Raw genomic sequence first — 109,071 nt, 5'->3', positions numbered from 1 at the left:
TTTATTTATTCTTTTCTATCGACTACGAGGAGCGTGGTTTATTTAATCGGCGGATTAGAACACCCTGCAAAGAACGGATTAATTTTAGTTAATTATCCGGCTTCATGAGACGAGACTTAGCTTTTGTTTAAATCCAATAAGCCTGGATTAACAATAGAAATTCCCTGGTTATTATTTCAGAATAATAATTCATGCATAAGAGGACCATGCATCGTTAATTTCATATTCTCATTATTTGAGGATTTTGCTCGAGCAGTATCTTATTTATATTCTCGTAATAAAGGTCAAGCACGAGATTAATAATCAGACAAGGAGCTATTGTACCACAAAAAGTTTCTATCAGGTGGGCATTACTTTCATATATATCAAATGAGTTTAAATGTTACGTTCAAGCAAGTTATTTCATGACAAAATCTCTGAGTTAAAGTTATTTCAAGTATTGTCTTGCCATAAAATGTTTAAATTTTAGTATGATATCTATCTGCTTTGGCTTTGCCAATGATGCAATCGAATTCGGGTCCTGAGCAGTTGATAGCTATCCTGCCAGAGCTAGTGTACACCAGTGACCGTGAGTCATCTAGCGGGTTGGCCGGTCAAGTGACCGTGAGAGGTGGCCACCTCTCCGGCACACAGTTTCAGATATGATAGATTACAAGAGAACTTAGACTGCAGTCGAACTTTAAGAATCACAAATGAACTTAGTAAGCTTGGGCCTTTTTAGCGAAAAACTCCCTTGTTGTACTGTTTATGATGGCATGACAATTAACAGTTTTGAAGCATGTATTTTTATACTTAGGCATACGTGCCCACTGAGTACTTTTGTACTCAGCCCTGCATATATTTCTAAATGTGCAGGTTGAGTAGCTGCCGATGGTGATGAAGTGACGAGCGGGACTCTTTTGTCTTATTATGTATTAATGAACTCTAGGGATACATGTCTTCATACATGTAATCAGAACCTTATTCCGCTGCGTACTCAGAAGTTTTATGTTATTTTGGCTAAGTCGGAAGTTATCCGAACTTACTAGTTATTTGAGTCTATACGACTAAACCTCCGTTATATTATAAATATCCCTTTTATAAAAAAATGATGAAATGCGATCCTTCCTTGTTTGATTATCCCCCTTTCTACCCCGCTCCTAATCTCCCTCCATTAGTCACGGTTTCCCCGGCTTAATTATCCTTAATTAGGGCCGGTCGTGACAGAGTGGTATCAGAGCAGTTCATTTGCTCTGAACCCAAGAGTTATCTATTAACCTTAGTTGGAGACTAATATAAAAGAGTCAGTTGACAAAAGCTCAGCACTTCATCACATCGCCATGCTCAACAAGAAAGAAAACGGTAATGATTTTCAAACATTGAAAAGTTCACGTTTCATGCGAATGTACTGATGCTTACATTCAAGATTTATGCTTTATTGATTGATTAGATATCTCAATGAACTTAGATACGTTAAGAATGGATGATCACTATTACGAGAAGAACAATAGGAATTAGAAACTCAATTATCTATCACAATAGCTATAGTGAAGAGACAAATCAAATGTCACTTGAAAAGACACAGGAATTCAATGAGAGTTATGCAATGAGATTAAAAGAAGAGTGTCACACACGAGTCAGTGACACGGACATAGTGTTTCATTCATGTTGTTCACGCGAGACGGAACACCGAATCGACTAGTGCCTTATTTGATGCTAGATCACGTGAGTCATTGCTCGTAGCGACGAGTGCGACTTATGTAATTAGTTAGATATCGCGTAATGAGCTAAGACTCATTTCAAACCCTCAAATATCATCAGTTGTGGCATGAAGAGAACCTTCATGATTTATGTTTTAACTTCGGAGTTAGATTGATGAATGGACATAACACTTTGTATTTGATGTTATAATATTACGATTAGAGTTGTCAGCTTATAGTTTCAGATATTCAGAACCTTTCTATTTACAGTTACCTATTGCATTTTGCGGGATAATGGTCGAGAACCCCTACTAATTATGATCACCTGCTACAAATCGAAAAGACAAGATGTGACATGAGTACTAGCAGTTACCAACCATTATGATTGATAAAAGAAAAATCTATGCAAGTGCATAAAATGAGATAAGTTCCAAAAATAGTTGCGAGTTTAATAAGAACTTGAAATGTTGACTAAAGTCGTTCCATAACTTAGTATTATGTGTGGTGACACATACTTTATAAGGTGCTCGGAGAAGCAAAATCTATTTCATTATGGAAGATGTCATGATTTAGAAGATCCTCCGCAAGGACACGAGAGTGCTTCAATTATTTGGTCGCATTTCAAGCGCCATGTGAGTGAATGTTACGTATTAGAAATGATATACTAAGATCGTTTAGAGGAAGAGTGTTGAGAAAGTTGAAATTCAGTTGGAAGTTCTTATAGAAGGTTTTAAGGAAGGATGTTGATTGTAGAAACCAGACTTTAAGCTTGAGGGTCTCCAGAACATTCTCAAGGATAGATTTTTGATGTTAAAGAAAAAGTGGATATCCTAGAACAGAGGTACCTTTTGCAGCCAATGATCAAGACTTACCAAGTTCGAAAAAGAATTTTCGTGTGACTGAGAAGTAATTGTGTTGGACCTGGCCAGTCCACATGACCAAAATCTCAGTAGTCGTCATATATGGGTTTCTAAACCTATATATATTTAAACCTTCATCTGAAAAGCCAAACGGGTTTAGACTATTAGGTCACCTCGTTTTGACCTTCTAGTCAATTCCTTTCTACCCTATGGTTATTATTTGACAATCATTGTGTCTTATTAATTGTTAGTAGATTTTATGCGAGCCAAAGGCAAGAGTATTCCCCAGAGTGAATCAGGCATACACTTACAGCTCGACCCAATGGTCAAGCACGAGATGCATCTAAACCACCTCTTATATATTTGGTGGAATGTTGTTATGTATTCCAGAGATGTTGACTATTTTGATGCTCTTGTATGCCCTTATGTTGGCTAAGCTACTTTGACTGGTATTAGTACGGAAACATTGATCCACAGGGCGTTCCGTGACCCAATTCCTTGCTGATGGCATTACTAGACAACCAGTTCATCATGAGTAGTACTTGGATAGATCACTAGATCTAGATCTAGATGTTGATGTAAAAGTCCTCATCGAGGCGATTTTCCCGGGTCTATATAGCAACTTTATCGGTCTTTTACGGCAAGTCACTTCCGCCACGTTTACTTAGATGTTAGCATGAGAAAGAGTATAAGCAAGATTGAGAATCAAGAAACATTGAGCAGAATTGATGATACACATCAATATATTTTTTTATATAAGGCGTTGATGACTATATGTCAACTCATCGGAAAGACACTAAAACGAAGGTGTCCAAGAAAAGGGGGAATAATTCCTTGAGATGAGGAAATAGGCCCAGTACCATGGCTGGAACAAACTATAGCCCCACCACCCATACAACCAAAACGTAGAATAGATGAACTATTTCTACGATAAAATCCATTTGTCTTCAATGGAGCAGGAGACTCAACGGGGGCTGAGGCTTGGGTACAAGCTATTCAGCGTATCTTCAATTTCTAGCGCTACACAGACTTGCGTGGCCTTTCAATTAACCTCTAGTGAGAAACACAGAGAAAGACGATGACAATAGACCAATTGGAGATTATGATGTGGTAACAGTTTGAGACGGGAATATATGATAAGTATATGCCCAGAAGCTCTCGCTAGAAGAAGGAAATTTAGTTTTACAATCCAAAGCAAGAAATGAAGACATTAACTCAGTACGGTAGAATGTTCTACGACAGGTCTAGATATGTGCTGGAACAAGTGGATCCAATGAGAAAGTGATAGGAAATTATTTGGCGATCTAAAGCACGAGATCAGAATGGCTTGGGTAGGCATATGAGATTAGCTTACACGGAATCGCATAGCAGAGCGATAGACATTGAGGTAGCAATGAGGCAACAATGCTGAGAGAAAGACCAGTAACGACGCTTAGGCCAACATATCTACATGTACAAACTCAGAACTTCAAAGGAAAAAAAAAGGGGGACAACAGTAATAATTACCGCAAATAAGACATCATGGCACGGGCAATGATAGGGGATAACTAGTAAATGAGTTCTGCCCTGCCCTAAGTGTAATGAGAACCATGGGAAAGACAGCAAGGCTGGCAGTGATGGCGGTTATATAGCAGCCAGGAGAGGCATTATGCAAATTGTTGCCCGATTAAGCAACAAGGGATGGGTGTAAGGTTGAACCCATCAGATCAAGCTCAGCTTCGGTGAGCAATCCAAGCTCTGCCCCAACCACACCAAGAGCAGTAACCACGCTAGTAGCAGCAACATCAACAACAATAACAACAGAATGGACGACCCCATCATGCTAAGGCTTACACTATGAGACAAAAACAGACCGAAGAATGGGCGTGTTACAAGATACCCCTGTTTTTGATACGGGTGTGATACATACTTCCATAGAAGTGTATGTGAGATACCTTAATTGCTTGAGACACAAAAAAAAAAAAAAAAAAAAAAAACTAACCCAGATCTGAGTATATACTCACCAATAAGAGGAATGACGACAGTAAAACATGTGTGCTTGAACTTAGACTTGAACGAAGAATTACTCAAGGTGGTAGTGGACAACTCATATGTTATACCGACGGGAGATGTAGATATAACTGTAATAATGGATTGGCTAGTTGGGAACTATGCCATTATCCTTTGCAACGAAAGATAAATTTCTTTTTGCCCCGAGGAAAGTAATCGACAAGTTTCTTTGAAATTTGCATGAGTAGAGGGAGACAATCATCTCCACCCTTAAAGCAAAAATGGATGATGATGAAAGAATATCCACCCTACCCTGTGTATTTACATGGGGAATCAGGAACCAAGAAAGGCATAAGAGACGTGACAATCATACGAGAGTTTCTAAATGTTTTCTGGACATTTCACCGGGGTACACCCATTCGTTTTGTAAAGAATAAGGATGGGACATTGAGAATGTGTATAGACTATAGAAAGTTGAACAAGGTGACACTCAAGAGCAGGTATCATCTGTCGAGGATAGGCGACTTTTTCGAACAGCTCAGAGGAGCGGGTGTGTTCTTAAAGACTGATTTAAGGTCTAGGTACCATCAACTAAAGATTTAACAAGATGTACCTAAGTCAGTCTTCCGAACCAGATATAGACAATATGAGTTCATAGTGGTGTCATTGGATTGACGAATGCACCAGCCGAGTTCATGGACCTCATGAACCGAGTGTTCCACCCATACTTAGACAACTTTGTCTTAGTTTTCATAGACGATATCTTGATTTACTCGAAGAACGAGAAAGATCATGAGAAACACTTGAAAACTTTCTTACAGAATGTGGAGGACAAAGCATCCTTATGCCAAGTTTAGCAAGTGGAAATTTTGGCCTCATCAAGTCACGATTTTGGGGCACATCGTATCATCAAAAGGGGACAAAGTGGACCATGAGAAAGTACGAGCTGTACACAAACAGAGACTGTTTACTAACTCCAATGAGATCATAAATTTCTTGGGATTAGCAAGTTACTATAGGAGGTTCATAGAAAGATTTTCCCAATAACAAGACCAACGGTGTAATTACTCAGGAAATGAATTAAATTTTTATTGGACAGAACAATGTGAGAATGGCTTTCAACAACTCAAAGAAAGGTTGACTACTGCATCAGTGTTAACTGTCCCAAAAGCTTATAAAGAATATGTGATCTATATAGACGTATTCAAGAATGGATTTGGTCACGTGCTAACGCAAGAAGAAAAAGTGATAGCATACACGTCACAATAGCTTAGACCACATGAATTGAACTATCCAACCTATGATCTACAATTAGTTGCAGTAGAGACACCACCTGTATAGATTTAGGTGCGAATACTCATAGAACATAAAGATCTGAAATACTTTTCAAGCAAATGGATCTTAACATGAGCCGAAAAAGAAATAGCTCGAACTAGTGAATGACAATGAATGTGGTATTAACTACCACCTAGACAAGGCTAACATAGTAGCTGATGCCTTGAGTCGTAAGACTCAATCTAAGTTGGAATTCTCCTCACTCCGGAGGGGGGGGGCTCATGAAAGATGTTATAGAACGAGTTCAGAATTGGTTCAACTACTAGAATAAATGGAAGGCATCATTACCATGGAACGTCGAATAATGCGTTAGTGTTTGAAGAAGATTGTATATCCCGCACGATGTGAAACTCAAGGACGAGATAATTAATGAGTGAGGCTCATGACACGCCATATACTGCCCACCTGGGAAGCGCAAAAATGTACCAAGACTTGGAAAGAAGATTCTGGTGGGAAAGTATGAAGAAAGATATAGCTTCATTTGTGGAGAGATGCCTAACGTGCCAACAGGTGAATGCTTTGCACCAAAGACCCTATGGAAAGTTACAGCCATTGGAGATCCTGGAATGAAAATGGAAGCACATTGCAATGGATCCCGTGACCAGTTTACCTAAGTCGAAAAGAGAAGACACTGCCATTTGGGTAATAGTGGATCGACTCACGAAATATGCTCATTTTATACAAATATCGATCTCATACGAATCAACAAGCTAGCTTAGTTATATGTCTAAGATATTGTGAGCTTGCACAACATGCCCTATCAAACGCTTCAGATTGATATTCGAAGTTCACAACCAGACTTTGGACGAGCTTACAGGAAGAGTGAGGCACAGAGCTAAATTTCAGTACCACCTTCCACCAACAGACAAATGGAAAGTTTGAGAGAACAATTTAGACTCTCAAGACATGTTAAGAGTAGTAGTACTAGACAGAGGTGGAAGTGGGGAATCAGTGTTGTCTGATTGAGTTTGCCTAAAACAATAGTCATCAAACAACCATCGATATAGCGTCTTATGAGGCATTATATGGAAGAAAATATAGATCACCTTTTTACTGGGATGAAGTAGGTGAAAGGAGAATTTTAGGACCAGACACAGTCAGTAAAATAATTGGGATAGTCTGTCATATTAGAGAAGGAATAGAAGAGGCACTACACAGATAGCAATCTTATATTGATGCCGCCTAACTGAGTTACATTTCGAGTAGGAGACAAGGCCTACCTAAAGATATCTCCCTCCAAGGGATAACAAGGTTTGGCGTCAAAGGAAAGCGTAGAACCCAATTTGTGGGATCATTTATAATTTTAGAGAAAATAAGCTTAGTGGCTTATAGGTTAGCGTATCTGCCAAGGTTTGGGAATGTCCGCAATGTGTTTCGCATATCCCAACTCAAGAAGTATGTTTTGGATTCAAAGAACGTGATCCACCCAAAACGAAATGATCCTTAGCCAACATTTGAGCTATGAAGAAAAGCCAAAAGACATCTTGGATCGTTAAGAACAACCGCTTAGAAACGAGTTCATCACTTTGGTAAAAAAAAAAAAAAAAAAAAAAAAAATCTCATGAAGACACCATGGATAAGAAGAAGCTACATGAAAGCTTAAATGTAAGATGCTAGAAAGATATCAGAACTGGTGCGATAATATGCAAATTTCGGGACGAAATTTTTGTTAAGGGGGGTAGTATGTAGTAGCCCGCTATTTTATTTTATGATTAAGATTAGTAAATGCGATATTTAAATTATTGCATCCTCAGTTATTTTTAATCCAGTGATTAATTTCCTGTTAAGTTAGCCTAGATATTTGAATTTAATGCAATTGCATGTTATGATCGCAATCGAATTATTGAGCCAGTCAATAATTTATAATTTTAGATTTATAACTGACTTAGTAAAGTCAAGTTATTTTTTTTTACTTGCAATAGAAATATCATTTCTATGTATTTACCTTTATCACTCGAGTCGTGGATTTATTTTAGCTTGTGAAGTGAATTAAATCTACAGATTTAATTTAGATTTATTCTACAAGTCACGATGTTAATGGATGAGAAGTCAGCAATCAAAATATGAGAATTTTTAGAGTATTTTGTATTTTTAGCAAGACCCGAGATTAATAACATATATAGATTTACCAACAGAGAATGATTTATTTTATTCATCACATCACAACTTTACAACTTATTATTCACTACATCCCTATTTCCTACCTACTACATCAAGAAAACAAACCAAACTTCCTACCTACTACATCAAGAAAAGAAAAGGAAAGGCATGCGTGTGGGAACAAAATCAGCCACCCTACTGTTGTACCATTCCTTAGATTACTCAAGTATAGCTACTAAGGCACTCTTTCAAGCAAACAATTCAACAGCAACCTTCCTCCATTCACCTCCATTCTCCACTAAGAAATTCGCCAAAGAGTAAAGAGAAACTCCATTCATTGCTCTGCCAAACTTCAAGGAGTTCCAGTTCATTTAACACCACAACAGCCAACCAACATCAATTACAAGGTATATACTAAGCTCAACTTATTCGATCCATTTCGCATCATCCAGCAAGCATGATCAGTTAAACAATAGAGAGTATTCAAACGAGTATATATGCTTAAGGGGACTTAGCATAATACAGAAATCAGTATATATTTTCTTCACTTAAGATAAAGGCAATGAGAAAACTCTCATAAATCAGTAGCAAAAAAAAACCAAGACTCCACATAGACTTAAGTATTGAACTTAGCATTTAGAAAGGGAGGGAGATTTATTCGAGCTACATGTTTCTTTTAAATGGGGACGGTTGAAGCTGGCTGACCGCGAGGAGAAGAAGAGGCGCAACCGCTGTGTTCGGCCGGATCGAATAGGGCCGACGGTGACAGAATTCTGCTGCTCACCGGACGAGGTCAGGGGAGAACCCCGGCGATAACAACAACTCGCTGAGCCAGGGTCGGCAACACGACGATGCAGTGACCCTCGCCGATTCCAGAGTAACGATCGATGCGACAACTTCACAAAGGAGAAAATAGGTGGCGATTCCAGGCGGAGCAACGCCGGCTTGAGGCGACAACGTCGCCGAAGATTTCAGGAGCGGCGGCGGCGATTTCCGATTTGGGAGAATTAGGGCTCCTCATTTGGGGATCCCCCATTAAATTGAGAAAAGAGGGAGGACGAACGAAGGCGGCGGCCCCAGAGACGCAGACGACGGCCGTTCGCCGGACACCAATTACAGCGACGACGGCGACCTTCAAATCGTGAGTCAAAACTGACAATCGAATGGAGGAAGAAATGAGACGAAGGGAGAAGGCTCGGCTGGCCGCCGTCCTCGCCGGAGCAGTTCGCGGCGGAGCTCGCGAGGAGCAAGATACGGCGGCGGCGGCGTTAAGCCTCGACTGATCTCGAGAGAAGAGGTTCTCGACTGATGTTGAGGGAGGAGCTCGACTGATGTTTGAGAAGAGAGAGAGAGTAGGCCGACTGATCCTTGAGAAAGAATGGGCCTTTGATATTTTTAATTTCAGTTGGGCTTTATTATTTTTAGTCAATTGGGCCTTGTTTTATTTTATTCAGGCCTGCTTCACTTTAATTCCTTTGGGCAGAGTTTCTTCATAATTAAAGCCCAACTACATTTTATTTTAATTGGGCTGTTGTATTATCTGAGTTGGGCCTTGATTGATTTAATTATTTGAGCCCAACTAATCAATTATTTATTCATTGGGCCAAGATTTATTTAATTACTTAAGCCAACGAATTATTTCAATTGAGCCTTTCATATTAATTATTAGGCGGCCTTATGTTGAGCCTTTTTATTTATTTAAACCTACAACAGTACTTTCTCATATTTATTAAGCCCGATTGAGTTTTACGAGGATAAAAGCGAGTAAGTCGAAGTATTTATTTATTCTTTTCTATCGACTACGAGGAGCGTGGTTTATTTAATCGGCGGATTAGAACACCCTGCAAAGAACGGATTAATTTTAGTTAATTATCCGGCTTCATGAGACGAGACTTAGCTTTTGTTTAAATCCAATAAGCCTGGATTAACAATAGAAATTCCCTGGTTATTATTTCAGAATAATAATTCATGCATAAGAGGACCATGCATCGTTAATTTCATATTCTCATTATTTGAGGATTTTGCTCGAGCAGTATCTTATTTATATTCTCGTAATAAAGGTCAAGCACGAGATTAATAATCAGACAAGGAGCTATTGTACCACAAAAAGTTTCTATCAGGTGGGCATTACTTTCATATATATCAAATGAGTTTAAATGTTACGTTCAAGCAAGTTATTTCATGACAAAATCTCTGAGTTAAAGTTATTTCAAGTATTGTCTTGCCATAAAATGTTTAAATTTTAGTATGATATCTATCTGCTTTGGCTTTGCCAATGATGCAATCGAATTCGGGTCCTGAGCAGTTGATAGCTATCCTGCCAGGCTAGTGTACACCAGTGACCGTGAGTCATCTAGCGGGTTGGCCGGTCAAGTGACCGTGAGAGGTGGCCACCTCTCCGGCACACAGTTTCAGATATGATAGATTACAAGAGAACTTAGACTGCAGTCGAACTTTAAGAATCACAAATGAACTTAGTAAGCTTGGGCCTTTTTAGCGAAAAACTCCCTTGTTGTACTGTTTATGATGGCATGACAATTAACAGTTTTGAAGCATGTATTTTTATACTTAGGCATACGTGCCCACTGAGTACTTTTGTACTCAGCCCTGCATATATTTCTAAATGTGCAGGTTGAGTAGCTGCCGATGGTGATGAAGTGACGAGCGGGACTCTTTTGTCTTATTATGTATTAATGAACTCTAGGGATACATGTCTTCATACATGTAATCAGAACCTTATTCCGCTGCGTACTCAGAAGTTTTATGTTATTTTGGCTAAGTCGGAAGTTATCCGAACTTACTAGTTATTTGAGTCTATACGACTAAACCTCCGTTATATTATAAATATCCCTTTTATAAAAAAATGATGAAATGCGATCCTTCCTTGTTTGATTATCCCCCTTTCTACCCCGCTCCTAATCTCCCTCCATTAGTCACGGTTTCCCCGGCTTAATTATCCTTAATTAGGGCCGGTCGTGACAGAAATTTAATATGATCCTACTTACACAGTTACGTACACGCAATTCCATTTCATCCCTAATTAGTCACCTGAGAAAATATCAAGACTCAATTTATCAATGATCGATTGCTATTGGTTCTCACTAAAGACAAAAAGAAATAAAGAAAAAAAAGATAAATGATAAAAATTGAGTAACCAAGAAAGGAAAAGTGGCATACCAACTTTTGTCAAAAGTATTACTCACTCCATCTCGGATCAATGTAAATATATGATTGTTGATGACACGAGTTTTGATAAATATTAGGTGAGTATATTGGAAGTGAAGAAAATAATTCACTTTATTGTAAAATAGAGATAAGAAATGAGTTGATGGTGGAGTAGTGTCTAAAAATGACAAATGCACATTCTTGTAGGATGCTCGAATATAGAATATAGAGAGAAGCATACAATTTTATGGGACGAAGAGATTACAAAACACCACCAAAAAAAAGTGTTGTAACACATGTCATATTTTTATTGAATGAATAAATTTCTTTTGACCAAACCTTTCGGTTAGGATCATTAACAAACATATAAAGTATTATACACAACCTGAAAAAAAATACTATATATGACACATGTCATATTCTTATTGAGTTGAATTATAAATTGTGCATATAAAAGAAAGAGAAATGATTTTTTTTTTTTTGAATTAAGATGAAGTATGAAATTTAACTTGAATTAAGGTGAAAATTTAAAGCGTTACAAATTTAATTGAATAATTTAATCTTGGTTGAAATTATTGCCATAAAAAATTAATTTGGAATTAAGGAATTTCAAAAGCGACATTAGTACCCCTATAAATTTACTTTTACTCCTCTTACACTTATTTTAACAATTTTCTTATAACTCGTGCAAAACCCCCAAATAAAACTATTTTTCATGGACGGAAGGTGTATAATAATAATAATAATAATAATAATAATAATAATAATAATAATAATAATAATAATAATAATAATAGATTATTATTATTATTGGAGAGATGACCCGACCGGAATAGAAGTTGTAGATCCTTGAGAGACGGCCCTAAATTATTAAGTGTTAGAAACAAAAATATTTTATATTTTTCAAAAAATTATTTTATAATACCCCGATTTTGCCTCAACAAGATTTGTAGAGGAGTCATTAATTAAGTTAATTCGTACCAAAGAGAAAATTAAATTGTTTTAATTCCAATAAACGATTTGTTAAAATTGTAAAGCAAATAACCAAACTTTGTACCTTGCATAATTTTAATAATATTATGCGAGTGTGATTGAAAGTTTTCATATGAATATCACGTGAGTTTTAAATGATGGATTTTCAAGTTCATTAATTTTTGAAGTTGGGCTGGACCAAATTGATTGCTACTTTTAAAAGTATTTTGGCTAAATTCTTTTTAGCCCATTACATGTATGATTACGCATATTTATACAGCTATATATTAAAATTATTTTCTTCACCTTAATTAGAGCATCTCCAACAGTACCTCCTCATCTCAAGGTTTTTACTGACATCATCGTACTCATATCATCATATTCTCCTACTCTTACTTTCACCTACAACAATACCTCCTCAAATTTAATTTTGACTGCTTTCCACACCAACTCAATATTTATTCATATTTATTTAATTCTCATATTTATTCTTTATAATTTAATATAAATTAATTATTAGCGACTTAATTATCATAATACAATCACAATTTGCAGCCATGGAGAAAAACCTTTATTGAGAATTCATATCTTTCCGACTCAACAACTTCACCGGAGACATCCCTCCGATGTTGGGCCAGTTACCAAAATTAGAGTACTTGAATTTACGCAACAACAGCTTCATAGGTTCCATCCCAAAATCCCTCTCAAACCTCACAAACCTACAATTTCTTGACTTAACTTACAATTCTCTAAGTGGAGAAATTCCAAAAGAGTTTGGGAGACTTCAAGGTCTACAAACTGAAGTCTCCAAACTCTGTCTGTTCGATTCAATCGTCTATCCGGTGCTATACCATCAGCCATATTCAACATCTCGACCCTTGTAGATATAGCATTGTCATACAATGAATTGAGTGGAAGTCTTCCAACAGACATGTGCCGTAATCTTCCATCTCTTACAGGGCTTCATCTTTCTAAAAATCAATTGAGTGGCACGATTCCCACAAATCTATCCCAATGTTCAGGGGTTGAGGTGTTGAGCCTCTCTTACAACTCTTTTTGTGGGGAGATACCTTCAGAAATCGGCTACTTAACATCTCTTCAGTTGTTATATCTTGGTGGTAACAATTTGAATGGTATGGTTCAAGTTCTTATCACATAAATTTGTGTAAATGAGATTTTATTCATTTCATGACACTTTTTTTGCCAGGAATACTACCACATGAGATTGGCCATCTTCAGAGTCTGGTTAGTTTTGGTGCTGAACAGAATGAGATTGCGGGCTCAATTGATTTCAATATTTTCATGAATATGTCTTCTCTGCAAAACATAAATCTATGGCGCAACAAATTCACGGGGAACCTTTCAAGGGATGTCGGGAATATTACCATGCTAACAGAGTTATACTTCCAGGAAAACCATTTAACAGGTACAACAGAGTAATTTTCATGTAAATTGTGTGTTTAGCTACAATATGTGTTTTTAGCTACAGTTTTGAAATCTCATGTTTTGCAGGGCTTATTCCCACTGAATTTGGCCAACTTTACCATTTGGAGACAATAGGATTAGACTTGAACAGCTTGAGTGGTTCGATTCCACATGAGCTCTTTAACATTTCAACTCTTCGGAGTCTTTCACTTGTTGAGAATGCCCTGTCAGGGGTTCTTCCAACCCATTTATGCCATGCCTCTCCCTTTCTTGAAGGACTTCTTCTTGGCATAAATTCTATCACTGGAGCAATACCCAACTCCATCTCTAACTGTTCTCAACTCACAATTCTCTCACTTCAGTGGTTATATACCTACTCATCTCGGCAACCTAAGACTTCTCCAAGTTCTTGAACTGAACAACAACAATCTTACCCAGGCAACATCTTCTTCCTTCATTACTTCATTGACAAATTGCAAGTCTCTAACTACTTTGTCAATAGGTGATAATCCTCTATACGGCATCATTCCTACTTCTGCATGTCGGGAATTTATCTTCCTCTCTACGAGAATTCTATGCCGAAAACTCCAAATTCAATGGCAACATTCCTGTTGAAATAGGCAATTTAAGCAATTTGATGATATTGTTTTTGCCAGCAAATGAGTTATCTGGTAATATTCCACTAACTATAAGAGCATCCACAATGGTGGGTGCGATGGCCGGATCGAACCCGGCCTATCGCACCCACCACCATTGCCGCACCCGGGTGTGAAGGAGGGGAGGCGAAGCTACGCACTCGTGAATAGTGGGTGCGATGGAGGGGGCGTGTAAAACACGCGCCCCTTTTCGGCCGAAAAAAAAAAATTAAAAACTAGCCGTTTTCGACCGTTTTTTCTTTTCCGTTGCAGATTTTTCTTTTTTCTTTTTTTTTTTAATTTATATACTCCCTCTATATATACATATACAACCTCATTCTCTTCTTCATCATCTATCATTCATCCATTCTCCTCATTCATCCATTCCCCTCATCTTCTAAATTATTTCAACAAATAGCAATGGAAGGCGATTGGAGCAACTATTGGCGTGAACATCCTCAAAATCCATCCCCCGGCAAATCAAATGCTTCCAGGCAAGGATTCTCGCCGTTCACGCAAGAATCCAATGCCTTTCAAGCGACGTCACGTAAATCAAATCTCACTTTCAACGGGTGTCGAAGGATACGAAGAGGTTTGAGGCCATGCACAAAAAATGCCATGATCAATGGAAATCAGGCATGAGTGATATTCAAATCCTGGAGCAAGCAGAGGCAATGTGGCTAGCCGAGTACCGTGTTCCGTTCTGGTATTCGCATGCATGGAAGATCTTGCGCGAGTCGAAGAAATTTTCAAGTCTCGGCGGGGATGTTCACTCCGATGTCCATTCGGACAAACGATCAAAGGGGTCCGATGGTCTTCCCACAACGACTTCTAGTGACGCCTCTATCTCCACCCGGCCCCAAGGCCAAAAGGCGGCCAAGAGAGACAAGCGCAAAGGCAAGAAAAAGGCCGAAGAGACGTCGGAGGATAACCAAAAAGCTCTCGGGTACATGGCGAATATGGTGAATGCAATGGAAACGTTCTCCCAAGTTCAACGTGACCTCGCCGATAGCATGTTGATGAGCCGGGACACCTCTCAAATGAATCCCGACGAATTGGCGTTTCACATGTGCAAGGTGGCGGAGATAAAAAAACGACACAACATCCCGTAGATTTTTAGGATTTTTTATTTTATGTTTCTTTTAATTTAAGTAATTTAGGATTTTAATTTCTTGTATTTCTTTTATTTCTAACAATGTAGGATTTGAATTTTAATTCAATGAAATTTTAATTTCTTAATTATTGTAAAATGGAAACTAGAATAAAACTAATTCAAAAATAAAATAAAATCTATTGCACCCATAGTGAGTGCAATACCATTGTGGGAGTGGGTGCAATAGAAGTGGGACCCATTCTATTGCACCCACTATGGGTGCAAGCATTGTGGATGCTCTAAGCCATTTGTCTCATAACATGTTGGGAGGCTCAATACCACATGCTATATGTGATCTATTCAGCCTCAATACTTTAGTTATGAGCAAGAATCAATTTTCAGGCCCAATTCCTAAATGTCACTTCTTTAAGAGATCTATATCTAGACTCCAACATTTTGAGAGATACTTTTGGAAAATAGAGTATCCCAATAATGAGGTCGAACCACGCCGCCATATTTCTGGGTAGAATTTTGTCGAATTCTTCATCTAAATTCACCACTTTTGCCATCGCTTCTCCAAATTATCAATCATTTCCTCTACCCAGTCTTAATTTTGATAATGTCAGCTGCCAAATGAGACACTTCTCCGCCTATCCCAGATTCGATTTTGGATCTATATGTGAGCCCAACGATGCCGTCACTCTATTTCGGGAAATGGTGAGGACGCAGCCGCTCCCTTATGTTTCTGTTTTCAATAAATTGTTGAGTACTGTGGTGAAGATGGAACAATACTCTCTTGCCCTTCATCTGATCGACGAAATGCTTCAAAGGGATGTTCCTGTAAATCACTACATATTGAATATTGCGATTGATTGCTACTGCCGACAGAAAAGACCTGATTTTGGGTTTGCGATCTTAGGCATTTTTTTCAAGCGTGGGTACGATCCTGATGTTGTAACCTTTACCACTCTCATTAAAGGGTTATTGTTGGTTGGAAGGATCCCAGAGGCAACTAAAGTGTTGTGGAAGTTGTCGGTCTACCGATTATGCGAGCTCAATGAACAGACGCATAGTACTATGATTAATGGGATATGCAAAGCTGTAGGTACTCTCCATGCGCTGGAATTGCTCTGCTTATTGGAAAAAGAAAAGGGAATCTGCAAACCCAATATCTATTCTTACAATGCAGTCATTGATGGTCTATGCAAGGAAGGAAAGGTAGACGATGCTCTCCAACTCTTCTCCTCTTTGGGTGATAAGGGGATTTCACCCGATGTTGTGACATATAATTCAATAATTGAAGGGTTATGCAATAGGAGAAAAATGGACGAGGCTCAAGACATTTTGAAGAAGATGATTGCTGATAAGGTCTGTCCGAATGTGGTGACATATAATATCTTTGTGACTGGTTGGTGCAAAGATGGAAAGGTGGAAGAGGCCGAGCATATGTTGGTAGCTATGAAGGACATTGATCTTAAACCTGATATTGCCATTTACAATGCATTGATAAATGGGTACTGTATGCAAAGAAAAATGGACGAAGCTGAACGCATTTTCCAATTGGCACTGAGCTGTGGAATGAAGCCCAATATCATAAGCTACAATAGCTTGATGAACGGGTATTGCAAAAAGGGGCAAATCGATGACGTTTCACGTCTTTTTTTCATAATTCCCTACAAAAGGTTAAAGCGCAATGTGGTTTCTTATACCATAATGCTAGAGGCCTTATTTCGTGAAGGCAAATGTGAAGACGGCTTGAAGCTTTTCAAAGAGATGGAAGCTCTACAAGTGTCTCCGAATATAAAGACTTATACTATCCTTATTGGTGGATTATGCCATGATAATAAAGTGACACAAGCAAAGGATCTATCAACGAGCTTCCATCCAAATATGCAGCCTAATGCCGTAACATATACAGTCCTTATCGGTGCACTTTTCCAAGATGGGCAAATAGAGGAGGCTAAGGATTTGATAATGGAAATGGCTAACAACGGTTGCTTGCCTAATTGTGTGACATACAATGTTTTTGTTCAAGGTCTTCTCAAAAGGAACAAGATACATGATGCAATGCCAATTTTGGAAGAGATGAATGCAAGGGGTTTCACACTTGATGAGACTACTTTTTCGATGTTGATTGAACCTGTGGTAAGGGAAGGTAGAGATAGTGTTCTATTTGATAAGATTAAGAAACTTGTACCAAAGGACCTCTTTTCTAGATAGGTGTTATGCTATGTTAGAGGTTGAAGAATTATATTACCAGAACTAGGTGAAAGTATATTTATATCTTTTCTAATTTCTTAAATTACACATTTCCTGGTTGGCTATGTTCTTCTATGGGATTAGAATTCAATTTCATACCAAATCAGTTTACTAACTTGTGCAAAATACGAACATAGTCCTTGTCCTTGAATAGATTTCTGGGAAATATGTCAGAATTCTTCTTTGAAGCTTTGGAAGAACTAAATTTACAGTTTAATCAGTTTTCCAATCCATTGATAGATTAACTATGAGAAATCATTTTGCAATCTTGAAAGACTTCGTATTGGTGGCAACAAGTTGGAAGGGGTTGTGAGGGAAAGTCTCTTTGGAAATCTTACAAAACTAGTGATTTTAAGTGCATATGAAAACAAGTTGATTTTGAGATTAGATGAGCATTGGATTCTCCCCCTTTCCAACTTAGAATTGACATGTGAAAATTTCACATGTTGCAACACTGTAAATACTGAGAAGAAAGCTGCCGTCCATACATGGAAGAAAGAGACAAGGATGGCAGTGATGGGAAGAAGGTGAAACACAAGCATCCCTTCACCGAGAAAGAAAACGAGGAGCTCCAGGTATACATACTTAATTATACATTATCGTCATGGATATTGTAACGTGCAATTTGCGTTTGCGGCTGCGAACTGTGATAGCTGAAAATCTCCCTGACGATCACTCCCATCATAAAATTGAGAAAATGTTCAATGTGGTCAGAAAGTAGCAACCATTTTCCTACTTTCTAATTGGTGCACTTTGCAAAGAAGGACATATAGAGGAGGCTAAGGATTTGATGATGCAAATGGTAAACAACGGTTGCTTGCGTGATAGTGTGAATTCAATGTTTTTGTACAAGGTCTTCTCAAAAGGAACAAGATGCATGATGCAATGCCATTGTTGGAAGAGATGGATGCAAGGGGTTTCACACTTGTGACTTGACAAAACTACTTTTTCGATGTTGATTGAACCTGTGGTAAGGGAAGGTAGAGATTGTGTTCTATTTAATAAGATTAAGAAACTCGTACAGAAGGACCTCTATCAGTCCAGAGGCTCCAGGGGTTTTCATTGATCCTCATATTTCTTTCAAATTTTTGATTATTCGTCTTGGTTTTTTCTGCCACTACTTGTATCATTCTATTTTCCTTCATATGGAGTGTGTATAGCATTAGTTGGTGCCTATGATTCTTTATATATATATATATAGGGAGAGGTTCAAGAAAGAACCATAAATAAAAGAAGGGAGCATTTTCTTGTTGGATGAATGCAGATCCTGGGTTCGAATCCTGAAGGGAGCATTTTTTTTAAATTTTTTTAGTGCATTAATTTTAACAGCGAATGCATTAATTTTTACAGTGGATGCATTAGATTTGATGGTTCTCCCGTTCTCACAAATAATGTAGTTCTCTCTAGAACCACACCCTATATATATATATATATATAGGAGAAGACTAAAATAAGAACGCTTATTAAAATATAAATTAAGAACCATTTTCAGCCCTTAGATCATCTAGATCTACTGTTGATTCATCACCTTGTTGGATATATTCATGGTCATGAGTTCGAATCCCAAAGGTAGCAAAAAATTATTTTTTCGATATTCATACCTTTATACAGTTTATTCATGCGTGTTATACACAAAATTCATGCATTTTTGCTGGTTCGTAATTCTTAAAATAAGGGTGGTTTATTGAATAACCGTCCCCTATATATATATATATATATATATAAAGGAATGTCAAGAATTGGTTTTTTTATTGGATTTGTGATTCATAACGTTCATGGAAATTTTGATGAACAAGTAGAGCTTTTAAAGAATGTGTCTGAATAGGAATTACTATTAGGGGGAAATAAAACAAGTAGAAACTTGCAATTGGAATATGAAAGAAGAATGAGTTGTGTCCTATTAGATTATGAAAGAAGAATACGGTCTATTTGTGTGTCCTTCAAGTGTGATTTTGGCCGAATATGTTTGCCAGCAAAAATCACAGTTTTCTGGGGTTAATGTTGTTGAGGTGAGACGGTTATTGTTATTTTACAGTCGGCCTGTTTCCTGAGTTTTATTTCAATCTCATTTTCTGGCTAAAACAGCTCGGTGCTGGAACTTCATTGCTTGGACTAGTTGCTGCTAAAGTGGGTGTGATGTGACACTGACTGATGACTTGAGCAAAACAGAGGTTGAATTTCTTGAGCCATCATCATGAATGCGTTTCATGTTTGAAGTCATCGTGGTTGGTAATGTTTAATTTGCCATCCGAGTGTCGCAGTTTGGTTTCTAATCGCCAAAATTTAGTTTCAGCTACTTGATATTTGAGTGAAAAGTTCAGTTTGGGTTATTTTTACGACACAAGTGGTAAGATTGAAGAACTCTTCCACTTCCTCTATACATAATCCATTGGATCTGATTTGTTTTTCTTTTCGAATCACATGGTGTGCTTCACAGCCTTCGGTGATCTATTTTCGACTGTAACGTTTTTGCTGCAGAAGTGCCCAGAATTCCGTTTTCATCACCATCTATCACAACAGAAGGTACTTCTTCAAACACCATTGCAGTTGCCTTCACTCCAAATTCATGTTTTTTTCAAGCAAGAAAATGAGATAGCAGCCATTGAGTTCTTTGATGGAGAAATGCCATCTGAAATGTACGAAGCTGCTCGACGGCTTCTCCCTCCTGCCGCCTCACAAGGCATCGAAGCTGAGTGGAGACATTCAGTTGATTGTTCTGGAAGAATTGAGTTCCCGGTGACAGCGCCACCAACAAGTGCTGTTATGGCGGTAAGAGCCTCTGCCTCTCGTGCACATCGCCTATGGCGTTATCGTTATCAGAGGATAAAACGACTGGCTTAAACCTCGCACGGGTGGTGAATGTGAGTATCTCATAGACAGAGTTCAACATTGTCCCATCACTTACATTGAGGTAGAGTTGTTAATGTCTGAGGCTAAATGTCTCGTGTTCGAGTCTATCGTCACACAAGCTTTAAAAAAATATTTATACATTCTACACGGAGTGTAATTTGATCTCACATTTGTGTATGGTCCTCTATTTATATTGACAAATCTAAAAATTTACCAATTTTTACGTGTAAGATTTTGCACAAAAGTTTTCACAAGTAAATTTCGATAGACAATTAAAAATTTTGGACACGTCGTGATGAGCTTAGAAGCTTTAAAAATACCAAAGGTTATATTAGTCATTACGATTACGGCTGAAATAAGGTAAGTTTCTTAAGATTCCTGAAAATTCGCAACTTCCTCCTCAATGGCGATTAATTACTCGGTTTGACGAATTTTGGTAACTACATTTTTGTAGGGTTTATTGTGCTTTGTCTTTCTATATTTCATATCCAGTTGTTGTTCGTCGAAATACTCCATGGATCAAAAGGAAGAAGAAGGTAATTTTTTGCCTTAATTGTTAAATGACAAATTTTACGATTTTTTTTTTTGGGTGTTGTGATATTTTGGCTTCATCGTCATATGTTGTTCGGCAATCAATTCAATATTCGGCGGAAAACTTCATGGATCAATCTAAAGAAGAAGGTAATTTTTTGATTTAATTCTTAAATGACAAATGTTGCTCGTCGAGTGGTTTTCTGGTCGTCGTTTCGCGATGGCGTTCGGTCATGGAGGCTCTCGACTTAGCCGTCTGTATGTGTGGAAGAATGGACTACACGATGGTGGTTTCTCGGCTCTCCGTTACAGTAGGGAGAGAGAGAAACAGAGGCCGTAAATCGGCCGGTAGCTACATTGGGAATACGACGTTGGTTGCCGAAAGATGTTTCGGCCGTTGGTTGGGGGGATGGAGAGAGTATTTCGGCTTTTCGATTCGTGATAATGGTAACCTGAAGATGAAGGAATGGCCATGTGTTGACGGTTCACAGCCTAGTGGTCGGTCGATGCAGAAATGAGCCGGCGAAGGGAGCCCATTTAAGCTCCTATTCGATTAGTCATTACGCTATAAAATAAGTTGAATAAAAATTCACTAAAGTTTATTACTGTAATGGATAAGTTCAACAAAATATACGAGACTAGAATATAAATAGTTATTTTTAATATCCAAGCTTTATATTGGTGACGTAAAAACTTAATATTTTACACGTGAATGTGAAGTGCTAATTAAACTTACACAGATATTATAATGCACATTTTCAAAATTGTAATGAACTACACTACGTATTCTAATGAACATCTTCAAAATTATAATGAACTTACACACAACGTATTCTAATGAACATCTTCAACATTATAATGAACTTACACACAACGTATTCTAATGAACATCTTCAAAATTGTAATGAAGTTACACGAAGAAGCAGTAGAATAATAAAAAAACCAATACTGACTATCGATTTAATATTATTAGAACAAAAAATAAAATAGAACAATGTAAGATAATATTGATATATAATAAGAATTGGTTAGTGTGTGTATGAATTTTACAATTGTATCCTTGTAATATAATTCACACGCATAAATCTAGGCTGATTATAGCGATCAGATTTTTGAAAATAAATGACTTGGATGATTTCTCACTTCTCAAATTATTTGCACTTCTCAATAGAACTTGTTAGAGTCAATGTTGACTACGACAATGTTGGGACCAATGTTGATAACATTCGTGTTTCAATGTTGGGTGGAATGTTGATAACATTCATGGTGTCAACATTTCTGGGTTTCAACCAACATTCCGGAGTCTGCCTTGACTCCATACTTTGACTCTCTATTGGTAATTGTATATATTTAATATTTACCTTCCTTTCACGTTTTATTATTCTTTGGTTGTGAAATAAAGGTTTTATGCTTGTTGACCACGTTTTCAATAAGTGGAAAGACGGTTATTCATGGTCCAAAGTAGTGGGGTGTTAGTTCCTACTTTTAAGGAGCCATGATCTTTCAACCAACATTCCAGACTGGTCGACTAGCAGTTTTCGGAGGTGGATTGCAACGGTTATTGGAAGCTTCTGGAAGTGGGAAGTGGAGGAAACTAACCACGACATGAAGGTCTATAAAAGCAGCAAGAAGCCTCATTCATCCTTACGTTTTGGGAGTGCGTTTTCACCGACCTAACATTCGCTCACAACCAACTCGTCATTTTGTCTTGCTGCAAACATGACACCAGTTCTTCAAACCTTGCTTTGACGGAGGAATCTTAGGCAGCCCATCTGTAAAGGCTCACTCTGTATTGACGGGAGGTCAAGGGTAAGGGTTGAAGATCGAGGACATCGGAGCGTAGCAGACTGTTTTGTCCGAGTTATTCGGCTGTGTTGTTTCAACATTCCTGTTGCAAATGTGATACCGGTTCTTCAAGGATTGCTTTGACAAAGGGGGCTTAGGCAGCTAATCTGTAAAGTCTCACTTTGTATTGACGGGATGTCAAGGGCAGGAATTGAAGTACAAGGCCATTGGAGCGTAGCAGGGTGTTTTGGTTCCGTGTTGATTCAACATTCTAGTGCAGTGAGTAGATAGGTTGATTTATCTTAGGCAGTCATTCTGTAAAGATAGATCTACAAGAGATCTCAAATCTGTACTCTGTATTGTTGATGATCATAGTGTTTTTAGCCTTGAGGCACTCGCGGATTATAGTGATATAATCCGTGAAAAAGTATTCATGTATGTTCTTTAATTTCCGCTGCATGTTAGCTTGAATGTTATTAACATCCTGTTATCAACATTCCTGCTAACATTACTCTTACGAATTCACAGTTATTACTTGTGGTAATTTGGGGCACTAAATTCTTTCAGAACTTTTCCCTATATATGCATATATATAAATATAGGGGTGAGTTACGCCTCTGGTTAGTGCCCGATGGAGATCAACCCACCGAGTCAGCTAACAAGTGTACACAATTCTCAAACAACGTGTTAGGTCATAAGAGAATCTCAATTGATTAACTGCACGAGCCTTAAACATGGTAGAGTATATATAAATATTTTATTGGATAAACAGTTTATATTTCACGAATATTTAAGCTCATTAGCTCAATCATATATTTGGAAAATAAGCCCACCTGTCTAGGCAAAGCCTGTCGTTTAACCTTATCTCTGAATCGGAATAGTAGTGCTAATCCTCCTGATGCTCAAGGCCTACAAGAAATCTATTCTTAATAGGTCTCTTAAATCTAAACTCAAGTCACGGTGAAGTGCTTAATATTCTATGATTCACTTAGCCGGGTTTTCAAAATTTAATGAATAAATAATTGAAAACATTTCTCTTGAGTTAAGAACACCAACAATATTCTTACTCGACTTTCTTTAATAATTGGAATTATAATTAAAACCAATTAAATCATAAATACTTTATTGCAAAATATAATGCAATTTCATGTCATGCTTAGCATATAATAAGTAATTTACTTAAAATACGCACATAATAATAATATAATATTATTATGAAAATTATCCTTTAAATAAATTAATCAAACCAATAATAGTTCAATTAATAAAACATAAGACAGCCCAATTAAATAAATTGAAGGCAGTCCAAAGTCCTTAAATAAAATAAGGGCCCAAAACATTTATTCAATAAAATACTTGGCCCAAGCTTCCTTCCCTTCTTTCTTTTTAAAAACAACCAGGCCCAGCTGAATAAATAGAAGAAATCGGCCCACTGAAAAATTAAAGCAAATCTGGGCCCACTGAAACAAAGCCCAAATAAGGAGCCCAACACTCAAGACCCTAGCCCAACACTCCCTTCCCTTCTTCTCCCCCCTATCAGCCGCACACACACGCATACACACCTTCACATCAGTTTCTCTCACTCTCCCTCAACTCTCGACTGTCTCTCTCGACTGCTCGAACTCACGGCCGCTGGAGCTCGCCGGAGCAAGCGGCGGCAACCATTACCTCTCGGTTCTCCCTTCTCTCGGTTCAAAACAGAGAATCACCGCCTCCGTCCATCTCTCTCTCACCGTGGCTGAAAGGTAGCGGCAAAGCCGCCGTGCCTTGCCATCTCCCTCGAGTCTCTCTCTCTCGACTCTCTTCTCAGATCGGAACCCCACCCACCTCTCATTCTCTGCTCAGCGCGCGACGACTTCAAAACCTAAATCCACATTTCCGTTCAATCCACTATGGATCCGCAGCCCGAACCCGTAAACTACATCTGCGGAGGTGATCCTATTACTCGAATAGGGGCCATCGTTTGTTTCAATTCCATGCGTTTAATTTTTGTTTTATTCGCTTCCTTTGATTTGTTTGAATGACAAAATTGAACTATGGGCTTTGCAGATTGTGGGCAGGAGAACACGCTGAAGCCAGGGGATGTGATTCAGTGCCGTGAATGTGGTTATCGCATCCTCTACAAGAAACGCACCCGCAGAAGTATTACTATTTCCCTTTTTCTTATTCTGCCTTATTGTTGCCTGTTTTTCGTTTCTCTTATCGTTTCGATTTCACATCTTAAATCATGGTACATTCAATAATTCTGTAATTTGTGGTATAAGTTCTACAATTTGGGGTTGGACGACAGAGTGTTTGAACTGAAATAGGTATTAATTTATGGGGTAGTAATTTATCTTTCTGTGGCAATGTGACTACTTTATTACTCCAAATTAATAGTATGAATTAATAGCCTTGGGACGACGAGAATCTGTTAACTAAAATTCGTATCAAGAGTAATATTTTATCTTTATGCCACAAGTCGGGATACTAATTTATTGAGTATCAATGTATAACAGTTCTATTATAATTTTAAATATAGTCAAAATCACTATCTTGATCATTGTAGAACGTTCTATACTATAAGTTTCATGTATTTACAAAGTTGGGACGTTACGGAATCTTTTAACGGAAAGAGATAGCATTTTATCTTTAGGCACCAAGATGTGACTATGAGAATTTCAGTGATTATTGATATATTGAGAATTAATATTTAATGGCTCTACTGTAAGAATCCTGCCTTCGCTGAGCTACACAATATTTATTTATGCAAGTGTATTAACTATTAAATGCTTTGAGGATGAACATTGTTGCTACTTGCTAGCTTGGTTTAACAAGAAGTCCCCAATTTGTAAACTGAGTATGAACATTCTTCCTTGCTGGGTTTGACATGAAGTTTCTCATTTATGCTCTTTGAGTATGATAGGATTCACTAATTTGTGGCTTGGTTTGTTGTATGTAAGCTGAAGGGAAGTTAAAAATTGGGATAAGTGACCACCGTCAGAATACAGTTCCGAGTCCAAATGTCATGATGATATAGTAAAATGGAAGACCATATACATACATATGTACATGCATACACATACATACATATGTGACTGGTTTTATTTTTGTTTTTTTGGTTAAAGAATGATTGGTTTTTGTTATAATACTTCAATTTCAGTGTCAGTTGTAATAGGTAAGGAATACACTTGAGGATTGAGGTTTATTTTTACATGGGGAATGAGACTGGTTTTTTAAAGATGACTGTAGAAGAGATCTTCAACCGTGTGAAAAAGAATCTTAATTGATTAAATGCACATCACCTTGCTAGGACTTTCTGTTGCCCCCATCATCAGTGATGCAGCTGATCATGAAAGTTTCGTTTTCACACAATCAATGCAATAATGGGCCATTGCTATGCTATAATACTTCTATCTAATAGCAGCATCATCTTGGATCTTGGTGGTGCTTTATGGGATTGTGAACTTGAATTGTTGATTGTATGACTGTCTTTTCCCTTCTGGATTAACATATGTTTGTTTTACTTGAACGATGCAGTTGTCCAGTATGAAGCGCGCTAGAGAAACTTCGGAGGTCTATAGAGTAAAATCAATTGGTTAATTTCCCATTACTGTTGTCTGCACGATGTTTTATGATATGTTGTTGAGAATTGTTAATCTCTGTGAATTGTGATATATTATATGGTGATTTACATTGCATGTTTTGTGGTTACTTTATGAATTCAAGAAATGAAAACGTGTGTTGCTCGATCTATTCAAGATAGGAATGATGTGATTGTTAGGTACCATTATGACATTATCAACTCATGTAACACACCAATTTTCGTAAAACCAGAAACCTTATTACTATCTTTGTATTCAAAACTAAATAAATGTTTGTGCATGATGTAGCACTTTTGAAATAAATAAAAGCTTTGGGGTTAGTGCTATCGCTCGTAATACCTTATCCAGATTAATTTTACCCTCTCGTCTCCAAAAAAATAAAATATGCAGCACTTTTGATGATAGAGTTGATAATTGGGGGATGTTTTATTGGATAGAGAGTGCCATAGATATGTTCGTCGTTGCGTTAAATCCCAATGAGGTTTCGGTATAATTTCAAGGTTTTCACCTTTCCATCATATTTTTCTTGAGAATGTAGTTTTGGCTCTTAATGGTAAATTACAATTTCTGTGAGACCTATGCAATGTGAGAGAGACAAAACATATTATTAAAACTAACTACATTTAATTGATAAACATTAAATTATAGAGAAATACAAATCGAAAACCTGAATAAATACATATTTACCTGCCATGCAACAAAGTACATAAAAATTCAAGTTATATTTCAATTTACATAAAGAAAAGTAAAGGCACAACATGCACAGCGCTGGGTTACAAGTCAGAAGATTAAAATTTGAGGTGTTGGAAGTAGTGATGGATGATTAATCGATTTCAATTTCAGCACCACCACTCTCAAGGTTACTGCCATTATGGTTGAGGCTTTCACCAAAACTAGTATTATACCCGTGCTCCGCACGGTCCGATTATTAATACGTATTTATCATATATAATAATAGCAATATATAATTTTTAATATATATTTAAGTGATATAACACAAAATACAAAGTAAATAAATGAAAATGAAAATTTACATTACATAATACAAAGGGTTAATTGTCGGAAAAACCATATACTTTTTCGAAATTTGGTTTTTTCCCATGACAAAAAAAACCTGAACAGAAATCCATGAATTGAACAATTTATTGCATTTTTCCCCCGCGTCTATTTTCCGGCGAAATTGAATCCGAGGTGGCAATCGGAATTCCAGCGTGTCATCGCCGGCAATTAAACGACGTCGTTTCATGATTTTTTGACAGTTGAATTAGAAAATCTTCAACGCCCATGGACGACAAAGAAGAGGAGCCACCCCCAGAAACGCCCGATCTCCCCACAATCTCCAATGAAATCGACCGCTACATCTCGTCGCTGGAGTCGGGCGGCGACGCTGCGCCCATCGTCATGGAGAAATTCCTGATGCTCGTGGAGGAGAAAATGGACGGCTACGATTCGATGGAGAGCCACGTGAAATGGAGGCGTCTGAGAGAGGAAGACGCGGCGTGGTTCCTGGACGCCGTGGATCGCGTGACGTCGCTGTCGAATTTACTGGCCAATTTTGCATCGGATTACAAGTACGCCTACACGATCAACCGCGCCGGCAGCGTGGTGCAGCGCGCCATGTCGTATTTGGAGGGGGAATTGAAGGTGCTGCTGGAGGAATACACCGCCGACGACGCCGACATCACCTCCGATCTCATCCGAATTCACCACCTTCGCCAAGGACCAGTTTCCGGCCGAGCGGAATCTCTTGGATTCCGTCTTCCCAGCCCACCCCACCATTCCGGAGACCCTCTTCCGCGGCCTCACCTGCGGGATCACCAAGCACATCCTCAAATTCGCCGAGGCCGTGGCAAGAAGATGGAGAATTTTCGATGCTTAGGGCTGCTGTGAGGGTTTTGGGTTGAGGTGAGGTGGAAAATTAGGTGTTAGGGTGAGGTGGAAAATTATGGTTAGGTGGCAGCCACGTTGGATCGGACCTCCATCGGAGATCGCCGGAAAATAGACGCGGGGGAAAAATGCAATAAATTGTTCAATTCATGGATTTCTGTTCAGATTTTTTTTGTCGTGGGAAAAAACCAAATTTCGAAAAAGTATATGGTTTTTCCGGCAATTAACCCTAATACAAAATATGGAAACAGAAAAAACAAAAGACTTTCATATCATACAATTAGATTATAAGATAGTACAACATAAACAGTCGCGGATCCAGCATTTGTTATTAGGAGTTACAAAATTTATTGAAGTACGACGTATGCAAATATCTACATAAGGGTGCGGGGGCACCCCTGAGCCAATTTTTTTGAGCATTATGCTCGTTCGTATTTATATGTAAGTAGAACCATAATGAGTTTAGAATTAGAATTAATCACTTAATTGTTTGCAATTTCATTAATTCAATAGCAAGTATGTTAAAAGCATATAAAGACATACTTCCATGCATATTATTTTAGAAATTGTTTTATCTTCTAAACAAATAAATTAATTTCATTATTAATAGTTCGTAATTTACTTTAATGCGATGATTGACTCAAATTCAATATTAAAGCTTATCTAATTAGAAACAAAAATGAGACGAAAATAACATAAACTTCAAACTAATAGAACAAATCACTGTAAATTGTTAAACTTTTAATGTAATAATAGAACAAATCACAGTAAATTGTTAAACTTAACTAACTAATATACTAAAACACGCTAATATATTAGTAATAGCAAATACAATTAATTAGTAATAACTAATACAAAAAAAATTGATGACAATTTTTTGAATGCAAATATTTTTTTTATTGAAACTATTTGTACAATATTGATGATTTTTAAAATAATTTTATTTCTTTATAAATTATTTATAGACACTAATTAAAGTATACCATCACAAATCAACTACAAAATAAATATTATAATTAATAAATAATTAATCATTAAATAAGTTTTAATTCATTACCATTCGAATTTATTAAGTCTCAAATAGTTTCAATAAAAAAATACCAACCTTCAACAAATTATCATTTAAATTAATTCTTTTATACTCCCTTCATCCCATTAATAATGTCTAATTTCCTTTTCGGATTACAGATACAATAACAATAATGTGTGTGCGTGTGTGTATACACAAAGTCTTGAAGCCAAAGTCTCTTTGCCCTAAAAAAAATTGTATTCTTAAGTCCATAAATGCAAATATAATCTCAACAGTCAATTTACTGTTAAAATAGTTCATGCGAGTAAGACAAAAGAACCTCTTTTTTACAGTTGTAACCATCGAACGACGGTGGAATTACTATTGTCAGATGAAGCAGAAGTGGAGAGAAAGGGCGGTGGTGGTGCTATTGTCGCCGGTGAATGGCGATGCCGTTGGCAAGATGTATCTTTTCGGTATAAAATTTGCAAAGTTTTTGAATAATTAAATGAGAAAAAATGAAAGATTTTATATACAATCTCACCCATGAAGATTTGCAGATATCTTCTTCATGGATTGGAACAGTGAATACACCGTTCATAATTATTTATCTCACATTCATAATAAGACCAAACAATTGTTACCTTAATTGCAAATTGGCGAGAAAGCGTGTGATTTAGTGCCTTTTTAGGAGTTTTCGCTATTCTCTCTCTAAGTATATAAAAAAATATATATTGTGTAATTCGTAGATATATATGTAAGATGGTGAAAATTACTAAAAAAATAATAATTTAGATGATAGTATATATATAAAAGAATTAACTTGGATGGTGAATAGGGATGTCAGTCCAGCTCGAAATCCGTGAGCTAGCCCGATTAACCCGTCAACTCGAGAGGGTTAGGGTTGAAAATTTTCAACCTGATAAAAATTACAACCCGATTAGCCCGCAATCGAATAGTCTGACACCCGGTAGGGTCGGCCCGACTAATCCGATGGGCTAGCCCGAAACCCGGATACGTAACATAAAATATTTAGATATAAAAATTAAAAAATGACAAAATATAATAAAGTCACATCATTTTACTTTTTTGTATTTTTGAGATGCGTTGATTCTATGAGTTCAAATTATTGATGGATATTTTATTATTTAAAAAAAAGTTGAAATATTTTATTGTCACTAACTTATTTTATATGTTATGTAATCTCGACTTTTTTTTCTTCAACATCTTATATTTTTGCATTTCATGCTTGCTATATATATAATTTAATATTTGATTTCTATGTATATTATATACATTATATCATTAAGAATAACAAAATAAAAAAGATTATTTTATTTTTACGCTTTTAACCTGATTAGCCCGATGGGCTAGCCGGAAACCCAAACGTTTAAGGTTAGGATTGAAAATTTATAATTCGACAAAATCCTCAGCCCGATTAGCCCACACCCGATTAGCCGGAAACCCAAACGTTTAACGTTTCTTTTAAATGATTCTCTCGCCCATAGATATGAAAAGATTTCTTTTCCATATCATAAATGATTTCTGTGGGAATGAGAAAATTAATATTAACCAACAAATTAAAGATCAGATATTTTAAATTAGGAGAAGATTAAAAATTGGTATAACATTTACTCTTGTGAATTCTGAATTGTGATGTATATTATTTCTTTGATATTACAAATTTTTAAGCTTGTGATTACGAATCTGATACATGGTGTTAGGAATGAATTTGTTATATGAATCTGAATTAGTTTTGTTCTAATTTTACGAATTTTTAAGTTTGTATTAAAAAACTGATTCATGGTAAATGAAATTAATTTATTATATGAATCTGAAATAGTTTTCGTTTCTAATATTACAAATTTTTAAGTTTGTGATTATGAATATTTTAGTGCTAGGAATTAATTTGTTATATGAATCTGAATTAGTTTTGTTCTAATCTTATGAATTTTTAAGTATGCATCACGAATAACATGATAATGCATTGTTTTGTGAATGTCAATTTTTGGATTACGAATTTTTTTGATGATACAAGATAAATTTTAATTCTAGGTTAGATGTGTTTAATAGGTAGGGTAATGTGTTTAATGATTAATGAATAAATGGAAAAAAAATATTTGGTCACTAAAATAAGAAGATTTGACGAAAATAAATAGGAAGAAAATTACTAGCTTGTCAACTACATTATTTTCGTATTTTATTTAATAAATTATTAAGCTAATTTCAAGCCATCAGATCAATCATAATCTAATGAAGAAAATTCATTCATATTTTATACACTTAAAAGTATTTTTATTATAGTCCTAAATCAAATGAGAATGGACAAATATGATAAGAAATGAGAATGAATTGCACATATATATATATAGAGAAGGGCTATAATAAAAACACTATTAAATGTATAAAATAGGAACCAATCTCATCCATAGGATCTTCAAGATCTTGTGGCTCAAAATTGTCCTATTATTAAGGTTGGAATTACACGCCTAACACAATAAAGGTTATCAAAGTAATTTAATATTTCATAATCGGTTAGGAAGATATAGTAATTAATAAGTTAATTCATTCCATATCCAAGCATATCTATATTCATTGTTTTATATATTTATTCATACCCGTCATTCTCTTGTGTAAAATGATTTTGTCGAATTAAATTAATATTTATGCAATAGAGATTTTCATATATAGTTGCATTTAAATTTACTATTTAAAACTATTGATAGCAATATTGTCGTGATTCTCAATGTTTATGCAATAGAGATTTTTACATAGTGGTAGTAATGCACATTAGTTTTTTTTTCTTCTGCACTTTTGACTTGCCTTTGTGTCTATCACCACCGCATGAATTACGTGTTGATAGAGAACATATCGAGAATTAAATTGTATGAATTACGTTTTGATACAACACGAATTGAAAATTAAATTGCATGTATCACGTATTGATACAACACGAATCAAAAATTATTTTAATCCGATTCCGGAATTGCTAAAATTGTAGTATGAATTACGTTTTGATACGACACGAATTGAAAATTAAATTGCATGTGTTACGTGTTGATACAGCACGAATCAAAAATTATTTTAATCTGATTCAGGAATTGCTAAAATAATTCATGCAATCAATTGTGTGATTTATTACCCGTGTGAATATCGTAGGCATATTACATATGAATTACGTTTTGATACAACACGAATTGGAAATTAAATTGCATGCATTACGTGTTGATACAACACGAATCGAAAATTATTTTAATTCAATTCAGGAATTGCTAAAACAATTCATGCAATCAATTGTGTAAGATGAATCGAAAATCACAAATGCCGAATATCGCCGGAGAAGAAGATTAGATCAGACACCGATAGAAAAAAATTAAAATTGGGGATAAGAGATAAAAAAAAAAAAAAAGCTAGAATTTTTTGGTTATGCAGAAACAAAATGAGGAATAAGGAAAATGCAATGACACGTATTCATCACTCCTTCAATCAATTCATTTAAGTGTAATCATTTCAGATATGGAAAACCAACCTTTCCTAATTACTAGGCGCAAAAATTGGGGCCAAAAATCTGTACACGAATGGTCAAAGAAAATATTTTACTCTTCTACCCTATTTCCTAAGATTGGTATGAATTCACAGTTTATGTAAGTGAATCGGACGATTTCAATATTTTAGATCTGGACCGTTGATTTAAAGGAGATCTATGGTCAATATATATTCCTATTTTATACACTAAGGGGTGTTTTCACCCTAGCCCTCCCCTATATATATAGGGTTAATGGTTGAAAATACCCTTTTTCATAGATAAAACCTAAAATGTACCCACTTATTTTAAAACATACAAAATGTACCCACTTTGGACAATTTTGCCCTTCAGCTATTTCCACCCTTTGTTTTGCTATGTCCAAGAATTCTCTTTAATTCATTATATGCATTAAAATTGGGGCTTGAATGGTATATCGGCTGGAAACTTTCCTCGTGCCCGATAGATTACCTGGTAATCTGGGTCTGGACTGTGAGACAACGCCACGTACCTTTAAGCAAAAAACAGTGTTAAAGATCCTTTTTCAAGAGGTATATACAGGACAATGAAGCCAGGAGGCTTGTGTTCACAACCAAATGTGATCACAAAATCATTGTGCAAAGGCTCAATGGAGCTTTTCATCGATCAATGCCAATCAAATTCCGCAGCAAGCGTGGTGATGATGGCAGACTCCGGAGACCCCAAATGAAGGATCAAAGGAGATTCGGAGAAGTTTTGCTCAAATGCAGAACTGAGGGATTCCCAAATCTCTCTGAGGAAGAAACTCAAATCCTCAAAGTATCCCTGATATCACACAAAGATATCAAGGAGGAAGAACAGGTGTCCATTGCTGATGTCAAAAGGAGAATCCAAAAGTGTTACCACGAGGATCCTTTGGCATGGTGGGACAAGAACCAGCTCAGAGCAACCTTGAAAGTTAAAACTGGAAAGGAACATGAGTTCGTAAGGTACAAACCTATCCTGATGAACCCTCAAGATCAACAGGATATGATGAGTATAATCAAGGAACACCTTGATTTGAAACTGATTGAAGGAGGAAGATCACCCTACAGCAGTCCTGGATTTCTGGTGAGAAATCATGGGGAGATCAAGCGAGGAAAGCCAAGATTAGTCATTAATTATAAAGGGATTAATGACATTCTTGAGTTCGATGGATATTTCATCCCAAGTAGAGAACACCTTATCAACTGCATCAGAAGTGCAAAGGTATTCTCAAAGTTCGATTGCAAATCAGGTTTCTACCAGATTCGCATGGAGGAAGGGAGTAAAAAGTTCACAGCTTTCTCAACTCCTCAAGGACATTATGTCTGGAATGTCATGCCAATGGGGCTAGCCAACGCGCCTCAGATATTCCAAAGGAAGATGGATAATCTCTTCAAAGATTATTCTTCGTTTATGTTTGTTTATATTGATGACATTCTTATTGCATCAAAAAATATTCATGAACATGTCAGGCATCTGGAGATCTTTGCGGATGTTTGTCAACAAGAAGGATTAGTGCTGTCTGAAAAGAAGGCAGTCATAGCCACCCAGAAGATGGAGTTTCTGGGGATCGAGATCGATGAATCCGGGATTATTCTACAAGATCATATTGTGGAAAAAGTCCAGGGATTCCCGGAGGATCTCAAAGAGAAGAAGCAGCTCCAAAGTTTTCTCGGAGTTGTCAATTTTGCAGGGATGTTTATCAAAAATCTTGCAGAACACAGAAAGGTCTTCAGTCCACTACTGAAGAAAGATGTTCCATTCATATGGAAAGAGGAACATCGAGAGGGTATAAAGAAGTTGAAAGAGATTTGCAAAAATCTCCCAAAGCTTTCAATACCACAAGATGAGGATGATCTGGTCCTCTATACAGACGCGAGTGATTTCTGGTGGGCAGCTGTGCTCACAAAGATCACCCCTTTTGGAGAAGAACCTTGCAGATACTGTAGCGGTCTTTTCTCCGACGACGAAGCTGTGCGATGGCACATCAACGAAAAAGAATTCTTTGCAGTGCGAAAGGCGTTTAAAAAATGGCCGCTTTTCTTACTTGCTAAGAAATTTGTTTTGAAAGTAGATAACACTAACGTTAAAGCTTTCTTAACAAAAAGGATTGAATCTAAGCCTGAAAAATCTAGATTGCTTAGATGGCAAGCCGAATGTCAATATTATGATTATGATATTGTCATTTTGAAATCTGATCAAAATGTTCTTGCAGATTTCCTTACAAGGGATGGAGCTCCCTGAAGTGGAGGCCATCGAGGCAATACAGGGGCAGCTCTTTGCAAGTCTTGAGCTGTTACAACAAGAATGGCAGAAGTGTGTACTACACACTAAACAAGCTGGAAAGATACAAGCGGCTGACGAAGCCCAAGTATCCAACCAAATCGATAATTGCTTCATGAAGATGTTCAATCTTCAGGAAGTACTCAGCAAGCCGCTCTTGCGCGTTGTCCGTGAAAACCGGGCTAAAGCAATGCTTTCCGTACAGGGCGGATTACCTGTAGTAGGGGATTCAAGTACCCCTAACACAAGTCCTGAGAGAATGGCTTCACAGCCGGACGCTCGAGGAAAAGATGTTGTTAAGGGGTCACACCCTGAATCAACATGTCAACCCTCCACCTCTGGGGTAAAAGAGGAAGAGATCAATCTTAGGCCCATGACAGGCCAAGTTAAGGTTGATACTAATTTTATTGATATTTCTCCTTCCTGGCAGATGTATCAAGACCGGTGGGAGAAACTCATCACGAGAAAGGGCATTAATCCGGGAAATTGTCGGGTTGATGTTGCAGGGAAATACCCTAGGATTTGGACAACTCCGGGAGCCAATCCAAATCACATCAAGGAATGGTATGAGTTTGGGGCTTTGGCCTCAGTTTATACTACTGCTCCAGCCTTCAACGAAATCAAGGGTCTACCAAAGTGGATCCAGAGAACGGTGTTTGAAGCCTGGGAGAACAACGAGTCCCTTAAACGGGGAGATGTTCTAGAACTATACTTCTTCAGTGCAGCACCAGAACCCGTCGGAAAAGGAGTCTATGAAGCTTTTCATTTCATCAAGCTTCGGAGACCAGATACAGGAGCCTTGAACCGGATCAAAGTTCCTGATTTTCAAGTCCCAATCGCCTCAACCTTTACGGAGGAACAAATTTCCACGAGACGAGCATGGGGTCTATGGGTCTGTCTCACAGAGATGGACAAAATGAAGTCCAGATTTAAGTTCTTTCAAAGTTCAGATCTGGGAACGTTCCTGGTTAACACTATGACAGGAACAACAACCGAGTTTGCCGAAAAATCTTTCGAGAAAAAGAGGCAAACGATTTGGGACAACAAGATTGCGGGGAGCAAAGAGACTCGTCGCCAATTCTGCAACATGGCTCATCTGGGCCAATGGATCGAGAAAATCTGCGATCAATGTTCGTCGCAGAAGGAGCCAGAATTCGGAAAAGGTTTCTTCCCGAAACCTGACAGAAGGAGGTTCCGGTCTGATGAGCATGACAAGCATCAGACTCCAAAGGGAAGAACTCCGCGGGCACCAAAAAAGTAAGGTGGCCGACAAAGCAAAGTGAATCATGTGATTCACAGCAAGAATCGCACCCACAAAAACGACAAAAGTGGGTGGAATGACAGGAGGACCACTCAGCGCTCCAGGACAAATGTGAGTGGAAAGAAAGCAGCCGGCCCCTACCAGCATTATCACAAAGCAATAAAGCAAGGGCCCAGCACATGTGACAACACCAACAAGTGTCGGCAATAATGGCCAACAAAAGAAGGTGGCTGTCAATTTCAAGCAAGCTGGCCACGAAGATAGCATCCGAGGCCAACCACTAAGCAATAATAGAGGGTATCAGACCTCTATAAAATCACAAGTGCTGGAGAGAAGAAGGGCATCAGAAAATTCACACCCATTTCACACAACACACATCTTCTCTCTAGAAAATTATCTTTGTATTTTTTACTCTGTTTTCAAAGTTTTTAGTTTTAGTTTCTTTTTATTTTTATGTACACAAGGATTAGCTACTATGAATAGCTAAACAAGTTAGTCTCCTCCCTTGGGGAGTTTTTATGAAATAAAATTAATTATTATATAATTCCTCTATAAACGCTTTGTTTTTGTCCAACTATTCCGGGTTGAGTAAAAATATTTTCTTTTCATTTTTTAACAAAAATATTTGGCGTCGAGACACAGTGAAGGAGGGAAACTGATTCCTGAAGGTGACCATTCGGCGAAAGCCGGAACACAGTGAAGGAAGAAGGTTGCAACCATCACTTGCGAGTGTGTGGTTGGACGAAGGCCGAGGAGGCAAGAAGTCCATAAAACGCGATAAAAGCTCCTGAAGGTGACCAATCGACAAAAGGTATACTGTTGATTTATGATTTGAATTATTTCGAAGTGTTACGGAAGCATGTTGGGCCTGTTGACTGTTTAAAAACATAAATGATTATAATGAATTTTAGAGAATCATTTGTTCAAAGGTTGAAGTGTATATTGCTCGATGCACTCGACGTGCTCGTTTGTTTGTTGGCGAGCAATACACCAGAATGTGCATAAGGGTATTATTGTCTTAAATGGGTAGATTTTATATGTTTGGTAAAGGGTGGGTACATTTTTGTTTTTGTCTTTGAAAAGGGGTACTTTCCATTTTGCCTCTATATATAGGGGGCCGCTCCAATGAGACCCCCTAATTTTAGTGAGATCTAGGGCACGACCTGGTGCGTTTATTTCATCAATCCTATGGCTGATATTGTATCTGGAGGGTGATTTTTTTTCGCAGGGTTCGAATCCTGGAGAGAGCAGAATATTTTAAATTTTGTTATTCATCAGTATATACTGCATTGTTCATCAGTATATACGGCCCTGTTCATCAGTATATATGTATTATTCACTACGATTTTTTTAAATTTTATTTATCATCAGTATATACATCTTGTTCATTAGATATGCATTTTGTTCATTAGTATTATATGTCTTATTCATTGTACTCATGTTACACGAAAAATAGGGGGTCTCACTGGAGCGCGCCCCTATATATATATATATATTGCGTGTATTTGTTTTAAGTAAGGGCACAATAGTCATTTTGCTTTTGAACATGAATTCTTATTATTTTATTCACCGCAATTTACTTATCAGACTTTCTTTACCAAAAAAAACACGAAAATTGAAACCCCAAAACACTTGAAATATTTCATAATGCAAAATTTGAGCTAAGAGAGTGAGAAACCCTACAAAAACTGGGAGGAAATTGATAGATACTTTACCTTTATTTCCCAGCACTCCGAATTCCCCAAAACTCGTTTTTTTCACCAAAACTAACCCAAGAATGAGGTCGAACCACGCCGCCATGTTTCTGCCTAGAATTTTGTCAAATTCTTCATCTAAATTCTCCACTTTTGCCATCGCTTCTCTACATTCTCAATCATTTCTTCTACCCAGTCTTAATTTTGATAATGCCAGCTGCCAAATGAGACACTTCTCCGCCTATCCCAGATTCGATTTTGGAACTATACGTGAGCCCAACGATGCCGTCGCTCTATTTCGGGAAATGGTGAGGACGCAGCCGCTCCCTTATCTTTCTGTTTTCAGTAAATTGTTGAGTACTGTGGTGAAGATGGAACAATACTCTCTTGCCCTTCATCTGATCGACGAAATGCTTCAAAGGGATGTTCCTGTAAATCACTACATATTGAATATTGCGATTGATTGCTACTGCCGACAGAAAAGACCTGATTTTGGGTTTGCGATCTTAGGCATTTTTTTCAAGCGTGGGTACGAGCCTACTGTTGTAACCTTTACCACTCTCATTAAAGGGTTATTGTTGGTTGGAAGGATCCCAGAGGCAACTAAAGTGTTGTGGAAGCTGTTGGTCTACCAATTATGCGAGCCCAATGAACAGACGTATAGTACTATGATTAATGGGATATGCAAAGCTGTAGGTACTCTCCATGCGCTGGAATTGCTCTGCTTATTGGAAAAAGAAAAGGGAATCTACAAACCCAATATCTATTCTTACAATGCACTCATTGATGGTCTATGCAACGAAGGAAAGGTGGACGATGCTCTCCAACTCTTCTCCTCTTTGGGTGATAAGGGGATTTCACCCGATGATGTGACATATAATTCAATAATTGAGGGGTTATGCAATAGGAGAAGAATGGACGAGGCTCAAGACGTTTTGAAGAAGATGAGTGCTGATAAGGTCTACCCAGATGTGTGGACGTGTAATATCTTTGTGGATGCTTGGTGCAGAGATGGAAAGGTGGAAGAGGCCGAACATATGTTGGTATCTATGAAGGAGATTGATGTTCAGCCCGACATTGTCACATACAATGCATTGATTAATGGATATTATTTGCAAGGGAAAATGGACGAAGCCGAACGCATTTTCCAATTGGCAGTGAGCTCTGGAATTAAGCCCGATATCATAAGCTACACTAGCTTGATGAACGGGTATTGCAAAAAGGGGCAAGTCGATGAAGTTTCACGTTTGTTTACCATAATTCCCTACAAAGGGTTAAAGCGCAATGTGGTTACTTATACCATAATGCTAGAGGCCTTATTCCGTGAAGGCAAATGTGAAGACGGCTTAAAGCTTTTCAAAGAGATGGAAGCTCTACAAGTGTCTCCGAATATAAAGACTTACAATGTCTTGCTGGATGGTTTGTGTGGAGCTCATCGTATTGGTGAAGCATTTTCGTTGTTGCATACCATGGAAGATAAAGGCATCATTCCTGACATTGTGACTTATACTATCCTTATTGAGGGACTATGCCATGATAATAAAGTCACACAAGCAAAGGATCTATTCAGCGAACTTCCATCCAAAGGTATGCAGCCTAATGCCGTAACATATACAGTCCTTATCGGTGCACTTTGCCAAGATGGGCAAATAGAGGAGGCTAAGGATTTGATGATGCAAATGGCAAACAACGGTTGCATGCCTGATCGTGTGACATACAATGTTTTTGTTCAAGGTCTTCTCAAAAGGAACAAGATACATGATGCAATGCCAATTTTGGAAGAGATGAATGCAAGGGGTTTCACACTTGATGAGACTACTTTTTCGATGTTGATTGAACCTGTGGTAAGGGAAGGTAGAGATAGTGTTCTATTTGATAAGATTAAGAAACTTGTACCAAATGACCTCTTTTCTAGATAGGTGTAATGTTGTGTTAGAAGTTGAAGAATTATATTACCAGAACTAAGGTGAAAGTATATGGAATTGCACATTTCCTGGTTGGCTGTATTCTTCTATGGAATTGGAATTCAATTTCATACCAAAACAGTTTACTAACTTGTGCAAAATACGAACATTGTCCTTGTCCTTGAATAGATTTCTGGGAAATATGTCAGAATTCTTCTTTGAAGCTTTGGAAGAACTAAATTTACAGTTTAACCAGCTTTCCAATCCATTGATAGATTAACTATGAGAATTGATTTTGCAATCTTGAAAAAGTTTGTATAGGCGGCAACAAGTTGGAAGGGGTTGTGTGGGAAAGTCTATTTGGAAATCTTACAAAACTAGTGATTTTAACTGCATCTGAAAACAAGTTGATTTTGAGATTAGATGAGCACTGGATTCTCCCCCTTTCCAACTTAGAATTGACATGTTAAAATTTCACATCTTGCAACACTGTAAATACTGAGAAATAAGCTGCCGTCCATACATAGAAGAAAGAGACAAGAACGACAGTGATGGGAAGAAGGTGAAACACAAGCATCCCTTCACCGAGAAAGAATATGAGGAGCTCCAGGTATACATACTTAATTATACATTATCGTCATGGATATTGTAACGTGCAATTTGCGTTTGCAGCTGCAAACTGTGATAGCTGAAAATTTCCCTGATGATAACTCCCATCAGAAAATTGAGAAAATGTTCAATGTGGTCAGAAAGTAGGAACCACTTTCCTACTTTCTCATTGGTGCACTTTGCAAAGAAGGACAAATAGAGGAGGCTAAGGATTTGATGATGCAAATGGTAAACAACGGTTGCTTGCCTGATGGTGTGAATTCAATGTTTTTGTTCAAGGTCTTCTCAAAAGGAACAAGGCTAGTGATGCAATGCCACTGTTGGAAGAGATGGAAGCAAGGGGTTTCACACTTGACAAAACTACTTTTTCGATGTTGATTGAACCTGTGGTAAGGGAAGGTAGAGATAGTGTTCTATTTAATAAGATTAAGAAACTCGAACCAAAAGACCTCTATTCTAGATGAGATTAAGTAACTTGTACAAGTGCTTATTTGTTTGTTTAATCTCTATGTTTTGATAGTTTTATATGCTTGAATTGTGTAGTTTTAATAAAGACTAGTATTTTGATGGTTGGATTGTGAAAACTGATCAAGATAAACTGATGTTTACACATTTGAAGAAAGTATTACATAGCTCCAAACATGATTTCTTATTCTATTTCTTCTGAACTTTTTTCATTTAGGGATCACCTCGTTTATTTTGTATAGCAATCATCTAGCTATTAGCATACATAACAAATCTTAGACCAATTTGTGATGAAGAAAACATGATTAGTTACAGTGTATGTGTGTTGGCCAAGCGATAAGGCTTTAATTACTAAGGCCAAAGGTCTTGGGTTCAAGTTCTTTTTGGTGTGGTTTTTAAATTTTTTTATTTATTTAATATTGTTAATTTATCAAAAAAAATATGATTAGTTACAAAAATTTAATTTCCCACCGTTGTTTCACCGGTGACAGTGGCTAGGTCGGCAATTTTTCATCGGAGGAGACATAATTTGCTAACAAATCCATAGTTAAAACTTAAAATCACTAAAATTGGAGAGGGAAATAGGATTGCTGAATTAGGGCTCAAAAGGATTGTGTATGCAATTTGACCATGATTTGGGGAAATTCCTATTTAATCATTATACCCTCTTCGTCTAAGAAAATTGTAGTGTGGTTTGAAGAGTATAGGGGTTAATAAATTGTTGGAAGATGTTTAAATTGCGAGGATGTTACAAATAATTGATATTTATAATTTAGAAATTAAATTATATAACTTAAATTCGAAAATAAATTTACAGAAATAATCTATACTAATAGTATTGGCTTTGTAGATTGCTTATTTTATCTCTCCTATATACTTTAGTTTAATTTAATGTCAATTTTATAAATTACATATTATATATTTATAAAAATATATTAATTTATTAGATATTACACTAAATGTATTTGATATATATCTAATATAATATATAAATGAAAATGAAATTTAATAGAATATTATGTGAGTTTAGATTAGGAGCAATCTAATAGAAAATTTAGACAATGCTATATATTATAGGATAGATACTCTTTGTATTAATACAAGACATGGTTTTTTGGAAAAAAATACAAGAGATGTTATTTGTATTAAATATTTATATGAGTTTAAAGTAGGAGTACTCGAAAAGATACAGGACATGTTATTTATATGAAATATTATATTAGTTTAGATTAGGAGTAATCTAGTAGAAAATTTTGAAGATGCTATGTTAAAGGATTAATACTATTTGTATTAATAAAAGACATATTATTTGTATTAATGTATTGAGGCAAAATGAGATACACCATTTTTGAAAGATGAAACATAAAATCTACCCACTATTTTTAAAATAATAAAATCTATCCACTTAGAATATTTTTACCCTTATGTGTAATTCGCGCATTGCTCGACACTGAAGCGTCGAGCATTGAACTGTCGAGCATCGAGGTGTCGAACAATAGTACAAATTGAACTATTGCTCGACGCCTCGAGTGTCGAGCGTGTTGAGCAACTTAGAACTTTTGAGCAAGGCGAGCGTCGAGCATTGAACTGTCGAGCAAGACGAGCAATAGTTCAAATTGAACTATTGCTCGACACCTCGAGCATCGAGAGTCGAGCAACTTAGAATTGTTGAGCAAGGCGAGATGTCGAGCATGGCGAGCTAGGGGATTTGTTTGGTATTTTCTTTTTGTCTTAAGGATATCTTAGTTCTTTCAACCCCCGAAATAGATAAATTTTATATATTTATTTTATAGTGGATATATTTTTGCTTTTGTTTTTCAAATAGGGTAAAAACTATCTAATGTATTTTAGTTATTAGAAAGAGTTGTAGTAGAATAATGTTCAGTAAAAATTTTAAATAAGAATAATTTAAACAAAAATATATATGCAATGGAAAAAGCTTTAAACTTAAGTAGTTTAATGAGTGCGATGAGATATAAGAAATTTATTAATTTATTGAATATTATTTTACTTTATTAAATTTTATTATTGTTTAATTATTAAACAGATCAAATTAATTGAAAATTTAAATATATTATATTTATATTTTCTAGTATTTTTTTTAGGAACTATTTATATTTTCTATTTTATCAAATAATAATATTGATTGCGCTTTACCCTCAAAAAAAAAAAAAAATATTGATTGCGCTTTCTCTACTGGTAATAAGCAATTCATTTACACAGAAGTCGCAGCTTTCTGCTTAATTACGGCCATTTCCATGGCTTCGAGAACCCAGAGCAACGGACGCAGCTTCGAATTGGAGCTCCAACTCGAACAAGAAGTGGAAAATAAGGTAATTCAATATTTCTGATTTCCTTTTTTTGGTCGGGACATCGCTTCGAAGATTAACAAATTCAGACTTTTTTACTGTGACTTAGGTCAAATTTCGCCTTTTCCGTTTCGATTGCCATATTGATTAGAGTTATGATTTGGTTAATTGTGGAACAATATGTGAATTTTGATTGAGGATTAACAATATTCAATACTAGGGGTTTTTCTAATTTGTCAATTTGGATGATGATAGTGCACTATTATATTTTTAATCGATTAAATGTAATTTTCGCCATGTCCTCTTGAGAATGTATGCTGAGGGATTATATTGATTTGTTGCATTTTTTTTTTTGTATTCATGTGATGTGAATTCAGAACTCAAAGCTTCGCGAAGTTGTTCTTTATCTATGTTGAGCTGGATTTACTGTCTTTGCTGTTCTTCCTTCAGCCCCCAACCGTTGAGAAGGATGCGGAAGATTCAATCGAATCATCCCCTAATCGAGAAATGACCACGTACTCGCAGCATTACTTTGGCAGTATCAGAGATGGTTTCTCCATCAGCATCATTGAGGTATTACGAGGAAGTGGCAAATGTGCTTTATGTTTAGTATTTTGTGATATACATTTGAGTTGTATCCTATTAGAATATGAAAGAAGAATACGGTCTATTTGTGTGGCCTTCAAGCGTCATTCTGGCTGAGTATGTTTGGCAGCAAAAATCACGGTTTTCTGGGGTTAATGTTGTTGAGGTGAGACGGTTATTGTTATTTTACAGTCGGCCTGTTTCCTGAGTTTTATTTCAATCTCATTTTCTGGCTAAAACAGCTCGGTGCTGGAACTTCATTGCCTGGACTAGTTGCTGCTAAAGTGGGTGCGGATGTGACACTGACTGATGACTTGAGTAAAGCAGAGGTTGGATTTCTTGAGCCATCATCATGAATGAGCTGGGGTTTGTATTTCATGTTTGAAATCATCGTGGTTGGTAATGTTTAATTTGCCATCTGAGTGGAGTGTCGCAGTTTTGGTTTCTAATCGCCAAAATTTAGTTTCAGCTACTTGATATTTGAGATGAAAAGTTAAGTTTGGGTTATTTCTGTGTTTTACGTATAGAATTTAAAGTGTTTTGTATTGTATGTTTGAGTTCAAGAGCGCCTTCTGTTTTTATATTTCTTGGTCAGTGGAATTTTGAGAACTTTAATGTTGGATTGATTGATGATGTCAACAAAGCAGAGGATAAATCATGTTGGAAATAGCCTTGGTTGATAATAGATTAGCCTGCTACGATTTTAAGGCATCACTTTTGTCGCAGTTTTGATTACTAACTCATCAAATTTATAATTTCAACTACTTGGTATTTAAAATGTCAACTTGGGTTTGGGTTCTTTCTGAAGTGTTTTGAACATTTTAGTTCAAGAACGACTTCTGTATTCATATATTTCTTGGTCAAAGAAATTGTGAGAACTTTTACTGCTGGAAATTCATAGCTAAAATGAACTTTTCATTATAATCTTGATTGTGCCTTTTCACTGTCTCTAGGTTTTGAGTAACATGAGACGGGTTTGCAACATAAACGACCTCAAATGCAAGGTATGCATCACTGTCTTGTTCGTTGCATGTGATAACACGTTCTTTATTAGGATGTTACCGATTAGGCTGTGTAGGTTTTGGGAGTGACGTGGGGCGTATTTGAAGCTCCGATCTTTACTCTGCACCCTAAAATAATTCTTGGAGCTGATGTGCTCTACGACACAAGTGGTAAGATTGAAGAACTCTTCCACTTCCTCTATACATAATCCATTGGATCTGATTTGTTTTTCTTTTCGAATCACATGGTGTGCTTCACAGCCTTCGATGATCTATTTTCGACTGTAACGTTTTTGCTGCAGAAATGCCCAGATTCTGTTTTCATCACCACCTATCACAACAGAAGGTACTTCTTCAAACACCATTGCAGCTTCCTTCACTCCAAACATGATTTTTTTTTCAAGCAAGAAAATAACAGCAGCCATTTCTAGTGGGCATCACCTCATTGAGTTCTTGATGGAGAAATGGCGTCTGAAGTGTACGAAGCTACTCGACGGCTTCTCCCTCCTGCCGCCTCACAAGGCGTCAAAGCTGAGCGGCGACATTCAGTTGGCCGAATTGTTCTGGATGAATTGAGTTCCCGTTGACAGCATCACCAACAAGTGCCGTGATGTCGGTAAGAGCCTCTGCCTCTCGTGCACATCACGTTGTCGCGATCAAGGATTGAGGGTAAAACGACTGGCTTAAACCTCTTACGGGTAGCGAATGTATCTTATAGACAGAGTTCAACATTGCCCCATCACTTACATTGAGGTAGAGTCGTTAATGTCTGAGGCTAAATGTCTCATGTTCGAATCTATGGTCTCACAAGCTTTAAAAAATTATTTACACATCCTACACCGAATGTAATTTGATTTTTCACATTTGTGTATGGTCCTCGATTTGTATCGACAAATCTAAGAATTTGCCAAATTTTACGTGTTAGAAAATAATCATTTTCACAAGTAAAATTCGATTAGATAATTAAAAAATTTGGACACGTCGTAATTATCTATATATGCAATATGAGATGTTGAATAATGCTATAATAGAGGATGGTAAGTGTTGGATTACAAAAATACACACATCTACTACCTATGTCTCTACACTTCCAACATACATCTAATTTTAGGCAAGACACAAAATACTAAGATACGAGACGTAATAATAAAAAGATTGTAGAGATACAGAATCCCAAACCCCTATCATGTCCACATTTATTAGACAAGACACACAATACTAAACATAATACTACTAATTAAATAAAAGGATAATCGCCCCTAAATAACAAATTATCATTCAATTTGACTTCACACGTAAATAAAAAATTCTGCCTCTAAATATACAAACTTCCAATTGTTTAATTTTTTATACAGTTATTAATTTTCAGTGAATGAATATCATCGTGGCTAGCTGAAGTGACATAAATATTCAACTATTTCCTTTAGTACATCGGCCGCTTATGCCATATAGAAATTTAGGCATCCACCTCAAAAATTAATTTGGAGTCAGACATTCGATAATCGTGCGAACTAAAAAAATTGTGTATTTGGAGGTGGAATGTGTGTAATCAGAACAATCGTTGCCATCCTGGCTAACTAAAGTGTCAAAATAATGTCATCACGTCTATAGTTGGCGTAGACATTCAACTGCGTGTTTTAGTATATCTATCATTTAAGCGTTCAGTCGTCCAATTCAACATTAATTTGGAATCAATTAATAATTGTATGAAAAAAAATGTGAACAATTGACATGTTCGTGTATTTAGAGGCATAATTTTTAGTTCACGTGCATAACCATAATTTGGTTTGATAAAGTTCACGTGTTTAGACGCAATTAAAAAATAATTAGGAGCGATTACCCTAGGCGGCGGCTTCCTCCTCCTCCTCCGCCGCCTTGGTGCTCACCTCGATGAAGAAGGAGGCGTACACCGCCGTGGTGAGATAAACGAGCAGACCGGCGCCGACGAAGACGACGAGCGTGGCGAGCGCGTGCACGGGCTTGCCGCCGCACGAGTAGACCCCGAGCTTCACCTGGATGAACTCGACGATCGACAGCATGAGGAACACGCAGCCGGCGACGGAGCCGACGGCGGATCCGAACAGCCCGTATTTGAGGAAGTCCGGGTCGATGTCGGCCTTGTGCGGGTCGGTGGGGTCCATGCTGTTGATGAGGTTGATGGAGAGCTTGAGGCTCTGCGCGATGAGGGAGGAGAAGAGGAAGAAGCTGAACGCCGCCACCTCGTACACGATCAGCCGCCGCACCGTGCCGGGGCTCGCCGTGCACTCGGGGCGGGACGCGGCCGTGGCCGTCTCCGGCACCGTGAGGGAGAAGCCGATGAAGATGGACATGGTGAAGAGGGAGTTCACGCTCACGATGCCGTCGAGGGCCGTCACGTGCACGCTCGACAGCCGGCTGGCGGAGGCGACGGCGGCGGTGGAGGAGGAGGAGGGTTCAGGTGCTGCGTCGGCATCGGCGGCGGCGGTGATCTCCGGTGTGTTGTTTTGAGACTCCATCCTGCACGTGCTTGATATTGGTTATCGTGAAAAATACATTTTTATGTGAAAACTAAACAATGACGAATTCAGGATTTTCAAATTAAAGTTGCAATAAATAATTAAATGATTATAAATATATAAAATATTTAATGATAAAAATAAACATACCCAAATATTGTTTAATTTGAAATTTAGGATTTGTTTTTAAGTTGAGCTTATGTTTTTCTTTGAGGTTATATTTTTAACACAAAAATTTGAGTACAACTGGGTGTATCATATAAGAGGGTTGCACATCAAACCCTGACCCGCACTCGAACCCGAACCCGCATCCTGATCCAAATCATGTAGATGACACAATTCTGGATGCGAGTGCAACCCGATTGTACAGTACAATCGACTTTACCCAAGACCACCTCTATTTTTAATTGATATGCAAAAATTAAATCTAAAATAATTTTCGTCCAAATACTAATATTACTACTATTTTTTGGAGGGATGCAGCTGCGGCCCTCATATTCCAAGCTGAATTTGCAGTGAAACAAAATGTATGAAGTTAATTTATATTTACTGTGAAATTAATTACACTTCAAAAAAATGGAATTTTCGCTTTTTATAAGATTTGAACAAAAATTGATGTATTTATGGTAGATCTTCGCGCTCGAATGATTAAAAATAATTCCCATATCGTTTTTAATTTAAATAGAAGTTAGTTTTTTTTTTTTTTTTTAGAATTAAGCAGAAGTAGTGCTTTAAAGATACAGATAGAGATATAGAGAGAGAAAGTACCCGTTGATAGTTGGAGAATCTACCGGAGCTACAGACAGCCGTTTTTGCATTACTTTTTGTTAACCGGAAAAAATAGATGGAATTTGGTTATGAATAATTAGAGGTGTACGTGTGGTCATATATATATATATACTAGTATTTGCACTCGTGCAACACACGAAAAATATTTTTATATTTCATTATATATAAAATTGATATTAATTTGATTATTATATAAAAAAAAATTCTAAATATAATTACAAAAATACTGTAATTTAAGATAAATATTTTAGTTTAAAATTAAAAAATAAAGAATAATTCACATTAATAAAAAATGATATTGTGAAAAAAGAAAAAAATATAAGTATTTGGAAAAAAATAGATTTATTCAAAAAAAAAAAAACAGGAGAGAGGAGAGTGAATTTTCTTAAGTTTTAATCTTTAAAAAACATATAATTTGGATATTTTAAATATAATATTTACATAACATATATCAAATTAAAACTCTCGTCATGATCTTTAATTTGATACGCATATCAAATATTTTATAATTAGTCGAATTTCATAATTTTAGAAAAGAAATAAGAAAAATAAAAATTTAAAGAAAAAGAAAAAAAATATGTATATCTTATAAATAAACCTTTAATTTTATTATAATCACAAATTTGCCACTCAATTTTGAAATTGATTTGAAATCAATTTGAAAAATTGTGAACTCCCTTTTTAATACTAGTATAGATATATATATGGGCTTTAATTTACTATTGATTTAAAAGGAAATTAAATAGAGGTTGTGGTAGTTTAACAGAATTTTTTTGACTACTATTTTAATAATATTTTAATAGTTTTGCATTGGCTTGTATGTGTACGGATGATGTCGCTCTGGAATAAATTAATTAAAAATATATAGATTCTCATCCAATTATTTGACTTCATAAAATTGATTCATCAATGAGTAATTTTGGCGAAGATCCTTTGCATTAACCAAGACATTTGGAATTCAATTTTCATTCTATATTGTTTACAACTCCTTCCGTCCCACGAATCTTGACATGTTTTTCTTTTTGGGTCGTCCCACAAATCTTGACATATTTATAAATAAGATAATAATTATTACATTCTCTCTCCTACTTTATCACTTTTATTACCTTCTCTCTCTTACTTTATCACTTTTATACTTGAAACACTAATCTACAATTCCTTAATTCCCGTGCTGAAATCAGACGTGTCAAGATTAGTGGGACGGAGGGAGTACTATTTTCTTATTTTCTATACATGCAAATTCCCACCGTTTTTGTGAATTTTCAATGATACATTTAATTATTCGTAAATATAATTAATAGAAGATGTTACATAATTAAATTTATCTCGACACTGTTTTTTATTTAATTTGATTTCGTAATTTTTAATTTTCCACAATAGAATATCCTCTCATCCATAAATTACTATAATTACTTAATTAAGTCTAAGTTGAGACTTTATGTATTAATATTTATACCCTATAAAATCTTTGATTATAAAGTTCAAAGATAAGATAAGAACATCAAGACATAATTATACATATAAAAAATTGGATCATGTACAGTTAGGTAAAAAAAATTATTTTATCTTTTAGTTGATTATTTTGGGGTGCTTTATTTGACCAACACCAACATTTTCTGTTTGGGATTTGGAAACTTTGTCTAGGTCATTAATGAACAATGTAACATTAATGTTGTTTAGGTTTGGTAAATACGTGTAACATAAATTGTGTTTGAATATTCTCATTCCTCTCCACTTTATCAAAATTAGAGTTTGTAATTAATTAATTAAAATTGAGCCTTAATTAATCAAATCAAATACGTGTATATATATATATATATATATTGAAACTCCCACTTTAAATTTTACCAAACAATTAAAGTATATATTTATATTCATAATTGGTTGACATTCGCCCAACAAAAAAAAAGTGTTACAATTAGTTTGGTTTAAGACAAAAGAGTTTATCCAAAAATAACGATTAATTATAATTAGTTTGGTTTAGTTTTTAGCCCAATATATATATAATACTACATGATTTTGATTTAGAAACTTCATTTTCATGTGTTACATATGATTCGATTTAGAAACTTTCATGCTTAATTAATTTCTAGAAGAAGTCAAGTTAGGCATGCATGCAGCTGGCTGCTAACGTTAGACAACAAACCAAAACATAGAAATAAAGTCTTGTGAATCACTAGTGCACGTTCACCTACTTTCCCAGTCATATTTATTACAGATAATATATAAGATTATATATAGAGAGAGGTAAAGAATTAAGTGAAAATGTTGTAATGAAAATGAAAATGAATTTGGAGCGTCATATGTCCAAATAAATATATGGTTGACATTCATTTAAATTAATCGTGTGAAATGAGCGAGACTAACGAACAAGTCAATAAAATATCTAAACAAATCAATGTACTGTACAAATAACATTCTCATTTGGGTTCAAATCATGAAGGGAGCAAATATTTCACCACATTAATCAAATACGGTTGTTCATGCGTTATAGTATTAATTTGTTTGTAGATTTTATTGACCTGTTCATTTTCTCCAATAACGATTGATTTTCGTCTCGATTAGTACTTACGTACAATAATATCTTTTTGTTTGATAAATATAATTATATAAGGATTGACGGTGTATAAATTGATCATTAGAAGAAATTTAAGCTAATTTACAGCTTATGTACATATTCTTTTTTTACTACTTGAAGAAAAATAATTATGTATTATTTCCTTAATGAAAATTGAAAAGGATATAGGCATGACATCCTATGATGCACGGATTCTTCAAAAAATATCACAGTGCAGTATCGGATACGCGCAGGGTGCGATTCGCGTGAGATTCACACGGGATTCGCCAGGTGGCGAATCCCCTCAAAAAAAAAAAAAGGGATTTGCGAATCCGATTCGCGCACCCACAAATAGGGTGCGTTTTGGGCTATTTTGCAATTTTTTCAATTATTTTTGGATTTTTTTGCAAATTTTTCAATTTTTTTTGGGTTTTTTTGTAATTTTTGAGTTATATTTACATGCAATTTGAAACTTTTACATGCAATTTATTGAAATTTTTACTTTACTTATATTTGCAATGCAATTTTTTTCATTATTTTTGGGCTCTTTTGCAATTTTTAAAGAACTTCATTATTGAAACTTTTACTTTTAACTTATATTTGCAATGCAATATTTAATTTGTGAATATTCTTTTCTTTTTTCAATTTGATTGGTCACATATAATAAAATATATATAAATATAACAGACGTATCCTTCACGAATCGCACCCTATAATTTTTTAAAATCCGTATCCCCGCATCCGAATCGTATCGCTCCCGGACCAGCCCCTCGCACCTGTGCAACATAGATGACATCTTACATGGGAAATATCATAACTGGCAAAAAGAATTGCAAAGTCGTTAAGGATTTCGTGTTCTTTAAAAAGAATGGTGAATTCTATAATTTAATTTAAATTTATTAGAATAATAATATTTATGTTCTACTTCGCACACAATAAATATATATACTAGTATACTAGTATTGTATTTCACACGCATACACGCACAAATTTGTTTCAACTCGAAAATTGTTCTCGATAATAATGCATCGAGTCCTTTTTTGCAATTCATACTAAAATCAATTACAAAATAAGTGTGAGCTATAATACTATATAGGGTTAAGTATCAAATCTCTCCCCATCGATGGCGTCCCTATCACGTATAGGACCCTATAGTCAGGGTAAGAGCTGTTTACTACCTTAACGTGGCAAAATCGTACCAAATACCCCCCTGCATTTTAACGGCGGTTAACACCGTTAGAAAGGGTTAAGTATCAAATTTCCCCCTATCGGGGAGGTATTTTGTGCGATTTTGCCACGTTGAGGTAGTAAACAGCTCTTACCCTTATTATAGGATCCTGTACGCCATAGGGACGCCATCGATAGGGGGGAATTTGGTACTTAAACCTACTATATATATATATTACTCCCTCCGTCCAACGAATCTTGACACATTCTCTCTCATATTTTATCACTTTTATATTTTATTAACTACACACTTAAAATACTAATCTACAATTCCTTAATTCTCGTGTCGAAACCAAACGTGTCAAGATTCGTGGGACAGAGGGAGTATCAAATACTTATTCTTCCTCATAAAAACATGAACATTTCTATTTTTGTACATTATTTCAAAAAAACCATCATGGCCTACCACCACTTTTTCTCAATTAATTCATTACTCATACAACACTTTATAAAGTGAGGCTCATTTTTTATTTACAATAATTTTCAACTAATATTTCTTAAGACTCGTGCCACTTTCAATTGTTTATGTTTTTGTGAGTTGGATGGAGTATATGGAAAGTTAGGTATATATAAAAAAGATAGTACGATTATGCTAAGAAAATTTTAACGTGTAGTATAAAACTAAATGTAATATTAAATAAAACAACATATATATAGATATGCTAAGTAATATATTACGTGGAATCCACTCATCTAAGATCATTCCGATTTTCAAATTAATAAAAAATAAAAAAAATATTCTGATTTTCGTTAAAATTCAACCACGTCTCAGAATTGATGATTAAAAAAAACATAAAAAGGCAGAGAAAGTCTAGGATTACTTGATCAATGAAAATTTGGAAAAGGGATTTGTAGAAAAATCCCTTAGAAAAAGGGATTGTAGAAAACTAAAGCTAGTTTGGAAAAGTTTATTCAACCCTTCTTTAATTTTAGCTTATCACACACGTTAATTAATTAATTTCTTAATTCATGAAAATAATACTAATAATAAACTAATTTACACTCAAACAACTAATAATCAACGAGAAGAAAGGTTAGTTTGGCAAAGATGATTTGGACACTTCGTTCCAGCTTATCCCATACATTAATTAATTTTGACAAAAGATATTATTATGAGCTTTAAATTAATATTAAGGGTGAGCAAGTTTTTTAATCAAAAATTGAAAATTCGAACCAAATCAAATCGAAAAAATTGATCCAGTTATTCCAAAAAGAAAATTTCAATTTTTTTTTTCCAACCGATTTGGCATTTGTCATTTAGAAATTTAAGAAATAAAATACTTCATCTGTCTATGAAACAACTTCCTACTTTTCATTTTTTGTACGTCAACAAAATAACTTTTTATTTATTTTTGAATTATACCCCATCAATTATAGGTATCTTATTTACCCTTACTTTTCACTACTTCCAATACTAATTAAAATATTTTTTCATCATTCTCAATGCACTTAATAATTTTTGCTCCAATTTTAATACACTCAACACTATTTTTTCTTGAAAATCTGTGTCACTCTATTTTATGAAGTTCTTTCATGGACGGATAGAATATTATTCACTGAAGTTTGAATAGCAAGACAGAAAAATAATTTTGGATGGAAATTGGAGGCCCATTTTACTCATGGGCCTAAGCACAAAATAGTCCTCATCATAACTGATATATTCAACGTTTAGAAATTTTATTTTTCTTAATAAAATAGTTATTGTGAATTCAGAAAAAGTATTATAATTTTCTCTATTAAAATCTGAATATATTTTCAAATATCCACATTTTAATAACTAGCAAAAAGAGTGTACATCGTACTCATAATTAGTGTTATTTTATTTGATAAAATAAAAAATATAAATATAATTTATTGGTCTATTTAATTCTATTACATCTTACAATAATTTTTTAAGAAATCTATTAATTCATTACTTCTACTATAATTTATTGGATATATATATTTATTTATAAACCTTATGTATAGATATATATCACATAGATTTAGTGTAATATTTAATTAATTAATATATTCTTATAAATATATAATAAGTGATAAATAATGTAATAGATGTAAAATAGGCAATTCACATGTTGTGCCCAAGACTCTTTTTATATTAGTAGTATAGATATAGATATTGATATAACATGAAACAAATTAAAAAATCATAACAAATTAATTTTTAAGGGCATTTTGTGAATATACGTTTAGATAAAAAAAAATTAAATAATATTCTCAAAGAGGTTTGAATAAGTAACATCCCAAAGTATAGATCTAATCCTTTGTCACGTCGTGTAATAGTAACATTCATAATATATACTGAAGCACACACTTATAGCTAAAACTAACATGTATTACAAAAAATAAATATATGATTATAATGAAGAGAAATCCTACTCATCTATATGATAAAGCTATGAAATCCAAGCATTTAAAATCATCATTACATCGAGATTAAACAAACAAATAAGCTATAAATGTACTTTCCCCTTACTTTCTAGTAAAATAATTCTTCTAACACAACATAACACCAATCTAGAATACAAGTCCTTTGGTACGGGTTTCTTAACCTTATCAAATAGAACACTATCTCTACCTTCCCTTACCATAGGTTCAATCGACATCGAAAAAGTAGTTTCGTCAAGTGTGAAACCCCTTGCACCCAAACATGAGGCAGTTAAAAACTATTGACAAGTGAAAAACAATTAATACACAGATGGAGCTCAGCATTAACATCTCTCTCTCTCACTTGTTCCTATTCATACTGTTTCTTGCAGCAGTTCTTGTTCAAGGTGATGCTTTTCTATGGTTTCCTATTTTCACCCCAAGAAAACTAATTGCTTATTATTTTCAATGCTCAGATTTTGACACCACAGGAGGTATTGGAGGGTCTCGAGTTCACATCAACTTACAAGCTGAGACAAAACAGAGATCTTGATTTCAATCAAGAATTCATATACATTATTCTTACATTGTGAAACTAAATTAATTTTAGGAAGATGGGAAATGAATGATGATTGGATCAGTAGCTCCAATTTGCACATACAATGAATGCAGAAGTTGCAAGTCAAGGTGCATAGCTGTGCAACTCCCAATCCAAGTAAACAATCCCACCAACAGTGCCTACTACTACAAAACAACATCACAACTACAAAATTGAAATATTTTAAATCATCATAACATAAAGATCAAATAAACAAATAAGCAATTGTACTTTCCCCTTAATCTCTATTGCAATAATTCTTAACCTTCAAACACAACATAAATCTAACTAGAATAAAAGCTTTTTGGTACGAGTTTCTTAACCTTATTAAACAGAACGCTATCTTTACCTTCCCATTTCACAGCTTCAATCAACATCGTTTATGCAGTTTTGTCAAGTGTGAATCCCCTTGAATCCATCTCTTCCAACAGTGGCATTGCATCAAGCATCTTGTTCATTTTGAGAAGACCTCGAACAAAAACATTGTATGTTACACTATTTGGCAAGCAACCGTTGCTTACCATTTGTGTCATCAAATCCTTAGCCTCCTCTATCCGCGCTTCCTCACAAAGTGCACCGATAAGGATTGTATAAGTTATGACGTCAGGCTGCAAACCCTTGGATTGGAGCTCATGGAACAGATCTTTAGCCTCCTCTATCTGCCCTTCTTTGCAAAGTGCACCAATGAGGATACTATATGTTACGACATCAGGCTGCAAACCTTTGGATGGAAGCTCATGGAACAGATCTTTAGCCTCCTTTATCTGCCCTCTTTCGCCAAGTGCACAAATGAGAATATTATCTGTTATGACTTCAGGCTGCAAACCTTTGGATGGAAGCTTGTCGAACAGATCTTTTGCTTCTCTGACTTTGTTGTCGTTGCACAATCCCTCAATGAGGATACTATATGTTACTATGTCTGGAACGATGCCTTTATCTTCCATGGTATGCAACACAGAAAATGCTTCATTGATACGATGAGCACTGCATAGACCATCCAACAAGATATTATAAGTCCTTATATCCGGAGACACTTGTAGAGCTTCCATTTCTTTGAACAATTTCAAGCCGCCTTCACATTTGCTTTCACGAAATAAAGCCTCTAGCATTATGTTATAAGAAAACACATCGCGCTTTAACCTTTTGGCGGGAATTATGGTAAAAAGTCTTGAAACTTCATCGACTCGCCCACTTTTGCAATACCCGTTCATCAAGCTATTGTAGCTTATGATATCGGGCTTCATTCCAGAGCTCATTGCCAGTTGGAAAATGCGTTCAGCTTCGTCCAGTTTTCCTAGCATACAATATCCATTTATCAATGCGTTGTATGTGACAATGTCGGGTTGAACATCAATCTCCTTCATAGATATCAACATATGCTCGGCGTCTTCCAGCTTTCCATCTCTGCACCAAGCATCCACAAAGATATTACACGTCCACACATCTGGACAGACCATATCAGCTATCATCTTCTTCAAAACGTGTTCAGCCTCGTCCATTCTTCTCCTATTGCATAACCCCTCAATTATTGAATTATATGTCACAACATTGGGTGAAATCCCCTTATCACCCAAAGAGGAGAAGAGTTGGAGAGCATCGTCCACCTTTCCTTCCTTGCATAGACCATCAATGACTGCATTGTAAGCATAGACATTGGGTTTGCAGCTCCCTTTTCCTTTTTCCAATGAGCAGAGCAAATCGATCGCCTGTAGAATATCTCCAGCTTTGCATAACCCATTAATTATAGTATTATACGTATACTCATCGGGCTCGCACAGTTGGTAGGCCGACAGCTTCCCCAACAATTTAGCTGCCTCTGGGATCCTTCCAACCAACAATAGACCTTTGAGTAGAGTGGTAAAGGTTACCACAGTAGGCTCGAACCCACGCTTGAAAAAACTGCCTAAGATCGCAAACCCACAATCAGGTCTTTTCTGTCGGCAGTAGCAATCAATTGCAATATTCAATATGTACTGATTTACAGGAACATGCCTTTGAAGCATTTCGTCGATCAGATGAAGGGCAAGAGAGTATTGTTTCAGCTTCACCACAGTACTCAGCAATTTCGTGAAAACAGAAGCATAAGGAAGCGGCTCCGTTCTCATCATATCCTGAAATAGAGCGACGGCATCATTGGGTTCACGTATAGATTCAAAATCGAATCTGGGATAGGCGGAGAAGTGTCTCCTCATTTGGCAGCTGGCATTATCAAAATGAAAACTGGGTAGAAGAAATGATTGATAATGTGGAGAAGTGATGGCAAAAGTGGAGAATTTAGATGAAGAATTCGACAAAATTCTACCGAGAAACATGGCGGCGTGGTTAGACCTCATTCTTGGGATAGTTTTGTAGTTGTGACCACTGAAATTAAAAGCTGAAGAATTGGGGAAGCTCGCTGTTGAAGAAGGAGAGATAGGGTTTTGTGAGAAAGGTAAAAAACGAGATTTGGGGAATTGGAAGTGCTAGCTGGGGAAGAAGGGTAAAGTAGATCTGGTTATATTTGACCCAATCTCAGCCGTTCAAAGAGTAATCGCATTTGAATAGAGGAAAACGCATTTCAATTTCCTATCAATTTAATAAATTCTTAAGAATTTTTTTGTTCTTTTGTGTTGGATTTTTCGGATTATTTTTTGCAATCATTCTTGGGATAGTTTTTGACTTTTGTGACCACTGAAATTAAAAGTTGAAGAATTGGGGAAGCTCGCTGTTGAAGATAGAGAGATAGGGTTTTGTGAGAAGAAAGGTAAAGTAGATCTGGGTATGATTAAGAACATCAATAACCGTGCACCCAGTCCAGCAATGGTATTGCACCCGTTCGGACTCAATAGATTTTAATTTTTTTTTTAATTACGGAAATGAGGCGCGTGTAGCACACCCATCCCCTTCGCTCCACCTTCGCAGCAGGAGCGTTCCATCGCTCCACCTCCATTGCACCAGGGTGCGGCATCGGTTGCGGGTGCGATAGATCGGGATCGATCCCGGCTTCGCACCCGCCGATGTTGATGCTAATGGTGAGCCGCTGGATGTTGGATTTTGTGTTGGATTTTTCGGATTATTTTTTGCAATCACATTTAGCTCCTCCAAAATATGATTATGACTTTCCATTAATTAATTTCTGAGTTTGGCTCAAATTAAAACTGCAAATAAATAATTTACTAACTTAAACAAGAGTACTGTTAAACCCACATAATATGTGCGCACATAATTGATCTTTTTGGTTATTTTACATATTTTCAAACCTTAAAAAAATAATTTTATTTATTTGAATTTACGTTTTACATAATTATCCATGATAATTATAAAGGAAAAGATTACCCATAATCTTTTCATACTCCCTCCGTCCCGTTAAAGTTGGTCACGTTCTTTTCGGCACGGAGATTAAGAAATATATTGTTATGAGTTAATTAAGTGGTTTCATATGTTTAATGACTTTTGTTTATTTGCTTAATTAGTAAATCTGCCAGCAACTCGCCGGCGACCGGAGACCGGAGCACCACCACCACCGACCACCTTCAGATTCAAGAGCACCACCCTCAAATCTGAAAACAACCACCACCACCGTTGCCGGCGCCCCTCGCCCCCTTCTCAAATCACAAACCAGATCCCACCACCGGGCATCTCAAAAACATGCAAAAAACTTCAAGAATTACAGAGACCAGGTCCCGGAAGAGGGCTAGGGCTCGCGACCACCGGGCATCTCAAATCGCAAAACCAGATCCCGGAAGAGGGCTAGGGCTCGCGACTCTGGAATTACAGAGACCAGGTGGAATTCGGAAGAGGCTTAGGGCTTGCGACTCCGGAATTACAGAGGGAGGAAGAAGGAGCGCGAGGGAGACATGCCAGGCTAAGGCGGAGCAACGCCGACCTTGAGGCGACAACGACGCCGGAGGTTGCAGGGCTCGCACTCTTGCCGGAATCACAGAGACCAGGAAGGCGGCGCGACTCCGGAATTACAAAGGGTCGCCGCCACCGCCGCCTGAAAGCCCTAGCCCCTAAATCACGCCACCTCTCTAATTGGAGACGGAGATGCGAGAGATGAGAAGACAGAGGGAGATGTGACAGGCGGTGGTCTCGACGCAGACCAGAGAAGCGGCGGCGGTCGCGGCGCAGGCCAGAGAGGCGGCGGCCATGGGGGCGGCGTGCCGCCGGAGAAGAAGACAGAAGGCGGTCGTGGGGGTGTCTGGAGAGAGACACGATATTATGATATTATAGAGAGAGAGAAAGAGATGAGATATTTAATTAACTTAGAATCTTAATTAAATTTAGTTTAATGGGTTTAGTTAAATTAAATCTTTCCTATTTTAGAAAGTAGTCAACTTTAGTGGGACGCCCAAAAAGGAAATGTGGCCAATTTTAATGGGACGGAGGGAGTAATAATTAAAAACCTTATTTCCTTCAATTATGAATTATATCAATCAATTCCACAAATTGCTTAACAATCCTTTTTTTAGGCGGAATTGTTTAATTATCCTATTATCAAACTCCACCATTCATCGTGATTATATAAGCTAAGATAGAATTACTATCAATCTATAAGCGCATTCATTTGCTGCATGCATCTTTTTTTATATATATGTTCATTGTTTTAACAAGCATAACTTGTTTGATTATCATATCGTTATCAAACTCCATCATCATAAAAACTCCACTCTCATAAATTTGGGGTTTTCGATTTTCGTATTTATTATTTTATTTCTTATTTTTATATTAATTATATATTTATATATTTTTATAAGATATCAATTTTATTGTTTTTATTTGCATATATTTTTTTTATTATTATTATAACTATTATGCCATTATGAAGGTGGCGACAAATATTTGCTTCATCTCTGAAATTTCACGCCTTTTCTGAAAAAATTTATGAATGAGTTTGGTGTTGTGGAATGAATTTGGTATTGTGGAAAAATTTCATGGTGGAGGGCGGGGAAGGCGGAGCCTCTTTGTGAGGCGGAGGAGCTGAGCGAGAGAGAGAGGCGGAGGCGGAAGCTCAGGCTCGATCTGTTTGAGGCGGAGGAGATGAGCGCGAGAGAGAAGAGGCGGAGGCTCTAGGGCGGCGAAGCTACCGGCCGGAGCAGTGGCGGCGGTCAAGGGGAGGGCAGCGGAGCCGAGAGATGAGAGAGAGTTGTAAATCTGTGAGAGAGAGAGTGGTGACGTGTGTGAGAGAGATAGAATGTGGAGTGTGTGTGTGTGTGTGACGTGGTGATTCCGACTGCCACATTAGCATTCTGGCGTCCACATCAGTATCAATTTGGGAGGACTTGTAAATTCTGAGAAAAATCTGATTAAATTATAAATTGATAGATTTAGAAGTCAAATTGAAGGTCATGATAAATATCAGAAAATGAAAAAATTTCTGATGAATTTTCCCACAATAACCCCTATTTTAAACAAGTGTGATAGTGATTTATCCACCTATTTTCAACAAAGTATATACCAAAATTTGGCCCAATATAATTTGGGTCATACGCTAGGTCAAGCCCATAAGAATATAGTTTGCGGGTCGGGCTGGGCCATGTTTTGTTCGGCAGCTCAACATATCCGACCCCAAATTTACAACAAAGATGAAAGGCTAAATCAATATCTGAAAAAAGAAAGAAAAAAAAAAACTTTCATTCTCACAATAGGCTTAAAAACTTCCTCAGCCTCATCAAATTTCCTATTTTTGCACAACAAATCTACCAATATATTATAAGTGATCAAAACTAAAGGCACATTGTGATCTACCATTTCAACTGATAAACAGTATTTCACCTCATTCCATCTAACCAAAAACTGCACGAGCCATTAAAGAAGATCACCAACAGCTCGACTCTTCCGCTTCCTGCACAGCTCGTTCATCACGGCTGAACAACACAACCGCCTCACCAACTAAAAAAAACCATTTCAAGCATATAAAGAATCAAACTCAGGTTTGCAGCTACGAGAAGGCTGCACGAATCCTCTCCCTGCAGTGGCAATGCATCAGACGAATGGTACATTGCTGTCTAACCTCGTATATCAAGAAGAAATGGACTATGATACAACATCCTCGGGAGCAAGGTACGTCATCAATTTGAGAAAGAAATCATCTCCACATATCTGAGCCAGCTTGATGTTCCCGTGCTCCCGGGCTTGTCGGGCTGTGTTTCCGTGGGACACAAATGTAGCCCTTTCTTGGAAGGATGTGTAGATGAATCCGAGGTACGGGCTGTTTTCTGTCCTCAAGTCCTGAAAAAGTTTATATTGAAACGAGATGCCAATGTTGCAAGTTGCTCAAAATCTTGTGTAAGGCAGTCTCACGACAGTCAAATATAGTGTTTCAATCTGAATCTTAACCCGTGAGATAGTCTTAGATTTAGACAAACGAGAGTCGAAGTTAGTTACCATTCCCGACCCGATCAGATATCCGTGCATATTCTCCTCAGCAGTCCACACCCTCGTCCAGACTGCCCAAGGAGTTAAGCTCGCCCCCGTCTCATCCCTCATGCCATCCAAGGTGTTGAGCATTGTCTGGCATGTCAATTCAAGTCGTAAACATTTCCAAGAATACTAGCCCTTCACCGCAACTTTTTTTGTAAACGTACAAAAGCATTTGCAATATACCAACATCGCACAACCCTTGAAATATCCAAATGTTAGAGACAAAAGAAAAGCAGAGAGTAGATTGAGACCCCTCTCTACGGATAATTCACCTCAGACTCGAGAGAAGCGGCAGCAGGGACTAAATGAGACCAACTCCACCTCTTTCAAAGCGTGCTGTCATACGGTTTCCAGAGGCAGCCGCAACGTCCTCCAACGTCTCCAATACTCATCCGTTGCAATTGCTCCACCTAATCACAAATTCCACAATGAAGCTGCTGAGGATGGACGTATTCAATATAATAACAAAAAAATAAAAATAAACTTTCATTCTTACAATTGGTTATGAAACATCCTCAGCCTCATCAAATTTCCTATTTTTGCACAACGCAACTGCTGTCATACAGTCGTCCCCAATGTAACTAAACTTGAGAATGGGCCTCCCCACACTCCAGAGATCCACCTCGCCTTGTGGAGCCGAGGAGCTCAGATCGCCGATACCAAAGAGTCACGGCGCAGCTGGTTAGCAGCTCCGGACACTGAAGCCTTGTGAAATAAGCAAGCCCAAAGTCGGCGATCTTCAGTACTCCTTTCGTTGTTCACCAATATATTCGAGGAGTTAGATCTCACGTATGACGTATACAAACTCCAATATAGAGCATTCACTGGTCAATTTTGAGCACAAACTTTCTTAATAATCTCTTGCAATTTCTCATCTTTTTCTTCTCCTATTCTTAGTTCCTGAAGCAAAACAGATATGATCTCCGAAGAAACCTTGAATCCTGTCCTGCACATCTCCTCCAAGAAAGGAATCGCCTCATGCATCTTATTGCTCTTCACCATATTCCACACAATAATGTTGAACGTCACGCCATTAGGCGCGCATCCTCTTCTCTCCATCTCCTCCATCAACCTCTTCGCCTCCCCTTCACGCCCTTCACGGTAGAGGGAATCAAGCATCATGCTGTAGACTACCACATCTGGATTTAAGCCCTTGGAAAGGAGATGGTTGAAGAGCCTTATAGCATCATCAAGTCTTCTGCCCTTGCACAAGCCGTTGATCATAACACCATACATTACAATATTAGGATTCACCCCTTTAGCCTCCATAACCCTAAAATACACAAACGCCTCATTAATCCAACGGATCCTACACAAGCCATCCAACAAGATGGTGTAGGTGTGGAGGTTCTGATGCAGCTTCTGAGCTTCCATATACTCGAAAAGCTTCCACCCGTCTAAAAAACTACTTAGGCGTATTAACCCATGCATCATCGTGTTGTACGATACGGTGGAGTGCTCGAGTCCTTACATGTGAGATTTCATCAAAGAAACACCATGCTTCATCAAGGTTTCCCGCCTTGCAGTATCCCTTAATCATGATATTATAGGTGACTACATTGTGCTCGATCCCCGTCTTTGCCATTGAATCGAAGAGCTCTCTGGCTCTAATCATCTCGGCCTGTGAGCAATATCCATCTATCAATGTGTTGCATGTGGCAACATCAGGCGAGACGCCACCATCTCGGACAGCAAATGCCGAACTTCATCAACCATCCCACGCTTGGACAGCTCATCCAATCATATAGTATAAGTATACAAGTCGGGACAAATATTATGTTGCGTCATAGTTTCAAACATCTTCTTTGCCGCTTCCAACAAACATTTTGTTGCGTCATAATTTCCAACATCTTCTCAGCTGCTTCCATCTTTCCTTCTTTACTATATGCATCAATCAATATGTTGAAACTTGAAAGTGACGACATCGGGACAAATATTTTGTCGTGTCATACTTTTCAACACGTTCACGGCCTCTTCCATATTTCCTTCTTTGCAGAATCCGTCAATTAACGCACTATAACTCCAAACATTGGCTCTGAAGCCACTACTTTTTAATCTAAGAAGCCATTCATGGGCTGCCATGACCTGTCGAGCTTTGCACAGTCCATTTATCACGTGCAGAATCATAACACCGTCTGGCTCGCAAAGTTTTAAATCCAGAACCTTTTCAAACAATTTCACAGCTTCGGACTCCTTATCATTTATAAAAAACCCTTTAATGAGAGTGGCAATAGTCGCGACATTCGGTTCGTAACCAATCTTAAAAAAGAATCCCATTATAGCAACACCAGAGTTTATATCTTTCAAGAGACAACAACAGTTGAGAGCAATAGTCATCGTGTAAACATCAACAGCGACACCCATCCTAAGCATTTCATCCAACACATAAAGGGCAAAAGAGTATTGCTCAATCTTTACACTAACACTCATAAGTTTATATGATTTTTTCTTTCATTTCTACATTAGTTAAAAGTTTATCTTTGATTTTATATTAATCATGAAAAGATTGGTTTTTCAAACGTTTTTTATATTAATTACTAAGTATTGTGCAATTTATAACGATTATTCAATTCCTAACAATTTATTGAAGTGAAGTTAATGAATTGTGTGTGCTATGCTAGTTCTAGTATAAAACATTGAATGAGAGAGAGAGAGAGAGAGAGAGAGAGAGAGAGAGAGAGAGAGAGACCTAGCTATGTAAGAGATCATATTCACTAGTTAGAAGCCTCACCAACTACAAATGTGTGATTATGAAAACAAGTGTGTGTGTGTGCGCGTGTGAGAGAGAGAGGGAGACCTATCCATGTAAGAGATCATATTCACTAGTTAGAAGCCTCACCAACTACAAATGTGTGATTATGAAAACAAGTGTGATGGAGAGAGAGAGAGAGAGAGAGAGATCCATGTAAAAGATTTTCAATAGTTAGAAGCCTCACCAACTACAAATGTGTGAACATGAACACAGGTGTGATGGAGAGAGAGAGAGAGACCTATCCATGTAAACACTACAAATGAGACGACTGTAACCATCCTCTAAATGAGATATTTAGAGAACATTGGATAATAACTACACATGTTTGAAAATAGAGACATTCCAACTCACCTCGATTCATTGCCACTCCAATGCCTGCATAATGCATATATATAGTGTTTCCATGTGCATTGAAATATATATAGAAGCAAGTAACTCGAAGACGTGGCTCAACATGAGAAGAAAATCTACATTTTATAAAAACTCGTAGATCTGTTCTCTCGTGCATATGTACATGCTAGCTACTACTGGCCCGGGAAGGGAAGAAAAAGAACCATAGCTTCAAAGATATACAAACCAAATTGAACGAACCAAGGAGGTTCGTTGCTCGTTTCTCGTTTCTCATCTCTCGATTTCTTTGACGTTTTGAACAAGGTGTTGGACGCTTCTGGTGAGGTGATCCACGTGGAGCTCTACATCGCTCAAGATGGCACTGAGCTGTTTCTGGCATTCCGCCAGCTTCTGTTTGGTGCGGTGAAGCTCAGTGGATAGCTCGCGGATTCTCTTGTCCTTCTCGTCCTACATGAAAAAGGCGCAACGCGTTTTTGCTTCAACCTCAGAAACATAAAAGGCCACAACAGAGTAAAGTAGCTAAGACTTGTTTCATTTGCAGGTTGATTGCTAATTAATGCACGAACTTTCACTCGTATTTGCAATTTTAACACGACTTTTGAAATATCGCAACAATGTCACCACCTTTCAATTTGTTGCAAGATCAACGCCCTCGAGTTTTTTGAGTTTCACGGGAAAGCTGATGCGGCATCACGCCATTCAGTATTATGCTCGATATGTCAACTTATGCAACAAACTAAGAGGTGGTGACAGTATTGCAATGTTTCAAAAGTCGTGTTAAAACTGCAAAACGAGTGAAAGTTCGTACATTAATTAGCTATTTTTGCATACAATTTCACTTTAAAACAGAGATTTGATGCAAGAATATGAAGCAGATGTAAGCAGAGATTTCATATAAAAGCGAAAGATGTGAAAATTTTCACCTGTGACTGTACTCGGAGAGGACCACGATGGGGCTTCCCCGGAGACACCCCCAAAGGGTGACTGTGCTGCGTTTCGAGCTTTGCAATAATCCACGCCCCGGAATCCTCCTTCCTAATCATGACCATCGCCTTACAACCTTCCCTTGTGACGGCCCTCGGCTTCCTAACTTCAACCCTCTTCACCTTGCTACTCTTCACACGAAAACCCTCCTTGTTGCAGACAAACCTCCGGCTAATAACCGAGCCATTGAGGCTCGAGCGATGGCAGTTGCCTATGCGGATGATGAAGCCTACGCGCTTGGCATATGCATCATAATATGCCATGGCAGACTCCTCTGATTCGAACTCCATCCCAACGCGCGGTGCTTCCACGTTCAAACACAGTTCTTGCGACGAAAAGTCCTTTTCGTCGTAAAAATTTACCATCTCCCCCCCATCAGACATACAGATATCACTCCCAACTTCCACCAGCTTATCATCCACATCTGAATAATCCAGTTTATAATTTGCAGCCTCATTTGGATCAAAACTCACTATTTCAAATAGTAAAAATCAAGATTAAATTGTGATGTAACTCAACTTTTTGAGAACATTAGGCATGTTTGGAAGCTGAGAACAAGATAACATTTCACCTAAATATCAATGGTTAATTGATTTGCACCAAAACACACAAACTTTCATCAAATTTTGGTTTTACACGTGAACAAAAAATTACCTCCAAAATACACTTAACTTTCAATTGTTATGATTTTTCACACGGTTGTTAACTACCTCCAAATTAATGCTAAATTTGGACGCCTAAAATATCTATATGTCTTAAACAATCGATGTGCTAAACAATGTAGTTGGATTTCTACGCCACTTCAGCCAGACACGATAGCATTAATTCTCCAAAAAATGACAAATGCGTAAAACATCGAAACAATTGAAAGTTCGTGTATTTGGAGGCAAAATTTCCAGTGTATTTAGGCCCAAATACCCCAAATATCAACAAGTACACTTTTAAGTTTTAACCATGGTTTATCATCATAATTTCTCCCAAACAAAATGGGGAAAATTTTCATTGTTGCAGCATACAAATTTTCTTCTGCTTGCTAACATAAATAAATTTGCCCCAAACACACACACATTTAACACAAAAACCCCAATTGAAGAAAACATGAAATAGCTCAAACCCACAACAGCAAATGGATTTTAATCTCTTCAACAAATACGAAATTCATGAACGAATGTTGCAATCCACTGATACAACAAGGGTTCCAAACACTTTTTTCTCAAATAGGACTATGAATTTCTTGCTGCACACCAATAGCATATGAAAGTCGAATTATTTAAAGAAAATCAAGAATATCAGCATAAATTAATAAAATGGAAGAAGAAACAGAGATGGGTGCGCTTACTGATAGAGGATGATGTTGACAACGACGACTACACCTCCGAGTAGAATTGGTAGAAATAAATAAAGTAATATTATTGTGCAAAAATTGCAGTATTATCTATAGTAAATTATGGTGTTTATTCAATTTATGTGACCATTAAAAAAGAGGGGGAGTACCTCCAAAAAAAAAAAAGAGTGGGACGCCCGAAATATTCAAATATAATTGAATAAGTGAGAAAATATATTGTAAAGAGTTTTTTTTTTCCTTTTTTCTTTTTTTTAAGCAAAAAAGGAAATAGTATATTGTGAAGAGTTACTAGTACACCCACTCGTCCGATGCACGACGAACATCGAAATTAAGAGATATTTTTAAATAAATAAATATAAATATTAAAAAAAATTAAAATACAAACAAATGCAAATATATTTTAAAAATGAAATAAAATAATTCAAATCAATTACTGAATAAAAATCCAAAATTTAAAAAGATAAATTTTCAACTTTATATAAAGTGTAATCATAGTATATTGAGCAATTGAAAATTATTCATTAAATGTTAATTAATTCAAATATTTTGTTTCTTTATTGTATTAAAGAGTTCTAAAACGAATCAATATAATATAAAAACAATCAAAAACTCTATTTTCATTATTTCCGAGGAGATTTCTTTTATGTTCATGATATTTCCGGGTGTGAATTGATTTCTTTTCTCCATTCTCATTCTATGAATTTCAGAGATCATGACAAACGTTTCTCTTTTTTTCCCCTTTACAACGTTTTAGAAATTATCTTAAAAGAAAAAAAAAAACAAACCTCATTCTTAAATGAAAAAGAAAATGTTGGAAGATCTGGTGGAGGATCGTGGGCTTGTTTGTTAGCCACGGATAATAGAGAGAGAATAATAAAAATTAGGCAGTGATGGAAAGAAAAGGATAAAAATTGTATTATCCATGTGAGCGAAAAAATAGGATAATGAAGTTGAAAAAAAAAACAAAATTTTTAAATAAACTGTCAAACTTCCGTTAAATATTAAGAAAACTCTATTACAAAAATGACGGTAAATAAGACGACGTTAAACTGCTTCTTTATATATTATATAGATAGATTGGCATTGAAAGTGTCATTTTTTTTCCCGCATGAACTTTAAAAGAAATTAAAAAGAGTGCGAAATGAGCAATTATTGTAATTTGATTATGATGATTAGAAGAAGTTAAAAAGTGTGAGAACTTAATAATTATTGCAACTTTATATGGTTTTTAATATTTCGATTCAAATTAAAATTGACATAATGATACACCAAGCACAATATCCAACAAATTTTCATATTTCACACACTAATATATACTATACTCTTGTTCGTGCAAACAAATACTTTCAACTTGGTGTGTATCTCATTTGATTTGATTTTTTTTATAGTCACTTTATACTAATATACTTTATATTATATTAAATATGATTCAACACTTTTACACTACAATCTTATCCTTTTAAATAATCGTGTAAAAAAAACTAATCAATTGAGATCGAGTAATAAACACTTGTATCTCATCGAGTACACTGTCAAATGGGTCGGACCGGGCCTAAGCCCACTAGGCCAAGGGGAAACCAGACCGCTCAAGCCAATTCGAGCTTTTTTTGGACCGCAATTCTACCGGTCAGCCCAGCCCGAAAAAACTCTCTAGGGGCACTAAAATTTGGGCCGGCTGGCCCGTTCCTCGGACCATCGGAGTATTGGACCGACCCGGGCCGGGGCCCTTTGACACACATCCGCCTAGTATTCAACTAAAGCTTCAACACAAACTCACAAGTTCAAGAATGCATCTAGGAGCTCAAGTATCAACCTTCTTCTACCAATAATCTCCACAAGAACACCTCCCATTTTCGAAATGATGAAACCTATTCCGATCTCTCATCACAATCTTCCGGCCACTGACCTTCGAAACGAGCTTGATCATCGCATGACAATCATCACAAACTCTCAAATTCTTCACAATTCTCAAACTAGAGCCTTCTTCACTCGATATCAGCCCATAGCATAAAGCAAGCCTCTCGCTATGTATGGCCAGAGCCCGTGCCTTCTCTCGATCCCCCACGTCTTGCAACACGCCATCTATCCGCGGATGGTAGCCCTCTCCGCGCAATTTCTGATCCATCTCTTCCATCTTCGCGTAGATCTCTTCCCTCCGAGGATGGCTCGAGTCGCCTAGGAGGAACTCGTGGATCTCGCCACCCACTTCAATGGAGCTGCTCCCGGGCTCCTTCTCCACGCCCTTCTTCCTCAACTCTGCACGAGCTAGCAGAGCCTCGTCCCACTTCCCCCAAGACGAGTAGAAGTTGGAGACGAGGATGTACGTCCCTGCATCACAAGATTCGGAAAATTCATGAGCAAGAAGTGTTTTAACAACCTTCTCCCCCAACTCGAACGCCCTATGAGCTTTGCACGAGCTCAAGAGCGACCCCAACATTATATGATCCGGTGCAACTCTCGTTTCTTGAATAAGCTCGTAAGCCTCGTGCACTCTCCCCGCCCGGCCTAATAGATCAATCAAGCATCCGTAGTGCTCGACTCTTGGCTCCAAACCGTAGTCATTTTCCATGCTCTCGAAGATCTTGAGCCCGACATCCACGAAACCACCATGGCTACAAGCATTAAGCACACCAACAAAGGTAATGCTTGTTGGCCTTATTCCTTCATTCACCATTGTTTGAAACATCTCAATTGCCTCCATGGTTTTCCCATTCAACGCGAAACCAGCAATCATGGAGTTGTAAGTGCTCACTTCTTTCTCTTTCGCCTCCAAAAACACACTCTCCGCCTCCTCGATGCTTCCACACCTCGAATACATAGTGATCAAAGCAGAAGCAACAAAGTGATTAACCTTAATATAACACTTTTTGATGTATGAATGAACCCATTTTCCGAGCTCCAGAGCTCCCAAATGTGCGCAAGCGGATAGCATGCAGACGGCTGTGACTTCGTTAGCTCTCACGCCTTCCCTCTGCATCCGCCTAAAACACTCCAACGCCTTACTCATTTCTTCGTTTCTCACAAGCCCATCAATCATCGTTGTCCAGCAAACCGCATCCTTAACCTCCACTAGATCGAAAGCAACACAAGCCCTTTCGACCAATCTATGTTCGAGGTAGGATGAAATCATCACTGTCATAGCAACAACATCTCTTTCAGGCATTTCGTCGAACAGCTTCTGCATCTCATCAAATTTTGCGCATTTTCCATATAGCTCCATCAGCTTCAATTTAACCTGCCGATTCGAACATAACCCGAGCTTCAAACCATGGCAGTGTATTTGTTTACCGATCCCCAAATCGAGTTCCAGCCCACACGCCTTCAACACAGAATTAATGACGAAATTGTCTGGATATACGGAATTCTCGATCATCTGCACATACGAAGTGATAGCGCGATGATGCGACCCGGCCGCCACGAGCGCATCGATGAGGGCGGTGTACACGTAGACATTCGGCTGCCTTGTTCGACGGAAAACCTTGATTGCATAATCAATGGCGTCGAATCTGGAGCAAGCTCGGAGAAGCTCGAACGCGATGAAATGGTCGTGTTCTTGGCCGTTTTTTATGATGTTAGTATGGATTGGAGCGATTTGATCGAGATTTCTGCAATTTTGCAGGTGGAAAATCGTGTTCTTGCGGCGATTTGAGTTGGAATTGGGGAAGTTTGAATTTGGCGGGAGATGAGGCAGAGGTGTTAAGGAACTCATTGAGCGTTGAATCCTTTTAGGCGGATTTTGTTTGGGTCAATTTTTATATTTTGTGGTAATAAATAAGAAAATGCATTTTTATAGAAAGAAGAATATATTTAGAAACAATAGGGCTGGATGGCCCTATTGAGCTTACAAACTCAATTTTTAGCCCTCAATTGAAAAAAATTAAATTTTGGCCATTTTTTAGGTGGTATGACTAACTTACCCTTTTAACTTGAATCCATCTCCAACCCATCTCCAACCCAGTAACAGTTCGTGTGATCCAAGCTTCTCTCCTCTCTCTCGCGCGCTCTCTCTCTCTTCCGCGTCAATGATGAACGGTAGAAATTGGTCGTGATTCTAATTCTGGCGGCGTGCTTCCCTCCTCCTTTCTCTCTCTTCCGCGTCGATGAAGAGCAGAAATCAGTAGAAATCGATCGTGATTCTAATTCCGGCGGCGTGCTTCCCTCCTCCCTCGGCGGTGGCGGTGGATCTGATCTGATGAGGCGGAGACGGTGGATCTGATCTGATCGTTGCGCCGCCTCCTCCCTCGGAAAATCTGATCTCCGCCTCCTTCGATTTCAGCCATCAACAGATCTAATCTGATCTGTATTTGTGCTGTACGTATGGCACTTATGGCACTAATAGTGCCATAAGTGCCATACGTGCACACTTCCCCCTAGGGTTTAGATATTCCATTTAGAGTTTAGATTATCCATTAGGGGTTTAGATATGTTCCATTTAGGGTTTAGATTATCCATTTAGGGTTTAGATGTTCCATTTAGGGTTTAAATGATGTTGTTGTTTCTGTATTTGTGCTGCACGTATGGCACTTATGGCACTGTGCCATAAGTGCCCAAATGACCATTTTACTTAATTTTATTTTGAATTTTCGTTAACACTTATGGCACTATTAGTGCCATAAGTGCCAACATGACTATTTTACTTGGTTTTATTTTGGATTTCCGTTGGCACTTTTGGCACTAATAGTGCCAAAAGTGCCAACGGAAATCCAAAATAAAATAAAAGTAAAATCTTGGCACTTATGGCACTAATAGTGCCATAAGTGCCTAACCCGACCCGGCACGCGACCCGCGTGTCTGATCCTACCCAGTCCGCCTCATTAAGGGTAAAAACGTCCAAATCAATAAAAATGGCCAAATTTTGTGTTTTTTCAATGTGCGGCTATAAATTGTATTTTATGCTTCATTTTGGCTACTTCAAAATTTTACTCATATATTTATTATAAGAGGAAAATTTGTATTTTTTTAAACTCTTTTTTTTGTTCCGAGATTAATTTTATTGGAAATGTTGGTAACGTAGTCTTTTACTTAGGGTTGTAAATGAATCGAATAATTTTGCTCGATTCGAGATTCGATTCGAAATTGCCTGATTCGTATTCGAAATTATTCGATTCGTATTCGATAATAAATATTCGATTCGATTCGATTATTATTCAAATACTTAAATGAAATATTGATATTCGATTCGATATTCGTAGTTATTCGATTCGAAATATATGTATATATATATATATATATAAATAATTTTTTATTTTAAATTATTGAATATAGTAAAAAGTAAAACCTAAACCTAATTCACTAAAAGTTATTCCTCAAATCAGCGCCTCCTCCTCAACCTCATTCCTCAAATCAGCGCCGCACAGCTCCCGCCTGCACCTGAACCTCGTCGCCCCACCCCCGTCGCAGATCTGTGCCTGCACCGCGCCGCCTGCACCTGAACCGCGTCGCCTGCACCGGTCCGCTCGTCGCGCCTGCATCTGCACCGCGCCGCGTCGCCGTATGCCTCTGCATCGCCGACTGCTCCAGAGATTGCACCGCGCCGCATCGCCGCCTGCATCTGCACCGGTCGCCGCACCTGCATCTGCATCGCCGCGCGGCCCGCGCCGCCCCACCCTTCCGGCCGCAGATCTGCTCGCCGCCTGCTCCAGAGCTTGCATAGCGTCGCCGCACCGCCTGCACCCTGCCGGCCGCAGATCTGCTCGCCGCCTGCTCCAGAGCCTACAGCGCGTCGCCGCGCCTGTTTACTTGCTGCCGTGCTTGAGTATCTCGCAGCCGAGGTATTGCTTCTATTTTCCTGCATTTTCAATTCTGGGTTCCGGTGTTGCTAGATTTCTGAATCTGATCGTGCACTTTAGTTGAACCTATCTTTGCTTTTCTGTTGGGACTTTTTCTGATTTTCTGTGAGAAATTGGCGTAGTGAATCGGGTATTTTTTTTAGTTTTGAGCGTTGATTGAGCTGGTTAGGGCTAACTACAGCAGTATCCTTTAAGCAGATTAGTGGCGTTTTTTATATTTAAGCATCTGAATTTCTTGTGTATTTTAAGCATCTGAATATCTGCATCTGAATTTAAGCATCTGAATATCTGCACAGGATGAGTAGCTTGAGTTGTAATAAATTTCTTGTGATTTTATGTTTGTTTTGGCAGAATGCAGTTAATGGACAATTCAAATCTAATAGAAAATACTCCTCAAGTAGATGAGATTATGGTGGAAGTGAATGATGTGGAGAAAGAAGTTGTGGATTGAAGAGGTGTTTGCAAAAGAAGCTTCACGTTAAGTTACAAGCTTGAAGGAAGATTGAATGCTTGACATTTGTTCTAGTATCATCTTATTTTGATGTATTTGAAACTTTTCATGATGTATGTTTCTACATGGATATTGTTTATTTTACAATATTTTGAATTTGTGGCTTATATATTATTTAACATTTTTTTTCACTTCATATTTTCGAATCGAATATTTTCGAATCGAATAATATCGAATACAAGTCGAATACTCGAATCGAATATTCGAATCGAGTATTCAGTTCGACAATTTAAGGAACTATTATAAAACGAATCGAATACTCGAATCGAATCGAATAACTCGAAAATATCAACGAATCGAATAACGAATCAAATTTAATATTCGTTTTACTCCATCCGTTCCAACTTAAATGGTGCGTATTCTTTTTTTAGTCGTCTCAATTAAAATTGTGTGTTTCTACTTTTGGTAATAATTTTATACTATAAATAATTTGGTCTCACAAACCTTTGCCCACTTTTATACTACAATCTTATTCTTCTTAAATCTCGTGCCGAAAAGAAGTACATCATTTAAATTGGGACGGAGGGAGTATAATGTTCATTAATTAGTATCAATGAGTTGAAAATCGTTATTTACTTTTAATATTATATGTATAATTGTTTCTACTATCAACATTATGTGGTCTAATGAGTTTTGGAAAAGTAAAATATTTTTCGACAAAAAATAATCTATTGAATAAGCTTCTCGAGCACTTCTAAATAAAACATTTTAAGAAAAATAATACTATTAAAAAAATTGTATTACAACCACACAAGAAGGGTAAGAGCTTAAATGCTTCAATTTGTCCTTGTCTTTGAACCTAAAGTTGTGGTGAAGAAAAACCAAAACAAAGAAAGTTTTATGTGAAAATATTGTATGCATCAATAATATCTTGACATTATAATTTGTAGTGTAATCTCTTTTATAAGTCCCAAATTTACATTCCTGATAATCTAAACAATGCCCGTATTCAATTTGATTCGATTCGATTCATTTAATTTATCTATTCCCATTTTCCACCACCATCATCAAATCACAAACATAACTAAGAATCCATCATACAAACATCAAGGATCCATCAAAGTCATGATCAAGAATCCCCCAATATACAACTTCTTTCCGTTCAACAAAAACACATACATTAATTCCCACCTTACTTAACGAAGTAAGGAAGGTCAAGAACATAGAGCAAAAAGTAAGCCCAAGTCACACCGGAGATCCCTCCGAAGAAGAATCCGCCGGTGAACTTTGCCCACCCGTCGGCCGTCTGCAGCTGATCGGGCTCCTTCTTCCGCCCCGTTAGCGTCAGGCCAGGAGCCGTCGACGGCTCCCCCTCCTTAAAAGACGCGATCCCATAAATGGTCAGGCAGATGCTGAGGATCACAACTAGTCCGGCCGCGCCCAATGAGCCCGCACTACCTGCAATCGGGGTGTTCCGAAGCGGGCCCGTCTTCACGAATGGGCCCACGAGGAGAAACCCGTGGGCCAGCCCAACCTCGACCCCTCGGAGCAGCGGGTTGACAGCTGTCCGGTAGGCCGGGAGGTTGGACAAGTACCATGCCACCAATGGGCTTGAGGTGACAGGTGTCTCGAGACTCCCAATGAATGGGTCACCATTGATTGGTTGAATGACTTGGTATGTAGGCTGCAATAAAAGAGTTTGAAAATTCGTATCATCATCAATATACACGAAACATGTAGTATAATAATTTGTAATTATATCATACAAATCATCATCATTATTATATTTTTTGGCGAAAAAGAAATAATTGTCATTATATATATGTATAGTTTGTAATCACAAAGTAGTGTCACTCCGGGGTGCATGCAACATCAATGGCGACCACATTAAGATGTAAGGGGGGGCTTAAGCCCCCCTCCCCCCACCAAGAACATTTTTATTATTTTTTATAAAATTATCATTAGATTTTTTTTGCAAGAACTCCTATTATCAAATTTAATCATAGAAAAATTATATTTTAAAAATCTCGAATTCAAAATTTAAAAAATATAGCTCCTATCAAAGATCTTTTTCTTGCTCCCGCCCCCCTACGTAGCACATATTTATAATGGTATGAAGCATAGAATTTTAAAAATTCTTGATATTAGGGCAAGATCTTATAATATCACTAATAACAAACTATACGAGTAACGTCGAAAACACAAAATGAAATAGAAAATCTAAAAGTTCTTAGTGCAAGACACGAATTTATTATTATATTATATTATATTATATTATATTATACTTATAATTAATGCACACGCAACCCACACGTATTAAAAATAGAAAAAATATTTTTTTTTATGAAAACGAGGTGTGCTAAAATTTAAAAATTATGCATATAAAGAGAGAAATGTTTCATGGACAATCCTAAATATTTCGAGAATAAAATAATAGAGAAAACGAGGGGTGCTAAAAAATATATTGGTTGGGGGTGCTTCGGCTGGCCCTAGCACCCTCTGAATCCGCCACTGCTCGTAACTAGAAAAATAAAAACACGATACGAAGTAGAGAATCGAGACGACCTTTTCCGATTGGATGGCCTTGACGGTGAAGGAAGTGGCTCTCCTCCCAGAGGGCAAGACTCTAAAGGGAGCACCAGAGATGCCCTTTGGAGTGGCAAGCTTCCTTGTGAGTGAAGAGGCAAAGTTGCTTTGGAGTTGGCTTGCCATTGTTGAAGCAGCAGCTGCCATTTCTTGACTGAGATTTCTTGATTGGAAGAGGCTGTTTATAACTCAAAAAATAAAATTTATAATAAAGATATGTTGCAGTATCTTTTGCTGCTGGATTTGGTGGTTGTGAGTTGTTTCTGTGGGGAGAAATGTGTTTGATTGGGTGGGATTGTGTTTGATACCTTATCACTTATCCATATAGGGCCCCAGGGATTTGTGATGTGGTTTTTTGTGGGATTTATTGAATCTTTATTTATTTTGGTGCTTTTTCATTGATTAATATTTTGATGGGGTGGGAAGAAGAAAATTAGTTTGCTCCTTTTTTTTTTTAATGTTGATGGGAACTTTTATTTTATTTTTCTTGAGAAACAATAAAATCAAAGCATACATCTCGAGAAAAATATTTTTATTATTACATAAATGGTTACACATTTTTATATTCAAGTCAAAAGTTACTAACCAATTCGAATATAAGTTAAGCATGGATCCACATGTTGTACATTGTATTTTTCTTACCATCGGGCTATTTGTCGGTAAATATAAAATTTTGGAGATTTTTAAAAATTGCACATGTTTCTTTTTTAATAGAAATACTTGATTCTTCAAAATTTTTTTCTTTTTTTCTAATTTTACACACGATTTTAAATTTTTCCCAAACCGAGACAAAAATTCCAACGTGATCATCGACGATGAGAAAAAATAACAATATTTGAGCACATCAAAATATCGTCGTTTAAAACTAAATATAAATTTCAAATCCATAAATCTTTCGATTAAGGAGAATTAGCACAGATTGTGGAGAAATTCACGAGTTCAAAAAATAATTCACGATCAGATTAAGAGGCGAATTTTAACAGAATCGTTGAGAAAAGATTCATATCATAATAATGATAGATTTGTGGAAGAAATATCACATTTTTCAAGACCTTCACTCAAGATATAAATTAATAATAAAGCACAAAAATATCAAAAGGGATGCATTCGTTTGCGGCTAAGCCCAACACCACAGAGAAAGGAGAAACAGAGCATTATAAACATTAGAAACAGTGCATCTATTAGAAGATAGTAATATTAGCTTTTACAACAGGCTAGAAATTAACAAGGGCTAAATCCTTTTTTTTTTTCTGGTTTTTTTTTCGGCTTCATTTTTTCAAATATTAAAACTTTGCTGATAAGTCGAACATTGCACAAACTGAGGAGGGTCAACTCTAATAGTTAATGGATCTTGATGAGTCTCAGCATCTCTACCGATTAGTGCAAGTAGGCTGTGTGATACTGGTAGGCGTTCCCAAAGAAGCTGCCATGGCTGGGGGAGAAGCTGTAGGCCGGCGTGCCGACGCCGACGTACGACGGGACGTGGTGGTTGTTGGGCCCGGCATAGGCGTACGCCGGTCTCTCGTAGACGTACTGCGGGTACCTCTGATCAGTCATTCCGCCGTAGAAGTTCTTGTCGCTCGCAGCGTTCGCAGCTCGAGGCGCGTGAGCAACACCGCTGGCACGGGGTCTTTTGGACTGTGGCTTCGCAACTTCTGTCGCCCGTTTCTTGTCCGCCTTTGCTTTCTCGATTTCGAGCACCTGCTTCTGGAGCGGATCCACAGGGAACTGCTGCTCGAGCTTGCGATCTTCGACGCACTTGATTACAGCTTTCAGTGCAGTCAGCTCTTTCTCATTCACATCATTCTGGAAATGAGGAGTCAAATATGTAAGAATCATGAATCAATAATCAGCTTTAAAACACTTGAAATTTAATCGATGTGACTATCTAAAATCCAAGATTTGAGTTCTAACTAAGCTAGAATGTTGAACAGAGCTAGCAGAAGTTAATCAAAACTATAATCATACCTGTGTAGACACACCGGGTGATGTATTTCCGGATTTTGCGGGTGATGGCGATTTTCTGGCCTCAGACAAGTATGATTTCAGCAATGAAATAGGTGAAAACTGATCAGTAAGCTCAAATGCAAAAGCTAGATTGACAGCATCAATCTGTCTTCCGTTCTTCACCAACACATCGATCACACCTGACGAGACATAACAAGGTTGTGAAATGCGGACATTGGCAACAATTAAGAAAACAATGACTCATTGAGCGTCTTAGATTTGGAAAAGAAAGTGAGCTTGCACATACACCAAAAAGAATGAATGATTTAAAACGGCATATGCATATACACGAAAACAGGTTAACTTCTCGCAATTATAGGCAGCAAGAACAAGAGACCATTTCATAATTGTGATAAGATCTATAAGAATTTTAGAGGTAAAAAGTATGTAACGGCATAACAACCTGGCATTTTGTCAGACAAGCCAAGATAACGGCATAATTCAGCTGTTTGGCGACGGCGAGATACCATTGGTATTAGTTTTGACAAGCAATCATGATCGAAATCTGAATTAATGCCAAATGTAGCCAACAGTTGTAGGAATGCATGAGCCTCCAATGAATTGCCATTGCTCGCATCAACATCAAGATAATCTAACTTTGGTTTCCACTCTTCGGCAATAGCTTTTGCCCGTTCCTTAGCACTATCTGAGATAATACCAGAAACTGAGTCCACATCCAGACCTAAGATTAAGCTGCTGAGGCACTCCATTAGCATTATACAGGTTCGGCGAAGGCCTATGAGGTTTGAATCCTTTTTAGCATCCGAATTTGGCATATCTGTACCATAGAACCCTTTAAGTGAATCCAGAACCAGAGAGGCGGGATCACGTGCAGCACGTAGAGCAACAGGAATTTCCTCTCTCAAAGTAACAAGGTCCTTTCGGTTGTCAGATATAAACTTAAGGAGTCCCTCAGAATTAATCTCTTGGCACAGTTTCACAAGCCCAGGGTAAGACTTAACCAGTGCTTTAATGTTTTCAATGGATTTAGTAACCGACACATCAGAAGCTTTATCCTCCAGAAATGGTGCTTCAACTTTGTTTTCTCTACTTAAGACTCCTGAACCCAAAGAAAGCGGCTTCTCGTGCTTCCCCATAGCAGTCATGATTGCGGACAGTGCGGCATCTCTCTTCTCTTGAAGCCTTTCAAGTGAAGTTTGCTCCTTGGCCACAACAGCTGCTTTACGCTTCTCCAACATCTCTTTAGATTCGACAATCTTGGTATCAAATTCCTTTTCCTGTTCTTCCAGCTCAGTGAAACGTCTCTTTAGAGATTTCTGAAGCCCGTGAAAATGCTCCTCAAGCTGCTTCCATTTCAAATTGAGAGTAATGGCTCGATGACTCTCAAGTTCAGCAAATGCTTTTTGAAGCTGCTGTATCTTAGAGGCTGTCGAGTCCATTAGTGCTGGAGTTGCTATGCTGTCTTCCATGACATAGAAATCCTGGAATATACAAGCAAATTTCAGCTCATTTTGGAAACTAATAAACAAAAACTACGTTTTAAGAAACAAAATGGTAGCAAAAAAGAGTGTATGATGACTTGAGTTGACTTGAAACAGAAAAAAAAAAAAAAAAAAACGTACAAGTGAACAAGAGAGAGAGAGAGAGGAGTGAAGGTTGACGCAATTCAAGATAATTCAAACAAACAAACGATTAGACACGCAAATCATAATACAAAGCAATTTTTTCAAATTAACTTATGTCATCAACAAGATTTTAGACGGTACTTCACAAGGAAAGAACCCTAAAAAACCCCCCAGACATAAAAGCGCTAAAGCGAAAATAAATCATAGCCAGAAAAGGTAATTGAACTGAAAAAACAAACCTAAGCGAACAATCGCCGTAAACTTGCATCAACCACACCGCTGAATCTCAGATCCAAACAATCAAACAAAATTCACACCGCAAAACAATAATTCATCAAAATCACGCGAGCAAAGAGCACCCAGCAGCAAGTCAAACCGATAAATGCAGCCGCAAAAGGCAGCTCAACAACTAAAACTCTCGAAATTACAGAGCATTCATCACTAAAATTGAAACCGACCTAGATGCTAGAAACGGTGCTTGATCTGCAAGCATAGGCGGAATCAGCTGGCGAAAACTGGTTGGAAATGAAGAGCGGAGCTTACCTGATCGCGAATGGCGGCGCCGGCGGAGAATTGAGCGGCGGCGGAAGGCGGCGGAGAAGCGGGAGGCTCAGACCATGGAAGCGAGGTGAGGCGAATCCCTAGAGAGAGAATGTTTGGGAAAGAGGAAAGAGAATGTGTGGGGAAGTGAGGTTGTATTTATGACAGTCTGATTCCGACAGCTCCACGCTGACACCACATGCACTCCCCTTATCGCCTTTGCCTTTTGCTTCCGCCACTCCCCTAATTGCTATTTCCCATTCCCCATTTTGTATTTTAATTACGAGTTAATATAGCAATTTTCATAAAATATTCTAAATATTCATTTTCTCTTAAAAAATATCAATTTTCAATTCTTTTTACAAAATATCATGCTATATAAAATTCGTCGACCATCTCGCCGAATGAAATATTTTGGAAACTATCATTGTTGAAAAATCATATTCCTTCCGTCCCACCATAAGTGGGACCCTTTTTTGGACACGAAAATTAAGAAAAATGTATTTTGTGTGTATATGAAATAGTGAAAAGAAATTTAAATGATAAAAATTTTATCCAAAAAGAAAAGAGTCACACTTTAGGTGGGACGTACAAAAATGAAAAAATCTCACTTATGGTGGGACGGAGGGAGTATTAGAAGTCACTATTGTTGGAAGATATTGAAAGTTCGGAGTTTTTTTATTATCTTTTCATCATCGAATTTTGTATAGCGAAATATTTTATAAAAAAAAATTGAAAATTAAATTTTTTTTAAAAAAATAAAAATTCATGACATTTTATAAAAAATGCTGAAAGTTCAAGACATAAAATAATGTTAACCCTTTAATTACCAAATGTATTATTTTAAAACAAAAACGCTACATAAAAGTAGTATGTGAAAATCGAATGGGCCAATTCAACAGAGTTTTCAATTAAACCAGGCCCACCAAGAAGCTTGGCCCAAGCTATTTGGGGTTATCTTTTAGATCCATTACATATTGTTTATTACATGGGCTACATCTAAGTGAGTATATTTTTGTTTTATTTAAAACTTACTTTAATTTTTTAGTTAAAGCACAAAATTATACTCTCCACTCCACGAAAAATTTACTATATTATGGATGACACAGATTTTAATAATATAGTTAGTAGTATTGAAAGTGAAGTCCCATTATGAGTATAATTTTACATTTTGAGTGTTATAGGAAGAATTTTGTCATTGAAAAAAATTGTAAATAATAGAAAATTGAAGGTTAATAAGATGGTGAGTCGTGCGAAATATGTTGTTATGTGATAATTTTTTGTAAACGATCCAAGGAAAAAATATTGTAATAAATTTTTTGTGAACAAAAGAATATACTAATTTTCCATAATATAGGTGCTTTTGCATAATGAACTATCTCATTATCAATCTAAGTACAATATCACATTCGTGACTAGAAAATTTTGAGTTCAAATCTCACACAAGCACGTAACCTTATTTTTTGTTTTACATTTCAAATATTTTTGTCCCCTTTTCAATAAAATTTCAAAAATGTTTCATATTTTAGAATTTAGAAAAAAAAAAGCACAATATTTTAGAAATAAAAACAAACCCTTTATTACGAAATAAAACGAAAAGGAAAAAAAAACACTAATTAATTTTGTTTGTGCATCGAAGTATTAGGGATTTGGAATCCAAAAGCAAAATCAAATAGATTTTCAAGATAGGGAATCGACCAATAAAAAAGCCGCAACCCTCCACGTGTCAGCTGCTCACATCATCCGAGCATTGACCTGAGAAATGCTGTGGATAGCTAGGGAAATTCTGTCCCAAATTCATCAACAAAAATCCGAAATTTCCTCAAAATCCGAAGAGATAGAAAGAGAAAACTGCGAGGGCTTACTCAGAATTGCGAAACCTCCAAAACCCATTTCTTGAATTCTTTGTTCAGTAAAAGGCTTCTCGCCCCAAGGAATGGCAGCGGCAGCTTCCACTTCTATGGCGGCCGCCGCCGTCTTGATGCACCGCCTCCCCGCCGCCAAGCTCGCCGCCGTCTTCAATCCCTTGCCCAACCGTCAATCTTTGAACTCCCGTCAGTTCAAACAGCTCAAAGGTACAATCTTTTTTCTGTTTCTTGATGTCCCTTGTTGCTTTTGAGCATATGCAGTGAGAGAGGAATTTAGATGTTTGTGGTTCAAATCGGATATTTATGCAAGTGTTGAGTAATTGATCCTTGTTTTAGTTTTCGAGCCGTAACGAGGGTGAGCAAGTGTGTTAGGTGTCGTTTACTTTTGAGGATTAGTCGAGATAGATAGAGGTAGTATATGATAATCCATTGTTTATTGAGATGGACTGAATTTTGGGATATCCCAAAGCTCTCGATGATTTCTATCGTTTGAGCTAATTTTGCTTGATTCATATCCCATTGAAAGGATAAGATGGGAGAAATTTCATTGATCATGTATCTTATCAATCATGAAAAGCAAACGCTTTCTTTTAGTGTTAGCTACTTAGCCTACTTAGCTTATTTCGATATACAGCTCCGTACATGTTTGTCATAACGAGTGTAAAGTTCACTTTTGTTGTTTTAAAGGGGTAGCTCTTGTTTGGATTTTGATTGATAGCCGAGTGAGAATGCTTTCGGATTCTTGGAAAGTTCAATTGCTGTTGTTATGTTGTTGAACATTCGAATAGTAGGTGCAAAGTTGTAGATGTTTGATTAGCCCTCCTTACATGTAGCATTCATATATGCTCATCAGCTCGTGTAGCAATTGGATCGACTGTTGCGTGCTTGTCTGGCTTAGCTAACTTCACAAATGTTGTTGTTATTGAATGAAATGATGCTCATGCTCGTTTGTTATTGTTTCCAAGGTGATCATTCAATACATTATTGTCGATGAGAGACTTCCTGTAAGCCATCAATTGCAGTGTATGATGGCAGGTGGAGATGTTGTTATTGAATGAAAAAGTCGATTAGCTATGTATTTTCCAGTGTTAAGTTTGAGGTCGATTGAGCTAAGAAATCAAATACTTCTTGCCACATATGAAACATGATCTCTTTCATTCCTGCGAGCTTCAATTTTCTGTAAAATATTTGAGGAATTAATTTCAATTATTCAGCTTTCAAATTATGTATCTTTGCTTTGGCACATCGATTACACACTATTTTCTGTCTGCCAATGCCCAAGATCTTGTGCTCGATATTCTGCTTTTACATTACCGGTTTTTGCATGCAAACAGGGACCACAAGGTATCCAGGAATCCTCGTCAAGGCTTCTTCATCAGAAGAGTCATCTCTCGACTCTAGTGAATTGTTTACTGATCTAAAGGAAAAGGTAATCACTCCCAAATTAGTGAATGGAGTGTCTAGCTTTTGTAATCCCTACTCGTCTCGAGTTCCTTTCTTGTTCGACTGCTTGATGTATCTCCTCTCCTCGTGCTTTGCAGTGGGACGCCATTGAAAACAAGTCTACTGTACTTACTTATGGAGGTGGCGCGATAGTAGCCATTTGGTTGGCTTCGGTGGTTGTTGGTGCAGTCAACTCGGTCCCTTTGGTAGGTTTTTCGAAATCTATAATTCGTTCACTGGCTTCTCTTGATACGTATCGGGTTATTATTATTTTTTAAAACTGTTTCTCTAATGAAATGTTGTTTGCTATATATCCATGATCGATTTTTCGCAGCTTCCAAAGATTTTGGAGCTGGTTGGACTTGGATACACCGGATGGTTTGTGTACCGTTACCTTCTTTTTAAGGTATGATTTCCAAAAGACCGATTGCACCAAAAATCACCGCCTTTACACCAAATTGCAAGTTTGTTAGGTTTTGTGCAACTTGCTCGCTAACGTTCATAAAAATAGGCTAGATTGCCCAAATGACTACGGGACTTCCGACGATTGGGAGCTAGTTGTTTTTTGCTATAAACATTAGGAGTGTTTTTTCTTCTTAACCCTTAATTTCCAAAATGCTAAACAACAGTTATGCCTACCTTCACATATATGCATCATTCATTCTGCAAGTTTTTCAAGGCAAAAATCCATATGCATGTAACTATATTCATTTCTAAACCTGAAAAGAGTAATAGAATTGTATGAAGATATGCAAACTGTGGGATGAGGAATTTGAAATGCCATGTATAAACCTTGTCGTGTTCTTGCAGTCGAGCAGAAAAGAGCTGGTGGAAGACATCGAAGAAGTAAAGAAGAAGATCACTGGTACAGAGTAGAACTCATCCGGTGAGGTCCCAGAATCAGTTTCCTCGTCTGCCTGCTCATATCCTCGTCTGCTCGTTTCCTCGTCTCAATCATAGATAGGCTGTTTTGTGTATTCTGCAGAAGAGGCATCTAGTGTGTGTGATGTAGAGTAGGCCCTTGTGTATTTTGCCTTCGTTTCGACAGTTTGACACATGCAAATAATGTTCCATTAATTCTCATTAAACAGCTTTGCTTGTTGATTTTTGCTTATATTTGTTGAATCCTATGTTGGTGGTGAACTCAGGGAATGTGACTGCGTTTATAAGCTCTTTAAAATATATTTAGCACAATTTATAAGCTCTTGAGAATTGTTGCGCAAAATAAACTGCAACGTATATGTTTTCCAAGAAATAAGTAATTCAACACTTAATTTGCAAAGTTTGTCACAGAATTTGTTTGAGCTCGATTTGGTAAAAAACAAATATATCAACTAATAGTGTTGTGTTGGCCCTAAAAACCAAATTAAGTAATTGAATTTGAATCAATTGCTAACCATATTGAACAAATAACATAAATATGTGCTTGAAAAAAATAATTAATGTTTGGTAAGTAAAAACAAACAAAGCAAATATGGAGTATTGAGTTACTCAAGTTCAACTCTCATTAAGTTGAAATGTTTGGTACAAACAAGCTTGTCAAGTAACTAGACAAATTGGAGTTCTATCAATCAAATATGTCTTTTGGTATAAATGTCTTAACCTTATTAAAAAGAACACTATCTTTACCTTCCCTTTTCACATGTTCACTCAGCATCGAAATAGTGTTGACACCAAGTGTGAATCCCCTTGAAACCATCTCTTCCAACAACAGAATTGCATCTTGCGCCTTGTTCGATTTGAGAAGACCTTGAACAAAAACATTGTATGTTACACTATCAGGCAAGCAACCGTTGTTTACCATTTGTGTCATCAAATCCTTAGCCTCCTCTATCTGCCCTTCCTCACAAAGTGCATCGATAAGGATTGTACAAGTTATGACGTCAGGCTGCAAACCTTTGGATGGGAGCTCATGGAACAGATCTTTAGCCTCCTCTATCTGCCCTTCTTTGCAAAGTGCACCAATGAGGATACTATATGTTATGATGTCAGGCTGCAAACCTTTGGATGGAAACTCATGGAACAGATCTTTAGCCTCCTCTATCTGCCCTTCTTTGCAAAGTGCACCGATAAGGATTGTATAAGTTATGATGTCAGGCTGCAAACCTTTGGATGGAAGCTTGTCGAACAGATCTTTTGCTTCTCTGACTTTGTTGTCGTTGCACAATCCCTCAATGAGAATATTGGATGTTACTATGTCTGGAACGATGCCTTTACCTTCCATAGCGTGCAATATGGAAAATGCTTCAGTGATATGATGAGCACTGCACAGACCATCCAACAAGATATTGTAAGTCATTACATCAAGAGACAATCCTAGAGATTGCATCTCTTCGAACAAATTCAAGCCGTCCTCGCATCTTCCTTCACGAAATAGCGCCTCTAGCATTATGGAATAACAAACAACATTGCGCTCTAACCCTTCAGTGCCAATTTTGGTAAAAAGACGTGAAACTTCATCGACTCGGCCGATTTTACAATACCCATTCATCAGGCTAATGTAGCTTATGATATCGGGCTTGATTCCAGAGTTCACTGCCAATCGGAAAATGCGTCCGGCTTCCTCCATTTTTCCTTGTAAACAATACCCATTGATCAATGCAGTATAAGTGACAATGTTGGGTTGAACATCAATCTCCTTCATTTTTACCAATATATGCTCGGCCTCGTCCACTCTTCTCATCTTGCATAACCCCTCAATTATTGAACTATATGTCACGACATCTGGCGAAATCTCCTTATCACCCAAAGTGGAGAAGAGTTGGAGAGCTTCGTCCACCTTTCCGTTCTTGCATAGACCATCAATGACTATGCTGTAAGAATAGGCATCGGGTTTGCAGTTCCCTTTTCCTTTTTCCAATGAGCAGAGCAAATTAATCGCCTGTAGAATATCTCCAGCTTTGCATAACCCATGAATTATAGTATTATACGTATACTCATCGGGCTCGCACAGTTGGTAGGCCGACAGCTTCCCCAACAATTTAGCTGCCTCTGGGATCCTTCCAACAAACAGAAGGCCCTTCACGAGAATGTTGAAGGTTACAACAGTAGGCTCGTACCCACGCTTGAAAAAAATGCCTAAGATCGCAAACCCAAAATCAGGTCTTTTCAGTCGGCAATAGCAATCAATTGCAATACTCAACGTGTAGTGATTTACAGGAGCATCCCTTTGAAGCATTTCGTCGAACAGATGAAGTGCAGCAGAGTATTGTTTCAGCTTGACCACAGCACTCAGCAATCTTGAGAAAAGCTTAACAGAAGGAAGCGGCTCCGTTCTCATCATATCCCGAAATAGAGCGACGGCATCATTGGGCTCACGTATAGATCCAAAATCGAATCTGGGATAGGAGGAGAAGGATCTAATTTGGTGGGTGAGATTATCAAAATTGAATCTGGGTTTGAGAAGAAACGAGTGTAGAGAAGCAATGGGGAGAGTGGATGAATTGAAAGAAGAATTGGAGATAATTCTTCCCAAAATCATGGCAGCGTGATTCCGCCTCATTCTCATAGTGAATGAATTGAAAGAAGAATTGGAAATAAATTGGGGAAGGTCGCTGTTGAAGATGGAGAGATAGGGTTTTGTGAAGAATAAAGGTTTTCTTTGCCTTTTTGTTTTCATTTCCTCTTTTCTTTAATCTTTTTTATTTCCTTTTTAGTTTTCTTTATGTGCATTTTTTTTTGGGTTTACTTTTTCTATTTTCTTTATTATTTGTTTTGTTTTCTTTATATATTTTATTCTTCTATATTTGTATTTTTTTTATTTCTCAAATAATTTCTTTTTCTGTTTTATTTTCCTTTTTGTTTTCATTTCCTATTTTCTTTAATTTTTTATTTGCTTTCTAGTTTTCTTTATATGCATTCTTTTAAAATGTTATTTATTTCAAGTTATTTCAAAGTAATTATTGTGAAGAAATGTAATATTTTCTAACATTACCTTTCATCATATCAATGGTTACTTTTTATTATAACAATAATTACTTTATTACAATAATAATTATTTGACCAAATAATTAAATGTATAAGTTTTCATAAATAAAAGTAGCAATCATCATAAACAAATGTCACAAATTTAAAACATTACATTTGTCAAGTCAATAATTATAGGAAAAGTACAAGTTTATGTTGAATAAATGTAAACCTTCATAACAGAAAAAGTATAAGTTTCTGTGAATAATTTTTGTGAATAAATATGATGGTTATATATATAATTTTTAAGAGTATAAGTTATGTTGAATAAATATAAATGTTCATAATTAAGATTTTTTTTTTCGCTCTAAATATTTTTTTTTTCAACATGCAGGGAATATTGGAGATAACATGCTACACATGTATTAAAATTGTTGCATTACAATGACAGTAATGATTGTTCTTAGGCAGAGACGGATCTAGAGGCCGGGCAGCCTCGGCGGTCGCCCGATCAATTTTTTTTTTTATTATTACCTCTCTCTCTCTCTCTCTCTATATATATATATATAGGAAGAGGTTCTAATAAAAACCTCTGTTAAAATGAGAACTAGGAACCTAATCTTGACCTTTTAAACATTAGATCTAATGGTTAGGATTTAATCAACAAAAGAAAGTGTGCATCTATTATATTTTATTGTGCACTTAAAAAATATGCAATTTATGCAATTGAAACCAACAATGCAAAATACTCAAGCAAATCGAAATTGTGCATCTATGCAATCGAAATTGTGCATCTGTAGTTTAATCTCAGCCCTCTATTTTATTTAAATCAATGGCTTTAAATTGGTTCCTAGTTTTCATCTTAAGAGGGGTTTTTATATTAACCCTACCCTATATATATATATATATATATATATATATATATATATATATATATATATATATATAGGGGGCCGCTCCAATGAGACCCCCTAATTTTAGTGAGATATTGGACACGATCTGGTGCGTTTATTTTATCAATCCTATGGCTGATATTGTATTTGGAGAGTGATTTTTTTCACAGGGTTCGAATCCTGGAGGGAGCAGAATATTTTAAATTTTGTTATTCATCAGTATATACTGCATTGTTCATCAGTATATACGGCCCTGTTCATCAGTATATATGTCTTATTCATTACGAATTTTTTAAATTTTATTTTTCATCAGTATATACATCTTGTTCATTAGATATACGTTTTGTTCATTAGTATTATATGACTTATTCATTGTACTCATGTTACACGAAAAATAGGGGGTCTCACTAGAGCGCGCCCATATATATATATATATAGGGAGAGGTTCAAATAAGAACCACTAATAAAATAAGAACGGAGAACCATTTTAAGCCATTCGATCATCAAGATCTACGGTGGATGCATCATCTTGGTGGATGGATGCAGGTGCTGGGTTCGAATCCTGAAGGGAGCAAAAAAATTATTTTTTTCGGATGCATTAAATTTAATAGCGGATGCATTAATTTGTATAGCAGATGCAGTAATTTTATTGGTTCTTATGTTCTCACGATAATTGTGGTTCTCACTATAACCGCACCTTATATATATATATATATATATATATAGGGTAGGGCTATAATAAAAACACTCTTAAGTGTATAAAATATAAATGATTTTCAGCCCTTAGATCATCAAGATCTACGGTTGATTCGTAACCCTCTTGGATGAATTCGTGGTCCTGAGTTCGAATCCCAAAGGTAACAAAAAATTATTTTTCACAATTCGTAACCATGTTTGATGAATTCGTAACCCTGTTGGATAAAATTCGTACATTAAAAAACGTTTATATTTATATTTTAAGAAGTGTTTTTACCGTAGCCCTCCCCTATATATATATATATATATATATATATATATATATATATTGATGAAATCTCGGTGGTCGCCTGGTCGTCCGGCCTGTTTTCTTTACTAAAAATTCATTAAAATCATCCGACGAAATCTCGCCCGATCCTAATTAAATTCTCAGATCCGTCCCTGTTCTTAGGTAAAGTATCAGTTCAAATGATGCGATGTATAGTTTAATAAACGTTACTTTTGTTCAGTACAATATATATTTTTCTTAATAATAAATTATACTTTCAGTTATTTGATTTATATTAAATTGTTAATTAACTATATATTGTCAATTTACATTTGTTATCAATAATGTATACTTTTGAAAATAAGTATCACTCTACATATTAAGAAGCTAAGATATACATTTGTTTGCAAAAATGTATATTTATATCAATAGGGAGAGGTTCAATAGAGACCATCATCTACACAAAGAATAGAGACCAAATCATGTTCATTGATCTTACATGATCGGACGAATCAGATTCATCCATTTACATTCATATTAGATGTGGCGCAAGGTTCTAATTGTCATTCCATAATAATCATAACCGCATAATCCCTTAATTAACATCAATAAAATCTTATTTAATTTTAGAAACTTAACATTTCTGATACGCTAGTTATGATAATATACAGAAGGTTTTCATTCAATTATTTATGTTCATGATCAACAATTGATTTTTATTATTATCTGGGTTTGAAATCTGGACGTCCTCTCCTCCGCTGCCGCCGTCCTCTCCTCTCCCGCCGCCTCCTCAGATCTCTCCAGCGACTGTGCCGCCCTCCTCGCCCTCCGGTCAACGGTGGGGGGCGCACCCTCTTCTGGAACACAACCGCCAACAACTCCTGCGACTGCACGGCTCAGTAGCAACATTGATTTCTCGACTTAGCAACCGGCCGACTCACGGCCTTCGTTTCTCGTTCTCCCTACGACAAAAAAGGACCGAGAAACCACCGTCATGTAGCCCGATCTACCTTGCACAAGGACAACCAAGCCGTAGACCTTCACGGCTAAACACCATCACAAAACGACGATCGGAAAACCCCCCGGCGAACAGCTTTTATTCTTGCTCACATAGACGAAGGTGAATCGAAGCCTTTGTTTCGATGAATTCCTGTTTCTCAAAAACCTTGAGAATTTTGTGGGGTATAGATAGGATTGTGGTGAACATTCATGCAAATTTTCAAGTCATTTGAATTTCATTTACTACCCTTTTAAAATTCAAGACTTCCACTGCCAGTTTCTGTGGAAACTTTCATATGGCAGACACTTAAGTCATCTCTTTCAGTAACCATCTGTTGATATTTACTTCTCAACTTTTTATGGTGTGAATATATATGTGTTAGATATACACATATAAAATTTGAGCACATTTCGACAACATTTACTATTTTTCAAAAATCCGAACTTCAGGTTGCCTGAAACTGCCAAATCTGGTAGGCAGTGGGAAAATGGTCATATCTCTTAAACTACTTGGAGTTTTTCAACATACGTTTTTTAAAATTAAACTAGATTCAAAGAGGTTTCTATTGATATAAAATTCGAGTCCAGGTGAGTTCTGAGTAAAAGCAGTAAGAGATGATATGTTCGTATAAAAAATAAATGAACATACTAATATTCGTATAAAAACAAATAAACATACTAATGTTCATTGAAATAGATCATGTCACTGGGAATAGAGGAAGGCCGTGGTGGCTGAGTTCGAGAGAGAGAGAGATCTGAATGTGGGTATGTGAGAGGGAGATGATATGTTCGTATAAAAAACAAATGAACATACTAATGTTCGTTGATATGTTCGTATAAAAATAAATGAACATACTAATTTTCTTAAAACTCGTGTTTTGCCTCCTAGGCCAACAATTAGTGGACGGAGGGAATATAAGCAAAAATCAACAAGCAAAGCTGTTTAATGAGAATTAATGGAACATTATTTGCATGTGTCGAAACAAAGGCAAAATACACAAGGGCCTACTCTACATCACACACACTAGTTGCATCTTCTGCAGATTACACAAAACAGTCTATCTAAGGTTGAGACGAGGAAACACGCAGGCAGACTTCTTCGAGGAATTCTGCTCCGAACCAGTGATCTTCTTCTTTAATTCTTCGATGTCTCCCACCAGCTCTTTTCTGCTCGACTACAAGAACACAACAAGGTTTATAGCGAGAGACAACTAGCTCCCTATCGTTGGAAGGCCCGTTAGTCATCTGCACAAAACATAGGGAATTTGCAATTTGGTGTAAAGGTTGTGATTTTTGGTGCAGAAGATCTTTTGGAATACTGCATACTGCAACATTAGGTTTATTAAGCTACAGTAGATTTTCTTCAGCAATTAAAAGTCAAAATTTATGTAGTTAAAAACTCTAATGGGATTACGATTGTTCTTTAAGAGGGCGTTTGCTATGGGTGATGGAAGAGATTCACAATACATGATTGCGAATTTGAAGAATTGGATGTTCAAATAAGCTCAAAATTATTCAATCCATCAAACTGCATGCAGTGAATTAGCCTATATTATTGTTATCTATGTAAGCTATCACCCAAAGTAAACACTCCCATTCCCAACACTTGAAACATGCATGATAGAATTTGATTGTGAAAGAATTATGAAATAGCATTCTAACCTCTTATCATCTGCGCTTCTTCCCTTCAACACTCTTCCGTGTTGCCTCGTTGATCTTCTCGCTATAGCCTTCGATTGGTGGGGTCAGTGTTGCCTCAAACAGGAACATTGCCCTTATCCTTTAGAATCTGTGTCGTGCTTCCCAAACAGGAGGCAGTTAAAAACTATTGACAAGTGAAAAACAATTAATACACAGATAGAGCTCAGCAGTAACCTCTCTCTCTCTCTCCCATTGACATCCCTTCCATCACTTGTTCTTATTCATACTGTTTCTTGCGGCAGTTCTTGTTCAAGGTGATGCATTTTCTGTGTTTCTTTTTTTCTCCCCAAGAAAACAAATTGCTTATTATTTTCGATGCTCAGTTTTCAATGATGAAAATGAACCTCAGATACCACTGGAGGTATTGGAGGGCCTCGAGTTCAAAGCTCACTTAAAGATCGCCACACATCAACTTACAAGCTCAGACAAAACAGAGAGAGATCTCGATTTCAATCAAGATTTCACATACATAATTCTTACATAGTGAAACTAAATTAAATGTAGCTCCAATTTGCACATACAATGAATGCAGAAGTTGAGCAACAGTTCCACCCACAGTGTCATTGCCTACTACTACAAATGTGTGTGTCATAGGTGAGAGAGAGAGAGAGGGGCACTTTATTATATGTAGAAAACATAGAGATTAAATAAACAACATCACAACTACAAAATTGAAACATTTTAAATCATCATAACATAAAGATTAAATAAACAAATAAGCAAATGTACTTTCCCCTTAAGCTCTATTGTAATAATTCTTGACCGACAAACACAACATAAAACCTAACTAGAATAGAAGTCCTTCGGTAAAAGTTTCTTAACCTTATCAACCAGAACACTATCTCTACCTTCCATTTTAACATGTTCAATCAACATCGAATATGCAGTTTTGTCAAGTGTAAATCCCCTTGAATCCATCTCTTCCAAAAGTGGCATTGCATCAAGCATCTTGTTAATTTTCAGAAGACCTCGAACAAAAACATTGTATGTTACACTATTAGGCAAGCAATCGTTGCTTACCATTTGCGTCATCAAATCCTTAGCCTCCTCTATCTGCCCTTCCTCACAAAGTGCACCGATAAGGATTGTATAAGTTATGACGTCAGGCTGCAAACCTTTGGATGGAAGTTTGTCAAATAGATCTTTTGCTTCTCTGACTTTGTTGTCGTTGCACAATCCCTCAATGAGAATATTGAATGTTACTATGTCTGGAACGATGCATTTACCTTCCATGGTGTGCAATATGGAAAATGCTTCAGTGATACGATGAGCATTACACAGACCATCCAACAAGATATTGTAAGTCTTGACATCAGGAGACAATCCTAGAGTTTGCATCTCTTTGAACAAATTCAAGCCATCCTGGCATCTGCCTTCACGAAATAGCGCCTCTAGCATTATTCCATAACAAATAACATCGCGCTCTAACCCTTCGGTGCGAATTTCGTTAAAAATACGCGAAACTTTATTAACTCGCCCAATTTTGCAATACCCGTTCATCAAGCTAGTGTAGCTTATGATATCGGGATTGATTCCAGAATTCACTGCTAATTGAAAAATGCGTTCGGCATCATCCACTTTTCCTTGCAAACAGTACCCATCAATCAATGCATTGTATATGACAATGTTGGGTTGAACATCAATCTTCTTCATAGATACCAACATATGTTCAGCCTCTTCCACCATTCCATCTCTGCACCAAGCATCCACAAAGATACTACACGTCCACACATTTGGGTAGACCTTATTAGCTATCATCTTCCTTAAAATGTCTTGAGTCTCGTCCATTCTTCTCAGCTTGCACAACCCCTCTATTATTGAACTATATGTCACGACATTTGGTGAAATCCCCTTATCACCCAAAGTGGAAAAGAGTTGGAGAGCTTCGTCCACCTTTCCTTCCTTGCACTGACTATCAATGACTATGCTGTAAGCATAGACATCGGGTTTGCAGTTCCCTTTTCCTTTTTCCAATGAGCAGAGCAAATCAATTACCTGTAGAATATCTCCAGCTTTGCATAACCCATTAATTATAGTATTATACGTATACTCATCGGGCTCGCACAGTTGGTAGGCCGACAATGAAAGATATTTTATGGACTAGATTAGGATATATTTGATATATTCTAATAACCTAATTAATTAATTATTAGTTGGGCTATTGGACTAATTAATTGTAGACAAAAGAAAAGGCCCAGCCCTATTAATCTAGGGTTAATAGGCGGCTATAAGTCTTATAAGAATAAGAATATATTTCTTTTGTCTGACACGTGAAAACACAAGAGAGAAAAACACACAGAGCAGTATAGTATTCAATCAGGATTTCCTAGCTTTCCGTGATTGACACTTGCACTTGGAATTGTTCCTGCATCGAATCTGCATACACGTGGATACCTCTAGTAGTGGATTCAACTGTAGGAAACGTCACGATCGTTCTACCGCACAACAAGTAAGTTATTCCAACTGAAGTAAGTTATTCCAACTGTTGTGTGTTTTATCTCTACACATGAATATAATTATAAATAGATCTTATCCTTGATTGTATTTCCGCTGCGTATCATTAGATGATGTCAATGATTTCTAACAGTGGTATCAGAGCCCGGGGCTCGATTTATAATTGATATTATGTTCTAATTAATTATGCGTTAATCGAATTTTGATTTTTGAAATCAGATTTCGAAATTTTATTTTAGAATTGAAATTTCAAATTTGGGTTGTTTTGTTCTAACTGTTTTTGTAACAAAATAATCAAAGCTATTTTCTGAAATTGGTTTACTTGCTGGGCACGAATTGGTTCGATTCTTCACCGGAAATTTGTAACCGCCGCTGGGCGGCAGGGATGCAAAGGTACCCAGGCCGACCACTCGATGGACGAGGCGGCGACAAGTGGCTCGGGGCTCGCCGATGTGCTGCGCCCGACCACCTGCTGCCGTTTGCGTCACGTCGCGCCGTGGCTCCTAGTCCACGCTCGTCTGGCTTCCGGTAACAGTCCCGCCGACGTGGTTTTGGACGCCGTCGAGGTGAGACTGCCGGTGGAGAAGAGATTTTGTGCCTTTATGTGATAAGCATGCTATTTGATTTTATGCTTATTATTTTACTATAGTAGTAAGAGAGCGCTTTTGTTCTTGGGTAGGCGGCGCCCAATATATGTAGTCCGCTTTGCTATGCTTGGGTAGGCGGCGCCCAAATATGTTTGGTCCGCATTTTTTATGCATGGGTAGGCGGCACCCAGTAATTGTGTTGCTATTTAATATTGAATATTAAATATAAGCAATTAGTATCACATGCTAAATCCCCATTAAATATAAGTCTTTGTGTAAGCACAAAATGCGTCGTCCATCATAATTGTCTAAGCAACCCATCCTTTTCGATCAAGAGTATTTACACCCAAGTGTTTGCTCTAGTCTACAAGGCCAAGGCTCATTCATAGGTTGGCACCGTGTGATGGGGTTGACTTGCTTGATCATTTGTGGCGTGAAACTCGACCAAAGTGATTTAAGGACGCATATTAATTAGATTAATCAACCGAGAGTTGCAAAACTGTTGTTGCAATTGGCTTAAAGGCCTACTAAGTAATATTATTGCAGTCATCAGCCCAAGCAGAGGCTGCATAATATTGACTTAGATCTCGTACCACTAAGATTTATATAACATATAAATCCGTATTTTACGTTGGGGGCGTAAAATATATAAAAAATTAGTGGGAGCTAATCAATACGATAGCCCATTGTTTGATTGGTAATACAATGTGATCATAGTTTACTCTTTCTAATTTGTTTTTCTTTATTTATTGATTAGATATTATGTCGAATTTGTCACTAAAGTGTTTGATGGAAACTAACAAGTTGACTGGGTCAAACTTCACGGATTGGCTCCGTTGCTTACGTCTGGTCTTAAGGCTAGAAAAGATTGAGTACGTCTTGGATGACCCAATCTCTGTGGTTCCCGACAAGAATTCTGCCGAGTATCCTAAGTTTGACGAAGCTGCTCACAAGAAGCATGTCGAGGATGCAACTACGGCTCAATGTGTAATGTTGACTTCTATGAATACGGAGTTACAGAGGCAACACGAACACATGTTTCCTTTTGAAATGCTAAAACACTTGAAGAGTCTGTATGCTTCGGAAGCTCAGACTATGGAGTATGAGATACTCTGAGATCTTTTCAAGTGTAAGCTTCACGAAGGGAGTTTGGTTTCTGATCATGTTTTGAAGATGATCGGATTGATTGAGAGGTTGGCATCGATTGGAACGATACTACCCGCTACTGTCTCAGTCAATCTGGTTTTGTAGTCATTGCCTGCCTCATTTGAAAATTTCATTGTGAACTTCAATATGAACGGCACAAAGGCAACTCTGCCTGAGCTTCACAATATGTTGAAGACCTATGATTCTACCACCTCAAAAGGCAAATCTGTGCTCATGGTGAGCTCTTCTGCTACATCTTCCAAAAAGAAGAACAAGCAGAAGAAAAAGCAGAAGAAAGCATTTGATGCTAGTTTAAAGCCCAAGGGTGGAGGAATTCATAAAAAGCCGAAGTTGCCAAAGGATGAGTGCCTATTCTGTCATGAAAAGGGGAACTGGAAGAGAGACTGCCCGAAATACAAGGCACAAGGTGCATCGGGTATGAGCTCAGGTATGTTTGTTATTGAGATAAACATGTCTATTAACAATTCACAATCCTGGGTATTAGATACAGCTTGTGGCTCACACATTTGTAATAATGTGCAGGGTCTAAGTGAAGTCAGGAAAGTGAGGCCCGGAGAAGTCGATCTACGCGTGGGAAATGGAGCAAGAGTTGCTGCCGAATGCGTGGGGACTTATAGATTAGATCTTCCTTCGGGAAATAGACTAGTTTTAAGTAATTGTTACTTTGTTCCTTCCATTTCTAAGAATATTATTTCCATTCCGATGTTAGACATTGAAGGTTTTTCCTTTCATTTTGGAAACGGTAGAGGTTCATTTTCATTTAATTGATTGATTTATGGAAGTGCCTCTCTTTTGAATGGTTTATATTATCTTGAATGTGAAAGAAGTGTTCTCAATATACAAAACAAACGACCTAGGCTGAGTAATACGAATAATACTACTTATCTTTGGCATTGTAGACTTGGTCATATCAATGAGAATAGGATAGCAACAATGAGAAAGTTAGATTATCTCACATCATTTGACCTTGAGTCATACGGTGCTTGTGAATCTTGTCTCAAAGGAAAGATGACTAAGAAACCACTTTCTGGGAAGGGGCTACGAGCCAAAGACTTGCTAGAACTAATTCACACAGATGTGTGTGGACCATTCCCTACACAAGCAAGAGGTGGATATTCGTACTTCATAACTTTTACTGATGATTTTTCGAGGTATGGATACGTGTATCTCATGAAACACAAATCTGAGGCCTTTGAGAAATTTAAGGAGTTTAAGTTAGAAGTCGAGAAGCAACTTGAGAAAAGTATCAAGGCTCTTCGATCAGATCGAGGAGGGGAATACTTAAGCCATGAATTTCTTGATTACTTAAAATCACATGGAATTCGGTCGGACTGAACACCTCCGGGAACGCCTCAACTGAATGGGGTATCCGAAAGGAGAAATCAAACTTTATTAGATATGGTTCGATCCATGATGAGTTTTGCAAGTCTCCCTTTATTCCTTTGGGGCTATGCCCTACAGACCGCTGTTTATATTCTGAATAGAGTTCCTTCGAAATCAGTCGAGAAAACACCATATGAGTTATGGTGTGGCCAAAAGGCGATTCTTAAACATATACGGACCTGGGGTTGTCCTGCGTATGTTAAAAAGATGATGACTGATAAATTGGAATCTAAAAGTGAGAAATGTTACCTTGTGGGATATCCTAAGGAAACAAGAGGATATTATTTCTACGTTCCCGGTGATCACAAGGTGATAGTTTCCCGGAATGTGACGTTCCTAGAAGACATCTATGTCTCTAAAGAACAAGGTCACAATACGATAGAACTTGAAGAAATTCAAGAGCCACAACATAACATAGAGGATGAAAACTTGTCTAATGGTGTGGACAAGAATTCAGTGGGAGTCGTTGATGATCTATTGGGAAGGGGAATATCTCCTAGAGAGACGCCTCAAAACAATGAGATGCATCAAAGACATGATGATACAATAGTTGTATTACCACCACCTCAAGAAAATTTTGAGGAAATCCCTGAAAATTCCGAAACTGTTGAAACGTTCAGCACAGAGGAACCTCCTCACGATCAGAATGTACAACCTGAGCAAACGCAAGAACAACTCCATAGGCCTCGTAGGAATCGTCGAGCACCTGAAAGACTTAATCTATTGGTTGAGAACCAAGATGATGAAGTTGATCTGGATGATGATGAACCTAAGACCTATACCGAAGCGGTGTCGGGCACCGACTCGGAGAAGTGGCTTGAAGCCTTAATTTCTGAAATGGACTCGATGTACTTCAATCTAGTCTGGGAACTAGTTGATTTGCCAGATGAGAAATATCCCATAGGCTGCAAATGGATCTTCAAAAAGAAGAGAGATGCAGATGGCATAGTACGAACCTACAAGGCTAGGTTGGTGGCAAAGGGTTATAGTCAACGCGAGGGCATTGATTATGACGAAACCTTTTCACCAGTCGCAAAGATCAAGTCCATTAGGATTTTACTTGCTATAGCTGCATACTATAACTTTGACATTTGGCAAATGGATGTCAAAACCGCATTTCTCAATGGAGAACTTGAAGAGGAAGTCTATATGACTCAACCTGAAGGTTTTGTATCCAGAGAAAGGCCGAATGCGGTATGCAGGCTAAAGAAGTCCATTTATGGACTTAAGAAAGCTTCTAGGAGTTGGAACATTTGCTTTGACAGAGCTATCAAATCGTTTGATTTTGTCAGAAGCAAAGAGGATCCATGTGTTTATAGTAAACGCGAGAATGGAAACATTGTCTACCTTATCATATATGTTGATGACATTTTGATCATGGGTAGTGATCGTTCCATGATGCAATCCGTGAAAGATTGGATGTCTAGTTCCTTCATGATGAAGGACTTGGATGATGCTTCCTATATCCTTGGGATAAAGATCTATCGGGATAGACCTAATAGATTGTTGGGATTATCACAGTCCACTTACATAGACAAATTGCTAAGGCGCTTCTCAATGGAAAATTCCAAGAAAGGATTTCTTCCTATGGGACATGGTATTATCTTGTCTAAGAAGGGTTGCCCTTCTAGTGACCAAGAGATTGAATACATGAAAAAGATCTCATATGCATCTGCTATAGGATCTATAATGTATGCCATGACATCTACTAGGCCAGATGTGGTTTACGCGCTTAGCATGACAGGCAGATTTCAGCAAAATCCCGGTGAGGAACATTGGAGAACTGTCAAGACTATTCTAAAGTACCTTAGAAGGACTAAATTAAGAATACTTCTTAGTCTATGGTGGACAGCCAGAGTTATCAGTTACTGGGTATACTGATGCTAGCTTCCAAACAGACCATGATGACTATAAGTCACAGTCTGGCTATGTCTTCATCCTCAATGGTGGAGCAGTTAGTTGGAATAGTTCCAAACAAAGCACTACTGCCGATTCCACCACCGAAGCCGAGTATATTGCTGCATCTGAAGCTGCCAAGGAGGCTGTTGCTCTGTTAGAGTTTGTGAAAGAACTGGGTGTCGTTCCAAGTACCAATAGTGCAATACCATTGTATTGTGACAACACTGGTGCGGTTGCGCAAGCAAAGGAACCAAGACCCACGAATAGAAACAAGCACATTCCCCGGAGATATCATCTGATCAGAGAAATAATAGAGAGAGGCGATGTGAAATTAGAAAGAGTACCCACTGATGATAACTTAGCTGATCCTTTCACCAGCCGTTGTGTATAGCAAAACACAACAAACACTTTGAGAGCTTGGGCGTTAGACATGTTGGAAGTTGGCTTTGATTTAGTGGGAGTTTTGTTTGAATGTCTTAGAAACAATTTGTAATGAGACATCCTTACTTGATCACATTTATATATATGTTATTTGATTTCATGGGCTTGTGCATTTATTGGAATAATTTATTTTATTGTTTGACTTTATTCTTTTATCTGTTCCCTTGAATTATCACTGTTATTAATTATGTGAGACATTAATGATATAAGTGTAATTCTAAAAGCGCCCTAACCAATGGTTATCAAGAATGGGATATTGATGACACGTAATAGGTTAGCATGTGGTTTGCATCATATTCTTAGAGAATGTAGTTGATCTCACAACTACGAGATATTTGATTCTCGTGATGGACACATGTGATGCAGCCCAAGGTTCGTTAGTACAAGATCCAGTGCATGTTTGTTGGGTCCGGGGGAGTCTCGAATAGGTGTATGGGGGGGAATACACCTATAGGCTATTTTTCTCTCTTCTATCTACAAACCTCAATCAGAGGGATCTCAGTCAGAGATAGAGACGAAACTTTACACGCAAACAAGACACCTGTTTAACCGAAATAAGTGTTGACCAACAGGGTTGACGACTGATACTGAAAGCTCTTCAGTAAAGAGTTATCAGTTAAGTCACTGGAACTTAACTGATCCACGTAAGGGCTTCAGTCGTGTTTGCAGAGATGAAGATGATATCTCTCTTCCTTACTATCAGAGGATAGTGAGTCAGATTGATATCATACGCAGCGGAAATTAAACTTAGTTTCGAATAGCCTCGGTGGAGCAGATAGTTGGATTAAGGTTTCTCTTTTCAGTTAGTCAGCATTCAGTTTTATCAATTGAAATAACTCAGATATGAAAGTAAAACTGAAAGCTGTAAATAACACAGAGACTTTTACGTAGTTCGGAAAAACTCTTTCCTACATCCACGGCTGGTTGATCAGACCAACAATCCACTCCGCAAGTGCTTCCCGGGTGCACTGCAAACCGTGAACTGAAGATAGCTCTCTCTTCAGCACCTACACACCTCGCGTAGGGTTTCCCTACCTACACACCTCGCGCAGGATTTCAGCACCTACACAGCTCGCGCAGGATTTCAGCACCTACACAGCTCGCGCAGGATTTCCTTGCTAAGCACACCCCGTGCTCAGACTTCCCTATCAGAGTTCAGAACACCTTCTGAAACTCCGAGTCACTCAAACACTCTTATGGGGGAGAGGTTTAAACGAGTGCCAACTATACTTACAAAGAACAAGTTCTTTGAAGCAAGTTTGACCTTTGGCTTCTGGGTACACAGAATATATGCCTAGGGTCTAAGAGAATGTATGTAATCAGCAGTGACTGATTTTGGCTTTGGAATTCTCTTCTTCGATTCAAGCTTTGGCGGTTTAAGCTTTAGGCTGAGTAGCTATTTCGGCAGAGCTTCAGCTTATGTCGTTGAATCGGTGAAGATTGAAGTGATCCTCGAGCGCTATTTGTAGGAGAACTCTTGAATAGATCCGTTGGCGTAAATCGTCCTCAAGATTTCTTCCGTTGGAGAGCAATTCGAATTTGGGCTGAGGCTTCAATCTTCGAGGTTCCTTGTCTGTGTGGAAACGGCTCTCTTTGATGGACAGGAGATGTGACATCTCTGAAAAGTAACCACCAGATAGGAATGACCTCTGCAGAGATAAGATATTGAGATATCTCTGCATTTAATGCGGCTGTACTTGAGCGTACGTGGCTTCCTCTGAACGTTGGAAGATCAGTCCTAGGAGGAATGTTCAACTGATACTTGACTTTAGTATCAGTCCATGGCGCGCATTAAATAATCAGTCTTCAACTGATTCTTCAACTGATACTTCAGTTGGTAACTGCCGTCTTCAGTCTTCAGTCTTCGTTCTTCAGTCTTCAGTCTTTGACACCGCAACTAAACTAGAAACGAACTCTAACACTTGAGTTCAAAAACGATTCTAGTCTATTACATTTAAGTCCTATGAATTTTGGTATCATCAAAACAAGGGTTAGGATATTCCATAAGGTTCCCAACAATTTCCCCCTTTTTGATGATGCCAAAACCACACAGCAGTTCTAGACAACAAAAAGACTGAGCTCACAGTACAAGTTCTAGACAAGGGGTGAAAGCTGTTCCCCCCTTAACAATAGAACCTAAATAACTTGTACTTGGAGCAAGAACGAAAACAGTTCTAAACACAGAACAGTAAGAAGACAGAAAAACCATAAATCAGAGCCTGGACAAAGAGTCATTGTCTTCAGGGTGAGATCAATAAGAAGTTCATTTCATTAAACGGACTGATAAGCCATCAGTCTAGGTACAGAGCAAGACTTACATTGGAGTAAAAAGTAAAACAAAAACATCATGGATAAACCATGGACTCCAGCAGTCTGCTTGGCTGCGCCTTGAACTTCTTGATCTTCATCTTCTGTCTTCGTGTCTTCAATGTTCCTAAGCTTGTTCCACTCTCACTTGTTTTCCGTTGATTTGAGGTCTCTTCCTCTTGGTGTATCTTCCTCATGATCATCGGATGAAGGATGAACATGTTGCTTAACCTTACTTAGGTCCATTAGATTGATCTTCTTTCCCCCTTTTTGGCAACATCAAAAAGAAGGACGAACCTAAGAAGGAAGCGAAGACCATGCGAAGGTAAGTTCGCAGGAGGAAGATATTGGGGTCATGGGGGATGAAGAAGGCGAAGGCTTAGAAGGAGGTTAGGAAGAAGAAACAGATGACGAGGAAAAATAAGAGAAGCAGAGGTTTTGAGAGATGAGGGGTTGTCAGAACAGAGGAGATTGTGAGGGTCTCCCTGTTGACATAGCGCCGGTTGACAATGAGTTCCATCTCATTGTTGTTGCTTCGCATCGGTTCTCCACAAAGAGCAAGAAGCTTTTTGGTGAAGACGATGAAGTCTGTCCTTTTTCAGACAGGTACTACAAACCAATGCACCGGGCATGAGGATAGAAGACGCTCGTTTCGCTGGATACAAGTGAGGGTAGAGCAAACTTTGACGCCGGAGAGACGTTGTGATCCAGTGGAAGGGTCCGGTGAAGACCAAGACAATGAGCATCATTCTTCCACTCCATGACTTTGCAGTCATAGATTTCTCCTTTAGTCGGAACAATTTTTATCTGCAACTTTGGAAACAATTGAAACTTTTTCTCACAGTGAAGGCTGTGGAGAGTTGTTAGTTGATGCAGAAACACTTATGAAGACAACATGGTATAAATAGACAAGATGTGAACCATGTAGAAGATGAAAAGGTTTTTCGAAAACTGTGCCTTAAATGCAATTGAAAAAAAATTTCGTGTCCGCCGTCACTGCGAGGGACTTCAAAAGGCATCATTACATATGTCATGTCAATGAGCGTTTCAAGAAATTTTATTGCAGAGGCAAAAAGGTTGGAAGGATTTTTGGCAAAAAGATCTGGACAAGTTCAATCAAAACAGATTTTCACTTTTATAAAAATCTTGTCCTAATTCGGATATTCCAATTCCAACAATTCCAATAATCAGTTAAAATTTTTGAAAGAAACTGATCAGTTTGAGAAAAGATTTTGAACTAAAAACTTAAAGCTCTAAACTGAAATAACTGATTTTGAAAAGGTAAGCATTTTTAAAATACTTACTGATCAACTGAACATAGTAGTCAGTTGATACCACGTGATCCTGGATGATTCATCAGGATGATTTTCTCTTCAGATGAGCACTCGGACTTCATTGCTTTTTACGTCGACGATCGTAGAAGCAGCAGTTGGTTGACCACCAGTCAGCATGACTGTTTGAGAAGATCTTCAAATACAGCATCACTCTTCAGGGTTGATGAGGCCAATCTTTGCACAAAGATCGTTGAACCTCTCTTCTGGAAGAGCCTTGGTCAGCAGGTCCGCTCTCTGAATAGCAGTGGGAATCCATTCCACAGAGACATTCTTCTTTTCGACATGATCACGAATGAAGTGATGTCGAATCTCAATATGTTTGACTCTGGTGTGATGAACTGGATTCTGGGAGATTGCAATAGCACTGGAGCTGTCGCAATAGATAGGAACTTCCTTTTCCTCGATCCCATAGTCCTTTAGTTGATGGACTAACCACAGGATTTGTGAGCAGCAGCTTCCGGCAGCAACGTATTCAGCTTCAGTTGTAGAGGTGGCGACTGAAGTCTGCTTCTTAGAAAACCAAGAGATGAGCTTGTTGCCTAGGAATTGACATGTTCCGGAGGTTGATTTGCGATCAAGCTTGCATCCACCGAAGTCGGAGTCTGAAAATCTGGTGAGCTTGATGTCGTCCTCTGCTGGGTACCACAATCCTAAATTGGGTGTGCCCTTGAGATATCTCAGAATCCGCTTAGCTGCATCCAAATGAGCTTCCTTAGGATCTGATTGATATCTTGCACAAACCCCGACTGCAAATGCGATATCTGGTCTGCTCGCAGTCAAATACAGCAAAGATCCAATGATTTCTCTGTACTTCTTCGAAGAGACAGAGCTTCCTTCTGAACCTGGATCAACTTTCCAGTTTGTGTTCATTGGGATCTTGACTGACTTCATGTGCTGAATACCGAACTTAGCTATCAGCTCCTTCGCATACTTGGACTGGCTGATCAGTATTCCTTCTTTGGTCTGCTTGACTTGCAATCCGAGAAAGAAATTCATTTCTCCCATCATGGACATTTGGAATTTGTTCTTCATGATGTCAGCAAACTTTTTGCACATGTGTTCGGATTTGGATCCGAAGATTATGTCATCGACATAAATTTGAACAAGCAAGAGATCTTCTCCTTCTTTGAGAGTGAACAACGTTCTGTCCACAGATCCCTTTTTGAAGCCTTGTTCAATCAGATACTCCGAGAGAGTATCATACCACGCTCTTGGTGCTTGCTTCAACCCATAGAGCGCTTTCTTCAGCTTGTACACCTTTTCTGGTCCAGCAGCCTCAAATCCTGGAGGTTGTTCTACATAGACTTCATCTGTGAGCACTCCATTGAGAAATGCACACTTGACATCCATTTGGTGTACCTTGAAACCTTTGTGAGCTGCAAAAGCTAAGAAGAGTCTGACTGCTTCCAATCTGGCAACTGGAGCAAATGTCTCGTCGTAGTCGATTCCTTCTTCTTGACTGTATCCTTTAGCCACAAGCCTTGCTTTGTTTCTCACAACGTTTCCTTCTTCGTCTTTCTTGTTCTTGAAAATCCATTTCAAGCCAATCACCTTTGCATCGTCTGGTCGATCCACAAGCTCCCAAACAGAATTCCGGTTGAATTCATTAAGTTCTTCTAGCATTGTGATGACCCATTCTGTGGACTTCAGAGCTTCTTCAATATCCTTCGGCTCTGTAGTTGATAAGAAACAGCTGAAATTCTTATCTTCGTTGATGCAGTTCTGGTTGATGTCGAAGACGAGGTTGCACATAGATCTCCGAGTCTTGACGCCATCTGATGGTTCTCCAATGATGTTCTCCTTAGAGTGGAGTTCAAACCATCTTCGATATTTCTTGATTTCTTCAGGGGATGGTGGAGTTTCTTCAGTTAGAATAGCTCTGGGATGTTGAGCACTTTCTGGAGCAGGGGAGAGTTGAGCTGGGGCGGCTTCTGCGCGTTCAACTTGAACTTCAGCAACTGGAGTTCCCCCTTGACTATTGCCATCTGCATTGGCTCCAGTTTGAACTTCAGACCGTTGGTTGATCTTCTGATACTGAAGCATCTCATTATCTTCATCCTTGCCAGATCCCCATACCAAGACAGTAGAGGGCTCGTCAGTATGGATTTCAGCTTTGGAACCTTCAGTGATCTGAGCATTCTTTTCAGCATCTTGTTCCCTGAAACCATCTGTAGACTCATCAAAGATCACATGAGGTGTTTCTTCTACACATAGAGTTTGAGTATTGAACACTCGATAGGCTTTGCTTGAACGTTCTGTTCCGGAGTATCCAAGGAAGACTCCTGGATCAGCCTTGCAATCGAAGGTGTTCAACCTCTTCTTATCGTTGTTGTGTATGAAACACTTAGAACCGAAAGCATGAAAGTAGGCAATCAATGGCTTTCTGTTCTTCCATAACTCGTATGGAGTTCTTCCATGTCTCTGAGTGAGGAAGGAGCAATTCTGCGTGTAGCATGCGTTGTTGACTGCTTCGGCCCAAAACTTCAAGGGGAGTTTTGACTCGGCTAGCATCGTCCTTGTTGCTTCCTTTAGAGACCGGTTTCTTCTCTCTGCAACTCCATTCTGCTGAGGAGTTCTTGCTGCAGAAGTTTGATGATTGATTCCTTGTTCATCACAATACTCACGAATGACAGTATTGATGAACTCAGTCCCACGATCTGATCTGATGCTGATGATGTTGACTTCCTTTTCAACGCTCAGTCTCTTCAACAGCTTTGGCAGTTCCTCCAGTGTCTCTTTCTTTTTGTAAAGAAAGATAACCCAGGTATATCGTGAATAATCATCCACAACTACCAAGGTGTACTTCCTACCGTTGTAGCTTCTTGGAGTGATCGGGCCAAACAGATCCATGTGAAGTAGATGCAGAATCCTTTCAGATGAGTGTCCTGTCTTTGACTTGAATGATGTCCGCGTCTGCTTTCCTCTGAGGCATGCTTCACATTCTTGCTTCTTTTGGAATACAATAGAAGGGAGTCCTTCTACCAGTTGATGTTTAGCAAGTTTGTTGATCGTCTTGAAGTTGAGATGGTTGAGTCTCTTGTGCCATAGCCAATTGAGCTCTGAGCTGCTTTTACTGATGAGGCACGTTTCTGGTGGGCTGTCTTTCCAAGAAACGACGTAGAGACTTCCTTGTCTGAATCCCTTCAGAACCACCTTCTTCTGATTGTTTCTAACAGTGAATTCATCCTTTTTGATTTTCACTGTGAAACCACTGCCACAAAATTGACTCACAGACAACAGATTATGTTTAAGACCAGAAACAAAGCTAACATTACTGATACTGGCGTTACCCATGTTGAGCACACCATAGCCTTTTGTTTCTCCAATCGAGTTGTCTCCGAATGCAACTTTGGATCCAGCTTTCTCAACATACTGGGATAGATATTCTTTGTTGCCCGTCATATGCTTCGAGCAGCCACTGTCCAGATACCACGTTCTGATTGAAGCTTTGGCCTCTTCCTTCTTTTTATGTTTCCTGACATTGACCTGCAAGAAAGAGTTGCTTCAGGCACCCAATCAAGCTTTGGGTCCTTCAATGTTAGTTCGAGTTCCCTTTGGAACCCAAATCTGCTTCAGAATTGGTCTGGCTGATTTCTTGCGCATTGTTGGATGTCTGATCGGTGTAGTTGGCGCTTCAGGTGGCAATTGAGCATTCTTCCGTTGAGAAATCCTTTTGAAGGCCTCACTCTTGTAGCAGTTCTGTCTAGTGAGTGGTTGAGGTCTTCTTTGCTCGCCGAAGTATCTTCTGTGAGATACTTTAGTCTTTGCAGACTTATGGAGATTTGTCTGTCGTCCAGTAGCTTGTCGTCGAGGAAGTGGCATGGCTCGACTGGACTCAGCATTGCTTGATCTCCATGGATGTAGTTCTTTCTGAAACTGAACTGAGGATGTCAGTTTCTGACTGATGTGGCCTTTCTTCCCCCTGGGTTGATGAGAAAGATTCTTCTTGGCTCCTGATGTTCCTTCCCGGATCTTTGACTGAAATCTGCTTTCCAGCCTTTTCAATAAGATGATCTGGTTGGGAGCCTCCTTAGCTCGTCTGTAGCTTCGTGGAGGTGGAACATTTGATCTGGCCATCAGTCTGCGCTTGTGAACTTCATCCATATCATGATCTCTTGATTCTTCTGAGGTTGTGATTTCAGAAGGATCATTCTTAGAGATGATCATGATATCCTTTCCTTTGGCAGCTGCAACCTTTCCTCCGATGCTGTTGACCAGTCCTTTCGATGGAAAGTTGCTCATCATGGGAGACTGCATCATGCAGGTCTTGACTGTTTCTTCCAGCTTGTGATTAAGCCTTTTGATTTCATGAGAAGCTCTTTCACATTCTGAGTTGGAGATTCTGAGCTCTTCTTCCAGTCTGCTGTTCTCCATGATTAGCTGATCAAGACATGTTTCATCCGGAAAGTAGATGATTGTCTGATGTTTAGCTCGTTCATCATCAATCTCCTTGTCCTTTTTCTGATTCTGCTTAAGGAGATCTTCGAACATTTTCCTCAGCTGACCGTGATCAGTCAGGAGCTGATCAAACTCGTCAGTTTCAACGGATGAGCTATCTCCAGATTCTGAGTGGTCTCCTGAAAGCATCAGGAAGTTATCAGTATATGGAGTTTTCGTGAGAGATTTTACCTCTGGGCCATTCATTCCATTGTCGTAGCTGTTGTCAGCTACACTTTCTGATTCGTTGGCCATCAGGGCTCGGCTCTCATCATCTGAGCTGGAACTGTCGAAGTTGGATGATTCTGATGTGTCGTTGGAGGAGTCAGCATCATCAGCAACCATCGCTTTCTTCTTCAAAGATCTGCGATCTTTCTTTGCTTTCAGTTCTCTGCGCTCAGCTGGAGTCAGATCAGGACATTCATGCTTAAAGTGTCCTTTCTTTCTACATCCATAACATTCCAATTCTTTGATGTCGTAAGCGGCTGACTTCCTTTCTCCGCTTCGATCTGTGGAATGTCTGGAGTCCCCTTCTCTTTCTTTTCCCTTGTAGTGCTGCTTGTGGAACCTTCTGTACTTCCGGAACTTGGACTCCATCTTGTTGAATCTGTCAGTCAACAAGGCATATTGACTTAAGAAGTCCTCAGGGTTGAGTTCCGTTGGCTCCTTGATCTGCTTCTTGCCTTCTCTGGTTGAGGCCTTCAGTGCAACTCCTCTTGAGGTTGATGGACCATCTTCGTCTGATCCTCCAGCCTTCTTGTTACCAAGATTTCTCAGTAGATCGAACTCATTTGCCACGAGATCGGAGAAAAGCTTGTTTGTCGGGAGCTGACTGAATCCTGGCTTATGCTGATGAGCGACTGAATAGATCTGCCATTCTCCTCGTGGCAGTGCTCGAAGAATCTTCAAGTTGATTTCTCGTTGAGTGTATTTGTCTTTGGAAATGGATTGAACTTCATTCAATATGAGGTTGAATCTTTGTTCCATTTCCTCGACAGATTCATTCTTGAGCATGAGGAAGGAGTCGAATTTCTGACAAGCTATGGAAAGCTTATTCTCCTTGATCTCCTCAGAACCTACGCACATTCTTTCCAGAGTACCCCACATCTCCTTTGCTGTCCTGCACTTGATGATCTTCATGACATACTTGTCAGGAACGGTGCCGGAGATGATGCTTTTGGCGAGGTTGTCTAGCTCATCTTGCTTCATTTCTTCTGTGGTGAAGTCTGCCTTTGACTTGAGCTGATCCTCATCGTAAGGTTCCTGACGGATGTCAGTAGGAACTCTTTTTACAGTTTCGGTGATAATGATTGGACCGCTAGTGATGACTTCCCACATTCTACAGTGTTGGGCAATGAGGAAGCTTTCAAGCCGAAACTTCCATATGTCGTATTTTTCAATACAAAACATAGGTAGAGAAGATAATCTGCTGTGGTTAGTCTCCATCATAAAAAAAGAGAACAGGTAACAGCAGAATAAGCAAGTAGCAAGCACAAAACAAAAAGAAAGAGTAAAACTTTTTCGAGACCTTTAAAAAGGATCTAGTTCAAGTAGAACTAGTCAGAGACAGATAGTTCTTGCGAACAACCTGCTCTGATACCAATTGTTGGGTCCGGGGGAGTCTCGAATAGGTGTATGGGGGGGGAATACACCTATAGGCTATTTTT

The 109,071-nt window shown here is 37.7% G+C and overlaps 15 protein-coding genes and 2 pseudogenes across 21 annotated transcripts; 7 read left to right on the top strand and 10 right to left on the bottom strand.

Annotated features, from left to right (window-relative positions):
• Positions 1–13,031: 13,031 nt before the first annotated feature.
• On the top strand, positions 13,032–13,540 carry LOC130998791 (receptor-like protein 53). Its single transcript, XM_057924197.1, has 2 exons — positions 13,032–13,233; positions 13,308–13,540. The coding sequence occupies exons 1-2, from the start codon at positions 13,032–13,034 to the stop codon at positions 13,538–13,540; spliced, it is 435 nt and encodes a 144-aa protein (XP_057780180.1).
• Positions 13,541–15,715: 2,175 nt separating this feature from the next.
• On the top strand, positions 15,716–18,706 carry LOC130999392 (putative pentatricopeptide repeat-containing protein At1g12700, mitochondrial; annotated as a pseudogene).
• A 5,479-nt stretch (positions 18,707–24,185) lies between these two features.
• On the top strand, positions 24,186–26,358 carry LOC130999391 (DNA-directed RNA polymerases II, IV and V subunit 12). Its single transcript, XM_057924926.1, has 3 exons — positions 24,186–24,610; positions 24,728–24,820; positions 26,198–26,358. Exons 1-3 carry the CDS (start codon positions 24,571–24,573, stop codon positions 26,218–26,220), a joined length of 156 nt encoding a protein of 51 aa, XP_057780909.1. The 5' UTR covers positions 24,186–24,570; the 3' UTR covers positions 26,221–26,358.
• Positions 26,359–37,860: 11,502 nt separating this feature from the next.
• On the top strand, positions 37,861–39,900 carry LOC130999336 (putative pentatricopeptide repeat-containing protein At1g12700, mitochondrial). Its single transcript, XM_057924854.1, has one exon. It carries the CDS (start codon positions 38,006–38,008, stop codon positions 39,839–39,841), a length of 1,836 nt encoding a protein of 611 aa, XP_057780837.1. The 5' UTR covers positions 37,861–38,005; the 3' UTR covers positions 39,842–39,900.
• A 3,181-nt stretch (positions 39,901–43,081) lies between these two features.
• LOC130999367 (uncharacterized) lies at positions 43,082–45,707 on the top strand. 4 transcript variants are annotated; one of them, XM_057924898.1, is made up of 8 exons: positions 43,082–43,233; positions 43,660–43,782; positions 43,856–43,960; positions 44,037–44,123; positions 44,748–44,798; positions 44,873–44,966; positions 45,098–45,141; positions 45,227–45,707. In XM_057924898.1, exons 1-8 carry the CDS (start codon positions 43,159–43,161, stop codon positions 45,242–45,244), a joined length of 597 nt encoding a protein of 198 aa, XP_057780881.1. In that variant the 5' UTR covers positions 43,082–43,158; the 3' UTR covers positions 45,245–45,707. The 4 variants fall into 4 exon arrangements, with proteins under 4 accessions (XP_057780881.1, XP_057780878.1, XP_057780879.1 ...); XM_057924895.1 differs by having other exon boundaries at positions 45,057–45,141; XM_057924896.1 differs by lacking the exon at positions 43,856–43,960 and having other exon boundaries at positions 45,057–45,141.
• Positions 45,708–45,782: 75 nt separating this feature from the next.
• Positions 45,783–48,757, bottom strand: LOC130999370 (uncharacterized). Its single transcript, XM_057924902.1, has 2 exons — positions 48,059–48,757; positions 45,783–47,291 (listed from the first exon to the last, which is right to left on the bottom strand). The coding sequence occupies exons 1-2, from the start codon at positions 48,106–48,108 to the stop codon at positions 46,637–46,639; spliced, it is 705 nt and encodes a 234-aa protein (XP_057780885.1). The 5' UTR covers positions 48,109–48,757; the 3' UTR covers positions 45,783–46,636.
• Positions 48,758–53,970: 5,213 nt separating this feature from the next.
• Positions 53,971–57,328, bottom strand: LOC130999325 (pentatricopeptide repeat-containing protein At1g63330-like). Of its 2 annotated transcripts, XR_009093470.1 has the most exons (3): positions 55,178–57,328; positions 54,892–54,974; positions 53,971–54,760 (listed from the first exon to the last, which is right to left on the bottom strand). XR_009093470.1 is itself a non-coding variant. In XM_057924840.1 (2 exons), exon 1 carries the CDS (start codon positions 57,159–57,161, stop codon positions 55,209–55,211), a length of 1,953 nt encoding a protein of 650 aa, XP_057780823.1. In that variant the 5' UTR covers positions 57,162–57,328; the 3' UTR covers positions 54,762–54,974; positions 55,178–55,208. The 2 variants fall into 2 exon arrangements, 1 of the variants encoding a protein (XP_057780823.1); XM_057924840.1 differs by lacking the exon at positions 53,971–54,760 and having other exon boundaries at positions 54,762–54,974.
• Positions 57,329–60,421: 3,093 nt separating this feature from the next.
• On the bottom strand, positions 60,422–66,808 carry LOC130999342 (pentatricopeptide repeat-containing protein At3g22470, mitochondrial-like; annotated as a pseudogene). The gene is made up of 5 exons (XR_009093474.1): positions 66,657–66,808; positions 65,257–65,789; positions 61,727–64,780; positions 61,195–61,640; positions 60,422–61,038 (listed from the first exon to the last, which is right to left on the bottom strand). The product of XR_009093474.1 is annotated as a pentatricopeptide repeat-containing protein At3g22470, mitochondrial-like (transcript).
• On the bottom strand, positions 60,844–61,317 carry LOC130998789 (stearoyl-[acyl-carrier-protein] 9-desaturase, chloroplastic-like). The gene is made up of 2 exons (XM_057924196.1): positions 61,195–61,317; positions 60,844–61,038 (listed from the first exon to the last, which is right to left on the bottom strand). Exons 1-2 carry the CDS (start codon positions 61,315–61,317, stop codon positions 60,844–60,846), a joined length of 318 nt encoding a protein of 105 aa, XP_057780179.1.
• LOC130998788 (protein FAR1-RELATED SEQUENCE 5-like) lies at positions 64,604–66,320 on the bottom strand. Its single transcript, XM_057924195.1, has 3 exons — positions 66,236–66,320; positions 65,257–65,789; positions 64,604–64,780 (listed from the first exon to the last, which is right to left on the bottom strand). Exons 1-3 carry the CDS (start codon positions 66,318–66,320, stop codon positions 64,604–64,606), a joined length of 795 nt encoding a protein of 264 aa, XP_057780178.1.
• A 1,246-nt stretch (positions 66,809–68,054) lies between the features above and the next one.
• On the bottom strand, positions 68,055–70,454 carry LOC130999331 (putative pentatricopeptide repeat-containing protein At5g59200, chloroplastic). Its single transcript, XM_057924847.1, has one exon. The coding sequence runs from the start codon at positions 70,369–70,371 to the stop codon at positions 68,482–68,484; it is 1,890 nt and encodes a 629-aa protein (XP_057780830.1). The 5' UTR covers positions 70,372–70,454; the 3' UTR covers positions 68,055–68,481.
• Positions 70,455–71,973: 1,519 nt separating this feature from the next.
• On the top strand, positions 71,974–73,047 carry LOC130999384 (uncharacterized). Its single transcript, XM_057924916.1, has 2 exons — positions 71,974–72,433; positions 72,803–73,047. The coding sequence occupies exons 1-2, from the start codon at positions 72,156–72,158 to the stop codon at positions 72,900–72,902; spliced, it is 378 nt and encodes a 125-aa protein (XP_057780899.1). The 5' UTR covers positions 71,974–72,155; the 3' UTR covers positions 72,903–73,047.
• Positions 73,048–73,983: 936 nt separating this feature from the next.
• On the bottom strand, positions 73,984–75,860 carry LOC130999372 (photosystem I reaction center subunit XI, chloroplastic). Its single transcript, XM_057924904.1, has 2 exons — positions 75,468–75,860; positions 73,984–74,586 (listed from the first exon to the last, which is right to left on the bottom strand). The coding sequence occupies exons 1-2, from the start codon at positions 75,633–75,635 to the stop codon at positions 74,095–74,097; spliced, it is 660 nt and encodes a 219-aa protein (XP_057780887.1). The 5' UTR covers positions 75,636–75,860; the 3' UTR covers positions 73,984–74,094.
• Positions 75,861–76,642: 782 nt separating this feature from the next.
• Positions 76,643–79,803, bottom strand: LOC130999341 (FRIGIDA-like protein 3). 2 transcript variants are annotated; one of them, XM_057924863.1, is made up of 4 exons: positions 79,625–79,803; positions 77,899–78,937; positions 77,457–77,635; positions 76,643–77,294 (listed from the first exon to the last, which is right to left on the bottom strand). In XM_057924863.1, the coding sequence occupies exons 2-4, from the start codon at positions 78,923–78,925 to the stop codon at positions 76,866–76,868; spliced, it is 1,635 nt and encodes a 544-aa protein (XP_057780846.1). In that variant the 5' UTR covers positions 78,926–78,937; positions 79,625–79,803; the 3' UTR covers positions 76,643–76,865. The 2 variants fall into 2 exon arrangements, with proteins under 2 accessions (XP_057780846.1, XP_057780848.1); XM_057924865.1 differs by having other exon boundaries at positions 79,321–79,796.
• A 1,329-nt stretch (positions 79,804–81,132) lies between these two features.
• On the top strand, positions 81,133–84,046 carry LOC130999377 (protein CURVATURE THYLAKOID 1A, chloroplastic). The gene is made up of 5 exons (XM_057924908.1): positions 81,133–81,696; positions 82,824–82,918; positions 83,031–83,138; positions 83,267–83,338; positions 83,743–84,046. The coding sequence occupies exons 1-5, from the start codon at positions 81,558–81,560 to the stop codon at positions 83,806–83,808; spliced, it is 480 nt and encodes a 159-aa protein (XP_057780891.1). The 5' UTR covers positions 81,133–81,557; the 3' UTR covers positions 83,809–84,046.
• A 373-nt stretch (positions 84,047–84,419) lies between these two features.
• Positions 84,420–86,540, bottom strand: LOC130999318 (pentatricopeptide repeat-containing protein At1g62670, mitochondrial-like). Its single transcript, XM_057924834.1, has one exon. It carries the CDS (start codon positions 86,438–86,440, stop codon positions 84,500–84,502), a length of 1,941 nt encoding a protein of 646 aa, XP_057780817.1. The 5' UTR covers positions 86,441–86,540; the 3' UTR covers positions 84,420–84,499.
• A 4,068-nt stretch (positions 86,541–90,608) lies between these two features.
• LOC130998787 (putative pentatricopeptide repeat-containing protein At1g12700, mitochondrial) lies at positions 90,609–93,766 on the bottom strand. The gene is made up of 3 exons (XM_057924194.1): positions 93,749–93,766; positions 91,357–93,495; positions 90,609–90,939 (listed from the first exon to the last, which is right to left on the bottom strand). The coding sequence occupies exons 1-2, from the start codon at positions 93,764–93,766 to the stop codon at positions 92,179–92,181; spliced, it is 1,335 nt and encodes a 444-aa protein (XP_057780177.1). The 3' UTR covers positions 90,609–90,939; positions 91,357–92,178.
• Between the last annotated feature and the right edge of the window lie 15,305 nt (positions 93,767–109,071).

The sequence above is a fragment of the Salvia miltiorrhiza genome, chromosome 8 (assembly GCF_028751815.1).
Source record: "Salvia miltiorrhiza cultivar Shanhuang (shh) chromosome 8, IMPLAD_Smil_shh, whole genome shotgun sequence".
Taxonomy (NCBI): domain Eukaryota; kingdom Viridiplantae; phylum Streptophyta; class Magnoliopsida; order Lamiales; family Lamiaceae; genus Salvia; species Salvia miltiorrhiza.
Note: the sequence above shows the minus strand (reverse complement) of the source record. Positions and strands in the feature narration are given on the sequence as shown.

What these genes read in the sequence shown, in the direction of transcription:
- LOC130999325 (XM_057924840.1), bottom strand. Translation starts at nt 57,161, where the DNA reads ATGAGGTCTAACCACGCCGCCATGTTTCTCGGTAGAATTTTGTCGAAT.
- LOC130999384 (XM_057924916.1), top strand. Translation starts at nt 72,156, where the DNA reads ATGCCTCTGCATCGCCGACTGCTCCAGAGATTGCACCGCGCCGCATCG. An exon ending in TTGAGTATCTCGCAGCCGAG is followed by an intron (nt 72,434 to 72,802) that starts GTATTGCTTCTA and finishes TTGTTTTGGCAG; the next exon opens with AATGCAGTTAATGGACAATT.
- LOC130999391 (XM_057924926.1), top strand. Translation starts at nt 24,571, where the DNA reads ATGGATCCGCAGCCCGAACCCGTAAACTACATCTGCGGAG. An exon ending in CGTAAACTACATCTGCGGAG is followed by an intron (nt 24,611 to 24,727) that starts GTGATCCTATTA and finishes TGGGCTTTGCAG; the next exon opens with ATTGTGGGCAGGAGAACACG. An exon ending in CAAGAAACGCACCCGCAGAA is followed by an intron (nt 24,821 to 26,197) that starts GTATTACTATTT and finishes TGAACGATGCAG; the next exon opens with TTGTCCAGTATGAAGCGCGC.
- LOC130998791 (XM_057924197.1), top strand. Translation starts at nt 13,032, where the DNA reads ATGTGCCGTAATCTTCCATCTCTTACAGGGCTTCATCTTTCTAAAAAT. An exon ending in TGGTGGTAACAATTTGAATG is followed by an intron (nt 13,234 to 13,307) that starts GTATGGTTCAAG and finishes TTTTTTTGCCAG; the next exon opens with GAATACTACCACATGAGATT.
- LOC130999341 (XM_057924863.1), bottom strand. Translation starts at nt 78,925, where the DNA reads ATGGAAGACAGCATAGCAACTCCAGCACTAATGGACTCGACAGCCTCT. An exon ending in CTTGTCTGACAAAATGCCAG is followed by an intron (nt 77,636 to 77,898) that starts GTTGTTATGCCG and finishes ATGTCTCGTCAG; the next exon opens with GTGTGATCGATGTGTTGGTG. An exon ending in CACCCGGTGTGTCTACACAG is followed by an intron (nt 77,295 to 77,456) that starts GTATGATTATAG and finishes CCTCATTTCCAG; the next exon opens with AATGATGTGAATGAGAAAGA.
- LOC130998788 (XM_057924195.1), bottom strand. Translation starts at nt 66,320, where the DNA reads ATGAAAATTTTCCCCATTTTGTTTGGGAGAAATTATGATGATAAACCA. An exon ending in TGTACTTGTTGATATTTGGG is followed by an intron (nt 65,790 to 66,235) that starts GTATTTGGGCCT and finishes TATTTGAAATAG; the next exon opens with TGAGTTTTGATCCAAATGAG. An exon ending in CTCTCCGAGTACAGTCACAG is followed by an intron (nt 64,781 to 65,256) that starts GTGAAAATTTTC and finishes TTTTTCATGTAG; the next exon opens with GACGAGAAGGACAAGAGAAT.
- LOC130999370 (XM_057924902.1), bottom strand. Translation starts at nt 48,108, where the DNA reads ATGCAAAAACGGCTGTCTGTAGCTCCGGTAGATTCTCCAACTATCAAC. An exon ending in GATTCTCCAACTATCAACGG is followed by an intron (nt 47,292 to 48,058) that starts GTACTTTCTCTC and finishes AAGCACGTGCAG; the next exon opens with GATGGAGTCTCAAAACAACA.
- LOC130999377 (XM_057924908.1), top strand. Translation starts at nt 81,558, where the DNA reads ATGGCAGCGGCAGCTTCCACTTCTATGGCGGCCGCCGCCGTCTTGATG. An exon ending in CAGTCAACTCGGTCCCTTTG is followed by an intron (nt 83,139 to 83,266) that starts GTAGGTTTTTCG and finishes GATTTTTCGCAG; the next exon opens with CTTCCAAAGATTTTGGAGCT. An exon ending in ACCGTTACCTTCTTTTTAAG is followed by an intron (nt 83,339 to 83,742) that starts GTATGATTTCCA and finishes GTGTTCTTGCAG; the next exon opens with TCGAGCAGAAAAGAGCTGGT.
- LOC130999336 (XM_057924854.1), top strand. Translation starts at nt 38,006, where the DNA reads ATGAGGTCGAACCACGCCGCCATGTTTCTGCCTAGAATTTTGTCAAAT.
- LOC130999372 (XM_057924904.1), bottom strand. Translation starts at nt 75,635, where the DNA reads ATGGCAGCTGCTGCTTCAACAATGGCAAGCCAACTCCAAAGCAACTTT. An exon ending in AGGCCATCCAATCGGAAAAG is followed by an intron (nt 74,587 to 75,467) that starts GTCGTCTCGATT and finishes CTTTTATTGCAG; the next exon opens with CCTACATACCAAGTCATTCA.
- LOC130998789 (XM_057924196.1), bottom strand. Translation starts at nt 61,317, where the DNA reads ATGCTCAACACCTTGGATGGCATGAGGGATGAGACGGGGGCGAGCTTA. An exon ending in ATCTGATCGGGTCGGGAATG is followed by an intron (nt 61,039 to 61,194) that starts GTAACTAACTTC and finishes AAACTTTTTCAG; the next exon opens with GACTTGAGGACAGAAAACAG.
- LOC130999318 (XM_057924834.1), bottom strand. Translation starts at nt 86,440, where the DNA reads ATGAGAATGAGGCGGAATCACGCTGCCATGATTTTGGGAAGAATTATC.
- LOC130999331 (XM_057924847.1), bottom strand. Translation starts at nt 70,371, where the DNA reads ATGAGTTCCTTAACACCTCTGCCTCATCTCCCGCCAAATTCAAACTTC.
- LOC130999367 (XM_057924895.1), top strand. Translation starts at nt 43,159, where the DNA reads ATGGCTTCGAGAACCCAGAGCAACGGACGCAGCTTCGAATTGGAGCTC. An exon ending in AACAAGAAGTGGAAAATAAG is followed by an intron (nt 43,234 to 43,659) that starts GTAATTCAATAT and finishes TTCTTCCTTCAG; the next exon opens with CCCCCAACCGTTGAGAAGGA. An exon ending in TAAACGACCTCAAATGCAAG is followed by an intron (nt 44,799 to 44,872) that starts GTATGCATCACT and finishes TAGGCTGTGTAG; the next exon opens with GTTTTGGGAGTGACGTGGGG.